Source organism: Balearica regulorum, chromosome 17 (assembly GCF_011004875.1).
Source record: "Balearica regulorum gibbericeps isolate bBalReg1 chromosome 17, bBalReg1.pri, whole genome shotgun sequence".
Classification (NCBI taxonomy): Eukaryota; Metazoa; Chordata; class Aves; order Gruiformes; family Gruidae; genus Balearica; species Balearica regulorum.
The window spans coordinates 12,734,512-12,850,949 of record NC_046200.1 but is presented as its reverse complement, the minus strand read 5'-3'; the positions used below and the strand labels follow the sequence as shown (position 1 = coordinate 12,850,949).

The following is a 116,438-nucleotide window of genomic DNA, read 5'->3' as shown; positions in this document are numbered from 1 at the left end:
CAGCTCCGCTCCTGGGGCCGCGGCTCGCTGCCTCTGCCCTCTCGTGTCTGGTCACGTCACTCTAAATCAGACGCCGTAATAGGAAGGAAGTGTTGGACAGATGAAAATGCAAGGGAATAACAGCAAGGGTGGGTTTTTTCAGGGTTGAGGGGAAAGACAGAGAGGAGGGAGGGAGGAGGTGTCTCCAGATACCCCATCCCTTTAGAGAGCTCACAGGATTCAAACGGTTGGAGTGATCTTGACAGGCTAAAAACCCCAATCTGCTAGAAATCACACACCTCAGATAACGTGCTATTGCTGCTGATCGCCCGTGTATTTTAGGGCTGAATAGATACAGTATTATTACATTCATCTCCAGTTCTCATTTGCCACCAGGTTACTGCTCGTTTGACAAGGTTTGAGCGAAGTTTGAAAGGCTTTTACTGAAAGCGGTCGTCGGAGGAGTGAGATTTGACGGGTTTTCTCAAGGGTTGAGCAGCGTCTGCCTGTGGCCCCCCGACCGGGCGCGGAGGGGCTGGGGGTGCCCTGCCACACGGCCCGAGGTGCCGCCCAGGAGAGAAGCCAAGGATTGTATTTAATTAAGTGACATATTGACAAATACTACCTTTACTGTTATGACGACATTCAGGTTTCCCACTTCCCAGCGCTTTAACCACCAAGCCACCTAACAATTCTGGGGAGCGATAAAGTTTTGTTTAGCTAAAGGCAACAGCCGTCACAGCCCCGTCCAACCTCGGCCACAAGCTCTGACGTCCCCACGCTCGGGGGAACACCTCAGCTCACCCTTCCGTTGAAAGAAAGGTGAAAAAAACTCAGCTCCATCGGTAACGTCATGCTTGGAGAAACCCTGAACCGGCCGCTGCCTCCCGGTGACCCCCAGCGTGGGTTTGGCAAGAGGAATCCCTTTGCGACCCTTCCCCCTCGGGGCTGACGCAATGCTTGCGTTTGCCTCATGCCGAAGCAAGGAGCCAGGCGGCGCGCGCTGCACCCCGCGCACGGCCGCTGGTGCGAGGCTCGCTGCTCGTCCTCGTGCGCACAGCCCTGCGCGAGGCCGAGTGCTCAGCGCCCCGCGCGCAGCCCCGTGCACGGGTCATTGCTCGGGCCCTTGTGCGCGGCCCCGCGCGCACGGCTCGTTGCACGGTTCCCCCTGCGCGGCTCCCCTGCGCAAGCGCGCGGCGCCAGTGCACGTGCGCGGCGCCTCGCGGAGTTTCCCCGGCAACCGGGTGACGCGGATCGTTGGCCGTTAGCTGTCGCGCGGCGCCGCGCGGGAGGGCGTCGTCCTCTGAGGCGGCTGAGGAGAGGAGTCGGTCCTCTTCCCCCCGCGGCGCCTTGAGGAAGGAGGTGGGGGGAGTTTAGGGAAGTTTGGGAGGTGGGAGGCCCTTGGCGTGAGGGCTGTGGGCAGGGGAAGGTTGTGCTGTTGTTGAAAATTGGTGTACAGGAGTTTTATTTGTAACGAAGCCTGTCAGAGGGAGGTGCTCTGTCTCTGGATGTTCCCCAGCAGGCTGGTTAGGTTTTAGGTGTCCTGGTCCCTCAGGAGTTATTTCTGTTGTTTGAGGGCCTGCTGAGGGGAATGAGACCTCATGTAGTGTTAGTTAGTGGCAGATTTTTCTGCTGGGCTATCCTTTAGAAAATTAAAAAGGCTGCAGGTGTGTGTTTTCATGACTGGGAAACCAGAGTATTTAATAACTTAGGGAGTAAAAACACCAAGGTTTCCATTCTGGAACAATGCCAATACCAGATGCACCTAAAAACTGCAGAGTTGAGGCACCTGTGGTGCCAAACGCACCTAAGAGTAGCAGACTCAAGGCACCTGTGATACCAAACACACCTAAAAGCAGCAGTCTCAAGGCACCTGTGGCACCAGATTCACCTAAGAACAGCAGAATCAAGGTACTGGTGGCCCCTAAAGTGTTGAATCCTCGAGATTTTGTGTGCATTCAGGCTTTGCCTGGCTGTGCTCAGAAGGAAGGAAAGGTCTTGGCCAGAGGCAGAACAATTTACAGAAGCAGTGAACCTTCAAGAGAACAAGTGTTCTGGGAAAACTACCATAGGAGGCAAAAGCAATTCACTCAGGGACTCTTCACCCCCCCTGGGAAGCCTTATCAGGAGCTTGGAGAGATTCTCTACATAGAGCCGAAGAAACTCACCCTCTACTCCTTGGGGCAGCTTGTACAGGTAGGCCTGACTTTCCTGATTCTGCTTTAAGTAAAAAAACAGGGAGGCTTTTTTTCTGAACTAAATTGCAAGCCACTGTTTCCAGGGAAAAGAATTATTATTTTTGCTTAAATATATGTTTGAAGCAATATTTGATGCCTTCCTGCAGATAATCACAATCTGATCCAGTATTTGATGATGGTACAGAGCATTTGTAGATAAAGTGGGACTGCTTTGATGTGTATGTTGTGGTTTGGGAGCTGGCTTTTGAAACTGATCTGTAAAGTTTTTAATGAGAGCACTTAAAACGAAGCAGAGACAATAGCAGGCTAATGAATGAAAAGTAAAATGTGGGATAATGAAGACTACTTTGGGGAAAAGTAACAAACCTTGAAAATGGAAGTAGGGGAATCATACTGAGGGCATGAGGGCAAATGATGAATTAAAAAGCAGGAATGATAAATGGTGGCAGTTGAGGGGTGGTTAAAAAGCTCAAAAGTTGAGTGTAGGAATGGTATAAAAAGTAAGCTATTTGTAATATAACTTACATAGGTAGGGGTGGCTTTGGAGGTAGTGGATTAATTATTTTGCATTTTACTCTGCATCTGTATTTGAGTTTCAGAAAGGTATAAAGGGGTTAGTCAGGAGTGTCTGTGATTGTGTGGTTATTATCTCCTGGTCTCCTTAGTGCTCCATACCCACGGACTTTGTGGGTCTTGTACTGTCTCAAGTTGCTTTTAAGTCAAGTTGGAATCATTAAACCACAGGGACAAGAGCTCAGTCACTGATGCTTGTGATGAGCTTGCAATGTTCTGTTATGTGTTTTCTTTTCCTTGGTGCTGTTGGATCACACAAAGAGATCTGAAGCTCTCTGGGTTTTCTGTGCTATTTTGTGCAGAGAGCGATTTTCCTTGTGGAAGCAGAGTGAAGTATCTCCAGCCTGCTATCTGTAACATCAATCTCTGTGACTTTGAGCCTACACTTTGCTATGAGTTTCCTAATGGAGTGCCCAAGGGATAGTCTCTGACAGCTGCAGCAGAAGCAGCGTGGTTATTATTCAGAGTACGGAGAAAAGATTCTGTCTACCCACTACTTAATTTTCTGCTCTGATTGTGTGTGTTGCATTCAGAGCTTAAAGTTTTAGATGAACTGTTTTAAGCTCTAAATAGGCAATGGTGGTATTCACTTTATTTTTACATACTACCTACCTAAAGCAGCATCGTGCTGGCTGTCTTCATTCAGAGGCTTGTTTCTGTAAACTCGTCAACATCCAGCAAGTGTTACCAGTGTTGCTGTTTTAATCCTTAACTTCTAAAACATCTTTCCTTCTGAATATTAGAAGTTCTTTTAAAGATTTTTTTCAACTGCAGATATAATCTTTAAAATGCTGATAATCCTAAAAATGTTGGTTAATTTGTGGTGGTGGTTGTTGTTTTGGTATTGAAAAATGATGTCATGATTTGATCCTTAAGGGTGCTCTGAAACCCAGTTGGAACTCAGCTACTTAGCTTCACCATATTAAAAGTATACAATTCATAGAGAAAATAAACTATATATAGGTCACTGATGTGTGATTGTGGCTTATGCTTTAGATTCATGAAGCTATCAAGGGATGTAGTCACACCTGCTGCTCCTTTTTGTAGAGAGCATGGCTAAAAGCACTACATAGTCTTGAAAATCTCAGACTAACCATTTTTCTCCTTTTTCAAAAAGGTAATGGTTACTAAGTTGAAAAACTAAAAAAAAAAAAAAAAAAATCCTGGCAGCGAATCTGACCTGTCTACTGCTTCCCTCCATCCCCGCATCCCCACAAACTGGGGAAGGCCCAGCGATCTCATGCTGCTCATACACCAGCTCTTGCTATTTAAGCTGCCAGCATGCTCTATAGCAATCTATTTATGTGTTTTTCAGAGATACTAGAACAGAAATGTATTTCTATAGCCTAATTCTACCTGTACTTTTGCTTATATGGGTTATTTACGCTATTCCCACCCACATCTAGCAATCCCCATAATATTTTGAATAACTGAGAAGATTGTAGATACTGGATATGTCTAATTATAGATATCTGAGAGCATAACACTCCTGGTAGTAAAAATCATGTTCTCTGATTAATGCATTTGCACTCCTCTCTGCCTTCTGAGTTAGCGTTTTCTTTAGCCACAAGTACAGCTGATGATTTGCAATGATGAATGACAGTAAAATTTGTAAACAACACTATGATGATAAAAGCCCTGTGAATTCAACAGGACTTGAGTATGCTAATATCTGCTGGCAAATGCTGCTTTCTAAACTGATATTAAAAAAAAATATATTGTAAGAGCTAAAAACATTTGAGTAAGTATGCTGGGATGGTTATACAAAATGATATGGCCATAGGATATTATATGTAATAATCGCACATTTTGGATTTTTTTTATATACTTGATGGCAACAAATGTGTTCAGAAAATCTGTATGTTCATGGATGCTCTTTGTATCTTTATTAAGTAAATTCAGTATCTGAAAACATAGAGCTAGTATTTGAATGTTCTCACTGTTGCATTGGAAACTGCTGTTCTGTAGTCACACAGAGAATGTGGTGTCTGTCTTACAGTGAAAACACTAACTAAAGCTGGATCAATGCAATGGAAGAATTGCATTCCACTGCACCCATGGGAACAAACCCCTTCCAAACTACTAGCGATACTGGTGAGGAATGGGGGAGGCTCAGGAAGTATAGCATTTGTGTTCAAGAAACCAACCAAACACCACCACCCTCCTTCACCCCAAACCCCATAAAAAAACCCAACAAAACCCAAACCCATTGCAAGGCTTCTTTTACCCATCCTGTACAGTATTATCCAAGCATAATAGAGTGGCCAGCTTTCACAATGATGTGGGTTTTGTGTCCCTTACAAACCAATTGCCAGTTATCCCAACTTTTAACCCCAGTGGTGTCTCAGTGTTTTCAGATGTGCTTTACATGTGTTGGCTATCTACATGTGCTGTCTGCTCCCTGTCACTGTCTTTACTAGAAGAATCCTGAGAAGTTGAACGGGCCACGTATTTTAACCAGAGCAGCTACACCAAGCATTTTCCCAATGGATTTCAGGTTCTTACCTTTTCAAAACTTATTCAGGGGGTGGGGAAGGAGACTCCCTGTGGGGCTGCCTGGTTCTGTGTTGCATTAATATCAGTCCATACCCATACTGCAAGACAGAGCCCTTCCAGCTTCCGTTACAAATAATTGGAAGTTACTTTGTTCGGTTTGAGGTTTTTTTCCCCCTCTCAAAGGTCGAGTGCGCATTGCAGACAGCACTGATTCATTGAAAATCAAAGAATGTAGCTATCCAGACAGTATTTTTGATTTCCTAAGTGTTCAGAGCAATGTGTTAAAGGTCTCTTTCTTAGTCCTTAATGTAACGGTGCATGGTGATGTTAGTCACCTTTTATCATGTTTATATAGCTTCTTTCCCTTAATTGCTAGGACAAATTCATTTGCAAAACCTCTGAGGTGGCTTGTTGACTTTTTATGTGAAAGAAAGTGGCCTTTCTGACCAAGCTCTAAAAACAATCCAAGTCCAAAAATCTTGAGTATGATTAATGTCAAAATCAGCCCTGTACTTGTCGTAAAGTTCTGTTCTGTAATTCTGTACTTTAGGTAAATAGGTTGCTAGATAAGATTGACAACAGCATCCACAATGAAAGGTTTTAAACTGGAAATGAGAAGAAAACGGAGCAATTTCTTTCAAGAGAAATTACACTGATTTTATTTGTATTGCTGCAGTTAAAGATCTGTCAGGGTTTCCAATTTAAAACCTTCCTTTCCAGAAGACTAAAATCATGTATTTCAAGGCAGAACTTATAAGGAAAGAACCTTTTTCCTGCCAGGTCTCTGATGTGAAGGTCAGTCGCAATTCCTTATTGCTCTGGGAAGAGCAGGAAAATGTTTATGGTGGGTTATCTTCCTAGTATCTCCAAAATGGAGAAACTGGTCAGGACAGACTTCGCTGCTGTGGTGACATTCCTAATACTTTCTGAATTGAGTAACTAATATATGGTCATTGATCATCCCTAGTCTCATACCCGCATCTAAGATGTGCTATGCCTGAGTCATTTTTTTTAAAAAAAAAACAACTTTTTGAAGCTTCTTTTAATGTATTTATTATAGATTTAGAATTTCCCGTTTGAAGAACATGCAATTTCAACAAAATGCTAGTGAGAAAGAGGATAGCACAACATTTCTTTCAGTTAACTGGCTTTGAAAGTGAAAAGCTACAAAATACTAATACTTTCTAGAGTATTTTTTTCCTTATTAGCTATATGAGGTAGAATATAAGGGTGAGTTATCACTGGGATAGCTGTTATTCAGAAGTGCCAAAGCATTGATAGAGATGTTTAGATCCAAGTATCTCTTGGGGTATTTTGGTAGATTGTTGGCTGGTTAAATTGGACCCTCACGCATCTTTCCACTGCTGGTGGAAGACTGGGTGGTCTCAAAGAGACTAGGTGGTCTCAAAGTCTTTGTTGGTAAACATTTGAGTATCTCTTTTTAACAATTAAAAAATGCACATTGGCAGCATGGAGGTGAGAATTTTGAGATGTGCTTTGTTTGCAAGGATTGATTCATATTTGATTTAAGTTTGGGGGTTTTTTCCCCTGCTGGTACTACTTTGCCAGGCTCATCTTGTCATGACAGTCTATCGGCTCAGGAATTACAATGCTTGTAAGGACCTGTATTTTGGACGGAACGAAGGCAACAAGCAAAAAACAGAGAGGGTACAGAAGAGATTGTAGCAGTGAGAGTCATGATTTCAGCTTCTCCAGTGATCTAAATTTATCTTGTTTGTCCTTGTGCATTTCTGGTGAAATAATGGGAATGAAGATGAGAAACACAAAATTATGCCCAAGTTTTTTGTGGGTTTTTTTTTTTTTTTGAAGCTCTGACAGCAGTGTATGCCCCCCATATGAAAATCAGTGTGAAAACTAGAAGCGTCTGCAAAACTAGGTTTCTGTTTACCCTTCCATTGCAATAGCTATATAGATTGTGTCATGGCTTGCATAATCTTGGTTATCTGTTGCAGATTGTGAACAAAATAAATTTCCTAAGTGCAACGCAGTTAAGATGGGAAACATATAATTTCCAAGAAATTATTTCTTTTCCTTGCTTTCTAAAGTCACAACAGTTTACAGCTGGTGATAAGCCCACATGCTAGAAATACTCCAGGACAGAAGAGAAAGAAATAGGTTACAGTCAATTGATAAAGGGCAGTTTTCCAGCTACTGACTTTTCTCGCACAGTTTATCACCTTGCTATTGCCCAAACATATTAGTGATGTCAAGTACAGAGCATGTTAAAAAAAAAAAAAAAAAGGCAAGTGCAAGCACGGTGACACTGTGATAACAATTTCAAAGTTCATAGTGTCACACTTTAAGAGAGATTCTACTGCTTGTTACGGAAATGAAAGGGTGCGTCGTTTTATGCCTCTGAGACCTGGCTGCATGTACATTAAGGAATGTCTGAAAGACTTTGTCATCAGTGTGTGATGCTTCCGTTTGAAAGCTTACCTGCTATACAATGGGTATACAGGTATGCCTGACTTAGGTTTCCATGGAGATTTTTTTGTACCTAATTAATATAGATGAATTTTGCGGATAGTTTTCTTTGGCTAACCTTCTCTAGTTTTCTTTTCTTGTTTTTAATAGGTAAAAGGATGTTGTGGATTTTTTTTTTCCTTTGGTGTGAACCAGATAGTTGTGAGGTGTTTGGTGGGGTTTTTTTCTTCTTTCTGGAGTGAACATACAGGGGAGTAGCTGTTTGGCTCAGTGTACGTGTGGAACTAACTGTGGGTATTACACCAATGACTTTTCATACACGTTTCATGACTTCTATTGATAACTTAGGTGTGCAAGCTCTTAACATAGCAATCATCAGGCAGGACAGGATTCATGCACATTACCCATCTGAGGTGACATCTTTCCTTCGCTTCTCATGATGAAAGCTGATGTACGCTTCTGACTTTCACTAGGGTCACTACAAGCAACAAGCAAGTGAAACTCTTTTTGTACGTTTTATGGATAATGTTAATTTTCAGTAAATAGAATGAGTTGCTCAAGTAATTATTTTTTTTTAACTGTCTTCTGTAGCCTTTAACTATGTTGGCAAGCATAATGCTACACTACTTTTCCTTCTAAAAATAGTAACAGATGCATTTCTTCTTGCAAAAGACAATCTCAGAGGGTGTTTGGAAATGAACAGTCTAATGGTATCTCTCTCTCATATATATATAAAAAATATGAATTTCTTCTCACCCATCCAATGAGGCATTGACCCAGCAGACATTTGCAATGTAATGATAATGTATGATTATATTGCTGCTTTTATGTACACGTTATTAAATGCTAGTAAGCCTGAATGCATAAGGTTTGTGGGCATATTAGAAAGTGGTGAATTAGCAGACTGTGGATAATTTGGCTATGGAATAACAGAAAAGGGTATAGTTTTAGGTGACTGAACTAGTGGTCTTGGAGCAGTTTGGTTATGTGAGAGTGGTATTAAAAGGAGGAGTGGAATGAAAGATAAACAGAAGCTGTGAAGTGAGGTGCTAGATAATGGTGTCGTCATAGACAGAACCAGAACAGAGCAAATGATGCAAGAAGGAAAGTTCAATTTTAGACATATTTTATCAAATTTGGATATATGCTTAAATTGCAATAGCAGATAGTTTTCTACCTCCTTCAACAAATGTTACATCAGATTAGGCTGTTAGACTGTGCACTGGCTACTGTTGGTTTTATTAAGCTTAATTAAAGGATTTTATTTAAGCCCTTTGTTAGCCTGAACCATAAATATGTTTCTCTTAACTTGGGTTTAGTAAGGGCTCTTAAAAATTAAAAAGTTGAAAAATGTCAGTCACACCATTTTTGGGGAACTAGAATTCTTACTTGCACATATCCATGGACAAAACAGGGAAATATTACATCATATTGCAGTAATTCTAACAAGGATAACAACACTGCCAACCGAGATTATTTAGCAGGCATAGTGAAGCTGTTGTTGATGCAGAATTTCTGAATTTCATTTTTCATTCTTACCTGTGACTTACTCTGCCGCTGTAGTCATGTGTCTGTTAGAAATTCTTGGCTATTTTAGAACAGCAGTGGTCCTTTAGTGCTGAAGTAGTTGGTTTTATTACCGTTAACCATAGCAGGTTTTATTACCGTTAACCATAACATTTAAGTACTTGTGTACTGAGAGTTTTGTTGAGATGTTTTCTTCATGGCCTTGTGAGACTGACAAGCATTACCTTTCTTGTAGGGAGAAAGTGACTTAGAAAAGTGAATTAACTTGGCTGATTGCATATGGAAAATACAAATCTGGTATTATAGTAAAGAACTTTCTGCTCTTGAGCTTTTGGGTTTTCCTGCAGGTGTTCTTGCTTTGTCTTTTAGAGTATGAAATAAAAATGGTGATATAAATGAGATTAGAGATAGGGCGTATGCTTATGGAACTATATTTTTAAGATCAGGCTTTTTTATTTGGTTAAGAGTGATGGTTTTACTTTCCAACGTGAGTATTAAATGTTAGTTGCTAATCCTGACCTGAGCCTAACTACATGAAAATGTTATGTTCTATAAAAAATGAAGGCTTTATGATCACTAAATTAGTTTGACATATCTCTGGAACAGCAGCTAACCGGTAAGGTCCACACAATCTCTATGCTATTAAGTTCAGAACACTCTAATCAATTTCAAAAGTTCAATTTCTGTTCCTAAAGGCTGCTTCCGTAATGAATTAAGGGAAGCATATCAAATGTAATAATGCATTGTTATTAAGGTTTTAGTAAACTTGCCAAATGTCAGGCTGCTGGTACAGTCATGGTGCATTACACTTCTGTGATTACAGCTTGAGGTGTCATTATGGCAAATTGCATTGCTCACCTAGGTTTGGGAATTGATCTGCAATATCATGCCTGGGGCAGGAGAGAAGTGCATTACAAAGGTTACACTTTATAGTGAATATTCAAAACATTAGATTTTTAGCAGACTTAATGTCTGCTTCCCTTAAATAGGGCATACAAATACTCTGTAGGTTACATAATGAAAGAAATAGACAATTTCTTATATTTGAAGAACCTGGTGCTCCCCTGACTGCAGTGTGGCAGTTAAAAATGACTTTAGCTAACTGGTAATGCTTTGTCAAAAGGTTACTTTTGGGAGAGAATGGGTAAAAACATTTTGAGATTTGACTCAATGTGCTATGTAAGAAACAAATGTTTGTTACTGTTTATGGGTATGATAAGTTTAGAACTTGCACTGGACAGTAAAGTTAATGCTCTTTGTAATTCATGGATGAGTTTCTGGTTCCTCTTCCTTTGTGTCACTCTGATAGCAAAATGGAATGTTCATGCTGATCGTGCCAGACACTAGATGATTTCTCTAATGTTCAGTGGAGATACGTCAGGAATGAATGTATGTGTACCAGAAATGTAAGAAAGCATTTCTGGTGGTAAAACTGAGCTATTTTGCATATGTGGAACTTAGGAATCTCACTGTGTATGTGATCACTAGAAGGAAGTGGTAGGTGTTTAATTAGAGGCAGGGGAGCAGGACCAATGTGGAGATTTTTATATTCACATGGCGGGGGGGAATCACAACTGATGTAGAAATGCAGGACTAGATTTGTAGATAGATTGGGTTGTGCGCGTTTCTAGGAAGGATAATATAGATTGGTTTTACCCCAAGTGATGCCAAAAGCACTTTGCAGGCTGAATGTAGACGTCATATCAGCCATCCCTGGTTAACTGTGGTCAACAGAGCAGAGCAATACTACCCAAGAGTTCAGGATAGAAAGCGATGAAGAATAATGTATCCAGTTGGAAAAGGAGAGGTGAACTTCAGTGAGCAGACAGCAGTTTAAGCAAATTGAAGTTTAGCCAGGACACCTTGCTGATTCCCCCCCAAACACTGCACGGCAGAGGAGGAATCATCCTTCTCATACAGAAAATAACAGTTTCAGGGTAAGTTGATCTGAATACAAGAACTTTGAAACCTGTTCTTAAATTGGAATGTTTCCCTGTGCAGGCAAAGTGAACGAAGCCATTCAGCAATGAGGGGAAGAAGCAAAATAACTAAAGCTTGTGTTTGGCATGCAGAGGAAAAACCATTTGTGTAAAATCAGATTGGTGCTGTTTCACTTTCCTTGAGACTGTGGAATGATGTGTCTTAAATTGCAAATAGTGGAAGGCAGCACTTTCCATGGCAAGAGTAGCTTCTCATTATTCATGAAATGCCTATAGAAAAAGTGTTGAATGAACAACAGCAATGCAGGGGGAAGACTGTAAGCAGGGAGAGAACAACGTAATGGAATGTCACTACATTCCTTGTAGTATAATGTGACCTTTCCTTTAAATTAGCATTATGCTATTTGCACAGAAGGAGAGCTAAGATAGAGAGTATTTTAAAGGGGACAATAGTCAAGTTAATTAGGCAGCTATATAACTGTCACTCTTTACATTAAGAGCTCAAAAGCAGGGTATGGGGAAGGGAGGTAGTAGCTATAATATTGCTTTGGATTCTGTTGATTTTGAAAAGGGAGTTGCTTTGTGTTATCAGTGAAACAGTTGGGTTTCAATGCTGTGACATTGGGGTATTGTGGCCTGGACTGTAGCCTGGAACCTGTTTTTTCTGGCGTGGTTTTAACTTAATTCCTCAATGACTTACTGCTAAAAGGTTTATGCGCCCTCCCTGTTAATCTTACAGGTACAAAAGATAGATTCCACAGTCCTTATTGGCGTGGAACAATTGGATGTTTCATGTGCCTATCTACCTCAGTGGAGTAATCATGGAGTAAGGCACAGTTCAAGTGAAACACTGCTAGATTTTGGACTGTGAGCATTTAACTTCATACATACCTACATAATTTAAGGGTCAAATGATGCTTCATAAAGCTGTTGTGACATATTTAAATTTGTGATCGCTCATTCATACTCTGCATCCATTACAAATCCTCCCTTTTTAAGAATGACTTTGACTTTTTAGTAAGTTTCCTTACTTGTAAAAGGCAAATTCTAGCTGTATTACCTTGCGCTCCAGATAACAATCCATATGTTTGAAATAGACTGCAAAGCTGTTAGGGTTATTTGTAATATTTTCCCAGCTGCAATTAAAACTAGGTTGCAGTAAATTACAGAGCCCACTGAAGCCTCTGGCAAATCCTAGTCGCTGTGAATGCACTCTGCTGTGTCTTTGGCCTTGAGCTAATGACTGTGGCCCTTCTGAGAGGGTGAAATCATGTCATTCCTCATCTGTTAGAGCAGTCCTTGGACTGCAGTACTTCAGTCCAAAATGTATTTACTTCACTAGTTTTGGCCTCAGTGCTCTTTCTCTCCTGCACGTGCAACCAATGGTTCCTGGTGATCAGATAGCCTCATTTGTCTTCCATACTGAGGATTCTGATCTGTCTGGGATTCCTCGGTGGTGTCGTTTGGTCCCATTATGTGTCAACATTTCCCCCTCAGTGCTTCAGGAGCCCTGTGTTGTTAAACTCTGCTCTGTTTCAGTTGATTCCTCCCTCTCCCCTCAAAGTAATTCTTTAAGTGCTTGTACCCCTTCAATCTGTTAGCTCACAGTTCAGATAGAGGAAGACTTACAGCTTTATTAGATAACAGATGATCTTCGTAGCTAACTGTTTGCCTTGCTGTTTAGGGAGCTATTTATTTTAGGAATAAATGAAGTTATCTCATAACTATGGCCTGAAAATAAAGGATAAACATTATCTTTTTTCACTGGAGAGTTAAAGGCAGAAAGTAAAACCTATCGTGTCCAAGAGCTTTAGAATAAGACTCACACATATGGTTCATGCCTTGAATTCCCTCACAACGAGACTGTATACCTTGTATATTTGTGGTACTGTCTGACCCCAGGTGCTACTGGTGATCTTGATCTGTGGTCTGCCAACTGGCTGTGTTGGATATGTCAGAGAGGCTGTGACACAGTACTGCAGGTAGTGAGTATCACCTTGTGGAGCCTACATGTGAAACATTCCCACAAAAAAAAAAAAAAAAATCACATATGAGAGCCCAGCAGCAATGTTCCCTTCCTGTCATAGAACCTACTGCCAGACACATGCCTGAATACAGGGCAATAGGAAATAGTAAAGGTCTGGAATTCTGGTCATTGGTAACTCTTAGGACTAGTACTTTCTTGCAGGTGTAATGATATTGGCAGGTTTGTTGGCTGGTTGGTGAAGAATGGTGTGACTGCCATCAGTTCACAATGGTCAAGTGTGACAACCTTAAGCCACAACATAGTGGCGGTTTGCTACTGACAGATTTTTGCCCAGGAGAGGCTGAAATAGATTGTAATTCATCTGCAATATAATGACAGTAGGACTGAATTTAAAGAGAGTTTGTTTTCCTATTCTAAATGTTTTCCAAAGCCAGTATTTACTGCTCTATTTAGTGTTGATCAGTTATGCCAGAGCTACAAGTATTTGTCTTTTATACGTTGCATTTATTAAGTTGACAAGATAATTGAAAATCTATAACAATTGTCTTGTAATTAAAACAATTTTAAAAAATGTCCAATTCCATTGTGTTGGTTTTAAAAACTTGGAAACTTTTCTTCCCCTAGTTCTGAACCTGTTTTACAAATTGAGCAAATTGTTCAAATAAAGGATCTGTTCAGTTGTACAAAGGAAGCCTTTTCTGTAAAGAAGCTTCTCAGATACATAGGACTAACACAGCTTGGAGCATATGATTTAAAATATTCTATCCTTCATGCTGCTTTACCTTGTTGATAGTTTGTCTTAGGGTTATATATTTACGCATTCAAGAAACCAAGAGCCTTTGTACTATAACAGAGAGACATTTAACTTTTCTGTTAACACCTGCAGCAGGTGATAGATTATGTACAGATATCTACCACACACTGCTTCATTTTTTTTTATTAGGTTACCCTGAAATGTTAGAAATTAATTCCTGGAGTCAGTGTCAGCTAAACTGACAGTGGATCAAAGCTGTGAGACAAATTGCTCATTACAGTTCAGGGAGCTGAATCCTCTGTGCAGACAGCTGTACCATTGCTGGAGGGTTCTCAGGCACTTCACCCGCAAGCTCTGCCTCCACAAATGCTGCCATTGTTGGTGAAGCTCATAGGTGGATTTCTGTAAAAAAAAAAAAAAAAAAAAACAAAAAAAAAACAAACCAAAAAACAAAAAACGATTGCTATGTCTTGGAATTGTTATTTGTTTGGTTTGTTTCTTGTCACCCTGTTTAGAGTCTGTGTCACTATGCAACAGCCTGAACTATAAACAATGATGTTAATCCATGAAAAATGAGAAATTAAACCTTGGCAGGATCCTAGTGATCCTTATCCAGGTTCACCAGATGAAAGCTTTATTTTTTTTTTCTGACTTTTCAAAAAAGCTCAGCAGCACGGAATCCATTCAACTTTGCTGTCTTACAGTCAGAAATCACTCTTTCTGACTGTGAATTCACTTCATTTTTTAATGAAAGCAGATAAAAACATTAAAAAAAACCCCACAAACCAAGCCCGCACAAAGACCCCCAAATAAACCCCCTAAAACCAAAAAACCTTTTCCAAACAGTCACTTTGATTTTTCCATTTGCTCATCACAAATGTTTGAATCCTTCCCATTTAAGAAAGCTGGTTTTGGTAAAATATTGTGTATGTAATTTTTTTTCCCTTTCAGGTATTTCACTTTCAACTGTTCTCATAAATTAATGTTAGCTTGTATTATCTATGTGAGATCTGAGTTGGTGCATGGCAATAATTGTTGAGTCAGAGCAAGTGAGCTATGTAAGAGAGAGGCTTCAGAGTAAGGCTTTCCAGCATCTATTGGTTGTAACAGCAAATTGTATGAATGCAAATCTTTGTGCTGCTTTGCTCTGAGGTCAGCTGGAAGACACTATTGCTTGAAAACAATGATTTAATGGCAGTATGGCATACGGCCTTAAAACTAATGGAATACAAAATAGGAGATCAAAACAAAGACAATGCTTAAGGAGAATGGGCCACAGATGTAATGCAGTCTGTGTGTGCAGCTGGCACAGCTATCACAAAATGCTTCTGAAAATAGCTGTCCTTCGGAAAGTCAAGTTGTCGTGGCTTGGCTGTGGCTTATTCTCTTATTTATGTGTCCAATGTTAGCAGTTTGGATTGAATTTCTTTTACAAGAAGTATGGAGTAGTTCTTAAATATTAATATTTCTTTCAAGTCACAGGTAAAATGATATAGGACTTTATTTGCAGATAACCTAGTCAAATCTATGCCAAAATGCTAGCTAACTTAATCTGATGAACCAGCCTACGCTAGGTACAAAAAAGGAGTGTGTGTGTGTGTATGCTTACGTTTTTGTATAAATTATAAATAGATAATAAGGAGAGGGCATTTTTAGTTCAGTATGTTAAATCTAAAACCTATGCAGAGCTGTTTGCTAGGATCTTGATTTAGATACAAAGAGTGTTTTGGACTTTGTATCAGGACTAAAGGATACTCTGTAATCTTGCATAAAACTAGCCACTGAGATCGTTTTCGTGACATGTTCATCTGTCTCATGTTTATCATGGATGAAGTTGGTGCCGGCAAGTCTGTGGATACATTCATTCTGCTGTTGTGATATGGACCATATTCATCCATGTCAAATATATGGATTCAGATAGGAACTTTATTCCAGCAGAGAATTTGACCTTTTGACAAAAATATGCTGAGTGAAGTTAGAGTGGCTCTCTTTTTTTTTTTGGTTATCTTTTTGTAAACTTTGTATTTTCAGTTTTCCTGGAGAGAATGTGCATTTATATAGCAACCATCGCGTACTCTTTATTTATGTAAAGTGTTATTGGCAAAATATTTTAAGAAATATATAAGCATTTTAATAATCTTAGTCTTCAGTTTGCATCCAAAAATGCATGTTTGTTTTAGGGAATCTACAGGAGTGGCTGCTTGGAAAAATAACAATGGAACCATCAGTCCTATATTGTGACATCCATGTGGTGAAAAGATGACTTTTTTTTAGAGCTGGCAGATGCACTCTGTTCATTTTACAGGTCATTAAATTTCTCATTATACAAACTCAATCATCTGAGTTTTAAAATATGATTTAGAATATCCAAAAGATCAGACACTGTGCAAGATAAATGTAGAAGTTTAAATTCTGAAAGACAAAACTAATTGAAAGAATGATGGATAAATTCCATAATGATCCTCCTATGTTATTCTCACTGTCTAGCTACTTCATACGGAAGGTAACATTCTGACTGCCAGTATATCACTGCATGCAGAGTAACACCAAACAAAAAATTTGTATTTTCCAATCTGCTTAGAGTTTCTGATTGATTTCTCTGCATTCTTAGAGGAGAGAATCTGTAGCAGTAATGTGTGCATTAGAATATTGTCTGTCTTGATATTGCTAGAGAACTGCATCCTTTTAAAAATATTTTAAAGTGCTGTGATGATGGAAGAGAATTACTGTTACTAAACTTCTCTAACATTTCTTTACAGGAATTTGTTTTTCCTAATCACTGAGTCTTAGCTGTCTCTTTTGGGGGGGAGTCCTCCCCCATCCCTGAACTGCATGTGATGTGGTGGGTTTTTTTTTTTTCCAAAGGCTCAAGATCTATAGCTATCAGCCACTATTTTTTTCAAAGTAGTTAGTTTTGAAAACTATTTGGCCTAACTAATAATTCACTTAGATTTCTTACTTAGAAAGCAATCTGTTAGCACAGCTCTCCTTCACACAGGTTTTCTTAGGAAAGCCATAGATGGGGGGAAGCGATGTTTAATCAGCTGAGCTTTCTGTTAATGTTGACTTTCCATTATTTTCTTCTACAGAAACATGAGTCACTGTGATCCCAGAATAATAACACTTAGGGTGCCAGTAGTGAGCTGGGAAAATACAAGTGAAACAATTGCTCTAACAGGCTCAGTCTTAATCTCTCCCTATACATTTGACTTTTTCTTCTCCAACCACAGTGTCGCTGTCCAGCCTTTCCAACACCTTCAGGCTGCTGTTACATGAGCTATGGAACAGAACACATTAGCTGAAGCTTTTATCCTGAGACTGAGACACTGCTATTTCACTAGAATGTGTCATAGTCTCACAGCTACTTCTAGACTATCCATATGGATTGTCCAGAAATTAGACTCTTGACGTATCCCTAAGGCTTCTCAGACCTTTAAATAAAGTAAATACAATCTTTCATGCTGATTAAGTCTATGTTAGACTTTATTGCTTCTCACCAAACTAGGTATATAGACTAAATAAATTGTCTACTGTAGCAGGGCTTTGGTAAGTGCATGTGTTCATGTCAGTGAATGCTTCTTAGCTTAGTTCTGAGTAAATCAGATGATCTATAATTGGAGAAGTCCAAGATGGATTTTTTCTGCACAATCCTGAATAGGACACCCTCAGTCTTACCAAGAGACCTTTTAAACTTTTACTGTGAAAGTGGTTCAGTAATATCCAGTCTTTTTACTATGCCAAGGCCAAAGTAAAGCCTAGGATAGAGATGAAGATTATTGGCTTATTTTTGTGTCCTGTGAGTATAAAAATACAAGCAAAAATCACCATGGCTATTCCAGTTATTCACAGGTTTTCTCTAGAGAAGAATCATGGTAAAACACATTACAGCATATTCCCTACAAGCAAATAACGTCATGAAATCTGAAATGACAATAAATTATAGTGGCTTAGACCTCTGGTTATCACAGTTCTAGCTCTTCAGTTGCCTACACACAAGCACCTAAACTTACTCTATTGTCATCTAAGAGTAACCAATTTTAATCATGGAAATGATGGCTACATTTTGTACCACTTTTATTTTGGTACTTTTTAGCAAAATAAATGTTTGTTTGACTGTAAAGTTTGAAGTTTTGCAGATGCTGCCTGTGAGGAATCAGTTTCATAAATGTCTTAGCTTCTAAATCTCTAATCAAATAAACGTGTGGTTTTCCATGGGATTGCTGTTCCTGGCCTCTATTGGTCCTGCCCATCCTCTGTTAAGAAATGGTTCTGAAAATCACCTTGTCCTTCTGTGCAGGGTGTGAACCACTCTGGGTCTGGCTGCAGAGAAATCAGAGCTTAGCTCACTATGAGGCTTCTGACAAATCATTGTTCACATTAGAAGACTTTCAGACTTTGGATGGCTTTGTCTATGTGGGAAAAAACACATATACGTCATCAGGCTGAGACATGCTAGAAATAAGTGCTAGGTAGACATGAGGCTAGCTCACATAATTAGGAACTTAACATCCAGTAATTTGACTCTAAGCACCAGGAAAATTCTCTAAGCCCTTTCTTCTTCTCCCTGCCTTTTTTTTTTTAAAAAAAAAAAACCTCAAATACAAGTGGATGCAATGAATTCTAATAAACCTTACTAACATAAGCTATCAGGTTTTCTGAGACATCAGTAAAGCAAAGTCACCCACATAAAGCTGATAACTTTGAACTCAAGTTTCTTGCATGAAAGAGGTTTTCTAAAAGAAGTTATGAAAGTAGCTGTCTCAGAGCTCGAGACAAAAGTTTTTGGGACTGATCCACTGTGTCACCTGTTTACAATGCCAAGCTGGGCTTGCCTATGCATGCCCAATTCCTTCCAGAGGTGAATTTAACCATGATTAGTTGTTCCTTCTACCAATAGTTTTCCTGTCCTTATGCCAACTAAAAAGACTTTTCTTTCTGAGTTCTGAGATCTAGTTTGTTTGAAATAATGTCCTTTAGAAAGCACAGCCAGCTCTTTCTTTCTTGTGAGTCTGGCATACTTGGCCAGCTGTTGTTTGAGAAAACTGTGCCAGGAAACCTGTCATATTGTATTTTTTTAATGTGTTTTTCTTTGTTGTTGGGGTTTAAAATTAATTTAGATCTTATGAAAAATGCTTGCTTAACAGTCTTTGCAGAATAAGATTTTCTATTTATTGACAAAACCAGTAGGAGTGGTGCATGTTTGCTCCCAGGACCTCTCAGAAAATGCATTTTGGTAGGAATGGATAGAACGATGATAATGGTTTTGGCCCCAAATCCATTTATTTGCTGAGTGGGCTACAGCAACTTGCAAGAAAAAAAGACTCCAAAGCCAGTTTCTTTTACCTCTGTCTATATAGCATATCTCGCTGCATTGTCTGCATTATGTTGTCACTTGAAATTTCTTTTCCATTGTAGGTTTGACAGTGAAATAGGAAGTAGCTCATCTTTCTGAGATTTTTATTTTTTCTGGGCCAATGATGGTACTTTTAGTAGAAGTCACAGCTGTTCCATTGAAAAAGTGAATAACTTTTTAGGCATGTCTGCACTTTAGTCAGACCTATTCAGAAACTGTAAGACGTATATTCCTGGGGGGGGGGAAATTGTGTTGTAATATTGGATTTTCAATAATTTTGAAATTGTAGCTCATGTGAGTGTGGCTTTAGAGAACAAAGGCACTTCATTTGCTGGATTGATCCTTCATTGCCATCCTGTCTTTTCTGTCTGATGTGAGGCTTGATGCTACTTCCTGGGTGCTGTGAAATTTAGTTTCTACTCGACAATAGAATTTAATCTCAAGCTAAACTGCCTCTGCTGTGAAGCAGGATAACGCGGATGATCACTGTCAGGGACCTTATGAAGAGGTCACTAACTGGTCAGTTGAGCCAGTCATCTCGGCATATTTGCTATGAATCTAGATGCAGAATTCTGGAGGTAGAAAATGGCCACTCTGCTTCCCTGCAAGAACAAATCCAAGCAAAGGTCACATCAGAGTGAAATTTCTTTTACTCGGCCCATAAAATAAACAGATCGTCCTGCTCGCATATAAATGCCAAGACTTTTAAAGGAACTGCTTGTAACTCTGAAGAGGAGTTGCAATAAGATAAGACGAAAAAGGTAGAGGGCAAGGTGTCAACAGCACATCTGAAATCCACTTTAACTTCAGTGCTCAGCATCCATGTGAAGAACAGTTATGGAATGTTAAACTAAAACATGGTTGAGAGGAAAGGAGGAGGTTCAAAAATTTACCTCCTTTAATGTTCTTCAGTGACAGTGACAAATGCTGTAAGATTCAGTCAGACTGTGGGAGGGGATCTGGGACTTCCAGACTAAGATGCAAGCTTTTGGCTTCACAGACCTGCTTTCAATACTTCACTCTTCCTGTATACATTGTATGTGACCAGGGACAAGTGACTTGTTCTACCTTCATTCTTCATATATACAAAGAGGGTAATACCACACTCCTACTTGACAAGAATGTTTTGAGGATTAATGTCTTGAAGGTGGTAAACTGCTAAACCACTATAGTAATGAGGATCACATAAGTATTACAGATAGATAGGCTCTAGAGTCTTCACCGCTACTGGATGCGTTTGTAGCCCCTGTAGTCCCTCTGTCTCTGCCTAGCCAGAAGACTATGTCCCATCCGTCACTTTCAGAGCCAGCCGTGCTTAGCTACACATTTGAGGCCCCCAGGTGTGAGTATTGTTACTCATATCTGGGAATGAAGCCAAAGGAAAGGTAAGATCTTGCTGACACATCGACAAAAATAAGTGCTGTGCCTTAAATAATAAGTAATTCCTACATTGGTGTTTAGGAAATAAAAGCCAGCATGGGAAAAACCATTGAAGTTCAGAAGGAAACAGGAGGTCTTGGGGTTTGGGTTTTTTGGTTGGTTTGGTTTTGGTGTTTTTTTGTTGTTTTTTTTTTTCCTGGTCCCTGAGTAATGATGGAACAATTTGAAATTTAAACAACATAGTAAAGAGTTAACAATCTTCACAGATGAAAACAGTGAGCAGAGGCCAAAAACAACCATTAACTTCTGCATGCACTACTTGTTCATTGAACTGATATCCTTCACCCTTCTTTTTTTTCCTCCTTCTGTAAGAGAAGTGCTTTGATTGTTCTTTACATGGCTGTGTTTTAGGTTTGTGGTAATTTTCAACTTTGGTGTTCTTTGTCCTCTACCAGGTGGCAGTCATCATGCTTTTTATTCCATGGGTTTTATTGATTTGGTCAAAAGTAATTAAAGAGATAATTCGTTCTCAATTACATTTCCTTGAATTTCCTGAGGCTGGTAACTCTGCTCTCCAGCTGTGTCTTCCCCAACTCCTTCTCAAATTAACTTTGTTCTCACTATGAAATAAAACAGAATAGCATGTTCTTCTGTTTGTTGCTTTTGGATTGAATAGAGACTCTGTGCTGTAGCAGATATCGATCTGATAATTTTATTAGGTATTCCTGCCTTGGTTCATGAACTTTCATGTTTTTAGCATAGCATTCCAATAAGAAATCCTGTTAGACTAGCAGAAGAAACTAATTTTTTAGAGATGTTTATAGATGTTTCTGCTTTCTGAGTGTCCTTTGTACCTAAAAGGTTCTTTTCAGCACTTTTGTAATCTATTTTAAACTCTACTAAATGCAAGAATAAGTGAGCAATATTGTGGTGCAAGAGAGTGTTCTTTTCTTCAGTTTAACACAGATTACATTCACTTCTAGTAGAGTGGATTTTTTGTGACCTAAATTGTCTTTGGAACATTTGGTCTTCTGGAAGAAGACTTGGGGAGAACATTTGTAATTCTGGCTTGAGTAGGGGAAAATATCTAGAAAACATTAGCCGAGTGTCATTTTCATTGCCAGTATGATATAAAAAATGTGAATAAAAGGCTTTGGGAATACTGCAGATACCTAAACTACTGGCATGTTGTCCAGACACTATGTAAATGACAGAAACAGAAGACAGAAATGTAAGCAGTATAGAGAAAGATGTCATACAGAAATGATAACTTTTTTGCTTGTTTGTTTGCATTGACTTCCAAGGACACATTTCAAATCATGCATTTTTTCAAATCCTCATAATGAAAAGTGTTTATGGAGACTATAAAGATGGCAGCTCAAGTAATGTAGTTGCTTAAAGGGTTAAAAGTAACTGTAGGGTAAATGCACTGACATCAATGGTATTACAACTGAGACTAATTTGATCCAATTATTTTACAAAACTTACCAAACTTATCAGAATTAGGTAAATAGTCTTTGGAGACAGGAAAATGAAAAGAGGATTTTCCCAAAGAATATGATAAATGGAGGGAATCTGATGGAATAAACAACAAAACCAGCTCAAATAGCTTGGTATTATGAAAACAGTCCTTCTGTACATATGCTTTCCATCACTATAATATCTGAATACTTCATACATTGTTAATGAAAGAAGTGTTATTTTTCTTGTTTCAGACACAGGGAGTAGAGGCACAATGAGCTTTGGAATTTGTACTAAAATTCATTGTAGTAAAAAAAAACAAAAAAAACCCACAAACCGGCATCTGGTAGCTGGGATAAGGTGTTAAATGTTTTATTTAGGATGTCAGAGGAAATTTCTGACAGAGGTGAAATTGAGTCTACTTATTCCAAATTTCACTCTCATACCTTCACTAGCAGACAGCCTTTCTCTCACATTTCAGCTGCCTCCTTCCATTTTCTTGATATGTCTATATTGACAGTAACGTGTTCGCTGGAGTGCAGAACAGGACTGTAACTCCCTCGCTCATTAGAACTACCCATGGTAAAACAGCAGGATGAGTGCCCCTTTCCATCGATATCAGAACCATTTCTGACCAGAGACGGAGGAATGGAAGCTGCTGCAGTAGCTCTTGTCAAGCGCTCCCCTTGGCAACAGAGATTCTCAACTGCAAAGTGCTTTGCATTATTGATATGGTACAGCACAATATTAACAAATCAGGTATCTTGCCTTTGATGCTGATATATATTTATATCTGCAGATTTAGTTGTGGCTTTGTTTTAAGCTGAAGCACTAAAATAGCATTATTCTTAAAGAAATCTTAATTTTCTGATATATACGTTCTTAGTGAAGTCCTTTGCCTTGGAGCCTTTTGTGTTTAATTGAAAATTCTCTTTTGGTCCTGATGTCTGTTTCATTTTCCTACTTTCTAGTAAAAGGGCGGAAAGGGTCAGTATTGAGCAGCAGCAGTAGAAGAAATAGAAATAAATAATCCTGAGTGCTTGGCTAGAATACTGCCTTTAAAACTCAACATTTAGAATTCCACCTGAAGAACAGCAGTAGTCATCTTTATGTAGTGCTTCACAAAAGCTTTCTAAATATTTTTGTAAAATTAAAAAATATTAAAAATATATTTCACCAGGTCAACCTTGTGTCTGGATGATTAAATGGCTTGTGATGAGGCTGTGCCGATTTATTTTCATCAAAACACATTCACAGTTGCAAATGTAACCATAATGCTCCTATCCCAGTGATATATTAGAAGGAAGAAGAGTGCAATAGGTGTGTCAATCTGCTATTTTTGACAATACCATATAAACTTAGTTACTCAGAATGAAAGAACTTCAGGAATTGCCATGGAAATTTCATTAGCTTAAACAAAAAATTTGAAAATGTACAACCTAAAAGCATGTTTATTGTACCTCGATTGTCCATCTGTAGATGGCATATGCAGCACCAACTCAGGCTCTTTCCACAAAAAGATTTGGAGAAGAAAGATGGAAATTCTCAAAACTTACAGAATGACATCTGCATTTGGAAGTATTTTAGAATTGTTAGAATAAAATCTAGAGTGTCTGCAGACCGTGGTTTGTGATTGAAACAAGCTATTAATCCAAAATTTGTTCATCCAAAAATACTTTAAGACCCTTCAATTTTCTTTCTAAAGATAAAGAGGACGCACAAAGAGGAGCTAAGGCAGTAAGCAGAAATGCCAGGGCTTCCTGTGTGCCATTACCCACCTGTGATAGCACTGGAAGGGGTCACCTCCAGCTCCTCAGGAGTGGAGCTCTAGACAATCAGATGGCATCGAGCTCCACCTACTGCAATATTTCTGTAGTTCATTTCACCTAGAGCTGCTGGATGTGATTCTCAAGAAAAATGACCATAATCATTGTAATGGAAAACTTGTGGTTCATTTCCTCATGTCATCTCACTTTAAGATGATGTTTCATATATTACTTTAGGATCATTTTTTGGTTTTTAAAATTATTGTTTCTTGCATATGGAGTTGTATGAGATTTTGTTACTTCACTATAATGAAAGCAGGAAATGATCACTGAAACAGGCCTTTTGATGGCTTAAAAGCAAATTAGATGAAAGTCTTCATAAGTTGGAAACACTAAAAAACACCCAAACTCCAAAGATTGTTCAGATTATCATGATAATATATTGTTGAGTTTAACAAATTAGACATACCAGTATTGTTTTCTGTTTTCTATATCTGCACTGCAAATTAAAAAGAGTTCTACTGTTCTATAATTATGTACCATTACTGTTTTAAGCTCAGATTGCACCTTTTTTAATACATGACATAGTAATGGAAGATAATACTGTAGAAAAGGAAGCTATTCCCTTCTGTTTTCTGTGATAAGACTGATTGAATCACATTATCAGTGCCTGAGTGGAAGGAGTAGTATATGCGATACCTCCCTCCCTGAGCAACTGTGCAAAGGTTAGATAGGCTCACAGCTCTTTTTTTTTTTTTTTTTTCTTTTTTTTTTTTCTTTTTCCTTTCCTCATGAACTGGCAGAGCAGGCTGGCCAGAGGTAGGATGCAGGGAAACGTTGCACCTGAGAGAACTTCTTTTCTTCAGTGCTCTGTGGCATTAGACACTTGAAATGGCTCCAGACCCAATACTAGTGCTCAGTGTACTTGTGCCTTCAAGCCATTGAAACCTTAGGACTAGATTCTACCACTCTTCCTTTGAGTAGGAAGTTATTCTGAGACTCCCAATTGGCTTTAATCATGTCATCAAGGTATTGCCAGATGTAAAAGCAGTGGTACCTGGCCATTGTCAACGTTTTGCTGCTTCAGAGGAGGGGAAACCAACCACAAAAAAAACCAAACCACCAAATACTGTCAAGAGCAAAGCAGACTGGAAATTCTGCTGTTCGTAGAGTGTAAGATGCTTCGGCTCAAAGTCCGAATCAGATTTCTTCTAGCTTTCTCTTTAAATACAGATAATGTGTGCAATTTAACAACAACAAAAAAAGCCCCACCAGCATCAGTCTGCTGCATGCTATTCCTGTAGCACAGAAGATAAGAAAACTGACACAAGTTTACAGGTTTTGGTTTTGTTGCTATGGGATGATGCTGCAGTTGTTAGCATTACAGATTACAAATAGACATGCAGTGCAGAGAAGATAGCCATAAGGAAATAGTAACAGAAAAGGAGAAACAAGATAGAAGGATATCCAAATATTTAGAATTTCTTGGGGTTTCATTGTACACTCAAAAAAACCAAGTGTGCCCTGATTACAAATTAAATACTAACCAAAATATGAGAACTTTTCTAATTTCAAAACCAAACTGCATCTGAACCTGCTTCCCTGAAGATGTTTCACCTACAAAGTCCTCTGCTGCATCCATTCGGCACCTTTCTACCTTTAAGAGTACTCTGAAATTTAGAAGGGTGAATCAGAGGAAATAAATTATTATTTGTCTTTTAGCATTATTTGTATTCTGGATAGATCATTTGTGTTCATGAATATATAGGAATGTAGTTACAAATATTTCAGACTTATGCTGGAAATGATTTTTTTATTTTAAAAGTTTTGTTTGGCAACTTGTTTCTAAAATCCAGTCTACTTTTGAAAGCCTGTTTTTATAGGTGAAGACATTTAGCATTCAGAATCTGCTTCCTACTACAAATGGTTAAAATAAATAACTTTGATATTTGATACCAAATATTTTTCATAAATCATTAGTACTTAAATTTTATTTTCCCTAAAGTTCAGTATAACAAACTCTATACTGAATGCATATTTATCCTCAGTAATCTCCTCTGATTAGCATTTCCTATAGGTGAAGTATAGGTGCCCACTGTAAAATGATTCCTCTTTTGTTCAGTACGTGAATGTGGTTTTCTCATTTGCTGAGGCAGGCTGTCAGGTACATTGGTAGCTTTCTGTAAGACTTGTGCTCCTGAGCAGTGTCAGTTTGCCATCTGTTTCTGCTGCTGTCTGATCTTGGTCAAGTATGTCCCGACTGTGTGAAACAGTGGAGCCTTCAGACTTCTCTTTAACATTTCACTAGTTGATCCTTATATTCTGTCTGCAGAAAATATTCTTTCTGTTCCAGCTACTTTGCTCTCAATACCAACTCTGGGCTTAGGGTTTTCTATTTGTTTGTGGGCTGTCTCAGTCATTATGTTAGAACATTGGTGGTTGCAGTTCTCTAGTGAGTGAAGATACTTTTCCTTACACTTTGAACCTTTGTTCTGCTGAACTACTACCCAGGAACATAAATTTGGAAAGAATTTTCTGCCTTCTCAAGTCAAGATTCCAACAAGCAAAATACTCTGCTCTTAACTCTTTTTTTTTAATGCTTAAATATTTTCAGGCTTTGCTCTGTTGTGCAAAAGTTATATATCATAGCAAGTATTTAATCCACAGCTCTGAGTCTGCTGTGCAGTCTTTCAGCCTTTTTTTGTACACTGGCTCTACCCTGACACTATGGATGTGACTTGCTAGGGCCTCCAGCTTCGCTTTGCTTGGAATCAATAAATGAGCTCTTTGATCTAAAACTAGTGCAGAAAGGAATTACTGTTTTCATATCCTTTTAGCCAGAGCGCCATACACTGCTGAGTCATCTGAAGTCTTTTATTAATCTACCTATATAATTTTTTTAATAGGAGGGAATATGTCTTCCTTCCACTTGAATATAAACTGATGGTTGAAGGAGGACTAAAAGTGTGCTTGTATTTGACTTCTGGGCTTTTTATGAGTCTATGCCTTCTTTGTGGGTGAAAGCACAGATCCAAGAATAGTGGTCTATCACAGTGTGTGTCTTCAGGGAAGAACAATTACAGGTAAGTAATTTCCTATTCTTGGTTTTGGAAATTGGATTTTCTTTTTATGTTAGACACAGCAGTCTACAACAGTTTTCCAAGAGAAAAATTACATTTTCTAAGCATTTAAGCATAGTAATTTAGAAAGCATGTATGCATTTTGCACAGTAGCTTGTCAGCAGGTACTTCATATGAGAATCTATTTGTGCACCAAAGTTGCTTAGTGACATTTTAAGTTTTTCTACAATAGACTAGCCATTATTTTTGCTTTAGTTTGCATCTCTGTAGAAAATTTTATTTACATCACTTAATTTTGAAAATTATGACCTGCTATAGTACAGATAACTAGCAGTTTCAAATATGGTTACATGTTTTTTTCATTTTTTAGGAACCAGTGAAAAAAGATGTGCAGGAAAAAACACCCAAAAAAGTGGCTGAGGTTACTACTAACAAGTACTCTTTCAATCCAGAGGTGAGACTACTGGTGAAGCTTTGATTCAAGATGCAGTTAAAGAAGGCAACAGACAAACATCATGTTTTAATTATTCGTGTGGAGATCTGTTTGCTGAATTCAAGGTCTAAAGCCTTACTGTACATAAGGAACTAGCCTTTTGCTGACTGATGAATGTTTCATAGATTTTATCTAGTAAAACTCCTCCTGAAAGTATTGGAAAAAATCAAGTGAGGTGTAGGTTTCTATTGTAATTTGGTAAAAATAATGTTCTGAAAATTCAGTTTAGCTGTGTAAGATATTCCATGTGTCAATTCTAGAAGACTGACCTTTAAATCATATGACACTTTAGCACAGAAACAGCTAATACATTCAAAATTACTTTTTATTTCAAAAATTCATATTTTTATTAAAGTACATTGGTCAATATTGCATATCCTTAGATCTCAAAAACCTGAAGCTGAAAGGGATGTTCCTTTTGGTGTTATGTAGAGCTGCACAAATGAACAGTTGTTGAAGATCTAGCCTATACCTGTTTTTCAGCCTTTTCCTGGTGCGACCTTAACTTAATTTTAAATATTGAAAGGCCAATTTTACTTGAATGCCACTTTTTGATCAGCACAGAAGAGTTACTGTGGTGAGTCTGTTCTCATTCATCCAAGACCACCCAAGTGTATGTTCTATTTGATGTGTACTTGGGCCTGTCACACAATAATGCAGAGTTACAATGTAGTTTGTGGCTATCTACCCCAAAGTAATTCAGGCCTTGTAAATATAAACAAAATGTTGGAATTAAAACACGTTTTAATTTCTCTCTATGCAGAGAAACCAGCAGAAAGATTTATTTTTTCATCATATGTTGTCTTTGTTAGCTTATTTAAAATCTGATCTATCTCCTTTCGCTATAGAACAAAACTGAATGCCAGGCAGCTGATTTGATCACAATTTTTTTATAAAAGAGAAGAGCAAAATGTAAACAAAAGAGAAAAGATGGCACTTTTGCAATTATATGAAAACTGACAACTGAGACAATTTTTTTAAGGGTTTTCTTTAAGAAAGAAAGCACAAGTGTTAGTCCGACTTCAGCATCCAGTAATATCTCACCTATCATGGCACATGATTTAATTTCATTTTTTTTATGTAACTCAAATCAGTCAGGTATTTCAGATTTGCTGGAAGCTAACAAAGTTGAAAAGTAGGATGTGCTGTGGAAGTCCTGCTAAAAGGTGCAGCTGTGCCAGCTGTTTTACTGGCAGAAGCATTCTGGCTTGAATACCAGAAATATTTCACCATCACATTCATTTATCGTTTTTCTTTTTTTCAGTTCTAACTTACAGTTGTTATTTTTATCTATACATCTCGTAAGAAGTCTTTTCTTTTGTTTGCACTTTCCAGAATGTTCTCTTAGAGTTAAAAATATACTAAGAAAGGGTGAAGTATGCAGCTCGGTCTTATCATAGAAGCTTTTGTCCATACAGAGCATCAATTGTTTCAGTGATCAAAACCAGTACATTCAAATATGCATAACAATTTGAAATAAGAGTTGCAGCCTCTCTTGAGTAGGTGCGCATTTTCTCTCCAGGTCCAAATGAGATCTGCAATATCCTATTGTATACTTTCCCAGGTGCATAAGGATCATCTTTATTTCCTTTACGGGGAATTTATTTTTCTGGATGCCTTAAGACACTTATGAAATGCACAGAACTGCCTTGAGGAATACCTTTGGCCACACCTCAGTCTCTGCGAACCAGCACTATGGCTCCCAATGGATAGCAATTTAGCCATGTACTTTTTGCACGTTGAGCACTGCCTCAGCTGCATATTTTATTACCTAGCACATGCAAAAAACACTGCATATGCACCGCATACAATCATAATTCTATGAAATTGATGCAGCAGTTCTCTGGAAACCCCAAGAGTACTTCTAAGCCAGGGCTAGTTCAACAACAAATACAAGCTTTCATCTCCCATGTTCCATAGCTGCTCAGAAGAAAAAATGTTGCAGGCATTTTGAACAATATACTAAGTAGGTGATTTTAATTCCCTTATGTAAAATTGCTGACCTGGTTTGTACACTCTTGAAAAGTGAGAGAAAGAAAATAATAAAACCATTATGTTCTGTGCTCCAAAACCAGCTATGTCTGTGGAGCTTTTCTTATTCTTGTGTTTTTTACAAATGTCATTCTCCTTCCTTTGAGTCTGAAAATTTTTCTGGGTTGGGACTTCAAAAAGATTTATCTTCCATGCATGCTTTTTGTAGTTTGCTAATGCGTAAGCACTCATAGCAGTCATTCCTTAAGTCTAGGCCACTGAACAATCTCTTCTTCCTGTCTCGTAGTTTAATGAAGCTTACGGGTGCTTAACTGCCTGTTAAATCTCTGTCAAACTTGAAGTCAGCCAATGAGTTAAAAGCTGTTGGAACGCATGTACACATGGCCATGCACAGCAGTATCATGTAAGGCTTGTTCTCATGCTTGTGAAATGACACAATGCTGTCCCAGGTGATGATCATCTCAGAAAACATTTGGTTATTCAAACTGAACCCTGAGACTGCACATACCTTCTCTATGCTAAGCTCTTCTTAATTAATACTGTAATATCTATTTTCAGTTTGATCGCTTTCAGTCTGATCTGCCGGAACCAGAGAAGAGGCTCTCCCTGCTTAGAGAAACAGGAAAGGAGCTGAGGACTCTTAGTAAAACTCTAGCTCACTCAAGGTAAGGGAATCCAGAGCACAGGAAATGGGCCAGTCAAGGCTAAAGGAATCTCTGGTTCTGCAGCAGCAGCAGTTGGATTATAGGCAAAATAATCAACTGTGTACTAACAGTTTAGAAAAGATAGTTTACAATTTTTACCTTGTAGACTTTTTATGTATACTCAAAATGCTGTAAATGCTGTATGAGGAATAGCTGTTTGATAGCTCTGTCTATACCAGTACTATATTGTTTTAGTGTTCTTTGCAAAGAAGTAACAAGCACCTTTATAGTCTTTTGCATGACACAGTCCTGTGCCAATATTTGGAAACAAAGTAGTGAAAAATGTGCAATGTTAGGACATAGAATGTCCACTATGTGATGGAAAAATCATAATGAAAATCTCTACTGCTATTATAGAAATACCTGCATGGACTTATTTGGAATATACCAGCTTGAGTCTCAGGAAGATACTGACATGGAAGGAATAGATTTTTGTGCCCTTTATCTGATAGGCAGCGAGGTGTCATAATAGGAAGTAATTTGGGATCCTATATACCTTTTAGCCAGCCAAGTTTGGACAGCAACCATTGCTTTATGGGACTGACCACAGAAAGTAGCTGGGTGTGCATGCCTTTACTAGAGAGTATCTTCTATTGCCACTAGACATGATAAACTTCTCTCCCAGCGGGGCTTTTTTTTTTTTTTTTTTCTATAACTGAGACCATAATAAAAATGAGGGAGGCCTATTGGGAATAGAGTTTAACAAAGAGGGCTCTCCCATTTAGGCACTCATACTATTAAATGTACTTAGGCTGTGTTGTCACCCATCTTTCACCATTGTCACTGCAGGTGGTGTGTAAATTGACAAGATTGAGGCTTCAATATGCTTTTCTGTTGCAATCACACATTCTGATTGCACTCCAAACTTGCCTACAGAGACCATTCACTCTATTTGCTCAGTATTAGCTTAAACAGTTGCTAAACTGCATAATAAGCCTTGCAGTAGGTGACTCTAGGGTTTTCTAAATTTTCCTGGAACCTTCTAGCTTTCTTGATGTGTTAAGCTAAGAAATGAGATTCATTTGCAACTGAAACAGCAAGCAGTAGTACAAAAAGATGATTTACATCTGGCAAGGTTTAGTTACAGCGTGCTGCAAATAAAACTGACAAATTACCACTGCCAGCCCCAGCAGGGTACAGATTACACAAGTGTTTACAAAGTTCCTAGACTTTAAGTCTTTGAAGACTCTTCACTCGATTAAAAATAGTTGAATTAAAGCAAGCAGCAGTTAGACATCTATGTAAAAACTTACTAGTTAGGTTAAATCTAAGCAAATATGGTAGTCAAGAGAACACATGATACTGTATTAGCATAATATATGGAAGACAAATTAGGCTCTTGCATTGTCTGGCTGAGATTGTAACTGTATAAAACTCAAGGAAGTTTGAGAAAAGTAGCGTCTTTGCATGTAGTACTGTAGAGGAATCAGAGCTTTGTTTCACAACAACGTAGTGTAAATGTTCCCAAATATTTACATCAGAGCAATTTCTAAATTTTATACTAATTACTTGTGATAACATTAAATTTCACATTCTTCCTTTTTATCCTTCTCTGCTCCCAATTACTTTTATTATTCTCTTTGTTTATTCACTTTTAGTGAATTTTGACATGACAAACTTGGCTGAAAATAATAATAAACCATAAACAAAATAATAAATGTTGTTTACTTTGAGGGTTGGATAAGCCATTTTAGTAAAGCATGACTTGTTTTTGCCATAAATGCACTGTTATGTTTGCCTGTGTTCATTGTTCATTGCTAAATTTCAGTAGGATTGTCTCCTTGAGGTCAAGTTAAAGTTATTTTTATGATAACCTGCCAAAGATCAGTTTAGTTATTGATATATGAGTTGCAGGTGCTTAGAGCTTGCTTTTGGCTGCTTTACATTCTTTATTTTCAAATGAGTGGGACAAAAAATACTTGCAAGTGTTCTGTAGGATGAAAATTACCATCCCCATTTTACCATCCCCATTGATACTAAAGGGCTTGATTTTTAAAATCTTACAAACTGATTTGTAGATACTTGGATGAAGTAAGCTGGACCACTCATTTCATTACAACTTAACAGTTTGAACAAATTTAAATGTCATTTTGTTAGTAGGTTAACATGAGGGGGTCTTCATTTGATACTTGTTGGGAAATGTACTTTTGAAATGCTGTGAGGAGCTCCATGGTATTTTTGTGTACCTTGGCCAATCTCGAGATGTTTAGGATCAGCTGAGCTTTTCCACAGCTTTGAACTTCTCTCCAATTCAGTGGATGAAGAGTGAGTTTCTAATCTTATAATTATAGAAAACTATGAAATTAAATTTGATTTTTATCATCTAGATAGTTTTTGAGGTTATAGTAAGTAATGTGATACAGGACTGCTTTTGCAGAAGCTGGTGTTTTGGGCCCTTTGTGTCAAGGACTAAACCTGAAGGATTCAGTGGTATGAAAAGCCATGCTTTTTAAAGTTAGCTTTTTCATGTGCTAAAGAAGCTCCATGTAGGATAACAGTGGTACAAACTGAAGCTGGACATGATTTGTCCGTGCCAGAAAAAGGGGGGGGGGAAGTAGATTATCTCTCTACACAGTCTGTTTCTTCTGCTTCATGTTTGAGTATTACATCATTGTGTTGAGGAGGTCAGAGATGGGGGGCAGGGGGGAGTTAGGGGGAGTCAAGATATTGATCATAACTCTTGGTGGAGCATCTAACTCTTTATGTACCTTTGTGCAATTCTCTTGACCCTTCTGCAGCTCTGTCAAGTAAATTGAGATTGGAAACTAGGCAATGTATCTGAACGAAAGTCTTTGCATAAATACATAGCTTTTAAATTGGTGTGGATGGTAGAGTGTGAATGAGGATTGCTTTTGTTACTGAAGGCAAACATTTATTTATTTTTTTACGTAAGGCATAATTTTTCTTACCATTTTCATTTGAATTATTTTTAAAATTTTTAATCTACCACTATCTTATGCTTTTAGGGATGTTTGATTAATCTTACAATACCTAGCACTCAAGTACATGCAAGCATTGTCTTACTCATCTCTGAGCACTGCTAGGTATTAGCTGGATAAATATTATTACTCTCATAGGTAAATTATGAAAGTCAAATTGGGGATGTAAGATTAATTATCAGTGGAATAGCTACAATTGGAACTCAGTTGTTTCAGGTAAGTAAATGCCTTACTCTTCTAGACTTCAGTGATGCTTCTGATTTTTATTTTTATTTTCAAAACTGGCCTACTAAATTAGAAGCTCCAGGGAAAGACTTCTTAAGAGATCCAGCCCATTACTCTGCGTGAGTGCAGTTGTTTCCTATAACAGAGGAAATGTTTAGTCTAGCCTACTTTTAACTGAAGACATTTCTGTTTTCTGCACCACATTATGATAAATGCAGATTTGCTTTCCACTGAATTTTTAATGGTGATGCAATGTGCAAAATTATATTAAATGTAGATTTTTAACAATGTGAATAGATTTGATCCTAATGTGTTTTGATGTCATATCTTTTCTCTGAGTGATTAAAAACCCAGATTTTAGTCTTTCATCCTTTTCACCTCCGGAAGCCAATACAGCTGAAGGGGCAAACAAGATTATATTCCTTTTATGTACATTGTCAGTAGAATTGTCTGTTATGTCCTGATCGGTTGTACACGCACCACACCCAGAGAGGATAGTGATGTTGTGCAATTGCGCTTAAATACCTAATTTGGCTTGCAGAATCCTTTTTACCCCTGATGCGGAAGATGCAAAGAACCCAACTCTGCTTTAATAACGCAAGCAGAGTTTGAAGTGGTGATAAGTAATAAAATAAGTACCTGTTAAACATCTCCAACTCTGCCATTTTCTTTTAGTCCCATAAATTTAATTTGCAGTTGCATTCAAAGCTAGCTTCATGTGATTTCAAATGCCTGGATGGAAATATTCCTGACCACAAATTTTCCATGACAATTGAAACGGGTGGAAGATGAAGGGAGGGAAGACTGTATTTGTGTGGTAGCACAAGATTAAAGTATATCTTTCTGAACAGTAAATGATATATTTACACGTTTGATTTTTGAAGATCAGAAGTTTAGCAAGGTCAAGGTCTAGTCAAAGCTGCTTAGTACACTCAGGAGAAATGTGCCTCTTTGCTCTTGTGTAGGCAATGGTCACTTTAATACTAGTTCCTGGAAAGCATTATTGTCTGAATAAATGCTCAAATGAAGTTTGCCTGTCACATCGTGTAATCCACACATTCTTTACACTGTAATCCCAGTAGTGATCCTGTAACACACCTAATATAATTTATTCTATTTACTGTGGCAATTAAATTATGAATTCTACATGCTTCACTTCTTAAATAATATAAAATATGATATGAGCTATAAAGGTCATGGAGAAATTTACTTGAGAAAAGTCAGGGAAACAGAGTTTTGAAATATGAACTCACATTCTCTAATGCTTTCTGAAATGTACAGTAGCCAAATGACCCAGTATGCAGAAAAATATCCAACAGACTTAATATCTGGAAATCAAAGGTATACATTAACTGTTGTTTGGGTTTTGGGGGGGGGGGGGGGGGGTTGTGTGGTATTTTAAATTTTTATTGTGTTGTGTAAACCTGGAAATTCTTTGAGTGTCATTGAATGAACTTTTAACAATGAAAACATGCCTACCGTTCATCTTGAGTGTTTGCACAAGGTTACTTTGACTAAATCTGCATGTAGAAAAAAGAACAATAAGAAGAGCAAAGCAAATCCACAGACTTTTTAACCAAATATTGAGACATGAAGTTGCAGGAAAAGATAATTTCAAGTGAGAATGACTGCATTACTGTTTTGGACCAAAGGACAGGTCAGCAATACTACTTAGTAACAGACTATAGAAAAGGAGCTGTTTTAGAAAAAAGCAGCAGAGTGAAAAATGCAAGAAAAAAAGAAGAAAACTGGAGTTTTCTTCTTCAGGGCAGCAACTTTTAATTTCAATTAAAGCAGTCAGGCTAGCAGAGCAGCATGGTAATACATACTGCAGGGAGTCAGTGAATGCAAATGACCTTTGTGGACTTGGTTTTTGCTGCTTTTCCTCCTCCTGATTGAAAAGGAACACCCAGCAGTTGTCTTAATTGGATGTTAATTGATAAATATTCATAGGAAGTAGTGCCTGTGATCTTCCAGCTTGTTTGTATGAAAGAGTGTAATAGAACAACCTGAGGAAGTTTTTTAATGATCACAGTGACATAGCACAGCAGTATGAGTTTTTTAAAATTATCTCAAAAATGTTTGAAGAGTCATTACTGGAACAGACTTAGCTGCATTCATAAAGCTTTAATATTCTACCTTACACATTAAAAGTATAATTAAACTGAAGATAAACCTTATAATTATGACCTCATACCTCCTCTCAGTAATATTATCTTATACTCTCTTGAGTCCTCATGATGATGTAAAAGAGGATGATGACAGAATGCGGAGGTTGCTCAAACTACTCATCTTTCAAAACTATCAGTCACTAGTCCCAAGTAGAAAGTTCTACCAGCTCTTCCTTACTGATGAGTTGTACCCAGTCACCTTAAGGAGACACCTGTCAGCTCTCAGGTACCATTTTACCTAAACACAGCATTAAAATGTAGGAGGGAATTTGCTTATCTTTGTGCAGCATAGAATGAAAAACTATTTTGGAAATCTGTAGATAATGATCATTCCTCTTCCTTTGTCAATCAATACATCGTACTTCCAGTGGAGATTGCCTTTGTAGACATAAAGTAGCTCTGACTTACTTGACTAAGTACTTCCCAATGTCAGATCCAGTGGGTGGAATACAGAATGGCAGAAAAGACAACACCTTTGTCCTTGAGCATTCAAATATCTTTAACTTTGAGCTAAGAATTATGTTTTCATTTCTATTGCTATTCTTACTACAACTAAGCAAACTCAAGAAGCACAGCCCCTTTGAAATGACATTCAGCTCTGGCAGAGATCCTTTCTTATTGCTTTGTTCTAATGACATATGTAAATGGGATGCAGAAATAATATTAAGTAATCCACACTTGCATGAGGATGTATTGTATGAGAACGAGGAAAGTAGAAGTCTTTATAACTAATAAGTTGTAGAAAGATGTAGTTACACAGCATGTAGTTACCAAAGCATTTGAAGCTTGTAGCTGTTAATCCATACTAAAAGCAAGTTGCCATAAATCACTTCTGTAGACTCAGCCCACCAAGACCATGCAAGTGTACTCAAAATACTCTTGTTGTTAAACATTGCCACAAAAAAAGTGCTTAAAAATAAGCATATTGCTTCAAATGAGACTAGCTGAAAATACTTTGTGTAAAATTGAGGTAGGAAAGGTGATAGAAACTGGAAACTGTGGTGACAGTCATTAAGCATAGGTGCTCATGTAAAAAGGCAAGTTGTGGTCATCCTTGCCGATGACATCTAGGAATCCACAGCTCTGAGCTGCAAGCTCAAAGGGGAAGTGTTTGTGCCATGAGCCAGTCAAGCTTTTACTTGCGAAAAGTGCATGCCAAACCTCTGCATCGCATTTCCTGTAATTTGAAGAAAACTCCCGTGCATCTGTTTCACTGAGCTGTGCTAGTTAAATAAAACTAAATGTCAAACTGCTGGCAGTTTAACAGTATTCAACTGGCTGCTTTTTATGTTTTAAATTAGAAACTGGATGGCTCTTTAAAATGGTTCAAGTTTCCTGAAGGCAGATCTCTAAAAGTCACTCTGAATGCAGAAAGCCTAGCCTCTACTAATGCATTCTTTATGCCTGCAACAGCAGTTAGACTGTTACCTGAAGAGAAGTTTCTCCTACTACTTTTCCTGCTAGTGGCTGTGTATCTGATTTTAATACAAAACCATTTAAATTTTGTGATTGAAATGGCTGTTTCTGGAGGACTTTAAATGGCAAGAAATGTGTTATTTTTGGAGTTTTGGTTGTGACCTTGTCTGTCCTTACCTGTGAATCTGTGCCAATCCTATTCTAATGTATGCAGACAAAAGAGATGTTAGTGTTTAGAGCTTATGATCAGTTGGCATTCCTTAATGTATATGGTTTACTGGAAGATACAGTGGAGTCTGTAAAAGCAAGGAGGAGAGGCAACATAAAGTTAAGAAGCAAAAAAGAGACTGAGGCAGTACTGAGAAGCTGAAATGTTTATCTGCCAATATTAGTTTCCAGTGTATTTAATACTTCATAATGTCAGTTGCTTGGAAACCCATGTTTTGTGCCCTTTTGTTGCTTGGCAGAAATCACTCTAATTGGCATGTTTCTAGCACTGTCACTGCTGGCAGTTTGCAGCATTTTTTTTTTCCAGCAGCAAAAATGTTCTTTTACATGAATGATGGCTCACATTAATTAGACAGCAGTCATGGGCAAAGACAACCATTTAAGTATATGGATGTATGAATCATTATCTCTATCATCAATCACTGGAAAGACTGCTATTCCATCAACATTTCTGCCTTTCTGGGCTGTTCGTTTGAGTCTCAATCTCCTTTTGTACAAAAATGTTTGTTTTTGTTTGAAATTTCATAAGTGGAAATAGTTCATTGCTTATTAGGTTTTACTAGCTATGAAAACACAACAGTCTAATCCCACCTATTATGATACAAAATGACACACTGTCACTGAATGTTTGAACAAAGCTAGCACTCAAAATGGCTTTTCCATTATTTAGTAGTAAAATGTCATTGTTCTGTAAATACCTTTATATGGTAAGGCAAAACACTAGATTGTGAGGATTGGTTTCTTCTTTCACATGAAAATCTTGAACCAGCAGTATTTCCTGGTAGAAGATCAGGGACCTCAGTGAAGTTCCACTAAGCAGTGTTTTTATTGGTAATATGAACTTAAAGTTGTTATTGTACACCCTTACAGCCAGAAAATGGAAAGCCCAGAAGTTGCTGGATGATTTTGTCTTTTGAAGCTTTAGTAATAGTTTCCCCACAGCTTTTTAGAGAAGGATTTAAAGCAAAGCCTTGAAATCTCACAGATTGATTTTTCTGCCCTTTATCAATACACAGCTGTCTTCTCTGTGCTGCTCTGGAAGTACTTCTTCCACTCACCTTTGTTTTATGTACTTCTCCAGAGACACCAAGAGCTGGAAAACTAAACGTGCCTACCCTCAAAGAAAAGTTTTATATGAAGATCAACAGGAATGGCAGTTGCAGCATGGCACAAGAGGAGGGGTGGGTGTGCATGTGCTTGTGTTCTGGGACTTTTTAAAAGAAAAAATTCTGCCTTCCATTCTTTCTAGGTTGAGAAGAATATGTTTCCCACTTAAAAAAAGCTTGCTTTTTATATATGTTGGGTTTTTTTGTACCTCCAGGTGGCCAAAATTATGTTTGTCCTTCTCAATGTTAGCGAACCATTCCTCGTTTTCAAAGGTCCTGCCTCACTTCACAATGGAAGCAGCATCTTCTATATTTTTAATGTCTTTGTAATTAATTGAAAACCACTCTGAGACATCTTTAAATATACCATAATACATTCACCTGGTGACATCTTTTATAATAGTGTGGGGTGTTGATTTGACTATTGAAGATCCTCATTTCCTGCTGCACAGACTTCTGTGAACATACCACAAATTTACTCATGTCTTATTTTAACTTTACTTTTTTCTTGACTCACTTCATGGTCAGATTTTCATGTGACAATATGCATATATCCCATTATGCAGAACCTGGTTTTGTTTTTTTAAACAGAGACATTTGAGTACAGATAATTGTACTCATTTGCAGGAGAATAAAATGGGAATCTACGTCTGAAATAATGTAGGTATTCCAGATTGTTTCTATGTCTTAAGACAGATGTTGATATGGTACTATTTTAGTTCCTTGCCAGAATGGTTAATGGTTCAGTATGGTAAATGATCACATATGTCTGAGTTTCTATGGGTTAGTAACTACATTTAATAGATTTCAATGTCATCATCATCTGGTCTTCACTGAATTTAAAAAGACTGGATGTATGAATACTTACCCATTTGGTTCTTACTGTGTAATTACTCAACCATTAAATAGGAGTAGTAACCAGATTGTTTCTGATTCTCTGTTGCCTCATGTGTACAAGTTTGCATCTCTAACTTGGCTGTAAACACTACCAAAACAGAATTTGTAATTAATTTACACTAGTATCTACATTATTGTGAATAGTTGCAAGCTTTTTCTTGTCCACATACTAAGCTTTCAGGATATGACCCAAATGAGGAGCTCAATAGTAGGACTTGCTTGCTCAGGCTCACCACCATGTAAACTTAACTCTATGACTCTTGGTAATCATAGAATTGTAGAATATCCTGAGTTGCAAGCGACCTATAAGGATCATCGAGTCCAGCTCCTGGCTCCACACAGGACCAGCCACATCAGAGCATATGACTGAGTGTGTTGTCCAGACACTTGTTGAACTCAGTCAAGCTCGGTGCTGTGACCACTTCCCTGGGGAGCCTGTTCCAGTGCCTGACCCCCCTCTCGGTGAAGAACCTTTTCCTGATATCCAACCTAAACCTCCCCCATCGCAGCTTCGTGCTGTTCCCTCTGGTTCTATCGCTAGTAACCAGAGGGAGGAGATCAGTGCCTGTGCCTTCGCTCCCCCTCATGAGGAAGCTGTAGGCCGTGATGAGGTCTCCCCTCAGTCTCCTCTTCTCTAGGCTGAACGAACCAAGGGACTTCAGCCTCTCTTTCATATGCTTTCCTCTCTAGACCCTTCGCTATCTTTGCCCTCCTTTGGACACTCTCCAATAGTTTTATGTCCTTCTTGTACTGTGGTGCCCAAAACTGCACACAGTACTCGAGGTGAGACTGCACTGGTGCAGTGTAGAGTGGGACAATCACTTCCTAGACTGGCTAGCAATGCCGTGCTTGATGCACCCCAGGATATGGTTGGCCTTCCTGGCAGCCTGGGCGCACTCTTGACTCATGTTCAACTTGCTGTTGACCAAGACCCCCAAGTCCCTTTCAGCATGGCTGGTCTCCAGCATCTCATTGCTCAGTCTGTACGTATAGCCAGGGTTGCTCCTTCCCAGGTGCAGAATCCAGCATTTGCCCTTGTTAAACCTCATAGAGCTGGTGATTGCCCAGTTCTCCAATCTGTCCAGATCTCTCTGCAAGGCCTCTCCACCCTCAACAGAATCAACAGCTCCTCCCAATTTGGTGTCAACTGCAAACTTGCTCACAACACCTTCTAGTCCTACATCCAAGTCATTTATGAAAACATTAAAGAGAACTGGCCCTAAAATGGAGCCCTGGGGAACCCCACTAGTGACTGGCTGCCAGCCTGATGTAACCCCATTTACCATAACTCTTTGGGTCCAACTGGTCAGCCTGTCGCTCACCCATCGCACTATGTTTTTGTCAAGCTGTATGCTGGACATTTTGTCCAGAAGGATACTGTGAGAGACAGCATTGAAAGCTTTACTGAAATCTAAAAAAATTACATCAGCCGGTTTCCCTTGGTCAACTAGATGGGTGACCTTGTCATAAAAGGAAACTAAGTTTGTTAAACAGGCCCTTCCTCTCATGAACCTGTGTTGGCTGTGACCAATGACTGCTTTGTCCTTCAGGTGTTTTTTGATAACTCCCAGCATAATTTTAGGTAATGTCAGAAGGTGGGTAGTGTATGCACCCTGTAATAACTCACTGAGTATATTTTAAGTGAATAATGCTCTAACTCTTGTTTACAATGATAGTGCCTTACATCACTCAGGAAAGGTGTGAAGCAGTCTAATGTAAATAAATTTGGGACATACTGGCATAGATTACAATGCTGAATGTAAGGCACTAAAGAACTGAGTGAAATGGTCAGCACTTCCAGTATTTACTGATAAGAGAACAGAACAGATTCTCCACTGGTATAAATCAGTATCACGACAATTTACAAGAAATGTAGAGTTGGCTCTCCTATTGTTCCGTGTGTGTTTTGTATATAAGAAAAGCACTGTGTGCATATGGATTTTCTTTTATCTTGGCATTGCCTGCTGGTTTACAATTACTAGCTATTTAGGTGTTACAGCACCTTGTCAGAAAGTTAAAGGACATATAAGAATTACTGCAGCTATTAGAATGCAGCAACAGCTCAAATGGAGTCTGATGTGTGTTAATGCACATACACACAACATAGTCTTTTGGGGGACTGTAATGATAAAAAGTCCTGTTCCAACTGAAACAGCAGCGAGGACAGCAACAATTGAAATCTGACGAGAATGCAGGTGTTAATGCTTGTGCTCCTAGAGAGATTGCCATAGGATCCTTAATAACTTCAGGTGGTCAGAACTTTCATTTTATTGTATGTTCAAAAAGACCCTCCAGTATCACAGTGCCCCCTAAAACTAGGTAAGGGCATAGATTTCAAGTTTAATCCAAATGAAGCAAGTTTACTGCTCTAACCGCTTCCTTCAGTGGATATTTCTTTGAATTCTTCAAGATCCAAATATTCATCAACCTCATTTGAGATCTGTGATGGGATCACGGCTCATGATGGCATGGCTGCAAATAATGCTACGTGTTCATTTAGAACGAATATACTGAGGTTTAATCCATGGGTTTAGTCTGTAATGTTCAGAACACAGTTTAGTTGTATTTACTGTAGCTTCAAAGTTAGTGCCTACTGTGCTTTGTTTTATACAAAATGGATTGCTGCTTTTATTGCTTTTTCTGCTATAGAAAATATTTGCTTAATGCTTTTAAGTGGCAGCGTGCATAAAATTGCATTTGGTTTTCAACTGGGAAGCCTTAGCTCATTCAGTTTGTCACTAGTGTAACAAGCTAGACTGTGCCCAACTGATATTCACCTTGTAGCACCCTCAGTAGGGTCAAAGAGGAGCTTTTACTGGTCTAGTAGGGAGTTGTTGCAAATGCAGGTTAAAATGCTGTTATGAAACTACAGGAAGTGGCATTTAGAAAGCCTGTGCGCTCAGTGGCTTTCAGAGCAATGCCACATTGGATTCATTTATATTTACAATTGGCTACAAGCTTCTGGAAAAGGCTGAATTCTTTCTGTATAGCATCTGGAGCAGGAGATGTTCTGTTATTAGCTTTATTGATATAAAGGCTGTATCCATTAAGATAAGAAAATCGAATAAGCCATTTTATGAAACAGTGGCTAACAATTTCCATTATCAGAGAAATATGTATGTAGTTAAATTTTGATAGATACGTAGTTATTTTACTTACAGCTCACAATTCTTTTTTGCCATGATCATAATATAGTGTTCAGCCTTGGAGAGACAGAGAATCAACTGTATAAATAGACTGCAGCTTCTTTGCACCTCAGGGAATGGGATAGAGGGAGATTAGCAGGAAGAGTTAATGAGACTGAAGCCCCCCAGTAAGAAGTTGAATACAGTTGGCTGTGCAGCCTTCTGCCCATCTGAACCAGCGATTTGGTTCAGAGTGGAGTTACACCAGCTTACCTGGGCAAGGATTTGGCATCATGTTCAGGAGTGCACATCATTTCTTTAGTAAACCATCTCCACTGAAGTTGTTTATGTGCAAAGTAGATGTGAGGTTGTTAATTGTAAAACTTGATCTTCTGAGACAAATACATCCTTAGTATGATTCCTTTGAATTTAGTGAGGATGACCTAATGTACTTAAATAAGGTATATTTAAACAGAAGGTAAAAAAAAATCTAGCTTGTCTTCACCCCGATACAAAGGTGTCTGGTGTTATTATTATAGCGTCTTAACGTTTTTCTAGCTCCTACGTTATAATTAAGATAAATTTATTATTTCCTTTTATTTTTATGAGTCATTTCTTACTCAGTGAAAGGCATCAAGACTCTCAAATCTTAGCAGTAAAAGTTCTGTTCCCCAGTACTTTAATGGCCTTGTATTACAATTAACTGATGACCTTGAGTCCCTAAAGGATTTAGAGTAATTTAATAAGTACGTAGTTACAGCAAGCAGTAAAAATACGCTTGCTTCTCTATGTGCAGTACACTACTGGGTCACTCCTTTGCACATGTCATTGACCCTTATCTATAATAATACATCCCTGTAGAGAAAACTCGAAATATTCCATGATATGTTATTACTGCTCTGGAAACTCTTTTAAATTTTCATGCTGATAAAGATATTAACTTAGAAAAATAAGACAAATCCTTTTGTCTGAACAGCAGTTGAAAATCTGTGTTGTGACTACAGCTGACTGAAGCTCAATTACTTTAATAAATGTATTCCAAATTTCATCTCGATTACATTTGCATTTTAATGAAGGATTCTCACCTACTTGTCAAATAGGCAGCCCAGCTAAATTTATTAAGTTATTGTGTAAACAGGGTATTGTGATGCCAGAATTTAAATGGAGAAATATTTGATGTCCTATTCTAGCAATACACTGTAAATCTACGTTGTAAAAAAATACATTGGTCACCTCTGTATTTTAAGTTTGGATCTATTTTACTGTTTTCCTGACAAGCGTCCATGAACCTTTAGGGTCATTCATAAATTTCCCAGAAATAACTCTGTGGAATCATGAAAGGATTATTTTTGTTTAAACCAGGTAGTTATTACAGCTTTTTTATATCCTGCGTTTCTGTTAATTCTTTTTTTTTTTTTTTTCTCCTGTGCTTGGAGATTGTAGAGCTACTTTTTGTAATACCTGGGACTTCAAGGAAGTTATAGACTAAAAATGTTCGTTCACAAGTGTGTATAATGTTTCCTATTCCTATGGGTATATGAGAGTGAGTTCTGGTATACACATATTAAAGCCTTCTATATTAGATTAGACTTAAAACAAAAATACTGATTGTACTTGCTATTTATGCATCTTTCTCTAATAATACTGGTTATGGCTAGTTATACTGGTTATTCTAGTTTAAAATTATCTTTACCACTTGTCTTTGATTCACGTAATAACCTCATTGTTTGTTATTTGTGGCATAATATACACCTACAGCAGGGGTTTTGATCTTTAAGAGGGAATGCTTACATTAGCGCGTGCAGAAATTTAAAAGCACTATGAAGGGGAAAAATATCTTTACATACAAATATCTTGATGGTAGAAAGGAGAGAGAAAACTACTGGAAAAGGACATAAAAGCAAGAATTAAAGGCCATTAACCATTTTCTAGTATTCCAAGAGAAGTATATTATGCAAAATACTAAGTTCTTATGAAAAATATTAAGCCAGTCTGATGCAACTCTGAAATCCTTATGTTTTACTAAAGCACACAGCATTTCTTATCAGGGGCATCTTATTTTCTTATCTTTTTTTTTTTTTTTTTTTTTTTTTTTTTTCCAAAGCTAGTGTAGAAATATCTAGCAGACAGGTTATCTACCTGAACTGGAAATGTTTTCAGGCTTGTGTTTATAGTTGCTGGACATAAAAAATAATGTCAACAAAACCAAAAACCCAGTCCCCAAACCATTAAATTCTGCAAGTGGTTTTCCATCAAGGGAAGCAAGGAGGGAGTAAACTGCTCCCCTTAAACTAGTGAATTCAGTGCCTGAAATTTGTACCTTATATGACCTTCAGGTTCTTTAATACATGTAAGAAAAGGGAGTTTTTACTTGTCAGTAAAACAAATGAGGCCCAGCTTTCAAGCCTAGATTGTGTTTGAAAGAATCAATACTGCCTGATGACACTTGATTCAAAAGTCAGCAACACCTTAACTCAAAGGGATGTGTCCTATGCCTGGATAGTATGCTTGTCTGACTTGGAACAGCTGCTATGTTCTTGCTAATATTTTAATCAAAGGCTGTAGAGTAATTGTGTGCCATCTTTTTTTTTTTTTTTTTTTCTTTTTTTTACCTCTGTTGTCATCCTACAGGGAGTGCATTCTGGTTTCTTCTTCATTTTCTTTTCTTGCAGTAATACCCTGCCTGTTGTCTTCAGCTCACTCACAGGCTTCACTGGCACCTTCGCTGTTTCTAACAGTGCAGCCTTCTGACAGCAAGTGGAATTTAGCAGCTAACAGGTAGCTTCAGGGCAGTGCCTGTCAGGCTGTGACAACTGAGTTAAGACAGTGAGGGGCTCAGTGGTCAATTGGCTGCTATAAATTACAATCCGGCAGGGAGTTTTTAAATCAAGTAGTGGACAAAGTGATACTGAGTTCAAGACATCCAATAGTTAACCTGTGCAGTACTGAAAGAGATAAGGGAAAGATCTCCCAGTTCATATTGGGGAATTGTTGTCTTTTGTTATCATATTACAGAAGGAAATACTAATGTTGAACTCTTGAATATAGAAGAATGTGAAATCTCTGTTAAAAACTAATTTCTCTGTTGCCCACCAACTTAATCAATTTGATAGTGTCTTTAGCACACTGACCAACTTGTGATGATTTTTGGCAGGCAGCATATCAGTTCTGTGAAGCAAGGTGGAGAATACTTTCATATACTTCACCAAGAATCACTGGAGAGGCAGAATGCGCTGACAGCAGCCCAGCAGGCTCAGGGCACAAGATGGAGAACTGAGTTCCAGCCACCCAAATACTCCTTTGATGCAGAAGAGTCAGAGGAAGAAATAAACACGTAAGTCAACTCAGAGGGCTTTTGGTGGTCTGAGGGCAGTGGTTTTAAAAAGGGACAGTTTCCAGTTTCTGTCATTACTTGGTATTAAAGCAAAATATTACTACTTGTGTGAACTAGAAAGAGAAAATGCTTAAAATCTGGGTGAAGACCTGTAAACTTAGCAAGTAGGGAAAAAAAATGCTTGAGGTGCTGTTGTAAAAAGAAGTTTAGAAGGTAGAAGGTTATTGAACTCAGCAGACGTTTCATAGCCAACTCAGAACTGATTCTCTGAGGAGAAAAGTAGGAGGCCTGGTGAGTTTGTACCATGCTTTTGTTCCCACAATGGGACCACAGCATTAAGAATAAAAAAGAATTGCATTCAGCAGAATAGTTGGCTTAGCTTGCAGAGCGGGTTTCTTCACTAGTTCAGACCTATTACTTACTACATTCTTCAGGTTTTCTCTCCATTTGATCATTAGATAGTCTTCAATTCTTTGGCTCATGCTGGTCTTTTCAGTGCACCTCTAATGGCTGTTGTAACACTGTAGTTGTCTTCCATTTGTGAACCCTCGCAAGGTGGTAAGATGATTAAATACTTGCTCAGCAGGACAGAGTAGCTCTTCTAGAGGTTACACACCTTTGGAGCCTTACTGCATCAAAAACTCATCCGTCTCTAACAGTCTTTTCTCATCAGTTTGCTGTGGCTTTTACCACTTCCAGGTACCAGCTTTCTCTCATTCACCTTTCTTCCATGAACTGACTCTCAACTTGGAACACCCAGTCTCCAGAGACATTTGAGATGCAATCATGCCCTAAAGTGGGACAACAATATATAGCCATTATTAAAAAATAAGAAATAAAATCTTTCCTGTTAGTATGAAGCCCAGACCAAAAAGCAAACAAGTAGTACAGACAGGCTGAGAGATTTTGAACAGAAACATACCATTTTACTAGAGTAACACTTAATATCCAACATTCTAAATGGTCACTAATTGAATGGCTAGAAAAGGTGGGGAAGGAATAAAGTTTTACTAAGAGGTACTGTTATGAAAGGAGAAAAGGTATAGGTTATTAGTCAAAGTATTTTGGAATCTTAGCCTCTAATGTCTGTATCATATAAAACTTTCTCCTTTCTTTAACAAGTCACCTGCAGCTGTATTATTTAAATGGCACTTTGAAGCACTTTGATCCTATGTTAATGAAGGCCATATGAACGTTTTAGGTAAACATGATAATTTTTAAAATAATAAAAATTGAATATGTAAGAACCACCCTGAAAGCTTTCTGTAAAATCCATGCTTATTTTTTTTATCTGTAACTGTTCTATCTACCCATAATTCAGCTAATCCACATTTATTGGAGACAAATAATTTATTACATGTATGAAAAATACCATTGCCTTTATTATTGTGACCATTCAGATTATTGAAGTAATTTATTTTCTTCTGTAAGGAAAAGCTTCTTTCTTGAGCAAGGCTGACCTAAAAAGATTTAATATTCCTCTTTCCTTTATGAAGGTATACTTGTGTAGGCAAAATTACCTTCATTTAGGTACGGCTTCTCCTAGCAGTAAAAAAGCTTTTACTGGTGCAGAGTGTACTAGGCTTGTGGGTGAATACTGATAAAACCACTTTAATCCTATATTTGCACCAAGGTTTTTGCCAGTTGTAAAAATTTATGAAGAAAAAAATCTTACAACTAACCTAAAAATCTACACTATGAAAAGTTCCTAGTGTAAACCCATATCCTCTAATATTTTCAATGTGTTGAAACTTAAAACTAATCTTAATTTAGAGATTAACTTAATTTTTAGACAAAAGACCTCTAACATCTGCCAATATTTCTAAAAGGGAAATCATTAAACTTATCATCAGATGTCAAAATTAGGTAGTCTTATGGAGAACTTTCTCAACCCCAGGATGTGTTGGGTGGGACAGGAGTACGCACTGAAACACATGTGAAACAAGAACACGCTTTGACAGATGTATTCATTCAAACCGTCCCACATGATTTTTCACACATGCAGGAGCCCTGCCAACATGTGTTAGTTCCAGTTGTGTGCTGTTACACATATGCTTGTCTGCAATGGTAAACAGTTTAATGTTATATTTTCTTTGTGGACCTCCTGTCTTCTGTATACTATTGATAAATGAAGTCTACATTATCTCACTGTGCTTATTCAGCTCGAATCTCCATTATCTAACACCAGGTGCAGGTAGTTATTTACATTTGGGGAAAAACAGCTGTAAACATTTCCTTTTCTTGCTTGGTAGCATTTTATAAATATTTTGCACAGATATAAGTGGCCAAACAGGCTTGTGGCAGTGAAGAAACAGTGCCTACAGCCTATAAAGAGCTCAGTTTTCTGTTACATTGGTTTTGCCAGCACTTGGGGTGAATCTTTTCAACTTAATCTTTATTGTTTTCTGTGCACACAATATGTTAACCCAGGAAAAATTGAACAGAATTTTACAGGCACATCTTGAAACTTTGGCCTCGTGTGTATATAATCCCACTGATGCCATTGGCATGATACCAACAGAAGACAAGTGTAATGGAATGTAAGCAGTATGTCAGCATCTTTTCTCAAACAAATCAGTCATGTTTTTTTGTCTGCCCCCAAATTTGATTTTGCATAAATGCTCAATTGCTAATAATAAGTAGTAGTATAAATATGTAAATACAAACAATACCATATTTATAATTTATAAAGTACTGTAAGCAAATTAGAAATAAATAATAATTATATATCCTGGTAAACATAAATATTGATATATGATAATAATATATTAATAAATTATAATAAATGCAGTTATTAATTATTTAGAAATATACCTAAGTATTTCTTTTAATGTAAGGAGGAAAAGAGGGAGTGTGGTGATGTGAACATAATAAACAGTTTTATTGGCAATATCTCCATTTCACATACTCCTTTTTTAACTTCAGTCTTTGTCCTGTCCCACAGTTGCTCTCCAACAGAAGGCAACCACCTGAGGAAGTCAGGGAAGAAGAAAAAAAAGATGACCTTACGGTCTTTCACTCCTGTTTATACCAGTGTCTTGATTCCAAGCCCCCCTGGAGCAAAAAGGTATCTTTGAAGGCAGATTTATGTCCTGCTGTCCTTGGTAGGACACAAGTGAAATTCACAGCAACACAGACCCATAACACATATACCTATAGCTACTGTTCAATTGGTAAACACAGATCCTGAGAATTACAGGAGTTTATGATGAAATAGTCTGTCTTTACTAATAGCAATTGTTTAATTCTAACTTTCAATGATGGAATCCTAATGAGTTACTGAAAACTCTGTACGTGTGCATCTACACAAACACATCGTTTGCCTTGCTGATCTTGACTCAGCAAACTCTAAGTTGCATGAAATTGGCTTATGTGGTACAGCCACATTTCAAGATTGGGCTCATTTTAGGGAAAGGCTATCAAAATTAAATTTAGTTTGCCTAGTTAAAAAAAAAAAAGTAGGCCCACAAAAGAGAGGAGGAGAAGACAGTATATGAACTGTGTACACTTTTTTGTTTTCTATTAGTCACTAATACACACTATCTGTTCTAAGTTCATTAACCCAATTGCTCACCAGAAGTGTCTATATATATATATTTACATTTGCATGTGGAATAAGCTAAAATGCCAAAGATAATCTTAATTCAGAAAAAGATGGGTCCAACACTTTAAACACACACTGCTTTTTCTTAAATGCAAAACCTAGAAGCTACTGTAGAATCCAAAAACCATAAGAATCCATACCATAAAGGGATAAATGCTGGGATCTTCACAGGTATGAAAGCACTGAGCATATCACCAAGACAAGTCCATTAAAATTTCACATCCAAAAATATGCTTTCGGGATTCAGAGTTATGTATTAACATTACAAAAACCTTGAGAGGGTGTCTAGACTTCTCTGGGACAATGAAAAAACCCATCTGCTACAGAAATGCTTAGCTGTATCTATTTCAGCTAACATGATGCCAGTTTGACTGTTTCCCTGACTCTATAGTATAACACACTTGTTTCTCTTCTTTGCAGTGAACATCTTTTCCGACAGCTGTGCGCTATACACTGGCTTTTGGAAGCTTTGACTCTTGAATCCAACAGTTCGATGCACTCCATATTAACCTGTTGGAATCCAATGTATGTGCACAATGCATGATAGTAGATGGAATGAGGAGCTTGGGATCTTTTGTCCTTTATATGCTGCTGTTTCTCATCTTTCAAGTAATAACTGTTTCAGTGAAATGTTATTCTGTGCCATGTAACATAAGCAAATTTTTCATCAACTTTACCCGCACACAGTCAGCAGGGAGTTGTACAGTCAAATCAGTAGCACAGCATGGTCCTCTGTTATTGCAAGTTGCAGAACCAGGAGAAAATACTGAGCTATTGCAGCCAAATTTAGTTGTGTTTTCTTTCCTTTTTCTCTTTTGGTTAATAATTATGCAAATTAAATACATGTAGTACTATATGTGTGTATATTCCCATAGCCTTCCCTCAGGGGGTTATCCCAGTGAACTCAACAGAAATTCCATATGCATTATAATTACAGAATAAAGCCAGCTATTAAGTGATATTTAGTAGCTGGTTTTATTCTATCAATTATGTATGACAGTGTTGGGTACTTGTAAAAGATGCATTGCTTCTGAACTTTTATACTGTTAAAAGTAAATATTAAGTTCCCAACATTCTTAGTCAATATAATCATGTTGACATAACATGTGTTTAAATTATTCATAAGTGTTTGGTGAAACAGTGAACAGTTGTTATGCTCTGATTTGCAGGGCAGAGCTCTTCAAAGCTGTTCTGTTCTCTCTGTATATTCTTAATCAAGACAAACTGTGCCTAAGTATAACAGATGCGGCAGAGTAGCATTATATAGAATTAGCGTGATAAATTGGAGGGGAGAATCAGCCCAGTATGTATTGTAGATGGGTTCTTTACCCTTTCACATGTGAGGACCAGCCAATAGACTGGGATGAAATAAACAGTTTGTCGGCAAGTCTCATGGATACAGGCTGACAGCAAAGTATAAATGCATAAGGGTCGATTAATTTCTGGGTTCTGAAGTAGTGCAGTCTCTTGTTGCATACTTCCTTCTGCTCCATGTGTCTGTCTAACCACCACTCCTCTCCTTCAATGTCACTTGAGCCGATCTGCATACATACATTCTTCATTACACAGGAACCGTGAAAAATTAGGTGTACATTTAGATCATATAGTGTCTGAACAAAAAGAGAGATTTTTTTTTTTTTTTTAATGTGGTGAAGGAAGCAAGCTTAGAGCGCTAGTCTGCTGTGTAAAACCTGTGACTGATTAGGTGGGGACTGCATGATAAATGAGACTACCTCAGCAATGACCTGTTGTTATACCACAGCTGTGAGGACTGCAGCTTCCACATTTACCTTTGTCAACATGATGTAACATTTAAACTTTTGGACTAGTACAGGTCCTCATTCAGCCAACAGCACTGAAAAATCAAATTTGTATGAACCTGCTGTCACTTGCATCCATGAAATCTTGCTATACTGGACAAAATTCTTCAGTACCTGCACAGAGGAAGTTGAGAGCATAATCTGGCCCAATACATGCATGATAGTTTGTAGAATAACTGTGCTTTCTTTAGATTCTTCTTCACTTGTGACTATAATGTACTCATGACTTACAGACCTTGCATTGTCTTTCCATTTCTTATCAGCAAAGATATACATCATAGTAGTGGTCAGCCACCATTTACTCTCCAATTATTGCATTTTTTAAAGAACTTACAATAAAAGCAAGACACTCAAAATGGAAAATTAATGAAATTGTTTTCATTTAGGGACCCTGGTGGTTGTAAAAAAACAGTAAAAGAAATCGAAGAGGAAAAGTTTGCAACATGTATGTGGGAACTCTTTATTACAAACACAAAGGTAAGTTCATTGTTGATTTCTTCTTTGGGATCTAATTCAACTTTTCAAACATTTGTTCTGTTGCTTAATTGAAATCCCCTGATACCACATTTTATGCTCTGGATCTTGTGACTGCAGAGTACTTGTGTCTCAGGTTTTGAAGAATAATAATTTGATACTAGGTAATAGGAAGAGCAGTATGTAGCTGATTGAAACTGTGGCTTGGTCTTAGTGATAAGTACTGATGTGGGAAGAATTCAATATTCAGCTAAAACATAACTAGTCTCTTGTTTGCATTTGCCCCCTTTTTAATGACCCAGAGTCATGTAACAATACTTGTTCACACAAATAGGTCTTCAATCAAATGGGAATTTCAGACTGGTATCCTGAAGGCCTTTTATTCTAGTAAATTCTAGGCTGGGCGAGGAATGGATTGAAAGCAGCCCTGAGGAGAAGGACTTGGGGGTATTGATTGATGAGAAGCTCAACATGAGCCGGCAGTGTCCTGGGCTGCATCAAAAGAGCTGTGACCAGCAGGTCAAGGGAGGTGATCCTGCCCCTCTACTCCACTCTTGTGAGACCCCACCTGGAGTACTGCGTCCAGCTCTGGGGGCCCCAGTACAAGACAGACACGGAGCAGTTGGAGAGAGTCCAGAGGAGGCCACGAAGCTGATCCGAGGGCTGGAGCACCTCTCCTATGAGGACAGGGTGAGAGAGCTGGGATTGTTCAGCCTGGAGAAAAGGCGGCTCTGGGGAGATCTAATTGCGGCTTACCAGTACCTGAAGGGGGCCTACAGGAAAGATGGTGAGGGTCTGTTTATCAGGGAGTGCAGTGACAGGACAAGGGGTCATGGGTTTAAGCTGAAGGAGGGTTGATTTAGATTAGATGTTAGAAAGAAATTCTTTACTGTTAGAGTGGTGAGGCACTGGAAGAGGTTGGCCAGAGAGGTTGTGGCTGCCCCTGGCTCCCTGGAAGTGTTTTAAGACCAGGTTGGATGAGGCTTTGGGCAACGTGGTCTAGTGGAGGGTGTCCCTGCCCGCAGCAGGGGGGTTGCAACTAGATGATCTTTAAGGTCCCTTCCAACCCAAACCATTCTATGATTCTATGGTTGCCTTTTTACACAGAATTTAAAGCTGAATTCAGAAACAAATTCTAAATGTTGAGACCTTTAAAGAAAGCAGGATTCACTTGCCACATTCAAAGTCAAGGAAAGAACTAGCAATTCTGATGAAAGCTTTTTAAAAGAAAAATAAGTTTAATACCTGAGAGGAAATTAAATACTAGAAAATTATCTGTAACACTTGGTAACTGTTTTACTGTCTTTCTGAAACCACAGAGTGACTTTTCTTCTTGCAACTGCTGGACTAGAGGAAAATGAAGGGGGAATGAGTGATGCTTAGGAGTCAAATTAGGAGAATTTATAAAGAACCAATCAGTTTCTCACTCTGTAGCATATCTTGCATTTTGATCTTCAGTCATTTGCTTAAGCTTTTAGTTTCTTGCTTTGCCTCCTATAAGGCTAAATTAAACAAGTTTTGTGAAGTGCTTTTAGAACCCCAGGTGAAGCACTCTTAGAAATATGAGCTGTTGTTACATGCAGGCTATTTGTTCCTGATATTTGTCAACACCTGCAGCTTATTACCCTCATGACATAATAATTAAAATGATTCAGTATAAGATTACAATTTCTGTTGGGGAATAAGCAGCAAAAGTTGTGAAACTTTTAAGAGACAAAGATTGTGTGTTTATGCAAATATTCTTCCTGCTGTTAGCAAACAGAGCAGGAAAGTCAGCGAGTCACATAAATAGCAGAGTTGTTTCTAAATATGAGGCTTTCTGATTTTTTCCATACAGTCTTACCAGTTCTCTAAAGTCAGGTCCAAATGATCATGAGCAGAAGAACCAAAGTGCATGTCAGTCTTGACATGTCTCTTAGCATTTACATTGCTGAGACTTTTATTTTTTTTCCGCCCTGAATTAATGACAATTTCCTTTCTGTCATTTACGCTATTATTACTTGAAGACTGCTTTTCATATTTGATATGAAACTTCTAGTGGAAATACTGGATTCCTTCAGGGGCAGTGGCTTTATAATGCATATTGTTCTGATTATCAAGCCTGAAGAATTTAGTCTGCTTTCAGACTTCAGTTTTACATTCCTGACACAGGAAATTCATTTGCCAGGTTATTGGGTGCTGGGACGAGACCTGACCATTTATCAAACCACTTTGACCTGTTCTTCCCTGTACATGAGAAGGTTGCTCTATTACCAGCCTTGTCTGCAGCGTTACTCATTTACAAATTAGCTTAATTTGTTGGCATTAATGCTATAGCAGAGGAGTATTGAAGATAGATATCAAAATGAAGGAAGTACTACCCAAGAAATCACTAGCTTGTTTGAAGTCACTGGAGAAAGATCTATGAGGTTACAGGAGGACCAGAAGGATATAATATTGGAATTAGTTACAGAAATATGATTCTTTGATGTCAAATCACTATAGAAACCCCCTCCTTTCTATTCATTTTCTTTCTTCTATGTACAGAAATGCACCTGGAAAGCACGATACACTCCACTTCACAGGAAGATAAACAAGACATCTATTCCAGGCATCTCTCAGCTTAGCAGTCAGTCATCTCCCCGTGGTCAAACTCCTCGTGGCAGCGAAACTTCCACTGTACTTTGCTCTGAAGACAACGTCAAGATTAGTGTAGATTCATCTGATGTTATGAGTGAGTCAGCACAAGCTAAAGAACAACCACTTCTTTTCCCCTGTAAGTTACTTTTCTTGACTGCCAATATCAAATGGATTTGCTTTCATTGTTACTAGGGAGAACCTACATCAGAGACACTGCTAGATGTACCAGTGTATTTCTCTTCAAGCATATGGAACTTGGCACAAGTTTCTCTGTGCCCTCCGTGTTAGCAACTTGGTTTAAAGACAATATAATCCCATGTGGATATTAAGAGTTTTAATGTAATGTTCAGTTAAGGCAGTTGTATAATCAGACTGTCATCCACATCTATAGGGTCCAACAGGTGGTCAAAACAGTGAAACTGTTCACTGCCATAACCAACTGATCCACTGACTATATATCTGTCGAACTTAGGGGTTTCTTACTCTGTATTCCTCCTACTCATCCATCAGTGATAACCCACGCTTGATAGACCTGACAGAATAGTTTCTCTCTTAGCTCTGCAATGCGTTTCAGTACAAAGCCAGGTAACCTTAAGTCTTTTCCCTTCCAAGTAAAGCTGGACCAGAAAAGCACATTAGCATTTAGTACTGCTAATTACCTTTTAATTGACATTTATAATATCATTATTAGACTGCTCTGCTAGACTCTAAATTGCTAATAAGGAAGGAGCTCTTGGAATCGTTAGGGATAGTTCTGTGAACATTCAGTATCTATCAAAAAGGCAAGAACAACCCTAAGAGTGAAGTGGAAGGCAAAGCAGAAAACAGATTATGCAAAAATACAAATGTTTTATATATGCTTCTTGAGTTCTGGTCCTTCCAATTCAGACAGGCTGGTATCAGAAGTAGTAAAGTTTGATGGGGGGGGGGGGGGGGGAAGTGATATGTTAGAGATACAGAATAGCTTCCAGATGAGAATCAATTAAATAGACTAGGGCTCTTCAGTGCAGAAAAGAAATGGCTGAATACAAGATTATGACAGATCCCTGCAACATCATGAAATGCGTGGGGAAAGAAGTGATTACAGAGTGGTTATTCACAGCTTCCCTTGACACCAAATTTACAGCACACCAAATTAAATTATCTGCTAGAGAATTTAAAGCAATGGGAAGTGTTTTCATGATTAAACTTAAGAATTCATTGCTACAATATATTGCTGGAAGTATATTCAAGTCCAAAAGCATTTTAAATTAATAGAAGAGAAAACAATTAATTGCTCTTAAATGTAAAGGAATGGACATATTCTCTGGGTCTGAAAGACCTTTAGGTTCAGACTGCCAGAAGCTGGGTGAATATATTGGGAAGCTATATATAGAGCCGATATATTGGCTGATACTACATACTACCTACACAGCTGCTGCTATCCATGGCCCTAAGCACAGATGAATGGCCTTCCTATGAAAGTAGTGGAGAATTCAAAGCTATAATTTCAAGCAATTTGTTTACAGATGTAGGTGAACAATTGGTTTGTGTGTTAGATGAGATTTGAAAATAATCTTGAGAGCTGTAACAGCTGGTAGCCTCCGTTTGCTCTGTGATATAAAGAAATATCTTGCAGTATGTGTGATGTGGGAAGGGTGTTCAGTGTACCCTTTGGAACAACATCTGTCACGTGATTGCCTATGATTTCAGGGGACTGCCGTGAGTTACCAGTCTGGTCCTCTCAAGGATTGTGTTCCTAGCGCTAAAAAATATGGGAAGTTAGTTTCTGCAGGGCAGCTCTGTAGCAAAGGTTGGATTCTGTAATGAATTCTGAAGCTGCTAGAATCATGTTTAATCCAGTATTCTGATTATAGGATGTTTCATGGACAAATCAGAAACAGATTGCAAGTACAGCTGCCCTGTAGCCTTATACCCCAAATTCACAAGGCTTCATGTAACTCAGACATAATTTTGAGAGCGCACGCAATCTTAACCCACACGTATGCATATATATATCTCAAGTGGGAAAGAGATTCTGTAGTGGCAGCTAATCAGTAGATACAGCTGAGTGTGACTCATACAGAAAGATTTCTTTTAAGGAAAGAATTCATAACTCAATATAAAGCCTTTTGTCCAACTGTAATTTAGATGCTGTTGTTTGTGGACTGCTGCTGTAGAATGTCTCTTATACAAATTTGATTTTTCAGTGCTGTTGGCTGAATGAGGACCTGTACTAGTCCAAAAGTTTAAATGTTACATCATGTTGACAAAGGTAAATGTGGAAGCTGCAGTCCTCACAGCTGTGGTATATCAACAGGTCATTGCTGAGGTAGTCTCATTTATCATGCAGTCCCCACCTAATCAGTCACAGGTTTTACACAGCAGACTAGTGCTCTAAGCTTGCTTCCTTCACCATATTAAAAAAAAAAATCTCTCTTTTTATTCAGACACTATACAATCTAAATGTACGCCTAATTTTTCATGGTTCCTATGTAATAAAGAATATGTATATGCAGATCAGTTCAAATGACATACATTTTCTTCACACTGAGAAGTAAAATGTGAGACCTGTATCTGAGAGATTAAACTCTTAACTGGATTTTATCCCCAAAGCTTTCTGGCCAGCGGTTTAGCTTTGAATTCTCAAGTAAAAAACATATTTTTAAGAGAAGGTATAAACATTTGTGCAAAGGGTCTTCATTATAAAACGTATACCTGAATTTGGGGCTTTTCTTTGGGATTGATCAATGTCTTTTCAATTGATTTATCATTGTTAGATTCCCTGCAAAACAGGTTAATATTAGCACCCCATTTCACAGAGGATTAACTAAGGCTTAGAAATCAAGGTCAGGCGAAATTACTACATTCTTCTTTGCTGTTTTTGTCTTTTCTAATTCTGACTAGCTCACAGCTATGGAGGTTAATATTCCAAAAATATTATGAATATGGACAACCTTGAGTATTTGTTTTCCCAATTGCTCCAGATGGGGAATTGGAACAGATTTTAATGCTACAGAATGGAGGGCGGAGAGGTATTGTGCCCTCTATTTCTGTTGATCAGCCAAAAAGAAGAGCTGTATCTTTGTGGATTTAGCCCTGGTTTGCTTCCTGTCATCTCCCTCCAAAATCTGCCAACAGGACTGCTTTCAGGACTGGATTTAGACAACTCAACTGATCTTCGAGAAAACATCAAATGCAGCCACTGCTTAGTATAGTCCTCATCCTCCAAAGCACCATTATCTGCCAAGTAGATGAGTTTCAGATATCCAGTTATGCCATCTGCCCAATGTTACCTATAAATAGAAAGGACTGGAGTCTTCTAAGAAGGGTTCTGACACTGCATGCCAAGAACAAATGAGATTTGTATGCAGCCTTAGCTCCTTGCCCGTATCAATGTTGGGTTCCAGACCCTGGGGGGGTCAGGTGTTGTATTCAAACTGCTCCTCAGCTCTAGAAGGTCCACTGGCGTAGCCAGCATCTTAACAGGCTTACACTTTGAGACTAGTAAGAGTCACAGTGGAGCCATCACTAGAACCAGTCAGTGCTAAAACTTAGAAGTTTCTGAGTGGGACCATGGCACTCTTGAAACTCACCTGGCACAGCTAAAAGGGGATATTCATTATAAGCATGGTTCTCAAAATTTTAGCCCAGCAACTTGTTCCCTCTGTGTTGTGATGTAACCTGGCAGGCAGCTAAAACCACCACACAGCTCACTCTCCCCACTTACCCTTGAAATGGGATGGAGGAGAGAATTGAATTGAAACATAAAACTTGTGGGTTGAGATAAAAACAGTATAATAGAACAGAAAAGGAATAGAATAATAACAATAATGATGATAAAAGAATATACGAAACAAGCAAGGCACAGCTGCTCACCAACCATTGACCAATGCCCAGCTAGTTCCCAAGCCACGGCCCTCCCCAGTTTATGTACTGAGCATGACATATGTTATGGAGTGTCCCTTTGGCCAGTTTGGGTCAGCTGTCTTGGCTGTGCCCCCTCCCAGCTTCTTGTGCACCTCCTGCAGAAGTCTCATGCCTCCTTGCTGGCAGGGCCTAGGAATCTGAAAAGTCCTTGATTTAATTGTAAACACTGCTTAGCAACAACTAAAAACATCAGTGTGTTGTCAACATTATTTTCATACTAAATCCAAAATACAGCACTATACCAACTACTAGGAAGAAAATGAACTGTCCCAGATGAAACTAGGACACTTACATTTATAAATTCACAGTACAATATTGAAATCTGTACTTTTAACAAGTAGAAATAGCTTGTGCTGCTATTTAACGCAGTCAACATTGAACAGTCATTTTCTATTATACTATATGTGGTGCTTCACAAAAATGTAGGAAAAGGACCTTTTGAATTTGGGGATTACAACTTCAAGATGTTGTGTGCTCAGTAAAAGGTCTCTTATTACCATGTAGGACATATTGAGTGCCACAGAGGATGATTTAGAATTTGACAGCTAACACTGAGATTTGTAATAACAAGTGTGACAGTTGTTTTACTGCATGAGTGATTGGAGGGAATAACACAGAGAAGATGGTCCTCTCAGTGTCTCTCTGGCAGTTTGGCATCAAAGCAGAATTGAAACAACAGCGGGAAGGAAAACAAAGATGTCAATTTGAAGGAAAACAGTGAGTTAAATTAGCTTTCCAGGTATTCAAGGGAGAGGAGAATATAAGCATTTACATTACAGTAGAAGGCAGAAAGAATAAAGAGTGTTACTAGTGAGACACCTGTTCAAAGGTGGATAATCTGGAAACTATAGCCAAGGAAGGGCTGCTTGAGGACATCTTAAGTTTTAGTGGATGCTGATAAGGAGACACAGAGGGATAATTAGATACCTGTTGATGTTTAAATGTGTTAAATATATTCAATTCCATGTGATATTTAAAAGAAGAATGGCAAAGTGATACTGTAGACTGTAGTGATACTGTAGAAATTCAGAAGATTTGACAGTTAGCTGGTAGAATGCTAACAGCACAGTACAGGAACTGAAAACAGACTTTCTGCATAGTTTGTTCAAATCTACCAGTTTTTCTAATATGTTGTTTTTATAAGCATCTACAGTAAAAATATTTAGTATCTCCTACCTGATTTTTTTTTTTTTTTTTGCAGCTGAAAGAACAAAGCTTATGTTTTCAAAAGTGATTAATGAGTTGGGTGCATTCATATTTGGGTACCTATCTTGAAACCTCTTTAAAAAGCTACTTTTTTTTGAAGAAACTTTCATTTTCAGAAATATTAATAGCAGGTTTCTTTAGGATGTCTCGTCTAGACCACCATAGATAGTATCCTCTCTGCAAGGGAGAGAGGAATGTTGGCATGTTTTTACAGAGGTTTTTTTATCAGCCCTACAGAAAGTCATCCAGACAATATGTGAAGAGGTATCAAAAGATGTCCATAAACAAGAAGATACGGTTAAGAAGATTGGACTGCAGCGGTATGTTACCTGATGGGTTTCTGAATGACTAGGGGAAGCAACTCATCGGGACAGAGCTTATGCTTTTTTTTTTTCTTTCTTTTTTTTCCCCCCCCTCAAACAACTGAATTCAGCATTCAGTGAATTCAGATGATGTTTTACACTTTTTGGCATAGGTGGCAGAATAGCCCATTTTGCTGCTGCGTAAGCAGTATGTATTTTCTGGAAAATACCCTATGAATCTTGTCTTTGCAAACAGAAGAGATCTTATGCTCCTGCAGCTTTGTAAAAAAAGCAATGTTCTATCTTATTTCTGCAGTATCGTTTCTGTTACTACCACTGCATTTTTCAGTAGTCTCTCTTAAAATTTCCAGCTAAGCTTACATTAGATGTGTTCCTTCATTACTCAGTTCTGTGGTGGTTTCCACAGCTATAAGATCAAAAACACAAGCCATTCTTACAATTGGACTTTGGTGAAGCATTTTTTTTCCACTTGAGTTAAGATCAAGAGAAATAAATTTTGTACCTGGATAGCTCCAGCAATTCTGTAATACTAAGAATGGTTTATCCATACCTGTAGAATTTTTGACGTTCTGGAGAAGGCATATTGTATGCTATTTTAAACCTTGTTGTGTCTTACAGTTTGTTGCCAGTGGCTCAGAAAAACTACAGAGTAAATATGCCATTCATTAAGAACCAAGAGAGTATATCATCAAGGAAGCAGAGGCCCAGAAGGCAGGGGTAAGGGTACAAATCTGGTTTTGAAGCACACTACGTGCTGTATAAACTCAGCTCTATGTGTGAAAAGTATTTGGCATGCAAATGTCGGAGAGTATTTTATTACATGAGACCAGAGCAGGCCAGTGAAACCTTGCAGCCTATTTAGTGTATTTCAATGCAATGAGAAAACACTTTCTTGGAAGGATGTGGCTGCAAAGGTGGTAAAAATCTAAATTTAATATAATTCTTTCATAAATTTGCTGAGTTAAAAAAAATGGAGGTAATATTCAGTTTGCATTTTTGCTAAGAATAAGGAGATCTCAACATTTATGTGGGCTCACTTTGCTGTATGTTCTGAGCAGCACAGGTGCTTACCACAAAATGGTTACTATAAGATGTTAATTCCAGTTTTCTGTGGTGTTTTAATTGCAGCTGCCATATCAGCTCTTTCATTAAAAGCAAATCTAACTTGTGTGCCGACGTGAGGCAGAAGTTCACAGCAGTACGTGAAGCAGCAGCTTGTTGTTTACATGATACCCTAGTGAGCTTTGAGAGGTAGGAAGAGATTATTTTCTGTATACTCCTAAAACACTGCGCACCTTGCTTCTGATCAGATTTAGGGCTTGTTTCAGGCCTTTTAAATATGTGTTTATATGGATTGACATTAAAATAAGAATATAGGGATGATAAAAAGTTTTATGACTGTGTACACAAAAATATATTACAGATAAAATATTTATAGCAGTGTTTTGGGATATTTCTGAAGGACTTTTCTGGAAATAATTTTGCCAAAAACATTGGATATATTTACTTTGGACATCGTAGTCCTTTTTACCCAAGACAGAATAATAAATTCAGTCCACATACAATCTGTATGGCTGTCTTGTACAGTGATCTCTGAACTGAAAACACTGTTCTTCAACATTGACTCTTCTCATAGTAACAGTTGCAATGTCCTCTCTCAAGGCCTTTTCCCAGATCAGTGACGTTTATACCTTGTTGACCAGCTGAAGCCTGTCGTCCTTTTCTTTTCACCCAGAAACATTAATGTGTGATGTTTGTGCAAATTCTTTTGTCTCAGTTAACATCAGACCTGAGATCCTTCTTTACATTGCTGTTCTGAAGGGTGTTACAGGAACAGCTTTCTTTCCCCCTCTCACTTCCCTCTTCTTTCCATTCTTCTGTTCCATTTTGTACTTAGATTTATTTCTTTTTGTCCCCAGAGCTGTCCTTATGTGGAGCTGGGTCCTTGTTTTCTTCCCTGAGCAGCTGTTGTGACTGCATAAGGAACTAGTCATTCCAGTATCCTGCAGTATAGAAGGACAAGTCAGATGGAAACTTACTACTTGCAGCTATTTTACCATTCTCTGTACAGCCACACAAGCTTATTCTGTTTCATCAGCATCTGGAGATGAAACCCCAGTTTGGCAGGATATACTATAAGTAATTTATTGGAAAAAAAAAAAGCAGATGTTTATTTTTGTTATAAAACAGTGGAACTTTTTGTAGGAATGCAAACATGAGCCCAATCTCTGAGTCAAAATTCTAACTCAGGTCACTCTATTCCACCTCTCTTCTGTTGTATTTTAAATATATTTTACCCTAAATCACTGTACTGTATTCTGTTTGTTTTTTAAGCAGTGGATACCTGATAGAAAGTGGAGGTTGAATTTCAGTTTAAATGTTTTAATTCTGAGGTTTGTTTCTTGCCTAGAGTTGATATAAAATGTAAACGCTTTAATATGTTTGTAGAAATACGAATGTATACAGAACACTGCAGAAGCAAAAATTGTTCTTAGTGTCCACAGACTGAACATACAATGTGTTCTTCACATTCATTCTTTGCATTCCTTAGTATCTTCCTAGTTAACTATGCAGAAGCATGGTAATGTTTAATACACAGCTTTAACTTTTAATTTTTTTTTTTTATTTTTTTTTAGGAGGCAGGAAGAGCGATGTTGTCAAAAATACCAGGCTTTGAAACAATTGAAGTATTTCCAAAGAGACATGGAAAGAATAAGACAGCTGGGCATGAGAGCTGAAAGAGAACATGATGAAGATGGACTAAACTGGTAAGGAGGCACAGAAACCCTCAGTTCAAATGAGACAGTCAGGGTCCTAGAGTTCTGTCTTTAGTACAAAAAGCTTTTTTCCTTCCCCCCCCCCCCCCAAAGCAAAGTATCACTAGAAACCATTGAATCAGTTCCTGGAAATGCAGCCTTTTCAAACTGGTAGTAACACAAATACAGATAGGATCTCCAGGAGCAGATCCCAGCCTGCTCAACAAATAGGTCAATTGGAAACAGTAAGAAAGGGGATAACGAAGATTTCCTTTCCAGCGATACTGAGCAAAAAGCACTCAGTCCTTGCATTCGCACATCCTCCCTGGCGTGTAGCTTTATAGGAGACTTCTTCACCAGGAAGTATGTAAAACATACTGTACCGTGAAGATGAGAGATACTGTATAAATGTATATGGGTTAGATTCACAACTTCTTACTGAACTGAACATTTGCACTACTAAAACTGATAGCAAAGGAGACTTTGACTCTAGCTGTCCATCCATGCTAAAAAGAAAAATATTTCCCTGCCAATGTTTGAACTGCACATGGATAATACTATAACACTTACAAGGGCAAGTAGAGTAATCACCTAAGTGCTTCCCAGTACAGCAATTCTGCAGATTACTAGTGTTTTATGTTTGAAAGGATATTAGCTGTATCCAGTGATAAGCTTCCAGATAGACACTACAAATAGCCTACTAGAATACCTCAGCAAGCTCACAGCATCTTCCCTACTGCCCTGTCCATGAGAACTCCTTGGACATGGGATTACAGAGTATGCGAAGTGCATGGAATGTTTTTTTTTCTTTTGGTTTGTTTTTTTTTTTCAGCCTGCCCTCTTTTTTTGCTCTCCTTGCTAGTAAGCCTTATGTCCCTCATAATTTGACATAACAAAACGTCCATTTCTAATCTCAGGTCCAAAATGCGGGTCGTCCAGGACACATCAGGAACACCACAGTCATGCATTAATGAATAAGCCTAGTCTTGGCCTATCTAGCAGAACTCTGGTTTTAATTGTGAAACACGTATGCTTCAGCTGTCCCCCAAATTTAAGATCTGGCATGTAAATAAGCCCTGAAACTGGAGTGGATGTGGTTTTGCATTTATACTGAAAGTTCTACTAGAAGAAGCCTTAATTTGGACAAAGCTTCATGAGTATGAAGGAGACTATCCTAATATGGCTTATTACTTTTCCCCTATGCAAGAATAGTACTACAAGTCCACTGTTCCTTCATATGAAAACTGTGCTTCCATAGTGAGGCGGCATCTTGCTTTCACTATGCCAGCACAGTTAGATGAGTATATCTTTCTATGCCAGCCCTGTTCTGCAAAGTGCTGTCCGTGAGGAGCATGAAGAGTGAAATCTCTAACAAGGCTGATCAACCCCCTTGTGGAGACACAAGTCATGACAGAGAAATTGCTTTCACCGTACCACTTGTTTCATTTACAATAGGGCTGGTTTTTCTCCATACTCTTGCAAACACTGCCTTGCCAAGAAAGCTGAATCACAGCAGGAACACTTTACTAGTATATGCTGTCAGTCTAGTTGTCTCCTCTCTCTCATGAAGTGAGAAAACCAAAAATAATATAAAATAAGAACAGCGCAATGTAAGAGTACACTAAACATAGCTTCCTTTCTCAAAATATCTTAATGCACGGATGGGTTATAAAAGCCCTGTGTGTGACACAATTACGGTAACCTGGGTAATCTAGCCAGTGATAATAAGGAGTTGGCTATACAGCCGTACCCATACCAGCAGTGTACTACTGAGTGTAGAACTGGCCCTAGTGAAGACGAGAACCTCTGTGTTTCCTTTTTTACTGGTTTAAGGAGGAAATTCCTCACCACTCTCCTGCTGTCCCAGTAACATGTATCCTAAACTGGAGGGAGAAGGCACTTCCTGCTGAGGTGTTGCGAAATCCTCCGCCCTCTGCAATGAAAGCCACAGCACACCCCAGTCATGCACAGTCTGGAAAGGTTTGGAACATCACTTTCCAGGACTGTCGAAGCATCACTGCAGAATTTATACAGAACATTAAAAAAAAAAAAAAAAAAGGCAGTCTTTTCACAAGAGTTTTATTTTTATTGTAATGTGTAATTCTCCTTCTGAATCTCTATATTCAGAGTGAGATGGTAAAGACTGCATGTTACAGTGCACTTACATCAGTGAGATTTATGTCAGCACACAGAGAGAGGAGAATGATGATAGCACAGGGAAAAGGGATAGTAAAGAGAAGCAGAAAGCATGTCGGATCAGGCACTGATTGCACTGGAAAATCCATAGAGGCTAAACAAAATAAATAGAGCAAAGATGAAGAGGACAAATCTGTAGTAAAATGGAAACATTTGTTAGGATTTTATTATTTCCTTTCATACCCAAGTTTGTCATCCAAAATTTAAATGAATAATGAAGAAGCATCTCTTTCAATGCTCTGCAAAGGGAATTGGTGCACAAGTCCAATAAAGTAAAGCTCTTTCATATTGTTTACTCGGAATTACACTGAGTATTACATTCCCTAAAGAGCCATTTTTTCTGTGGAAGTTATGGAGGTGGTGAAGTGGCAGAAATTCCAGACAAACCCAGAGTTATTAATCAGATGTGTATTTGTTCCCATGGCTTCTCTTTTTATTGCTGTTGTTCTTTCTGCTAAAGGTTTCCTGTATTGCTTGCCAGACTCCCAGAGTCTGTGAAGAGTGACCGTTATGTACAGAAAATCTTAAAGAAACTAGAAAAATATGGCAACATTCCTGACTTGAAAATTCGTCCAGACACCTTTCTTAAGGCTCTGGCTGATCTACAGGTGTGGGAGCTGTGTTCTCCAGAAATTGCTGCAGCTGTGGAGGTGAGATGAGTCCAGTTCTTGATTTTTCTGTGTGATGAGGGTGGGGAGAGCAGGCACTATAGGTGAAATTCATGCAATGGAAAGTTACCAGATGAAGTAATTTAGGATTTCACTAAATAAAGATGCTACTGTTCCCCTTTTACAAGGTACTTTGAACTCCTCAGAAGAAAGATGTTATGACAAGCATTGGATTATTAATCAGTATCTTTTTATTATTATGTCATTGTTGATTTATTTACCGCCATAGCAAAAGTGACATCTGTCATAAATTGTAAGGACACTTAAAGAGAAACATTAATTTGTGCCCTGAAAAGGCCTGTCATTCCCAGTAGTTACATCCATGAGCTATTCAAGTAATGTATTACATCACTGATCCAGGAACTCTGCAGATATTTTTGTTTTGCTTCAGCAACATTAAAAAAAAATCTACTTCTCAAGATCTTAAGTTGGGCTCAACTCCTGTAGTTCTAGAAGCAATTGGCAGAAGAGGAAGGACACAAGAAAAGGAAGAGATTACATTTAGAATATATACTGCTCTGTAGTCTAACCAGGTAACTAGCTTACAAAAAATGGCAATGATGCCACCTTGTGTTTTTTGTTCTCATCACAGTAATTTCCCCTAATCTACAAGACCAACAGAAATCTCTGAGAGGCAGCAGGTTATGTGCATCTTACACCTATCGAGTGTTACCGTACCTTACAAAGGCAAAAGTTAAGCACCCAACATGTCGAGATCAGGCTACCTGTATTTTCTTGATGTCTTATAAAAATAGCCATTTTGTCATGTGCCCTAATTTGCAGAGTCACTAACCAGAGAGGCAGCCTTGATTTAATGTTCAATGTATGGCTCTGTTGCTTGCTCATTTTAGATCTATTTCTTTGCTGTTTCCATGCTGTTCCCTTTGCATTTTGATCCCTCATATTAATGCAATAGTAATAGAGGAAAAACACGAGTGTAGCTGAATCTCCTATCTATTTATTTATATGTCTTTCAAAATTAGCCACAGAGGTGCTCCTTCTGACTGGAATAGATAAAGAAAACTTGCATTTTAGGAGCAAGAGCAACATCACTGAATATGACCTAGCTGATACTGAGAGAGATTCCACATTAAGTTCTTATTGAAGTTCAAGTTGCTTCAATGTATGTACTGCAATGGTAGGTAGAAGACAGCTGCAAGTTTTAAACACAAAGACTTGAGTTGGAAGGATTCAGGATATAAATTGCAATGAAGATTTGTAGTGTTCTCCTTTTAAGTCTTTTTAGAGAATATCTAGCTGTTCTGAAAGTTGCATTGAAAATGTTTTGGTGATATAAAGCATTATACTGTTTGCAGAAGCCGTTACATTTGTTCTGTTGTCACAGTGGTCAACTTTTCCCACATTATTTCTCTTACACATAAAAGCTCATGAAAGAACCTTTTTCTCTTTCAGTTTGTACGTGAAAGTATTGTGCAGATGCCAGAAGAGGATTTCAGCGAGTGGTTTCAGACAAGAGTAGCCCCCCTCAGTGCAGAGTCTTCTACCTTTTAATCAAACGGCCAGATGAGATGGTTTTCCAGCTACAACTGTCTTCAACTGAAAACTACTGCCTGTTGAGATCTGCCTCAAGGAAGACTAGAGAAGGGGAGTTAACTTCAGGAAGTCCCACTGACCACTCTTGCACAACTGCAGCTTGTCCCTCTGCAGTGCTTCACTGGCTGTCATTGGCCATAGAAAATAAAAACTAAATACTGTTGCTCCTTCCCATATGATGTCTTGGACACACCATCAATTTTCAATCTCATCTAACCATGTAGGATGAAGACTTGAGTTTCTAATCACGGGTCAGGTTATTTCTTCAGATATTCCTCTACCAATACCTACACTGTAACAGGCATCTACTCAGTGCGGATATACTGATTTCCATATCTAAATAGCATTGTCTCTGCTCTTCATTTTAGCTCTCCTTTATAAAAAAATATCCCAAGCACAGGGCAGTTGTAAGCTTTAAGATAATTCTTTTTTTGCATTAATCCTTTCTTGTAATTCAGATGTTTTATTTTTGCATTGAGTTTATTCTGTAGTTATTCTGTGATTATGGATTAATTCTTGCCTTATTAAAATCAGTATTCAAAAACCAAGCATCCTTAGATGCATTTCCCAGGTTTTCACCTGAACATATGTTTTCCCCTGATTACCTTAGCATATGCTTGCCATTACTATGCTGGGTAAGACAGTAGAATGACAGCCCTGAACTCGCAGACAGTGAGAAATACGTGACCTTTGTGAACCTGTCTGGGCTTAACCATGTATTTCATGGTGGGTCACAATTGCTGGGTGATGGAATCAGTGACCCAGTGACCTTCTAAGCTGATGATCTTAATGAGCTGCTTACCTGCCTGTCAAAGCTTCCAGCCGACCCACTGAGGAGAAATGTTGTTGATCCTTCAGCTGCAATAAGGGGAAACAATACCAGCTTAGGGTCCAGGTGAGTACAGTGATCACTGATGTGTAATATGTTATTGATTACTGGCCTTATTTTGTCCCCTCCTCATTATCAAGAGAAATCTTTTTCAAGGAAAAGAGCCAAGAACACAGATTTCTTTGACTTACAGCCATCAGAGAAAGTAAGCTCTTAAAGTTCTGCTGTGCTCCCACTTTTGCAGCTTGGGATCTCCTGGCTGAACTGTGGTTACACAAGGTGAAACCTTCATCTTGGTGCTCCCTCACTATATGGAACTGCAGATATAAGGTTGCAAGTTTTCCTTACGTATAAGAAATGCAAACAAAGGGGCTTGTCCTCAGCTGAAGTACATGAGCCATGCTGCCAAAATCAAAACTTTATACCAGCCGAGCACAAGACCTAATGTGTCTGCCTGCATGTAAGATGAGATGATTGTGCCAAATGTAATTAGCTAATGTCTGAGCAGCTCTTGAGCTCCCAAGACAGGATGTCAATGTTGAATGTTAGGAGTCTCTAATGTTTTTGTGGGATTATGAAATATCTTATGTATGTTTTCATTTGATAATGGCTTTTCTCTCTCAAATTGCCACTAGGTAACAGAAAGAGACTCTTTCTCTAAAAAGAAAATAGACCATCTTTTCTCCTCCTCCAGCACCAGCCTAATGAAAAATTTTCTGCTTCTTTGAGGTGGAGAAATGCTCCGCTGGAGCAAAATAGCAGTTTCCCTTTTCCTGCTTCCTGACAAACTTACGATTTCCTCAGGCAAGATCCTCAACCCTACTCAAGTCTTTTCCAATTTAAAGGACTGAAACAATACAAAATTGTTTAGAGGTCCATACCCAGATAAAAGTAGACTTGAACTTTTTAAACTTTTGGGGGTTTTTTCCTGCAGATATCTTGGATTCTTCCAAATACTTCTGTGAACAATCTTACAATCTGCTTTAGTAGATCCTTGGGAAGTAGGTTCAAAGTAACCCATTTAACACATTGGAGATAGATGCACCAAGAGTCCAAGCAATTTACTAAAGGTCAACAGAGGATGTGGTAGCGCTGCTTGGATTAGTGTTCTGTCTGCTTGTCCTTCCTCCCTTTCTGGTCTGGTCCTTTATAATTTCAGGTAATGGACCAGTCATTCACAAATTCCGTTAGCCAAAACAAACATTCAAGCTTGGGCTGGCCATTTGCTTCACACACTGGAGGGATGTTTGGGGGATTCAGACATTGAACTCACAGAGAATGTTGATCCTGTTTCCTGCTGCCTGATGTGTTCTCATTGTCATCCAAACCCCACCCTTTTTAGATTACACCTCTGTGAAACTCAAATAAGAACATTTTCCTGGGTCTCACTAGTAGCAGGGCAGAAAGTTGTTGTTGCATGAGAATTTCTTGGACACTAGGCTGACAAGTGTTACAGGAAAACTTATCAATTAAAATAGTAAGTAATGCATTTTTCACCATTCACCCTTCCCTTCTGCTTCACAATGGTTCTGAAATTGTCATTCTCTTTTTTTCATAGAAAAGATTTCACTGTGGTAGAAAAGAAGCTCTTTTGCTGCTGTGCAGAAGGGCAGGGAAACAGCAGCATTCATCCCATTGAACCAGCCACTGAGTTCCATGTTTTGATGATGCCACTGCACTGATTGTGGCTCTCTTCCTCTTTGTGGTAAGTGGCCATTTTCATACTAAAGCATGGTCTTAAGGAATAAAAGGCAGATCCTAGATTATTCTGCAGTTGAGAAGGGAAATAAATGGTGTATTCCGCTAGAAGAGAAAGAATTTGCTCTGCTTTGTGCAAGAGCAAACTCAAAGCTAACTCCCATCAGAATACACCTTCTAAAGTAGCTCGCCATGCTACATGAATCTCCTGCAGGTTTAGACTAATTACTGCATCAGCCCCACACAATTACATTATTTTGTATTGTATTATATTGTATCAGTCCTGATTAACAAAGTCAGTTTTCAAGATTCTGATTTTCCATTGTTGAACTAGACTTTTGCAGTACACTTCACAGGCAGGATCAGAACCTAAAGGAGGGAAAGGCTGAAAAAGGAAGTCTCTTTTTTTTGTTGACGTGTCTTTCCTTTTTTTTCCTGGCAAATGGTTGTTTGTTTTCTATGTGATTTACATAGCTTTTTATTAGGGTGGCTATATTTTACTATATTACATTGTAAATTACACCCAACTATATATGATGGATTTAGTCATTGTGCTGTAAATTGTAGTGGATTTTTAAAAGAACCCATCATGGTTCACAACCGGGGCATCTAATTTATTTCTAGTGCCAGATTACTATAACAGTCATCAAAACATTGTCTTGCACAGATAGTTTATTAAAACATTTCTCGGAATATTCTAACAAATGCTTGCCTTTGTTTCTGTTTGTAGGCTGTTTCCTACCTACAGTTCTTCAAACCATGTTTACAAAGTAGGGCAGGTTGCAGCTAAGGGAAATACGTATGGTCTATAACGAAAACTTCGCACAAAAAGTGCGGAGGGAAGATTACAATGTCCAACTGTTCCCATTTGTTGTAGGAAAAGAGGAAGAACTATAATCTAAGTGGCTGAGATAAAAGTGACAAAAAGGAAGCTTTTGCTCTTCAAAAAAATAGACTTGATTACTGCAGGCTTGTAAAAAGAATGCAGGACACAAGCAAGGACTGAATATTGCTCTTTTTTTTTTTTTTTTTTTAAAAGCCCTCTCCAAATTCCGCAAGAGAATTACCAGATTTTCTCATGCATGAAGTATAAAAAGAAAATACTGGAATTATTAAACAAAACAATCATTTTGTATGGAAACTGTGGGGGGCGTGAGCAATGGGCAGATTCCTTAGCCATAGGGAAGGAACATTAGCTAGCTAGTCTTCCTCTACAGTTACAGCCCCCTCTATAGCTAAAGGGGACAAGAAGCCCTTCACCCACACAGAAAATCCAGAATCCCGAAGTACTTACCCCCACACAAGTTAGTGTAGGTAACTGGATTCTGGTTGTTTCTGGAGAAGCAGTTCTCTCACTGTTAGCTATAGAGGGGGCTAAGAGAAATCACTTGCCTGATATATATGGCTAAAGCTCAGTTTTCTGTGATAGTATTGCATCTGGATTTTTGACAGCCATGGAGCATAGTATGGCAATTCTGTCCCAAAATAGAATATTTGCATATTTATGAGTCTGATGTGCTGGTGTCTACCCAATCTGTAGCTTTATCTTTACTGCAACTTGACATGACATCACAGGACAAAAGTGAATGCTGAGTTTGTACATTTGAACAGGGTTTTGTTTTTTTTTTTGAATTGTGATAAATGTATAAATTAGGAAAAAGAATCATGCCCTGTGATGTCTCCATCCAGGTTATTTCCTGGTGGGTTTCATATCCCAGAAACAGTGTCTCAGTTGCTTTTTGCCCATTAAACGATCTCCTGATGTAATATTTAAATGAGTTCTCGGCCATGTTCACCAGTGCGCTCTAGGCCACTGCAATTACATTGAAATAAAGCTGGAGTGGCATTGATCAGTCAGATCTAAATTTGATGACTGTTGTAATTACGGTATTTGGGAATCCTTAATGAAAGAAGAGTACACGTGTATATGTGTGAGAGAAGGAGAGATGGTTCCTATGGGATGCTACACAATGGAAAAGTGCTAAGTATATTAATTATTTATAAAACAATTAGTATTCAGCTTATCCCACAAGTTCAGATCTGAGTCCAGATCCAAACTTTCCCTAATGGGTGCATTTAGCCTTTTGGTTCAAGCCCTACCCTACTTGTAAGTAACATGACTGACCTAGTCCAGCCACAGAACAATACACATAGCCATGCCTGTATTTTGCTCTTGTTTGTATTCTGTGAAGCTGGAGCTGATCCAGAGAAGTCTATGAAGAGATTCCAGAATGACTGTGGGGTGAGTGAGAACTAATTAAATTCATTGTCTGTACCAAATACCTTAATTAACAGAATGAGGTGAAATAATATTAAATAATCCTGAAACATTTTCATAGACATTTGAATTTATGAAAATTATTGAAAACAGCAATTTTCAGTTATTTGCTAGTACAAATTAGTTTGCAATTTCTTTGATAATTCAAATACTACTCAAGTTGGCAAAATTGTTCCAATTCTTAAACAAGTCTGTTATAAATGTTTTCAGGAACTCCTAGAAAATAAATGTTCATTAATATTTCTAAAAGGCTGAATTTACAGCACTGCATTGCACAGCCACGTCTGAAATGAATTCTTCTAGCAGGAAATCTGAAAAATTAGGTGCCCAGTTTAATATAAAGATAGATGTAATTGAGAAGGTGCCTGCTATTAAACCTCCCAGTAGCAACGACTCTTAGAAGAAAAGAGGTAAAATTAGATTTAACGTAGTATAGGCTGTCCATACACAGTGACAGAGAAAGAAATATGTTTTCTTTATGAGATATTTCAAATAAATGTTGTATCAACATTGTTTTTAATTAGATTACATAAATGATACTGTCCACTAGGAACTAGTACTAGAACCTGTGTGTGATAACATTCTTAGCACATGAAGGTCTAAATTTGAAAAACACCAGCAATTAAGTCAATGCCAGCAGAGTGTGTGCACCACTGAATATGTCCCTGAATATTATCTCTGGTCAAAAAGCATGTCCCAGTCGCTGATCAAACTTCCCAGTACAATGATGCTTTTTGGTCTTTGGCTAGCTGTCAAACAGCAGGTGTCAACCAACACACAAGTGTACTGGTTGCACTCATCATCCTGTATCCCAGACAGGCCCACAGTAACCAGCGACAAGCCTAGCTGAGGAATAGCCACCTGGGCCAAGAAGAAAGGTAGTAAGGATATGTAGGACATGTATGCTAGACTCCTTTGTTAGAGGAGAGGCTTAAATGTTCTTTTTGCAAGGGCTCTTAGCCTCTGGAACTGCTTCTATTCAGCACAGCCTGAATTTTCTAGCTTTTCAGGCATGCTGCACAAGGCAGCTGCTAAGAACACTTCTTAGCATGGTAATGGACTTTATGTGCTTTAGAAGTGACTTATAAGCAAAATTCCTGCCTGGGACTCATCTCCTCTTACTTTAATCCTAAGGCATGCAAGCTCACTTCGGGCACATTCTTCTCCATGTGGATTCTAAAGGAAATTTGACTTAGCTGAGCTGTGATGCTCTGTTTTCAGATGTGAGGTAAGATAAATCCTGCCATTTCAGTGCTACAAAGGGACTGCTACAACAGACTGTCTTGTCAGTCACAAGGAAAAAACTTCCAAGAACATGAACTCATTTGCAGGGAAATGGAACACTGAGATAAAACAAGGGCTTCTCACAGCACTGAGCAGATGCTCACTACGGTCTGAGCTGGCGTAACAGATCCTTAATGTTGATACGTGATTAAATCAGACAGGTCAGAAGCCAGGAGATAGAATGGAAAAGGATAGATCATGAAAAACCATAAAGACATCTTCACATGTGTTTAAGCGCTAGCCGGTTTGCACAGTCAACTTATTTATTGGCTTCAAATTATGATAGTACTTCAGAAGGTTACCAATGAATGAAAAAACAATCTCAGACTATGAAGGAAATTTCATTTTTTATCTGAACATTTCCCTGTTGACATATTTATTTGCCATGAATAATTTACCAAAGTTAACAGCTCATCACGGGCCTTTGATGTTTGCAAAGCCACAGCCCACAGTTATAGTCCACAATGAAAAATAAGAGTATACAGCTGCAAGGGTAAAATTGCAGTTATGTTTAAGCTGAGAAAGGCATTTCTCTCACAATACCTATTACAGCATCAGTATACACTGATCCCAGTGGCAAAATAATGCATCAGCCCCACAGACACTGCTGACTCAGTAAAATACCCACAGAAATACAATAGCAAAAAAGTTCTAATCCACCATTTTTAAGGAAGGTAACACACATCCTTCCAGCCATTACGCCTTCTACTATTTAATATGCCACATATTAAACCTTGTCCAATTCAAAAGCAGGAAAAATGAGACATGCCCCTGTTGTCCCCTAACTGGTTATATACTAGAAGAAATGATGACAGTGATATGAACAGACTTAGGGAAAGGTCTAAATTAATTCTTGAAGTTCAATGTAATGCAAATATAGCAAGTTGGGGGAAAAAAAAAAGAAAAAAAAAAAACCACAAACAGGAATTTAGCCTTTGATTCCTGAATGTTCTCATTTATTTATGGCAGAGAGTTAAGGGGCTGTTACACCTCTTGATTCAACACTTGTGCCATGCACAGATACTGACTCTTATCTGGTTCTCGTGGAAAAGAAATAATTTTCAGACAAGTTCTCTCTCTCTTCTTTATAAGTCCACCCACTACTCTGCCTTCCATGAGAAATCACCATCAAAATTATTCTTGCAACTCTTTGAATACAGTATTCAGTTAAATAACACCGCAGCTGCCTGTCTTGGGAAAAGTATAACTGTGTGAATATTTAATATGTATGAAAACCAGTAAACTGTACCTATCTGATTCAGCCTCATAATACCTTTGCTAGGCTCTCCACTGTGTTGGGGTCAACACAATGAATTACAATAGATTTCTTTCTTTTTGCACTTCTTGAAACTGTCATAGTCCTGATTCCTTAAGTACTGCTTAGACATCTGCTATACCTGGTTTAGTCATTAACATCACTTCCATTTTTATCCAAAGTTTCTGTTGGTTAATAGTAGTATATTCACTGTCATCACACTGAGGCTACTTTTTTATTCCTTGTTCTGAGTCCAGGACAAAATGCTACTCTCAAATAAACATTCCTAGGAGCCAACCAAATAAGATTAGAAAGGATTATCTGAAGATCAATACCAACCAGGTCAGCTCTTCTCTTATATCTCTCCCCATTCAGGATTCTCCATAACTTCTGTTGAACTCTAGCTGCAATATAGAGTAAAAAATATGGCTTCTCATTAAAAAAAATAAGCACCAGGCACAGAGTTCTGGTCCAAAACTTGAAAACCCCAAACTGTGGAGATATTTGGGTTTAAGACCTAAAAAACAAAATATAGAATGTTTTTTGCAGCTGGAGTTCAGGCAGAAGTAAGACAGTTCACCTCCATTCACTATAAATAGAGGCTTCTAAGCAAAGACCTATCAGTGCAAAGGAAATTTGGACAATGAAATGTAGAAAATGTACAGAAGAAAGGACTGATTTAGCAGTAAGCCTGCAAAGAGGAAAAGCTGGAGAAGCTGGTTCATTTGGCGTTGCAGAATGGGAACACACAGGGAGTCGTTTCCCTCCCATAGCTGCTTGGCTGACACAGATTTCTTTGTAACTTACTAGCAACAAGAACTAATAATGCACTTCAGTCTTTGTTCCTTCATAGCCATGGTCTCTGAGTTTGTGAAGTGTTACTAAATGGCCTGATGATCATGAGGATGAGCAGCAAGCAGAGAAGGGATGTTCCCATATGCTTGTCAAGATCAGAATGACCAGGTACAGGACTGTCTTTAATTTTAAAAAGGTAGATTAGTTTTCCCCTGCTCCCCTGTAGAAGACTACTTCTGCACAAGCAGTTATTAAAACAAACTGAAATACTATCTTTTGGAATATGGGAGGCCTCCATCCAATGTCATGTGTCCCATCTCCAGGTGATCTCCCTTTTGGGAGAGGGGAAGAGTTAGAGCATTGAGGTACATGACAGAAGTACCAGCCCAGCTGTGTATACATAGCCTTAATCCCCGTGGGCTTGCTTGTTCCGTTTGTAAAACAGGGATGATTTTTACTATCATGAGATACTGTGATGAAGTATATAAAGAATTTTAAATTACTGTGCAATTGATATAGTATGAGAATTTTAGACATTGAATTAATTTCCAGTTTATAGTTTTCTCTTCCCTTGGGATTACAAGGTAGCCAGGTTTACTGTTCTCTCAGGAAGATAAAGTATGGCTAAATGTTGGAAGATGCTTGGGAGGATTTTTTTTTTCTTCAGGTAAGTAGAACTCAGCTTGGAGCCTTATGTGGCTGTTGACTGTTACTGTGACCTCCTTCCCTGAAAGTGTTTAAGTCTGGGTGGAGAAAGGTTCCTGCAAACATCTTGTCTGCTGTATTTGGAAAGGCTCGAGTCCGTGATCTAGCCAAAGAACAACAGTTCTTTGGAAGAGTATAAAAGCGTTGCTCACAGGTCTCCTTTATTATTTCTATGGTCCTTTTTTCAGCTTAATAATCCAGAAGGGTTGGAAACAGAGGCAATGATAGGCAGCTGTGAGACCATACTGAAAAATAACAGATAGTTGTTTTAGAAATACACTGTTTGCATTACTGTCAGGTAATGGGCAAGTTTCACCCTTGGGCACACTGCACTCTTAAAAATTTGCCATTATTCTCTTTTTTTCTACGAGCAGCTGGGAAAGAGCAATGTGCTCATTTCTGCCACAGGAGAGCAGAAAGCATGATCTGAAATCAGGTTTGTTGAACATCACTAGCTCTACTGCATAGGGACTGACTCTGCTAATACAAACAGTCTCATGTAAGGCCAGTTTGGTGACATGTTGCCACATTGTTCCAGCAAGAACTGTGATCTGGAAATGCCTCCCTCACTTTACACTGAGCTAGTGTACACCTAGCTAGGCTACACCTAGCCCATCTGACCAGTTTCTCAGGCCAGTACAGGGTCCCACCAGCTCCTTCTGGCGTGGCTCTACCCTTGAGAAGAGTTCATAGTGCTCAGCATTTGCAGAGACTCTGCTCTCTTAGTGCTGCGGAGAACCAATGAGGAAGCTCCTTGTATCATGTTCTCTGTACATAGATGTCCCAAACAACCTCTGGGTATTAAACTACCATTTTTGATCTTTATGTGGACTTTGACTTGTGTGTGCAGACACTAGAACTTCTTTCCAGAACCACTGTGAGCCATGAACATGCCTTTGAGGAGAGTCCTACCAGCCAGCAATACAGCAAAGTGTGGTGGAGAGACCATATTCTGCTTTACAACAAATCCTGCTGTCAAGCTATAGCACCCTCTGAAATCAGGGGAAGATGACCTTTAAAAAAAAAATCTTGAAACTATCATGTCTCTAGCCCATCTGCTTTGCCCATCATGATAAGCAATTTATCCAGCATACTGGATATCTTACTCATATCACTGGGAAAATCTCCACTCTGTGCAGAGCAATCAGTATCTTTTTCAAGACAGCTTGAAGTGCAAGGCTGTAAGCAAAAATATTGGGTACTCTGACTCATTCTCTTGGAGGGCTATTTTTATGATTGTTCACCATGAAACTCCATCTTAAAACTCTCAGTTAATGTTCTTAAATAATTTCCACAGGTTTCTGCTGAGCCATCTCAGCACAGTGGTTCTTCCCTCTGAGGTAAGAACCTTTCCCAGGTTTTCAGGCATGTAACTACCCTCCATCGCTGCAGTCTGTGAAACCAAACTATTGGCTTCTTTTTCTTTTCCTCGGTAAGTGGCTACAAGTCAGTGTCATTTAAAATTTAATCAATCTTGTCCTAACAGGATATACTTCTTGGATTTTAACCCATCTTCTACATAAAACAAACCACTAAATTCAGCTACAATAACTGCCTCATGACAGAACCTTTGTCTCAACAACTTCTTAATGAGCTCTCATTATCACAAATTGCCCCTGAATATCTATAATATTTTTTGTAGCTCCACACATCTCACCACTTCCTGTCTCCTGCTTTCTTTACAATCCATTAGCATCCCTTAGCTGCCTCATTTGAACAATTAAACTTTACTGTTTCTAGAAACGCACAAGGAACCCCAGGTTCTACTATTAGGTCTGTGTCTTTGAGAGACCTGGAAAGGCATTCACACGGTCCAACTTAACAGAGCCCAGATTCGTCCTACAATTCAGAGAAAGATTTAGTGCAGGTTGTTGGCCTGATGTGACTGGTAACTTCACCAGTCTCTGAATCACCCTCTTGGAGGTCCCCATAAAGGTGCTTAAACTAAATGTCTGATATTAGGCAGTGAGAATCTACATCCTTTCCTCATACCCCAGTTTCAAGTCTCCCTGACTAGTCTCTGCACACAACTTTGCCTTCTCTATAGAGTTGATGTGCCAGCAGCTTTTTGTTGTGCTTGTTTATGTTGAACTTTAATGGCTCAAACTCCCTATGTGAGCTGGATGTTCTCATTCACATGCCTGATAAGAAGTTCTTTTTTACCTGTGAGTGTTTCAACTACAATCAGACAAACTCAAAGTTATTAAGCCATTACAATGTTTCCCTAGAAGTCTTCTCATGGATTAAAGGCTGGAGTGGCCCTGGAAGATGCTAATCCTTTGCAAAGGGTAAGTCCAGGGCCTCCGTCCCTACTGAAATCAATTCTAAAAGTCTTTGTCATGTGATGCAAACTGTGTTTTCTGAGCTTGTCTGGTGACTGTGTTTAAAGTCCTCTGAGAACAAACATATCAGAGATTTTACAGCTACAAAGAGCTTGTGCCTGAACACTAATGGGTACATGGGCAAGCACATGTAACTTTGGCATTTCTTACTCTTTCCTAAAGATAAAGCATCTTTTCTTTTGACATTTTGATAGATCAGCAGATTCTCATTCGATGTTATATATTCCAGGCATGCAGTTGAGAGATGATTGATGTCTATGAAAGTAAAAATACTGCACCTATATTTCTCATGTCTTTACTGTGTTGACTGCATTTTATCTTATAGGATGACATCCAGAAACAGGAAAACGTGGCTCCATTCAAGTCAATTGCGAAACTCGAAACTCCCAGTGACAAAAGTAGCTCATTCATAAAGCTCTAAACACACCTTATTGTTTTCTGTAACTTTAATTAATGAAATGCTCTCAAGAGGAGCCAGACAGAGCAAAATCTCAACTCCAACCTTCATCTGATCAGAAATGTCTCTATTTTGCTGAAGCTCCGTGCAGGTATGAAGTTCTTTATTCCTATATCACACAGAAACAAAGGCTGTTTCCTTTCTGGGTGCAGGCTGTCATGCTTTTCCTCACAAATTTCAAAACTATGAGGGAAGCAGATCTTTATTTACTAGTTTTGTGGTTTGTCGTTTGCATTTTTTTTTTTTTTTAATACAGTAGGTTTTGGAAATGATAAAGATTAATTTCCTTGCTCTCCCTCCTGCATTCCTCAAAGTGGATTTCACCTAGATGTTATGTTCAGTAAGGACTGAATCACTTGCTAAAAATTGGACAAAATACTCCGGGCCCGAGCGTTGGGTTTTTTCCTGCCAATTTTTCATTATTTTGCTAAGTTTAGCAAGTCACTGGGATTATGAGATGACAAATTCAGCCCAAATCAAAGCAAATGCCTTTGCAGACTTTGCCACTTGCTGATAGAGCTCACTGACACTAGGAATGACAGTCTAAGGACACAGCGAAGTTCTCCCTGGGGATAATGCAAACTCAGTTAAAGTTGTTTAACTGCAAACAGTTAAAAAGTTTCGGAAAATACCGAACAGCCGAAGACCATGTGGCTCTGGACCCCGCCGTGCCAGCGGCGGCGCGGCGAGGGAGCCTCCTGGGAGCGGGACAGGGATAGCCCAGGGAACCCCCGCCTGTCTCCGGCCAGCCGCAGCCGGGTCACGGTGCTGGAAGCCCGCGACAGCTTTTGTTTGGTTTTCTTTGTTTCGATTCCTCCCGTGAATTTTCTCCTGGGTTAAAAGATTTCTCTTAAGAGGAGCTGTCGGCGGGCAGCCTCCCACCCCCGCCCTGCAGTGCTGCCGGGTGCCCGTCCCGGGGAGGTGCCGCGCCGCGCCGGGCGGCTCCCTTGGCTCGGCGCCGCGGTGGGGTCACGCCTGCCCGGTGCGCGGCGCTGGGCTTTCCAAGCCGCCCGCCCGCCGCACCGCAGCCCCATGTCCGCGCTCCCCGCCGGTGCCGACATCAAGAGGGCTCTGGAGAACAGCCCCGAGACCAACATCGAGGATGAGCTGCCCGACGGGCCGCCGCAGCCACGGCCCAAGAACTACCTGCTCCTCAGCATCCTCGCCTGCTTCTGTCCCGCCTATCCCGTCAATATCGTCGCCTTCGTCTTCGCCGTCATGGTGAGTAGCACCTCGCCGGGTGCCCGAGCGACCTTCGGCTTGGAGCTGAGTGCTTGGCGGGGCGACCTCCGGCTCTCCGCGCCGGCCCGGCCCCAGCCGCGGCGCTCCCGGCCGTTCCCCCCCGGGATATGCAGAAGCAAAGTGGGGCTGGAGGAGCCGTCAGGGTAATGGGCATCCAGCCGCCTGTTTAACCACTTGTCCCTGGCACGTGTGAACAAAGTTAGGTGAGGCAGCAAGCCTGCAAGCATCAGTGGCTCAGGGTGTCCACTTAGCTATCCCAGCAGCAGATATAAAATGTGGAGTGAAAGGCAGTTCAAACCAAGTTTTCAGTATCAGGCTATGTAAGGGAGGGAGGTTTATCCCAATTAGTGGGATTTGTTACATCAACTAACTTGCACGCTGAATTGGACAGAGTATCTACGTGTGAAAGTGGCACTTGGGGAGCAGAAATCAGATATGCAAAGGAACAGATGTGGTTTCTACTTTAGCTAATAAAATATGATAAAGTGCCATTTTTCCTGTAAACAGGTTCTTTAGTCTGATACTATTTGCTAGAATAATACAACAGTAATGATTGTAGGTTATTGGCAAAAATCCTTATGAAATTGAGTATCGAGTATACTGAGAGAACAGCCTTACTTCTACAAGCTATAATTGATTTCCATAGTCCTTAATAATCCAGCAATCCTGTTAACTTCAAAGGGATTGTTAGAACAGAATCTTCTTTGAGTTAAAAGTTGCAGAGTCAGATCCAGACTTTTCTAATAGGATACATGATCAGTGTAATCAGTAATACTGCAATGTATTTCTGTTGTTTAGGAGCTGAAAAGGGTTTAAAACATGTTGTGTATTTTCATCCTTTTCTCTGACAGCCGGGCTGAAAAGGTAAGTAAAAATATAGTTGTTTCTTTTTGCATTTAAGTGTAAAAACAATTACTTATATCTAAAATATGTTAAAGCACACTCTTTTAAAACTAGTAGGATTAATCAGAAATCACACCTAAATATTGGGATACATGCTTAAACTTGAAAATTACTTAAAGGAGCTATTCCAAAGCTGTCTTCACAACCTTTTTCATCCAGGTAAGTATTAGCTGTCTTTTTTTTTTTTTTTTTCTTCCCCTACACGTTTATTTTCTTTGTTGTTAACTTAACTATACAAATTCTCTTTTCCTTGATTTGAGAAGATTTGGTTCTGCTGGTACCTAGCATCTTTTCTGTCTGTGGACACTTAGGATTCTATATAAAGTAATGAGAGCTGATGATCTGGGGCTGTGAGCATCTGTTCGCTGTGACAGTACTTTCACCAAAGCACTAGGGCTGCACAGAAGTTAACTGTCAAGGACAGAATTTGGCCTCTAAAGATTTTTGCACCCCATATGGAGAAATCTCCACCCACACCCTAGTTGAAGTTCAAGCAGGCTTTTGGAGTCAGGCTTAAGTAACTGTCACCAGGGGATACATAGAAACCAGGGTGGGAAGAGCACTTCCTGAATGCTAAACAGTCTGTGCAGGTCTCAGCTGCCCACTCCCTTAAAGGGGGGAAACACAAACCAAACCAGTAATCCACTGGCTGTAAATGCCTTCTGTTTCAACATCGTTCTTACTTAAAACCTCTCCTTTTTCATGAAAAGAACACGTCCAACTTCTTTGTCACAGCCTGATTCCCTTGCCTTTTAGAGCTGCAACCTGTAACTGCTCCATTAACCTCAACTCCAGGTTCTGCGTTTTAACTTCTGCTGGGTTTTTTTTCCACTTCTGCTGGGATCTACATCCTCCCTCTCTTTCTCAGCTTGTTTCTTAGAGTTGCTAAGGGTTAACACTGAGATACAAGAGTGGGTTATTTTCTTTTCTTGCAGAAGATACCTTTATAGTCTGTAGAGCTTGCCTGAGATATTGTGTCAGAAGAGATAAGGACCCATAAAAGTGGAGTTCTTTATAAATTTCCACTTCCTAGAATGAGCCTGGAAGGAAAAGTCCTGTTGGCTTCTAGAGGAGCGTGGTTCAGCACCCTGTTTGCCTCTGTCATGTCCTCCTTAAGTGCTCTCAATTCAGACAATGTTTTCACTCTAAAAGTAGAGTCTGGGCTCTAACACACTCCCGAATTAAATGACAGATTTGTCTTCAGTCTCTTCTGCTGCTCCATTTACAACTCCAGCACTGGTTTTCTCACTTTTTTCTTACCTTTGAGGGCACAAACCTTACCATTTCAGATGGTACCTCCTTGACTATATTTTTAGAATCTACCTCTCCCAAGTTCTCCCTGTTGTGATAATAACCTTTTCTTGTTCTTTACCTCCTTTCTGAAAGAAATCTATTTCTCAGAACAGGGGTAAGAGGATAGCTTGTAGACTGGACACTTAATGGCATCAGTGATTTGATATATTTGCATTAGAAGAGCAACCTTCTCAAACTAGTTGCTGGTCATTTGCAGGTGTGAGGGTTGCTTGGCAGTTTTAGCAGGTGGACCTCTGTTTTCACCAGGGTCCTGGCCAGGACTCCTGGCTGTAGATTACTGTTCTCCTCAATACTCTTCTGCAGTTCCAGCTAGATGCCGTCAGTTCTCCTGCTTCCTTTAGCTTCCAGCAGCTATATCGTGTTGCCGTACAATTAGTTGGCTCACTCAACCTCACAGGTGCCTCACTCAGACTTTTCTTATCCTTTCTCACACAGGTGAGATCACAGGTATCAGGGCAGGAGTGTGGGGTGCAGGTACCAAGCCAGGAGGCTCATGTGACATAAGAGGCTTCTCTGGTGCAAGGCTGTGGCTAGGAAGTGTGTCACTGAGCTCTTAGGCTCCTTATCTGCAGTCATGTCTTTTCCCTCTATTGTGAACCCAAAGAGCACTTAGCTGGCAGTGAACTGGCAGTTGTATCTGAGAACTGGCTCAGGTGGACTGGCTGTGCCTGACTTATGGAATCAGAGCTAGAGGGAGGCAGTGGGACGACTCTGAAAATTGAATCAGTGAGATATTTCTAACACCAGCACTGAGGTCTGATAGTTGAACAAATTTTGTTGGTCTTTCTCAGTTCAGCACCTTCAGTTGTCTTTATTTCAAAGATCTGTATGTCAGACTAGTCATCTAATTCCACAGGACCTTAGATTTGTAACAATTTCAAAATAATCCCTCAAAACCTATTTCTTCCTGATTATTTGCTCCTCGCTCCCTCTTTATGTTGACACATTTCTGTTTAATCATTTGCATGTTTCAAACAATATATGTGGTCAAGATGTGATAATCTTGCCTCTGATAGTAACAAGTTCTTTGACTGCACTTCTGCTATGAAGACAGGCTGAGAGAGTTGGGGTTGTTCAGCCTGGAGAAGAGAAGGCTCTGGGGAGATCTTATAGCACCTTCCAGCACCTGAAGGGGGCTACAAGAAGGCTGGAGAGGGGCTGGTGACAAGGGCAGAGAGTGACACGACAGGTCTTAAGCTGAAGGAGGGTAGATTTACATCAGATATTAGGAGGAAATCCTTCCCTGTGGTGAGGCACTGGAACAGGTTGCCCAGAGAAGCTGTGGCTACCCCATCCCTGGAAGTGTTCAAGGCCAGGTTGGATGGGGCTTTGGGCAATGTGGTCTAGTTAAGGGTGTCCCTGCCCAAGGCAGGGGGGTTGGAAGTAGATGGGCTTTAAGGTCCCTTCCAATCCAAACCATTCTATGATTTGTTACTCTTGGATTCAGATGTCTTGTCTATATATTAGTTTCCCTAAGCAGAGATAACGAGCAAGAGGGTGGTAGAAGTCATGGGACAGCAAAGGATGGAACTTGCTTTCTGAGGGGGTTACCTCTTCAAATTGGGATCCTAACAAGCTACATACAGTGTTTTGGCTTTAGTCAGGTCAGTGGCTAGCATAGCGACCAGTATTCCTGTACAGCTGTACTTCTCCTTAGTTAGAAAGTTTATTTGGAAAGCTGATTGTTTATACAGCTTTTTTTTTTGTAAGTAGCTTGTAGGTATCTGCACATCTAATATCATATGGGATAGCCTGTGCCTACTTTAGGAGTATTAAACAACAAGGCTCAGTAGCTGTTTTTAAGCATTTTTGCATGGCCCTTATCTTTGCAAACTGGTAAGCTTCTCTTCTGCAACAACACTTTCAACCTGTCCCTAAAGACACAGAAGTCCAGCGTTTGTTTGCATGCTGCTATACAGGCTGCAAAGCAAACTCCCCTTTTGTTGTGTCCTGCTCATCACCTGTCTGTTTCATTTGCCAATAAGTAGGGATCAAACCTGGTTCTGAATTGATCCCCGAGTCCCCCATCTTCTTTCTCCTTCCCTGTAACTTGTTCACAGCGAGGAGACATACTGACCCAGTATGTCTCATTCTTCCTTTGGTCTGAACTAGAGTGTCTCATTTCCAGGCACAGCCAAATCAGGTTTGTTACAGCCTGGCTTATGGAAAGCGTAGACAATGTTGATCAGAGAACCTTAGTCTGGTCTGCCCAGATTCGTAAGAGATGTAAGAGATTTTGGATTTCTGAAGTAATTCAGGGTTCTTTCTGCTTTTGCTGTAAATGGTGCTCTGGGAATGTGGAACAAAAAATGCACATTAAAAGGGATTAATAGTTTGTGACTAATTCAGCAAATTTCTGTTCATGTGAGGTTAAGTTGCTTTATTGTTGAACTGAGAATATATTTTATAAATAGATGTGTGTGGACCTAGTGAAGTTGCTGAGGTAGCTCAAGTAAATAAGCAGCTGCAGAACTGTGGCTTTAATTTAGTTTATTACTTCATAGTGAGTGAGGTAGCAGAAACCTGAGAAATCATATGGTATTAGGTTGAAAATGGCTGAAATTTGTTTTAGAAGTTGGGCAGACCAAATGTCACACACAGATGCTGTATTCTGTATAGATTGCCTAGCCCTTTGAAATAAACAGATGTAACATTTAAGTCTTTAACGGTTAGTATTATCTATGTCTAACGCTCAAAACTGGAAGCTTGATGCAAGGGCTTTTTGAAGCAGATGGAAGTAAATTAATTTCAAAGAGCTTTGCATCAGACCCCAGCCACTCCCCCAAACCTCTTATTTTTTCTTGAATGCTAAGTTATACCATTTAATTTAAACCTCTTAATAAAGAAACTTTTGTCTCCTTCCTGTCTCTCCCAAATCTTCCTCTTTACCATTAATGCTATTTTCCTCCTCTTCATCATGAATTTGTATTAAAATGACATTATTTATTAAAGTACACAGGGTGAATTATTTATGCAGTACCTGCAGAAATTACATGGACATTCTCCAGACTTCCTAAATAATTAGTAAAATTGCACAGAACTGTGAGCTGGTGCTGCCATGTTTTGCTTACAATTCTGTCTCAATCTCGAGACCACATGTATAGAGTGTTTGCAGGACCACTCTCTGGATGTCATGGAAAATGAGTCCTTTGATGAGTGGGGAGGACAAAGTTAGGGCTGCGGTGTCAGTGATGCTTCTCCATGTTTTTCCCTGTAGCCACAGTCCCATTCAAAGCTGCTGACAGAGGCAGGAGGAGAAATCAGCCTGCTCAAGACCAGGCCAAGCCACGAACTATCTCCTGATAGTCCTTTTATTGGCCTTCCCAAATGTATTTTGAGAAAAGCTAAGAAGGCTCTTCTCCTGTAGACAGGACTGCTGAAAACAGTGGAGTAACTTAGGTGAGAGGAACTGTGCCAGCCACCATTTGTAACAGGAGGCCTCTATGTATTTGTGTCCGTCTTTCATTTCCATCTCTTTCCCCGCTATATCCTTTAAGTCCACTAGCCAACCTCAATGAAATTTGACATCAGAACAGAGGTACTAGCGATATTCTTTAGGGAAATAAAATAGAGAAATGTTTAGGCATGTAGGCTGCCAGGAAGAGAAGAAATGTATCAGTGCTCTCTGTAAGGGCAAGAGTGCATCAGCAGCTCAGCCTTTCTTAGACACGAGAGAATAAGTACCTGCACTTACCCTTGAGATGCAATTCTAGGAATATAGGCTTCATTGCTTTGGGACTGTCTTGGCACAACTGACCTTACTGCAGTGCTAACACCAAGGATGCATCTAGCCCATTAACTTCCATGTGCTCACTAATCGACAGAACACACACAGATAATGTCCCTAATTATTTTTCTGCTTGGGAAAAAAGACTCTACAACAATGCTCGGTATCCTCTGAAGTTCATTCCTTTCCTGCTCTCCACAGTCTCAGATCTTTGTTGATGTAGCTGTTGTTCAGTCTTTGCTACAGAAAATGATTTATACCTAAGGCACTTTCGTAATAGCCCTTGGTTATTGCATGCCCTCATGCAGTCATTTTCTAAAGACAGCCTCAATTATTTAGTCCACAGAACAGTTCATTTGATCAGGTCCCCATATTTCTGCCCCCACACCTCCCATTTCTGGGATACTTCCTGGAATACTAAAGATACTAAAGAACAGTTTATGACTAACCTGATTCCCTGAGGAAGTATGCTGAGATAGTTCAATAGTGCAATCTGATAAAGAAATCTGGACTCACTGTTATGGTTTATGAACTCATACTCTCCCAATCTTACAAAATAATAATTAGTAATAATACTATTTTTAAAAATTCTTTGATAGTATCTTATTTTGGGGAGAAACTTACTACAAAACTGTGTTAGACTCGTGTACTAGAATACTTCAGTGTCCTTCACTGAATCTTCTCTTTTAAAAATATCATCTGGTTAAAACAAAAATTAATTCAGAAAATTCTACAGTCTGTCTCACAAAAGACTAGAAGATCAGTGGTCCTATCGCACCTTGCAATCTCTGCATGTAATGAATATAAAGCATCTACTAAATCCCGGGTGGATAGAGATAAACTCAGGTCTGTTGAGATAACATCCATATGTCTGACGAATACCTCAGGATGTATATGATAATAATTATCAGTGTGTTCCAAAAATGCAAAGAGACAGAATTTCTAGCCCATGAAGATGGCACTCAGAAATTTTGTTCAGATGATCTATATTTCTTTGCTTTGGGTTGTTTTTTTTTCCACTACCAAACTCCCTATTAATTCTTCAAACTTTGAAAAACAAAACATTGGAAAAATAGGAAATTAGTAAGCTTTTTTAAAGAAGTTTTCATGAGGCTTTCTGTAAAAATGCAGCCTATTTATGCTCCTTTTCATGCTTATGGTCCTATAAAGTGTAAGAGCTTATTTCACTGCTAGTGAAGTGGCCAACTAACAGTTCACATATACTACAAAAATATTTCCAGAAATAAAAGCCACTGATATATGCAAGTGGGTAGATAAGAGTTGATGTGACAGCTCTTATGCTGGTGTGTACAAGAAAACTCATCATGTGAATATAGCCTCACCACTGAAAATAAGAGCTGTAGTTGCAATGAGATATACTGAAAATGAGTGCAACAGAAAACTGGACTCCCTGCTTGGACTGTTGGCAGTGGATGTTTATTTTCACAAAGCAAATCACCATTTTCTGAAGTCCTTTCTACAGTACCAGTGTGCACAGAACTTAATGTTAGTTCAAAGCAGTCACATTGGTTTGTGTATGGGTATCTGTTTAAAAGAAGTCACAAACTCTCTCTTTCTCTTCTACAGGCTTTAAACAGTTATAATCAAGGAGATATAGAAGGGTCAAAAAGACTGGGTCGCAATGCACTCTGGGTTGCTGTTGCATCAATTATCATTGGCCTTGTCATCATTGGAATCTATTGCGTAGTTCATTTCACAACGGTAAGCAAAACGCTACTAGTTGCAATGCAAACAGTTCTTCTCTGTGCACAGGCTTCAGAATAAGAAACTAAAGACTGTCAGAACTATCTACTAATGTTAAAATTTAGAGAGGCATGCATGTTTTCCAAAAGAGCAATTTTTACTTTTTCTTACTTTGCAATTTAGAAAATTCTATTGTCTGTGGTTAAATGCAAACGGATGTGTCTTAGCGGCAGTGGGTTTTCTAGAAACTCTTGCAGCTCTGATATAGGTTTTTCCAATTTAGGCCAGTTGCTTTTTTTTTTTTTTTTTTTTCCTTTCCTGCCCCTCAGTTTCACCATCTGCAAGACCAAGTGCATAGAGGTCCTTAAATTTCAGGTAATAGAGTCCTCAGGTGCTAATTTTCAGTCTCTCAATCTATCCAACGTGTCTTTTAACTTCGCAAGGAGATGATAGTTACCATTTTGTTGTTAGATATTAAGGTGATCATAACTATATCAAAGGTGACCACAAATGTAATTTTGACATGGCTTGCTGTGGGAGACGGTTGTTCACTCTCAGTGCTGTGTCATTGACCTGCCTCCGTACACCTGGAACAAGAGCAAAGAAGCTCAACAAATGAATCTTTGCATACACAGTGATTACCCAGATGGATTCTAAGTTTATTTGGAAAAGAGGACAAAAGTAGTTAGGATATTGATATCCTTTCTTAAGGTTGTGCAACAGTATGTTCTTTTCTCCATAGTAACGTGCGCTTCCCATTCAAATAACCAATTTAAATCAATTTATTATTGGCTGTTTTGGTTGGAGAGCCTTTCAGTGCACTGTACAAACTTATGTATAAGCTACAAACCGAGATCACCTCATCCACCACTGAAATACACATGTGTTTGGGGAGTGGAATAGAGTAGCTGGCTAAACATATACAATATTTTCAGACAAAAACTTGAAGTAAACCATATTGAACTGCTGGGAAGTTAGTGGAGATGGGATCCGTTTCTGTAGTCTGTTTGTGGATGGTGCCGCAGAATTGGAAGCTTACTTTATATTCATTAATTTCCCGTGCATTTTGGAAGCATGAATCTCTCTTTGGATCAACTTGTGTTCAGTTTGTTCACCCCTCACAGATTTAAAACCAAGTCACTTCAGGCTGGGTGTGCCAAGTTTTGTAATTGACAGCAGCAATAAATTCCTCTGTTCGCTTCTACTACCTTACTCATCATTTCTAAGACAAGGATAGCAGCTCAATTTTTTTTTATTTTTTTTTTTTTTAAGCAGGAGGAGAGGACAGCAGGAGGAATGGCAGACAGCACTGACCTGAAGCATTCACATTAACCAGGGCACACTACTTACATTTAGTTGTAGTCAACATTACACTTCTGCTACAGTAGGACCCTGTGTGCTGAATGTGTGAATGCTTCTTTGTGCCCACTGCCAGATATCAGTGGTAGTTAGCACTTTACCTCTAGCCAGTATTTGTTAGCACCCTTCTCTCCTACCCTCAAGGAAGTAAGCAGCAGTAAATCAGTATAATACGACTTCTGTGGTTTTTTTCTTGAGTTTTGTCTTTTGAGGATTTTTTTAAATTGCTTTTGATTTTTTTTTTAAGAGAAAAATCTCTGTGTTAGATGGAAGTATTGCCAGGTGCCTGGGAACTCTCATCACACTGCTGGGATATTAATTTCTGTATTCAGTGAATAGTTTCCATAGAGGTCTCTTGGCCAAATGGTACCTTGAGTTTTGTGAGGATTTAAGGTTTACTGGATTCACCCTGCTCTCTGGCTTTCCAGTCTCTTTACTTCTCTCACTCTCCCTCTTACCTGTCACCATCCAAAGAGCCCTTGCTTCTAAGAGAGCGTTTGATAGGAGCAACAATCTTCTTTATTCTTCTGATGAGCAAACAGGAGCACCCAACTGGCCTTTCCACCCTCCATCCTTACCTGAGTCCCCTTTGGTGCCTTACTCTTGGACATTTGTATTTTATACTAAATTGTCTTTGAGTTGCACATGCCACTGGTGTGGATGACATTGCGTGTTCCGTGCAGTTATCTCACATCCATTTGTACCTTGGTCATGATTATTTGCTAACTTTACACTCTGCTAATGTGAAATGACCATAAATTACTTCTATGCTAACTTTAATGTATATGCTTCAAAATTAATAAGGTAGTACAAAATAGCCTTACTAAAATAATGTGACACTCAGTCCTGTAACTGATTTATTTCATTACCGTTAGATACAGATTTTATGTTTCCATGACCTACATGTGCATTTTTCTTGGAAGTTAATTTAGACTTCAGCAATATGTATGAAAAGTTTGACCCTTCCAGGATTCATTGCTGTGTGTTTTATCCACATGAAATTCATCAGCTACCACATTACCCAGTTGCTGCTGCTGAACATTCCTTGTGACTCCTTTTAGTCTTCAAAGGATAATAAGTCTCATTGCAAATAACCATTGGGAGTACCCCCTTGTATTTTCCTTCCGTATTCTTACGTATCTCTCCCTAGAGCTTGTTGTTTAACATCCTACCATCCCATTTCTAGTCTGTGTTAGTACTTTATCTGTTCTCTCATGACTGCTAGAGCTTCTCACAGAGGGTGTTACTTGAGTATTCATAAACCCTTTGATAAATTTCACTAGCTCATTCTGATCTATCCGCGGTTCTGCCGACAGTATCAAAAATCCAAGGTGTAATGCGTTTGAGTACTGGATAAGCCTCAGGAGTTCTTCCACAGTGTCCCAGGTCTGTGCTTCTGGAAAGCAACAGAGCTGAGACATTCAAGTCAGGTTGGCAGGAAAGAATCTCTATCAGTTGTTACACAACTTTTTCTTCTTGGTTCAGAAACTTGATTCAGGCTCAGCTGGCTCTGAAGTCTCCTTCAAAACAACTCCTCACCTTCTCCCAGGGGGCCGGCTACACATCCTGAAAATGCAGATCTGCAGGCCAAGAAAGAGCCTTCCTTCTCCTGCCAGAAGTCACAAACTTCAGGCCTTCCCCATCATCAAAGTCTCTATTCAGTTCTTGTTCAAGTGTAGTCTTTAGTTGTTCATCCTTTGCTTTGTGGAGCTCAGGCACTCCCCTCTCCAAAGTCTCTGTGAAGACCCTGTAGGTCTCCTGTTTGTACACCCTAATGGCTGCAGACTGCTTACCTCCTCCTGAAGCCCTTTCCCTTGGAGACTTAGTGCTTCAGTCAGAGTACAGCTCCCAGCAGAGAGGCCACCAGTGTCCCAGCCCCAAAGACAGGCAGTACGCACTCCCTGTAGCCGCAACCTGGCCAGTTGCTCCAGCAGTTTTGGGGACAGTGCCCTGTGGCTTATCACACCACTGTTGCACAGTCTCAAGCAGTCCCTTGCTGTCTTCAACAGAGTTTCTGAGTTTCCTTCTCTGAAAACTCACAACGTAATTGCTAAAAACTTTCTTGCCGCTCTTGAGCATCTCTCATTGAAACCTCTGTGATTTGAATACTCAAATACTTCTCCATCTCTGGACCCAGATTCCTTCAGCATTCACTGGAAAGTAATTTCACCTCTGTGAATGGTATTTCTAGAAGACCAGTTCAATGAGGTCAATGCCTAACTTGCTGAATTTCAGTAGCCTCTGAGTATCAAAACCCACATGCACTATTAAAAATTCCAACCAAAGTTATCCATTTGTTCCCACATCATCTCTTCTGGCTTTTCAGTACCCAAACCTACTATGCGTTCCATCTTAGGAAGGGAGTTAAGTCCTGTGCTTTGAGCAGAGCTGAGGAGGGCTCCTGTGGTACTCCACTGCCTCATCCAGGAGAGAAACATCTAGTCAGGGATGTTGAGGGTAGAAATGGTAGAAGCTGCAGAGAGAGGAAGTGCAAGAAATTCCTGCTTTGAACAAGCAGTGACATTATATCCCCAATAACACCCCCAATTATACCCCCAAAAATGCTGGTAGACTCAGAAAGATGACGACCCTTTCACTTTTCAGAGAAAGGGGGTCTAAGCCCCAAGCTTCCTTGCATGCCACCTTTGGTTTCTTCAGTTGCACAGCAATGGTAGCACACGAATGAGAGCAGGCAGCACCTACGTCTGCATGGAAGAAACAGCCTTAGCTTTTCATTTTGAAGAATTCCTCAGTGCTAAGCCAACTCAGGGCTTCAACTGCTGCCTTGGAGAGCCTCAGTTGTCTTTAATACTGGTATGTTATCTTTAGCAAACATACATTAAGATATAGTGATACATACATAAATATATATATATATATAGCCTGGAACAGGGCCCACCCAGCACTTGGGAACCATCTACCTTCTGCAGTCATGACCCTGAATGTAGACAAGGGGAAGCCATCACTTGCATCACTGGAGTTAACAGCCCAGCAATAAAACTCGTCTGTCTTGATCAATGTAAACTGATGTGTTCCTCGTTATGCTGAGGAATCACTGAGTGTTAAGCTGTGGCGTGTGCTGAATCAGGGCTGTCCCCCATTCCATGCTAGGCCAAATTTATTCTTACTCCATTCTGTAACTTTTACCCTCTCTGTCAGCTTCTCTTGCACTCCTACCTTGCCAGTCCTGCATGCTGAATTACACTTCCACTGCTTGCTCAGATGTAACTTAAACCAGTATTTGTGTCATCACTGAGTCTAGCCCTGCATATGTGCCCATAGGCACGTTGTCCATCAAGAACTGCCGTGAGAAAAGGGACATACTTGTCTTCCGTAAGGAAACTTCACTACAAACTGAAACAGTGCAGAGCTGTGTGGCTTTAATCTGCTGTAATGTGCCTGGTTAGAGAGTAAATGGCAAGACACCTAGTGACAGGTGACACTAAGCTGTGAACTACATCCTGAATTCTGCCTCTAGTTCTGATGTCCTTGTCTTAAGAAATATGTGGTATACACACACACAAAACCAAAAACAAACACCACAAAAAAACAGAGAGAAGGGCTGCAAGGTATGAAAAAAACTTTTATATGTGGAAAGACAAAAGAGACACAATCTCTTTGGCTTGGGAAAGAAAGACTTAGGAATTAGTAGTTAAAGACACTGAAAGAGAGTGATTATTTGTTGTCTGTTATGGATGAGATGAAGGGGCGTCAGAGGAAAGCAGCTTTAAACAAGGAGATGACAATGTAGCTGTGGAACTTATTCCTCCTGGTTGCTGTGGATACAAAAATACAAGTGATTTGAAACAGCAACAAGTGAAGTTACGAAAAAGAGCTTAAATGCGAAGATGCAGATATAATCTTGGGCTCAGAAAATTTCTAAGCTGCAGATTGCCAGAGCTGGAAGGCAGTAAAGGGAGAAATATTACCCTGGACTTAGCCTTTTCTTATACAGTCTCTTTAGGCATTTGTAACATGTCACTGTCAGAGGTGGGATGCTGTGAAGATGGCTGTTTGCTCTGACCTAGTACCACTGTTCTTATGCTCCATCACGAAGTCTGTTAGTAGCCTTTCCTCTGACTTGAATGGACTTGGAGTCAGCCTTCCTGTCTCGTCCTAAGTATTTTGATCAGCAAAAGCTAATAATTTTGTCAGTGAATGAGGGTTCTCCAGTAGTTCACAATCTGTGTTTTAAGAGCAGTCTCCAAATTTTTGGAGCAGATTCCAAATTCTTTTTTATTTTACTTTTTGATAACACAAGACTTTGGATTTCATTTGAGTCCCACTGGCAGATTCAGAGAAACATAATCCTGGGCTGGAACCTCCGTAGTTAAGTGAAGGAGACCCCAGGTATCCCAAACCCTCTTGCTAGCTGGGTTAACATGCCACATTCTACCATGGGAACCATGCATTCTTATTCTGTTGCTGGGTGTGCTGCATAGCCTGTTAGTAGTCTGAAACAATACACAGCTTCTTACAGCACATACTGTATCTGTATCACTCTGAGTGACACTTGACAATGCTGCTCAGGGCAGAACTAGAGCTCACATGAGTTTTACTTCCCAATTGAGCTACAAAGCACATCATATAAAGCCCATGTCTTTTGCGCACCTCTCTAGTGGTTCTCTGCAGTCTAGGCAAGTGGCAGTGACTCAAGTAGAAACGTGGAGAACTAGTAAGAAGTGTTAGAGTGAAGTAAAGACACAAGCTTTTCAGTACAGCTCTGACTGAGATAGTGGCAGTTTTGGTATGAGGAAGGGTAAGTACTGAAGGAAAGGAATGCCAGAAACTCCTGCCAATGGACCAGTGTCCAAGACTTTTTTTCATTCACATCAGAAGTTCATTGTCTTTGTTTATCTGGAACCCCAGGGCCACAGGCAGGGTAGAATTAACTTTTAATAGTAAGTTATGTGAGAAGGGTAGTCATGTTTGGTGACTTTGGAATTTCATGCAAACCATTATGATATTTTAATGCTTTTGTAGAGGAGTGTGAACTTCTGATGCCTTCTTTAATCTCACTTGATCTAGAACTTCACCCCAAGGAAGTCAAAAATACCACCTGTCTGCATGGCTTTGAAGGAAGACAAGAGAGACAGCCAGGCTGTGCAGAAAGTACTAGCTTATACTGTTTCATAATCAGTAGGGTCTTAAATCAAGCATATGTGCAGTAATGCAACATTGGTAATTACGGGTAGAAGGAAGAGGAGTAAGCATTTAGACTGTGCACCAGGGACAGAGGTATACATACAATTTTCTTACTAACTTGTAAATAATTTTTCAGGGGGAAAAGGCATACAAGAATATTTTTAATATCTCTGCTGTCCCCTTCCTGAGGCTCTCAAAAGCCTTTGCGGCCATTTCACTGAGTGACTGTCTCTCTTTCAGAGACAGAATAAGCTGAGGGCCAGTAAGATGACAGGAATTGCACAGCCAGCCTCCAGATCTTTACAGTGTCAATCCTGTTCTCTGTTCTTACTATAGGCAAAAAAAGAGTCAAGGAAGACTACCTGCTTTTTGCTGCAGGGATTGACCTGCCCATAACTGGTAGAGCACAAAGTCTGAAGTCAGGGCACTCCTATTGTCGTTTACCCACATTAATTCTTGGTGTCCACCTAGCCAGTGAGCTCATACTGCTGCTTTTCTATCAGTAAGGATGCTATCCTTACTGATGCTATCCTTGATACTCTGTCTCTTTTTACTGGATTTGTAAAAATGTAAGAGTTTAAAGTCCTCTACCTGTCTATCAAACGTCTTCAGTCAGCTCAGAAGCTGAGTAGTGGGCAGACACATGTAGATGCACAGAGGCAATATGATTACATCAGCCTCATTTCCTTAGCAAACCATGTTAAAAATTCTGGTCTAGTTGTTTCAGCTGTGCATGGAGGAAATGTCCCCACAATAGATTCTGCCCATTGGAGTCCTGAGTAGCATCCAAGAGACAATCAACAAAGGAATTAATGCTGACTCAAGTGATTCATGTCCTAGATCTCTCTTTAAGGAGCTGCTAAAAGGTAGCTGCTTGATGGAGAAGATCTCTCAGGTCTCCAGCAGGGAGCCCAGCATCTAGGAACAAGACAGTGAGATCAGTAAATCCATGAGTAATGTCTGAGACCTACCCCCAACACAAGAATTTGAGGGAACTTCCCAGCTCTTTCCTCTCCTAATGCAAATGCACAAGAGAGGTTACCCAGTCCTTTTAAAACGTCTGTCGTGCATTGCTGTTGTATCTACCAAGTTGTCTGCTGCTGAAAGTATTGCTCTTGCCTGGCTGTTTTATGTACCACTTCACGGAAGCAGAGGTGCCATTGACCTCGTGAAACTTTGCCAAATAAGAGCCCATTTCCTGGCAATGAAAGTTCCTAACTTGCATTGATTCAGGTAACCCAGTTTAAAAATTCAATTCAGATTGACAGATGACCACTGCCATTAGAAACTTAGCTAATTCAAAACTCTATTGAACCACTAATCTAGAGGGATGTTTGTTAAGAGAACAAGGGCCACTAATGTGGCATAATGTATCCATTAGATCTGTAGAATTAATAATTTAAACTCACAAGGCAAACTCTCTTGTCTTTTCCTCCTTTAAAAATACGTATTTCTGTGTCCATGCAGCATGCTATCTGAAGACCAGGACTGCGCTTGGGAGGATATCATCATGGAAATCTCAGGAGGGGAAAAAGAAGAAGAGAAGGAAACCCTTCATTCCAGACTGTTAGAATTGACCCTACAAGTCTGCAGAGGCATGTTGCTGGTGAATGAACTGATAGTCCAGTTAGTTAATCAGCGTGGCGTTGACCAGGTTTTCAAAATTATTTATTTATAAAGAATCTCAGTATAAAGCAGCATTTCCTCTTTTACCTGACTGTATAATAAGATCTTGCCCTAACAACTCCCTTTTTGTTCTCATTTACATGGAATGTATGCTGGATCTGTGATGTTCCCTGGCTGACCCTAGCCAGACAAAGCCAACATAACTAGACTGTTTATAGTGCACAATGTAAGATCTGATGCACAGCCCGCTGAAGCTAGTAGAACAGCTCTGTTGCCTCCAATGGGTTTTGGATCAGGCCATAAGGGGGGTTTTATTACTTTAAAATAGTCTCAACGTAACACAATCATAAACATGGGTTTGTGATTTTATCCTGCTGTGTGATTTTTGTAATGCCGTGGGTGTACTCTAACTCAGCGGCTGCTTTCTTCTGTCATCCTCAGCTTTCAGGTCTTTACCTTGGATTTTTAACCATCTGGGACCGATTTTAATCACTTGATTATTAAGAGACACTATTCTTTCATAGCATCCATATTTTTCTTAATGTTTTTTTTTGTTTTGTTGTCTTTCGTTGTTGAACTCCCTTGACTTAGCTACAGATCTGCATTAAAGTTGCACTGATCATGTTTTCCTCTTTAAACTTCACCTATGTAAAAAGTTCCTATTTTTTTTATCTGACAAAAGATCTTCTTTTTAAATAGATGTTCTCCATCCCTTTGTTATTGTTCCTCTAGCAAGTCACATAGTGTCATTGTGTTCTACTTTGTTCACGTCTGTTTTTTTGTTCATCCGCTCATCTTGCTATGAATAGTCTATATATCAATGCAGTTAGAGATGGACAGACTTTTGTACCCTTACATAGTTGCATACACTCTTGCTGATCCTAAGATTTTACTCAGTGAACAGCCTTAGATTACAGAATTGATGGCTTCTAAATTACTGCAGTTTCTTGATACCTTATGAAAATTTAGCATGGGACAGCTGTTTTTTATTAGCTGAAAACTGTTTGAAAGAATATATTTGTTTTGTCACACAAATATTCCATGTTAAAAGGAGTAAGCTCTGGTGAGCATTAAGACGGATGGCTACATCTTCAGCGGTTGTTGCTCCATTTGCTTTAATTGTTACTACATCTTCAAGCAAGCTATGCTAACTTACACTTACTCTCCTTGCACTAACTTAAATCTGGACCGAATACCCAGAAATGCATGGGAGTTTTGCAGGTGCAAGTGAGAAAAGAATCATGCCTGGCAGGAGTACAACTACCTATTAAAAAAACATAATAATCTCCCAGAAACCTTTACCTCTTAGAGCATATACCTGGAAATAGCATGTATTTTCTGTGCCTTGATATTATATTTTTAGTGTGCTTTTTCGCTTTTCTTTCTGCCAAATTCTGTTTTTCATTGACGTCAGTGATGTATCACCTATCCTTAATTACTTTAGTATAAAACTTAATGAGCACTGGTGAAATTGGTTGATTTCTTCAGCATTTAACACTGACAGAATTTGTCCACGTGGGAATCTTGCCACTGATTTTGATGATCCCAAGAACTGGCTGTTCTGTAAACTCCTCTTTGGTTTTTGGATACTATTTCAATGGTCTGATATGTCTTGTGGGACTTTTAGTAGCTTGCCTTATTATCAGGTATCATAGAACTGTCATTGAGAAGTGGAATAAAATTACTTTTAATTCATGTCCATTCTGGTACATGGGAAGTGTCTTTCCTAAGTTTTGTTGCCTCTTCTGTTTTAAAGACTAATACCCCTTTTTCTAACCCCTTGGACAGTTTCAGAATAAAGTGAATCACAGCAAAACCAGGATTTCTGGCCTACATGATACTATACAACCAGTCCGTACTGTAGCTAGTACATTCAGAAGTTGCTAGAGATTAGTTAATGCTCAAAATATCAGCAAGGTAGGCTCTTTGCTTCATTTTTAAAATAGCATCCAGAAAGAGTGTTGAGGCCTTTTCAAAATGGTTCCTCAGTGGTCGCTGGGGCTTTCCTACTGTGAGGGAAAAGTGGTCAAATGAGGTCCCCAAAGGTGTCTCAGCAGGTAACAGAAGTCAGATTTCCACCACCTTGAATTGCTGGCGTCAAACACCATGGCATTGCTGTAGTAAGTTTTCTACGTCAGCATGCTAAAAATCAAAGCGTGTACAAAAAGTTTCATCCTTCTGTAAAATATTAAACTCCAGTACTGTAAACTAAACCACAGCTAGTGGTGTGAGAGGAGAGAAAGATTTCCAAAGTTATTTGGGCACTAGAGGATAGGGATAGGCAACTTGAAGTATTTTTTGAAAGTGCCTAACAAGAATTTAGATCGATAGGAGCTAGACACCTGACTTGTTCAGATGCTTTTGAAAACCATACTGGAAATCTAAGTTGCATCTTGATGCTCATAAATATCTTTGAAGTCTCGCTCTTAATATAATTGAGAATCGAGCCATTGTGTCTTCTGTGCTTCTGAAGATGAATGTTGCTACCTTACAGTGCTATTGATTAGTAAAAAAATAAAGGCTTTATATTAAACCACTTAATGTGACAGACGGGGGGGAAATGCAGCAATTCCTCTAATGTCCTTTAGTGCTTCTATGTCATAGGTAATCTTACTTTTGCTTTACTGATGTACTGGTATCATTTCTCCTCATTTATTTATGTTAACATAAATTTTCAACCATGTTTGAGAAATGCAGTCAAACACAGCTTGTGCTGGAAATGAATATGGTCCTTGTACACCAAATCATTCTGTTGTAGGTGTGACAGACCCATACAAAGTGAGGTATCAAACATAGGGAAGCTAAATGACATTTTACTGCTGGAATCAGCAAGACCCCTGGTGACAGGAGTGAGTGTGGAAGGCAGAATGCAGTTGTCTGACTGAGGAATTAGTGCCTGCTTTATGTTTTGAGGGGCATATAAACAAATTTCATTATCTATGACAGTCTCTGGAAATTACCTGTTCTTCATTGTCATGCATCTAGATTTGGATTTGGCCCACTATTATTCTGCATTGCACCTACCATTTCTTGGTGGAAAAAAAAAAGAAATGTCATATGTATGTTCTGAATGATGTTATTGCATGAAATGGAGGGGTAGAGGGGGGAAACAGTAAAATGTATTTCAACTCAATGTGTGTCCTGGGCAGATGAACAGTTTTCCTTCTTCTTCCTTCTACAAAGCTGCTCAAGGCTTCCATTTTTTGATGCAGTCTTCCTGCATGCTGAAGGCACCAACTAATGCCTGAAGTCCAGCTCTCTTTTCCTTCCTGCATCTATTACAGGCAGAGACAGATGGAAACTTGAAATTGCTGGCCTCAGCTCCTGGATCATGTTAGCATCTTTCGCTTCTTACAGGGCAGCTGCATTCTGCAAAACAGCAGTGTGCATGTATCTTGATATGTAACCCTAGAAGAGGGCTTCTAAATATAAGAGGAGTTTCTTTGCTGCCATATGAAGGGGGTCAGCCAGAGTCTTAAACAACATGCAGTGTATGTTTCATCAGATTGCACAGCAAAAAAAACCTCAAGGGAACAATATGAAATTAAATTCTTAGGGTGCTTCCCTGCAGGCACACCCAGGAGTTTACAGCTTGTGAATTGAAGATCAGCACTGGCTCTTCATTTTATGTGGTTGCAACCCCAATCCATGAACAGTGCGGCTTAAGGCTCCAGAAGCTGTTGCTTTTGTACCCGTAGCTTTGGATATGTGCTCACAGTGTGAACTGTGCCCTGCCTCTCAGTCTGGAGATAGGTTGTATCTGATTACTACCACAGTGTTCGTGACTCTCAGACTCTCAGTCTAGATGCATCTGCTGGAACAGTGTGCAAGCATCTCTCACTAGGCTCATTTCCTTACCTGGACCCTAACTTTGTCTACAGTTATTTAAGATAGATTTTGGCACTGATTTGCATCAGTAGGGGAGAGACTGGGTCACCTTGCCAGTTTTTGCTTTGTGTGCATTCTGTGTGCACGCATGCACAAGAGGATGTGTTTGAAGGACTGGATTCCCCAAGGCAAGTAATATTTATATACAAAGAAAGTCACTGTATTGATTCAGGGCCAAGCTGGTAAGCTGCATCCTGGTTACCTGACAGCTGTTCAGGAGCCTTTACAGAATGTGTTGTTTTGTGGAGGAGAGAGTCCACATCACCAAACCTTCGCTCCTGATAATGGGGTAAACTAAGAGGAAGTTGAATAGATGTGGAACCTACGCTGACTTTGGAGGAGGTACCTCCAGGCAAAGTCAGAGACATCAGAAGGCCTGTGCAGAGTAGTTTGCATGGCTGCTGCCTAACCTGCAGCTCTTCTGAGACTGAGCCCTCAATCTTTCAGAGGCACTACCTTCAGGATAAAACACTACTTGAATGTTGGCTTTCTCTTACTATCCTCTCATCTCCAACCTCATTTTCTAATTAGTAGGTCTCTGAAGGTGTGCAGTGTTATGTTGGAGTAGAAGAGTTAAGAAAGGATGCAGTGGTCTATGAGTGATTTTTATGGGCACCCACATTTTTCCATTCCCAAGCACAACGGCATGTTCTGCATGCATAGCAATGGCATGTGTCCCTGAAATGTGAGTGAGCCTTTAAGGAGGCTGCCCAACTTCCTCTGCATCACTCCCTGGCAGCCTGGCAAAATGGGCTAAATTCAGAAATGACCTAAAAGGAGGAGGGGGTTTGGAAACAGATCACTCAGCCAATGTAAAGACGGAGGAACAAACTTGGGAGCCCAAGGTAGAAAGGAAGGTTATAGTAAGAAATTTAACTGCAAGGTTTCTGCAGTTAAATTTATCCTGTCTTGAACTGTAGGATAAGTTCTGCTGCTGCTGCGACCTAACTCATTCTCCACAGCACAGAAGCTAGAAGCAGCACTTGCTCATGTGTCTTTCATAATGTGATTTATGGCATCTCTGAATTTGATCTACCAGCTCATGACTGAGGATGGCTTTTCTGGTTTTGTCATATCTAGCTGTCGGGCTGAGTCAGCTTCCACTTTGCTTGCAATGACTTCTCTTTGGCTAAATAAGCTTGCATCATGTCAGGGAAAAAGAACTTTGCCAGGTATCAATGGATTCATCAGGACTTTAAACTGCACAGTCTGAGACTTTAGGCCCCTGCATTTCTCTTTCAACACATACACTGGGGTAAGAGAAGGGGACACGCCACTGAAATTAAGGGATGCACACCAGAGCAGGCTATGTGGTAATGGTGAGCCAGGGCAGCCTCATGTACACATATCTCAACCGGTGTTCAGTCGGGGCTTAATTGCCTTTTGTTTTTAACCAACTACAGGAGATAATCCAAACAGTGAAAATGAGATTCTGGCCTAGAGCACAAGTGGTTGGTGAGTGCCATCCCTTCCTTGGGGCTAGCAGAAGAGTTTAGCTTTGACTTTTTGTGCCTGAAAGGTTTGTAAGGCCATTCTTTGCCCAATTTAATCAAAAATATGTTCCTCTAACACAGTTTTCTCTGACCTCAGATCTATTCTGTTTGGTCCTTACTTAAAAAATGAGTCAGCTAATGAAGACAGATGGTAAGTGATATCTCCAAGGGGGTAGAATGACTCAGTAGTAAAGATGTCACTTCACTTGACCCCTCAGCCTGTACAGCACCAAAAGTGCTCTGTCATGATTGTTAGAACTTTGACAAAGTCTGCTGAATCTCATGATCTTATGAGCCAAGAACCAAAATGCTTTAAAATTAATTTCTCAATAAGATGCTCTGTGTGAGTTTTAATAGTCAGGGCAAGTCTGGCTCATGTTTATTAAAGAAGGTAGATGTGAGTAAGGGAAAAAGGAGCTGACCTTTGCTTGTGGCTTGTGACGTGGTAAATAACATGGAGACTGTGCAGCTCTTGTTATCCTGCAGATGTTTTACAAGCATCTCCTTTTAGAACCTGACATTGCCCTATGAGGTGGTATAACAGTTGTGACACCTGATAAAGCATTTAATCAATTACTTTTATCTTGTTTTATGGGTTGTGGACAGTCTGAAAGTGGACTGTGCTTTTTTTTTTTCAAGGGAATTTCATACTCAAAATTCTTCAGTTACATTTTCCACTGATCCTTTTTCCCTCCAGCCTACCATTTGCAATTCAAACTGTTGTTGTGATTCACCATACAATTTCTATGATACCACTTCTCTTTCCTGAGCAGACAACCATAAGTCTTAGGGCATTTGCATTGTTGGTGTGATTGCTAGTACCAAAATTTCGTATTTGTTTTTGTTATGTCTAAATGTAATGTTTACTTAAGGTGAGTATTTGTTCCATGGAAATGTGGGTAGTGAACACAAGCAGGGTCCTGAGTACACCAGAACAAAATAATTCACAGTTCTGAATTTGTACTTTTTGAATCTGTACTATTTGTACTTTTTGAATCTGTACTATTTGTACAGATTTTGCAATATTCACTCAACCTAGTATATATTCCTTTGGCTGATGAAAGCTAATAGCTAAAGGTGAAAGTGATTAAGAGTCTTCTTGAAGGTTGTGCTGGTAGTTAGTGTCAGAGGCAAGAAGGAGATTTTTATCTAATTCTTTCTCTCTTTCTCAGTGAAAATGCTTACAGTCACTATTCATGGGCATCCCCCAAAATTGTAGGGCAACATACACAGCTAAACACCTATGGAATAAATTATTCTGGTACCAATGTCAGGAGTGCTTAGTGAGGGCTAAGCCTAAATGGCCTGTTGCTGTTCCCATCTCAGAGATATGGCACTTCAGGAATCTAGAGAGAGTCATGATAAATTATTTCAATGGCAAGTGACACCTCTGACATTCTCACTAGGAAGGTTAACCAGGAACCTCTTTGTGACGCATATGGAAGTCTTGAAAGAAGATTGTGAACCCGGTCCCCATCTGTTACATCCTTATCTGGCTGTAAGAAAAAGAAGATTAAGACAGGTATGTAAAGGGGCAGGAGTAGTAAAGGGATTTTTTAGTCTTCCTTTGGAATGTGGAATGGGGGGGGGGGGCAGTTTTTATACCTTTCAGGTTGCAGAGCATGGAAGGAGGCAAAAGTCACAGATGCTGTTAAAGGGAGGAGCAAAACTCCAGGGTTCCAGAAAATTAGTGGGTGGATGAGCTCTGCCAGGCCCTAGCGGTATGTCTTCAGCTAATCTCTAGCTTCCCACGTCTCCTGCATTAACAGCTGTAAGGGAATTGGGCTCCCACTCAAGCTGATAGAAAACAATACTCCAGTGCATGTGAGGACCTTACAAACATGCCCATGAGGAGAAAGGGTGATTATTTAGTGGGCAGCAGTGGTAAGACTTGTTGTTCATGGTTTAATGTCATCCAGCCCTCATAACTCATGGGGACCAGGCACCTCACAAAAAAGAGTTACAGGCTCTAGGACGGTGCTGCACCCATCTGTCATGACTGACAGTGAGGGAAGACAAGAATCGGAGTTGAAGAGGAAGGAGTCACAGGGAAAAGAGGGAGGAGAAGGCAGGAACAGTGAAGCCCAACCACCAAGAGGTCAAGATGCATGCGTCCATTGCCTCTGTCCTGCCTGCAGGCCAGTAACTCCCAAAGGTTTTGGAATGTAGCACACCATGGATGGATGGTTCATCCGTGTAGGGAGGAACCATCACATTTTAATACCAGAACTCTGAATAATGCTTGGACCTACCACAGACTAGTTCCCCCCCCGCCTCATGAGCTATTAGCAGTCCTTATCCTGCAGGTTATTATCTATCTGTGGTTCTTAGAAGTAACAAAAACCATTGCAAAGAATTGAGGATGGGCCCCAAAGTGAAGATACCATTGCTTGCAATGAGCCTGGCTGGCTGTGGTACAGATCACCACAATGGTCCTACTGGGCAAGCGATGGACAATACACAGTAGCTCGTATCTCCAACCTACAGACGTAACCAGCACACGCAGAGGCACGTGCATTGGTGCTGGCTGAAAAAGAACTGGGGAGAACAAAACAATCGCGTTTGGAGACAAAGAATTTAGGAGTGCTAAGCTGTGTGAAATAGCAAAATAACAGCTGCATTTTATAGCAGGGTAACTGTTCTGCAGGGGCTGAGGAAGAGCTGCCCACGGACATTCCCCTCACACCTCCTCTGGCAGGCTGTCCCATGCCTAGGTATTCTACCCATGAAAGACAAACCAGGAGCAGCTGTTCCTCAAAACATACTGCGAGAGCCAGCCATGCACTTGCGATTAGGCACAGTGAATCTGTCGATCCTGGCAGAATTCTTCCCACAACATAACTGCGTGCTACAAGGATACACTTCGATGTGGTAGGAATCCTTCTGTCTGTTTGCAGGTTGCTTCAATTTATTAAGAAAAAAATGGCCATTTCCTTGTAAAGAGAACTGCTGACCCGGGAACCTGCAGTCACACAACTTTCTGCCTGTTAGAAAAGTAGAAGACAGACAGAAACAGCTGATGAAGGGCAAAGTGTAAAATGAGATAGTGTAATTGAAAATGCTTAGAGAAATATGCTAAAGAAATATATGAGGTTAATTTAATTTGGGAAATATTCTTCCTAAGAGGAAAGAGAGCCATGTGCTGCTGGTTTCCCAGGCCACTTTGGCCTCATAATGGTCAGCATCCATACAGCTGGTTCTTGCTCCCGTTTCATAAAGAGGGGAATGCATTTATTGCCTAGTTGCAGCGGCTTGGTGCTCACTCATCTGCAATTCCGAGCTTATCCAAAACCTCCTTGTGGTGGTGATTTGGAGAAAACAGCTCCGAGAGGCAGGGAAAGAGCCATCACGCTTTGCTACTGACCTCATACCTACGACACCAGTTTAGCAGTCATATTAAGTAGGTATGGGGTAATCGGCATAGAGCCTGGTGTCAGGGGCCTGATGGAGGCTTCCCGACCCGGGAGCGCCCGGTGAAGGGCCTTGGCTGCTGCGGGGGCCGGCGTCGGAACCTGCGCGCCGGGCTCGAGTTTTCCCCGGGGCGGTAGCCCGGGCACGCAGCCGGACGGAAGCGGAAGCGCCTCGGCGGCGGTGGAGGGACAGCGGCGGGCTCTGAGGCGGGAGGTGGGTTCCTTCGGCCGGGCATGGCCGGGCCGGGCGGTGGGGGAAGCTCCGGGGCGGCCGGGCAGGAGTGGGGCCGGGGGAAGAGGCGGGGTCCTGGCAGTTGCTATGGGGACGGTGAGGCCGGGGCGGGTTGCTATGGGGACGGCGGGACTGCGGCGGGTGTGGTGCTCCGGAGCCCTTGGTCCCGGTGCCGCTGGCCCGGTGCCCCTCGGCTGCAAAGCCCGGGGTTTGCCGTCCGTGCGAGGACCGAGTTGTCCGTGGCCCGCGGCGGGCGCCGGTGGTCCCGGTGCGCGGGGATGCCGGGGTGCCGTGCGGGTGCAGCCCTGGTGGCCTTTGCAACGCCTTCCTGGGTGCTTGCGGAGGAACGGCGCTGTCTGCCGGGGTGCCTGGGGGGTCCGGAGAGAGGTGGGTGGCGGAGGCAGTGACTGCCCGGCTGCCCACATCGGGCCGTGAATCAGCCCAGCAGATAAAATGTACAGGTGTGCGTGCTGATGAGAATTTCAGCGGCTGTTCAATTTTACTTCGGCCTTCTTAAAAGTCTGTCTCGTAGAATCAGCGAGTCGCTATTGAAAGCAGATACAGAATGCTCAAAGCTGTTGCAATTTCATATAGCCCGTTAACATTTGCATTTATGCTTACTTTCTGTAGTGCCAGTTAAATTATTTGTTTAGTAGTTTATTTACTTAAGCTGTGCCTGGTATGACTGGTTTCAGGTTGTGACTGAACTGAGATCTATACAGTTGAAAGTTGGGCAACGTCTGTAATTTGAGCTTACAGGAAACAGGGCCATATCCCATATATGTACTTACCCTGCTGGGCGTTCTGCAAGGCCCCATTTGTACAGTTCCACACGGCTCCCTTGGCCACCTCTAAGTTGCTGCTTTTCACCTGTAAGTAGTTTTTCAGATAAGATGCAGCATGTGCATCCAGTGTCATCCCTTCTGCCTGTGGATGTGGCCGCAGGAGCTGTGGAGCCGGAGGAAGGGTTGTGTTTCTTCCACAGCATGCCCCTGCCTCTCCTGGAGAAAAGCGGAGACTGGAGGAAGCCTCCAGTGGAGCATCAGCGGGATTGTGCTGTTTGTGCTTCAGAGCCACAGCCAGCCACTGTAAGGATCGTCAGCAGGTTGCTACCTGAGATAACTTTATTTTTTAGTGAAGTCATATTTCTGCTAGGCTGGTTTGGAAGCATTTTGACAGAAAGTTCTACTGATGTTTCAGCTGATGTAGTAGGATGTTATGTGCGTGAGTATTCAGAAGAACAAGCACTTAGTTTGTGAAGACAGAGTATCAGTGTGCTGTAGTGACAGATATGTGCTTGGTCAACTTTTAGAGTGACTAAGTCTTGTAGAGATCCTAGGATATTGAACTGGAGCACTTTAACAAAAGTAGTTAAAAAGTGTCATTTTGTGTCTTTGTCCTGAATATGATACAATTTTAAGATGATAGCATTTTGGGTTAGTCAAGTTTCTTAGACTCTTCAACTCAGAAACAGAGCCCAGGTCTACTGATGAGCCTGCTTTCCTGCCTACTGTTGTTCTGGCTTCAGAAATACATGTGCTAATCTGGCTTTTCCTGGTCTTTTAGGCTGTTAAAAATGGGGAACACAAGCAGTGAGCGAGCTGGACTGGAGCGTCATGGGCATAAGGCATCCCGAGGTGACAACTCAGGAGGAGCCATTAGTACGAAAGAGGGTGATAGACCAAAAATCTTAATGGACAGTCCTGAAGATGCAGACTTGTTCCATTCAGAGGAGATGAAGGTATTGCTGGTTTGTTCTTGTCTTCTAACATTACTAGCTTTGGGAATGCTGTCTAATTGTGGTGCTGTTAGCAACCTTCAGTAATTCTGTCATTGAGTTTACACACAAAACTATCTCCCTTGCTTCCTACGCTAAGGAGAGATATTGCATTGATGTGCAAGCAGGTATAATGAGAGTAACGTCATGGTTTCCAGCAAGAATTAATTGTAGAAAAACTAAAATGTAACTGGATCAAAGCTGTAAGTACAGTGCCCCAGCTTCCTTCGGATCCTTAATGCTCTTGTAGTCACTAGTGACATTTTACTTGTCTATTACTTTTCGTATTAAAGGATCTGATAACTGGGTTTTTTTTGTTCAGTATGAAATGGATTGTTAGAAACGTCTTGTCGTTTATCGTGTTTCATAAGAACATCTAACAGAAAATTACACTTAGATTTTGACTGTTTCCTATAGACAACTCATAATCTTTCTCCTAACTACAAATTTTGTGCCTGTGATATTTGTATAATCTAAATGCTTAACTGTATTTCTTCATAATTATTTTTCTCCCTTTTCTTATATCTGTGTATTTTGAAAACTCTTCTGAGCTCAAGTAATTTCTCTTTAACCTAATTTAGGCCTGAGAGAAGGGGATTATTTTGCCTCCTACTCTTTCTGCAATTTTGTAAGACTTTTAACATCTTTGCAGAATTTGTGCAAATTAATTTGTGAACAGCATCTAGAAATGCAGTTTCTAATCTCCATCTGGCAAAAACTGCTTGTAGACTTGTACCCTAGAGAATCGTGTCTGAGTGCAAAAATGCCTTCAGTAAAATATAGATTGTCTAAGTCTGCCAGGAAAGAATTCCTTTTGATTAAGACATTGTGCTTGTAGGCTCCATTGGAGAAAGAAGAATTCCTAGCTTGGCAACAAGATCTGGAAGTGAGTGATAAAAGTCCTACTCAAGCTCGACCAACAGTCTTTCGCTGGACTGGAGGAGGGAAAGAAGTTTATTTATCTGGGTCCTTCAACAACTGGAGTAAAATTCCTCTGACAAGGAGGTAACAAACTGCTGCTGCTATATCAGTGATATTCCCCATGGACTGACAATGCTTAGTGCAGTGAGAAAGGTGGTCAGTCAATAAGATTGGTATTGTGCTTGGATTTACCACTTTCCTGCTTCTCTTCTTGAGCCCTTGATGAGAATGTCACTTTTTGATTCTTGGGTGGCACAGGATGAAAGTTGAACTGTGTGCCAGTTTTGAAGGAGGGATTTGTTCACTAGGCACCATGCTCGAATGACACAAACCAACCTTGTTGTGCAGTCTGCTACCAGGGATAGAGTTGGGGTTATGTAAGTTGAAGTTGGTTTTAAGCGTAGCGTCTCTGATGGCAGGTGTACTTTCTTGCCGTATCATTGGCTTTTGTCCAGCTCAAAGGGTCCAAATTCTGCTTAGGAAATTCTGAGCCTGCAATCCCTACTGATAAACTACTTGAACGAGAGAATAAATTTGTGTTAAGGTACCAAGTGCTTTTTCCTGCCAGAGAGCTCTGGAGCTCTGCTTAATTTTGTACCTGAGTAAGTACTTCACTTAAACCAATGTTTTTTCAAACCTTTCAAACTTAATGGTTGGCAGAGAGGCTGCATTTAACTGTTGATGAGAGTCCTGTTGTCTGTCAATGATGACATATCCATGGAAGATGTCTCTTGCCAATTTCTGGTGTGTTTTATATCAGTGAGTGGCTACCTGCATTGTTGCAGAAGTGTCTTAATTTTTCAGGAAATTTGAGAGAGGAGCATAGTGGCCTGATGAAATGGTATGGAAGGATTGTTCTGTGCATGAACAATGTGAAATAAATTATCAAGACAGGAGCTGGAAAAAAGGCCAGTGGAACATCAGTATTACTGTCATATTCTAAGTAGAAAGCCTGGGAGATGGGAAATGGTGAAATGAATCTGGAAGGAGGACAAAAATGTCTCTTTAAAAAAAAAAAAAAAAAAGACAGGCTTGTCTCTTGTCAAATTAGGTATTCTGGGAAAGGAGATACTTGGACCTCCTTAGAGGCTGGATAAAATCATGTTACTGAATCAAATATGCCCAAGTAAAAGAGTTCATTATTTCAAATCCAGCTCTGTGGTGATATGCTTGCACTCCTTACCTGAGAAGAAGTAAAGAGAGATACTGGCATTGTGTGGCCTGTTTGAATTGTTCACATAGAATCAACTGTTTCTCAGCTGTTTTGAGATGCTGGTAGAGACTTCTGAAGAATTAGGAAGTTCACAGCACAGGAGTATCAAAATCACCAAGCAGCAGTTATTCAGACACAAAGTAACTCAGAAGTATTGAGTTGCTGCTTTTATCTTCTAGTCGTTGTTCATTTGTTTCATTGGCATTTGTGTAATGCAATTTATGATGGCAAATTCTGAAAGGCAAGGAAATAGGAGTAAGCTGATCTTGTTCTATCAGCAGGAGTCTCACAGATAAAATGAGGTCTCATGCACTAACAAGTCATGTGAAGACGTGAGGATGACTTTACAAAAGCTCAGTGCCAATTCCTTGATGCCTGGAATGTGATATTTAGATATGTTGGGAGTTAGTGTCACAGAAGAAATGATCATTAACATTAACCTAAGTTTGATTCTTTACCTTTAGATTGCATGAGATTGTGTTAAACGTGGCACTGCTTTTTAAAGTTTTGCATGTTAAGAAGGTTTGTATTCTGCATTACGATGTTTGTCACAGTTTATAGATTGACATACTTTTCAGAATATTTCAGGGCTGATTGTTTGTGTTAAATTCTAGTCACAATAACTTTGTGGCAATCCTGGACTTGCCTGAAGGAGAGCACCAATACAAATTCTTTGTGGATGGGCAGTGGACACACGATCCTTCAGAGGTAATGTTTTTTTCAACTTGCTGTATGTATCATTGAGGCATCTGAAGATGAGAAACTGGCTGGTTTCTCTACCAATAGCCAGCCTTTTCAGAGAAAAGGTATTGGTTAACAGCAGAAACAGACTTTTTAAGCTGGTGAGAGATGTTTCTGATCCCAGCTGGCCTCAGTGGTGATATCACACTGACAGCATCAAAGGACGGATTTTGTAACAAACGGGTGACAAGATCTCTTGGGTTTTGTTCTATAAGAGATGGTGAGCTTGTCTTGTCTAGTGCCAAATTGTCTTTTAAAGCACTGTAGCATTGCTGACAGCCTAAATCTCTCTGTGCTGTACTTGCTATCTGTGCTAGAGTGTTGCTATTGCTGCTCTAGATATTTTATAGTCCAGTAATTGTGCCAAAATCCACCAGGCCTTTTCCTCCTCCTCTGCTATAAAATGAGCTCTAACCCTAGCCCACTCAGCAGTCCCTACCTGCTTCCAAGCTAATCATTTACAGTTGCTGGTTCCAGTCTTCTCGCTGTCTTGGCAAAACTTGCAGAACCTCACAGAATTTACCTTGCAGTAAACTTAGCTCTTAGACCCTCTGCCCTGGATTCCAGTCTTAGGTTTAGTAGTAAACCAGCAATACTAACCATACTCTGTCCTAAATGAGGCTATGCAGATCTTAGCCTGGCTCTGAAAGCCCTGTAGAAGGTAAAAGTAAAGCTTGTGTCCTAAATGTTACCTTCAGCCCAAAATTTATCTCAGCCTTATCTATAGCCCAAGAATTTATCAAGTGCTGTGGACCTAGTAGGTTCAACTGACCTGCATCCCCCCCAGGCCTACCTCCTGCCCTTGCCCTTGACCTGACACTAACTGAGCAATGGTGAACTCTTTTCATATCTGGTACTAGCATATTTTAAATGCAATATATCTCATTCTTGGTAATGCTGTGTAGCATTGTGTAGTTTTGAGAATCTAATGATCCTGCAAGCTTTTTTATTCTGACTTTCGCATCTTGTTTCTTCCCAGCCAGTAGTAACCAGCCAGCTAGGCACCGTCAACAACGTCATACAGGTCAAGAAAACTGACTTTGAAGTATTCGATGCTTTGATGGTGGACTCCCAGAAATGTTCAGACATGTCTGGTAAGAGCATACTGTTAATTTTATATCATACTTTTTAGAGCTGTTAAAAATCCAATCTTCCTTTTTGTCTGAAGTTCAAGCTCCAGTATAGATTAATTTCCACTTTTCGTCAGGCCCTGTGGATGTGTGCAGGAATCACAAATGCACGAAGGAAGAATGTGGAATGCATAAAGGAGGAATCCTCTGACAGAGCAACACAGGTCACTGTAGATCTGATTAGGAGGAAGCCATGGGTGCTTAATAGCTGTTTGTTTGCCTGTGCGATGTGAAATGGCTGGCTTTGGTGCACTCAGTGGTGGATCAGTCTCTACCTTACAACATCAAACCAATGTCGCCAGCCTGCACTGCTCCTAATGCCATCTTTCTCTGCTAAGGAGATGGGTTCAGGAGGTCAGAAGTTGCACATAGAGATAGAAATTAGGTGCATCTTAATAGTGCTAATAGAGGCTCAGGAATATGTCATATTCTCTCAGTTTAGTGTAAATGATCTATATCTTAGAATAATATAAAAATGCTGGGTTTGCCTTAAGTTTCATATCCTAGTGTAACAGAAGAGAGGTACGATTTAGCTTCAGTGATCTCTGAGATCAGCCTTGCCACCTCTTCCTTATAGACCTGTGTAGGGATGGAGACTATGATTGAAATAGTGCCTTAAATCCTTCTTCAGAAGAGCTGTCCTTTGAATTTGAGGCAGGAGGTGTGTTTGGTTGTATTTTGCTATGTGCCACTTTCCCCTGGACAAAGCTTTTTTCGAGAAAGAGTGTGATTTGTGAGACTTGGGACAGTGCAAGAAGCCAGGAGGAGATTCTGGTAGATTCCTTCCCCCCCCCCCCTCCAAGTTTTGTAACAGCCTTTCCTTATATCACTTTAGGCTCTGAAGAGCTCTTTCTGTTACCCTGTCCCTGCCCAGGAATAATACCTGCCTTTTACATCTACATCCCATGTTTTTAGTGCTTCCCTTGGAGGTAGCATTGTGGAGTGATGCTTGCTATTAAGTGTTTGCTGGAGAAATCCTGGGCAGAGATGACAGTGAAGTTCTGGAGTGCAGCAGGGCCCTTGGAACTCTGCCTCCCACATCTTCACACCTAGTCTCAAGTTAGACAGGCTTTGGACACCTTAAATCACTTCTTGGGCAGTGACTGATCCTCTGGCACTGCTTCAGCTGCTGCAGTCCTGTACTTAATATGCCATTGATTTCTTTTGGCTGCGTGTTCCTGGATGTGAAAATCGGCTTGGAATACCAGTAAAAACGTACCTACAAAGAGCAGATATTCTTACAGACTATTTAAGAATAAATATTTAACATCTCTCTGGCAGAGTTGTCAAGTTCACCCCCAGGACCGTACCACCAGGAGCCCTATGTTTGTAAGGCAGAGGAGCGCTTTAAATCGCCACCTATTCTTCCCCCCCACCTGTTGCAGGTCATCCTGAATAAGGACACAGGCATTTCTGTGAGTACTTTAGTTTGTTTTGCTGAATAAGGGCCTTGAGGGTGTGAACAGATGGGCGAAAATCTGGGTACAGACAGGGGACAGGCAATGAAGAAACTTAGAATGGTTGCTGTGTTGGTAAATTTCTTATTACAAATGTCCAGGTGGATCCATCCAAAGTAAATTTATTTTTCTATTTAACTCTCTACAAAATTGAAAGGAAAACTAGATTGATACTTTACTCCCAGAAACCCTAATCTTCCCACTGCAACACTGTTAAAATGTCAGAAGCACATAAGAAATAATTGAGGTCTGTTTCACCATGGCATTGAGGATGCTGAGGGTTTCACCCTGGAGGGATCTTGGATTGTTCTGAAACTTCGTCTGCATTTGTTGATGGGCTCAGTGTAAGAAGCAGCGTGATGTATTTGAGGGTATGGCTAGTTACAGACGGTGTTTATCATCCATCAGCTGTGATGAGTAAACCGTGAGTTCTGTTATTTTCACACTGTCTCACTTTCTCTTTTTTCCAGTGCGATCCTGCTCTGCTCCCTGAACCCAACCATGTCATGTTGAACCACCTCTACGCACTTTCTATCAAGGTGAGAGGCCAGGGCATGTTCTTCACACTTGCAGCTTTTAGATAACCATGTAATATGCTCACTTGTTTTCCATCTCCTGTAGGATGGAGTGATGGTGCTTAGTGCTACACATCGTTACAAGAAGAAATACGTGACTACTTTGCTGTACAAGCCAATATGAATGTCACGGTAGTTTGTGACCAATTGTTCTGGGCCAGTGCAGTCTCAGAAAAAAATTCTCCTCTTAACCAAATGTACTCCTGCTCTGTGCTGTAGCAAACGAACTCTGATTTCATATTGTTTCTGAGACTTCCAAGTTCTCCTATATTTGCCTTATTTTCCCAGTCCCACCTTGGAAGTTCTTGGAGATGGCAGTTTCATGGCAACTAGAGAGGTGGCAAAGGTGTCAGTGCCCATTGTCAGCTCAGTTAAAAAGCCACCAAGTTAATTAGGCTGAAAAATGTGAGGGCAGCATCAGATTAAAGACCTTTAGCAGTGAGGCAGACTAAGAAAGAAACAAGCCAGCCCAAAGTCTAGAAAGTTCAGGATTCTTGTGGAATCCGATTTGACTTCAACACTTGGCAAAAACAAGCCCATTGCTACTTTCGTAATTCATCAAACACACAATTATTTCAGTAGCAAGTTCCAAACTTGCATGGCTGAAATAAGTGTGAATATTGATGATCTTTTTGTAGCAGCCTTTCTAGGCAAAAATCAGCAACACAATTACCAACAAGCTCGCTTTTATTTTACGGTAGACTGGGATGCACTGTTTCTACTGTGAATAGCTCTGTAGTTTTTCTCTTCATGAGAACTGAAATACAACTTTTCCCCTGTGGAATTTCCAGTAAAGACAATTGTTTTTAATGGCTGGATTTCTCTGTAAATCATAAACGTGTCTTGCAGCAATCTGCTTTTGGAAACCAATTTCTCTTGCTGTCACTGATAAGGACTTCCTTAAGCTGGGATAGGTAGCTGTAACGAAATGGAGGTATTCAATTAAGGGATTAGCTCTTCAGTAACAGCCTGAGGGTGACTGTACGTCACCTGTATCGCAGCGGCCAAACTTGCCCCTTGGTGTAAGCAGTTGCAGCGTGCTGGATACCGCAGCACTGCACCCTTTTGTGCCCAGCTAGAGCTGGGCCTCCGCTCCAGGTTGCAGCCTTGACTGTGGGTATAAAATCCCCGGTGCTTCAGCTGCCAGTGCTGTTGGGGATCTCTGCAACTTTTTAGTCTGTTTATGTTTTCTAAATGATTATAGTAACGCCAGGTTGCCCGTACTTGGTACTCACAGCCTGTTTTATCCCAAAATAAATGCAACATTAATGCAAGACTGCCTGCCAGCGTGCCTCGGGCCTGCCCTGGAGGAGCCAGCTCAGGAGGAGACCCACTGGGTCCTTTACTCTGTTGGTGTTTTGGTGCCTGAGAATGCCAGTGAGTGTGCCAATGACAGCCAGCCCCCGTCCGGCTGTGGGGCACATTGCACAAATCAGGAAGGTGCTTGAGAGGGGACAAAAGCTGCAGCAGCCAGCGTTCGGTGGAACCAGCCACAGTGGAAGGGTGGTTTCCCATCCTTGGATCTGTTCACTAGCCTCGTTGCAATATCCTGAGTAGCTCAGTAGATCTGGGTATAGTGCAATGGTTTTCTCTGAAAACTTTCTTCATTCTGTGCTATGGATAGTAGTTGATATTCTGAAATATGGAATTGCTTTTGTTTTCAGCCTCTTTAGAAACAAATAAAATATTTTCAAGAAAAGTGGGTGACTTGCTGTGTTATTATCCATCCCATTTTGCTAACCTCAGCTTCCTTGAGTTGTTATTTTTTTATAACCTGTGATTGCCTGATTGCAGTTTTATGCCTTGGGGAATTGTGCAAGCTTTTCATTCTTAGATGCAGTTTGAAACACTTTGTCCCCTTGCAGTTAATCAGTGAAGAAGACGAGGGAGGTGTTAGTGTCTGTTTGCGATGTAAAGTTTACAGGAAGAACAAGAGTCCAATTACTTAGAAGCTCCAGCGATCACTTCCTTAACGCTGAAAAACTTGGTATTGGCCTCAAGCCTCCTGTTGCCTTAAGCCTCCCTTGGGCTTCTCTTTGTTCCAGCCAGCCCCTCTTTGAGCAGACAAGCCTTTCTCCTTGTCAGTGTGTAACTGCAGGTTGGCTGTGGTTTATATGGTGTCACAGGCATGCGTATGGCACTGGATTAGGCTGGGTAGAGGGACAGCCTGCACCCTCCATCATATTTGTTAGCACCAGAAAAAGCTGATGTGCGAGGAGGTGAGGGACAAGGCTGTGGAACGTGTGATCAGTGCTAGTGCCCGCAGAGCAGCATGTACTGCGGGGAGGTGGCAGCTCCTGTCAGCCTGAGATGTGGTTATGATGTTGGGGTAATAAAAAAGACAGGGGAGAGCAGGTTGGAACAGGATTGCCTTTGGTTGAAATGTACACTCAGTCAAAAGCACCGAGTTTAAATGCAGGAGTGTGTGCTGGTAACTGAATGTGTGACCACAGCCAGGCTTTGTCAGTTCCCTGCCTGATGATGCCATCGTTAAATAATGACAGTGTCAACAAAGGTGTGCTCGCGCCTGATGTCTTGTAGCAAGAGCGCGCTACTGCACAGCCCCGGGGGGTGGTGGGTCTCATGCTGTGCTCTGCTGTTGGCATCCTCTGTTCTGGTGGTCCTGGTCTGCTGCTACCTGAGCTGTGTGCTAAAAGAAAAGAGAAGCTTGGAGGTAGCGTAGTAAATTTGTGGTGTTTGGGGTTTTTTGTTTTTTTTTTTTCAGTTGCAAACCAAAGTTTTTTTACAAGTCAAAGACTAAAGAAGCAGAAACACGGAAAAGAAAGGAAGGTGACAGTATGCAGGACTTACTTAATGATTTTTATGGTTTGGTGGGGTTTTTATTTTTTGGTTGTTTTTTTTTTTTTGGGGGGGGGGGTGGGTGTTGTGTGGGGTTTTTTTAAATGGCCTCAATCTCATTAGTTCTTGCTAAACGCTGTGGGGGGTTTTTTTGGGTGTTTTGTTTTTGTTTCCCAATTACACTCACTGCAGGCTTTTCATTGGGCAGAACCACAGGACAAACGCACATATTTTATAGACAGTGGTTTTTGTTTTGTGGTGGGTCTCCCCCCCCCCCCCCCTTTAATTTGCAGCCTATAGCCGTGTCTCAGAAGGTAAAGAACACTTGGTACATGGTGTGCAGCCAGCACTGCACCAGCAGCTTTTGTAGCCCCCCCCCTCGAAAAAAACCCACAAACCAAACCCCAAAACCTTTCTTTGCCTCAGAACCCAGGATATGGGGCCCAGGCTTTGTGACCACCAACGACTTGTTAGGGTAATTATTCTGTGATCACCTCCACTTCTCTGATCATTTCCTCCTTTGCCTGTTCGGCAAGTGAGCGCAGCTGCTTGAAGGCCGAAGGGCCTCTCCCAGGCACGGCCCAGCAAGGTGACACGGCCGTTCCACCACCATCTCCCAGGAGCCCCAACCTTCCTCCAGGTAAGCCACAGCTGCCCCTCGGCCCCCTTTCTCCTGGCAGGGCAGAGTGAGGCTGGTTGGTTTGGGTTGGGGGCTTTTTATTTTTGCTAGGTTGTTTTCTGCTTGACAAGTGAATGAATTAGATTAATCACACTGTGTTCCCTTATTGTAAGGGGATGAATCAAATCCCTTCAAAGGCAAAAGCTGGATCAAGAGTTGGATTTATTAGCTCACTTACATTCCCCACCCACATCTCACAGTCTGTGCTGTTATGTTTATTCTTGGCTGTTGCTAGGAGAGCACTTTTTTAAGGTAGATGCAGAGACTTTTGTCACAGTCATTTTGGGGTCTCTTGAGTAAGCCGTTACATTCTCTGTCTACGGCAGAAACAACAAGAGCTCCCTGCCCTCCCCGACCCCCTGAATTTCAGCACAGCGTGTGGTGGTCAAGCTGACAGTGGATTTGTGCAGGGTTCTTGATAATCAAAAGGCTCAATAAATAATTTTTTTTTTACTCCATCAGTTTCTGGATTATTTTAGTTTTGTTACAATTCTGATCATGCATCATAGGACTGCAACAATGAGCTTTAAATAAGTATTCTTTGTGCACAGTAAAATAGAAATAAAGGAACATTTAACAAGTTAGCATTTCATCATATACATCAGATAGTAGGCACAATAGATAAATCGAGCAGCTTGGTTTTTATGTAGAGCATTTACATGAAGAATGTCATGTAGACCAAAATGTAAGAGGAGCTATTAGTAACCCGCCCACACAGCCTCCAACAAGCCCTTTATTGGGGGTAAGGGGGCGGGTATGTGC

At 39.8% G+C, this 116,438-nt stretch overlaps 3 protein-coding genes across 5 annotated transcripts; all 3 read left to right on the top strand.

Moving 5' to 3' along the window:
• Positions 1–1,220: 1,220 nt before the first annotated feature.
• On the top strand, positions 1,221–67,487 carry CCDC60 (coiled-coil domain containing 60). Of its 2 annotated transcripts, XM_075769822.1 has the most exons (14): positions 1,221–2,175; positions 27,310–27,393; positions 29,998–30,089; positions 45,390–45,569; positions 48,514–48,636; positions 49,594–49,698; positions 51,380–51,470; positions 53,994–54,222; positions 59,431–59,521; positions 60,143–60,241; positions 60,653–60,775; positions 62,161–62,292; positions 64,937–65,126; positions 66,558–67,487. In XM_075769822.1, the coding sequence occupies exons 1-14, from the start codon at positions 1,726–1,728 to the stop codon at positions 66,654–66,656; spliced, it is 2,088 nt and encodes a 695-aa protein (XP_075625937.1). In that variant the 5' UTR covers positions 1,221–1,725; the 3' UTR covers positions 66,657–67,487. The 2 variants fall into 2 exon arrangements, with proteins under 2 accessions (XP_075625937.1, XP_075625938.1); XM_075769823.1 differs by lacking the exon at positions 49,594–49,698.
• Positions 67,488–78,624: 11,137 nt separating this feature from the next.
• Positions 78,625–97,060, top strand: TMEM233 (transmembrane protein 233). Its single transcript, XM_075769844.1, has 3 exons — positions 78,625–79,562; positions 87,115–87,249; positions 95,203–97,060. The coding sequence occupies exons 1-3, from the start codon at positions 79,374–79,376 to the stop codon at positions 95,212–95,214; spliced, it is 336 nt and encodes a 111-aa protein (XP_075625959.1). The 5' UTR covers positions 78,625–79,373; the 3' UTR covers positions 95,215–97,060.
• Positions 97,061–104,210: 7,150 nt separating this feature from the next.
• Positions 104,211–113,897, top strand: PRKAB1 (protein kinase AMP-activated non-catalytic subunit beta 1). Of its 2 annotated transcripts, none has more exons than XM_075769839.1 (8): positions 104,211–104,366; positions 105,951–106,125; positions 107,000–107,166; positions 108,910–109,003; positions 110,016–110,130; positions 111,448–111,581; positions 112,094–112,162; positions 112,245–113,897. In XM_075769839.1, the coding sequence occupies exons 2-8, from the start codon at positions 105,961–105,963 to the stop codon at positions 112,320–112,322; spliced, it is 822 nt and encodes a 273-aa protein (XP_075625954.1). In that variant the 5' UTR covers positions 104,211–104,366; positions 105,951–105,960; the 3' UTR covers positions 112,323–113,897. The 2 variants fall into 2 exon arrangements, with proteins under 2 accessions (XP_075625954.1, XP_075625953.1); XM_075769838.1 differs by lacking the exon at positions 104,211–104,366 and adding an exon at positions 105,171–105,472.
• The last annotated feature ends 2,541 nt before the right edge of the window (positions 113,898–116,438 follow it).

What these genes read in the sequence shown, in the direction of transcription:
- CCDC60 (XM_075769822.1), top strand. Translation starts at nt 1,726, where the DNA reads ATGCCAATACCAGATGCACCTAAAAACTGCAGAGTTGAGGCACCTGTG. An exon ending in CCTTGGGGCAGCTTGTACAG is followed by an intron (nt 2,176 to 27,309) that starts GTAGGCCTGACT and finishes TTCATTTTTTAG; the next exon opens with GAACCAGTGAAAAAAGATGT. An exon ending in GATGAAGATGGACTAAACTG is followed by an intron (nt 62,293 to 64,936) that starts GTAAGGAGGCAC and finishes TTTCTGCTAAAG; the next exon opens with GTTTCCTGTATTGCTTGCCA.
- TMEM233 (XM_075769844.1), top strand. Translation starts at nt 79,374, where the DNA reads ATGTCCGCGCTCCCCGCCGGTGCCGACATCAAGAGGGCTCTGGAGAAC. An exon ending in CCTTCGTCTTCGCCGTCATG is followed by an intron (nt 79,563 to 87,114) that starts GTGAGTAGCACC and finishes TCTCTTCTACAG; the next exon opens with GCTTTAAACAGTTATAATCA.
- PRKAB1 (XM_075769838.1), top strand. Translation starts at nt 105,285, where the DNA reads ATGTGCATCCAGTGTCATCCCTTCTGCCTGTGGATGTGGCCGCAGGAG. An exon ending in AAAATTCCTCTGACAAGGAG is followed by an intron (nt 107,167 to 108,909) that starts GTAACAAACTGC and finishes GTTAAATTCTAG; the next exon opens with TCACAATAACTTTGTGGCAA. An exon ending in GAAATGTTCAGACATGTCTG is followed by an intron (nt 110,131 to 111,447) that starts GTAAGAGCATAC and finishes TCTCTCTGGCAG; the next exon opens with AGTTGTCAAGTTCACCCCCA.